The following is a 103,215-nucleotide window of genomic DNA, read 5'->3' on the forward strand; positions in this document are numbered from 1 at the left end:
CCATGGTTGTGGCAAGAGGTTGTGCCCATTCCCCAGAGGCTGAGCACACCATGTGCGATCCCTGAGAAGCTCCAACCCAGCAAGCGAAACACAGGAAAGATTTTGAAAAAAAAAAACAACCAAAAAAACAGGGAAGGCCATCACGCCGTTGAAGCTCTCCATCTTGAAATCCCCCAAACCCACCTGGCACTGGGTTTCTGTGTGAGCCCACGAGACTCTCAGAGACATTGCAAATGGCCTTCCCCATGCTGCTGTCTCCCACCTGCCCACCCCATTACAGAAAGTTTACGGCAAATGGGTGAGAGCTCCAAAAAGCCTCGGGATTATGTTTAAGGAAGGGGAAAAAAACCACACATGGGAACATGCGCTGGGGGGGCTGCAGAGCCAGCGCGGGGAAGCTGGGCCAGATCCAGGGGCTGGGAGCCTGCGTCAGACATGCAGTAAGGGTTGGGTGTTTTATTTTTAATAGTCTGGGTAATTAGCCCCGGGAGCAATTACTGAGGGCTGCGGCAGAGTTCCTAGAGCTTAAAAGTTTGGAAATCGGGTCCAGGTGCTTTTCTGCTGGACTACCATCCCGGCCTGGGCCTGGAAACCAGCGCGGGCCGCCTCCGCCGGCGCTGCTGAGGTGAGCGTGAGGCGACCCGCGCCCGCAGCGCGCCGGGGCCTGGCGGGAGGGCACTGCCCGCCTCCAGCGCCCCGCCGACCGGCCTCCCCCGTTATCTCTCCTCTCAGTGGAAGCCGGCCTGGCTGCCCGGGCCTTAAAAACCCTTTATCGACGCAAAACGCCGGGACGCCGCGGAGTGTGGGGAGGAGCGCGGGTGGGTGAGGGGGAAGCGCGCGCCCGCCCCGCGCTGCAGCACCGCGCGCACCACCCGCTGCAGCACCGAGGACGCGCCGCGCCCCGCGCCAGGCGTGCTGCAGCGCGGGGCGGAGCCCGCCCCGACAGGCGTGGCCAACCCCCAATGAAAGGAGGGCTGTGGGACGACGGGCGGGATCATCCCACCAATGAGCGCTGGGGAGGCGGGGCGAAGCGGGGAGGCTGGGTTTGGAGGGTAGCGTGTGGAGGTTGCTATGGCCGTGGCTGGAGAGCGGCCGCGTCGCGCGCCAATGGGACAGCGCGGAGCGGCAGACGGACGTGGCCGTCGCCCAATGGGCCGGCGGCGGTCGGCGGCGGCGGGGGCGGGGCCTGCAGCGGCGGCGGCGAGCGGGGGGCGGAGGGCTCGGTGTGGCGCTAAAGGAGCGCGGCGGGCGGGGGGCGGAGCGGCACGAGTGCAGAGGAGCCGGGCGGGCGGTGCGAGCTCCGGGGCACGGCGGCGGCCGGGCGCTACACAGGTGAGGCGGCGGGGCCCGGCCCAGCGGTCCCGTCTCCCCGCGGCGGGCTGGGCCGGGCCGGGGGGGTTCGTCGGGGGCGCACGGCCGGGCCCGCCCGCGGAGGGGGTGGGGCGGGGGCGGCGGGCCCGGCACACAAAGACCCCTTGTGTGGGCCGCGCCGCCCGTCCCGCCCGCCCGCGCCGCCGCATCCCCCTCCCGCTCCACCCCCCCCCCCCCTCCGCCGCATCGCCGCTGCTCCCGGCTGCATCGCTGAGGGGAAGGTGGCCATTTTCTGCCTTTCCCGCAGCCTCCGGGCGGGCGGGGCGGCGGCTGGGTGGGGGGCGCGAGTCTGGGGCCGGGCCGCGCCGGGGAGGGGGCCGCTCCCGGGCCCGGCGGCCCCGGCAGCCTCCTTTGTCCTTTGGGGCGGCGGCGGGGCCTGCGGGCCTGTGAGGGGGCTCCCGCCGCGGCACGGCGGCGAGCATCAGCCTTTGGCGCCCGGGGGCGGTGCGGCTTCTGCGGCTCCTTGGGCTGCCTCTGTCCTTGAAAATGCCCGGGCTGCACTGAGGGGTGCCGCTCCCCGTCCCCGCCGGGGTACCTCCACCCTCCTTTTGTTTAGAGGAGCAGAGCATGTGTAGGGTTTTTTTGGGTTGTGGGTGTCTTTTTTTATTTTATTTTTTTTTTTTTTAGCACCAGTCTTTTGGGAGTACTGGATTCCTGCATGATAAATGTGCTCATTTGTGTATTTAATTTGAATGCCATTGTTAACAGAGGAGCCCTGGGTAGGGTAAGCTGGAGCTTGCTTTGCTTCTGCAGAGGGTCTTTTGTGACGGGCTCTGTGGAATTCAAAGCAAAATGGAAAAATGACCCTGAAACTGCCTGCAATCCCTCTGTGTAAGGTGTGTTCCTCAGGACCTGGTATAAAGTCAGTCCATGCGTTCATTTCAGTCTTCCACCTTGAATGCCACTGGGGAACAGCAATGATTAATTTTGTGTTAAAAGTTTTATTTGACCTCTAGATTTCACTACATCTTAGTGTGCAGAACTGAGACAGACCTTATCATAAATGCGTTCAGCTATTGCACCTGGCAGGGAGCTTTCAGACCCTGACACCGGGATGCATTCGCACGCGAGGGCAGCAATGGTGCTTCAGGCCTTTGTTGGAGCTTCAGCAATAGTCTAGCACAGTGGAGACAAACAGCTTTCTGAATTGGGGTTGGAGGCTCGGATGTTAAATTTTTGGGCTTCTTGAGCCAAATGTAGCATTCCTTGAATAAGAGCTTCATTTTCCTGGCTGAGGAGTCCAGCTATCACTTACAGTGTCCCCTCAACGATTCCCTCTTTCTCCATTGATTTTTTTTTTTTTTTGTCTAAGAGGTTCTTCTAAAATACTTTAAATGTTGAGTCATTGCCTCTTGATTTGAATTAAGCTGGTACTAAACGGTCTGCTCCTCAAACCTCTGAAGGTTCAATGACTTCATACTTACTTCACATTAAAGTTGGACAATGTAACAAATGTCCATGCCGTAGATGGAGACACAACTATTGTATTTAATTACATGTTCTTCTGAGGATGGGTGTGTTGCAGAACTTCCATCAGGGTGCATACCATGGTATGAAAGATGACAAATGCGGTTTGCGAAACATTGCTTGCTTTTTGAAGCTAACCTTTGGGTTACCTGCTGGAAAAGGCTATCATTAGCTAATGTAACATTCTTCAGCAGAGAAGATCTAGTGTGTGGAAAAAACCCCAAGTTATTTAATGACCCCAAGTACTACGTGTCAGGCTTGACCTTGTTGCTCCTTGGGCAGTTACAGATGAAACTGCTAGCTCCAGGAATCCTGGATGTGAAAGTGGTATTAACTAAAGGTGCAGTGGTGTCTCTTAGATAGAGGCAGATAGGTAAAGTGAGTGTTCAGGAGCTCTTGTCAGTCAGTAGTTTTTTCTTGCCCTTTCAAATTGCCCATGAAGCTGTTGGAAAATCTAACGTTGGTCCTTGCTGTGTCTCGAGCCTCAAGGTAAACTTGAGATCTGGAGACATTTTTTTGGAATATGGTAATCTCTGTGCTCACAACTGAGAACAGAAGGAGGTTGTAGAAATACAGTGTCTTATGTTTTTCAGGAAGAATGTGAGCAAGGTTTAGCTAGCTTAATGGCTTGCAGAAACTCCAAGTGTCTGAAGTTCATGTCTGTAGTTGAAAATCCACATTTTTAAAACATATTCTCTCTGCCTTCTGGTTACCGTAGTTGGCTATCCACTGAACTTTTTTTAATGTATTTTTTTCCATCTATACTTTTTTTACTGTTCAATTGAAGCAGAGTTTACTGGCAAGCTTTTTTAATTTGCTTTTCATCCTTATTTAAGTCTTCCTTATTTAAACATAGAAGACAAATTATGTTTTTTCTGCTTGTAGATGTCACATCTCTGTGCAGTAGCTCTCCCTGGTTGGTGTGCAGTTTGAACCAGTTTATACCAAGTTTCCTGTGCAGGGTCTGGGACTATGCTTGACAGATCACTTCAGCTTTTGTATGGTGGTTGGTGGGTTCAGGGAGCTGCTGTGTGAATAGGGACTCTTAGTTGTATAGCAACTTCTTTAGACTGTGAAAGAAATTAACGATGCTTCTTGATCAGATGCAGGTATTAGTAATGGATCACTTGCTTGATGCGGCGTAGCTCCATTCCTCTTATCAATAAGAATATGGTATGTAATGTACTTTTTGCTTTTTTTTGCTCCCCAATTTACAGGGTAACTGATAGTGGACACCTTGACTTCCTACAATGGCACAGAGATCCGGGCAGGAAGATCCGGAGAGATACCTCTTTGTGGATAGGGCTGTAATCTACAACCCTGCCACCCAGGCTGACTGGACTGCTAAAAAGTTGGTGTGGATTCCTTCAGAGCGCCATGGTTTTGAGGCAGCCAGCATCAAGGAGGAAAAAGGGGATGAAGTGTTGGTTGAACTGGCAGAGAATGGAAAGAAAGCACTAGTCAATAAAGATGATATTCAGAAGATGAATCCTCCCAAGTTCTCTAAAGTGGAAGACATGGCAGAATTAACCTGTTTAAATGAAGCCTCTGTATTGCATAATTTAAAGGATCGGTATTACTCTGGGCTCATCTATGTAAGTACTAATTATTAGATTCATTACGGGTGCTAATTCAGTTGAATTTAACCTGATTCCCATTCCTTTACCTATTTGAAATGGAGGAAGTGGGTCTTGTCTCTGATTCTGATAGCCTAAATATTTTGTGTCTGTACCACTTAGATTAGTCCAGGGTCTTTTTCCATGCTGTGTACAGGTCAAGAACTCTGTTGTCATAAAACAAATAATAAAAAATTCTCCTATGGAAATAATTCTGCAAGCATCTTTCAAAAATAGAATGTTAAATGGCAACTCTGGGTGCTTAGCTCATGCCACTTGTTGGAGTACTTGCCTCAGACATGCTTAACTGATACAGTGAATAGTATCAAATGGCTTGTTTGAGCTGACGAGAGATTACAAAACCGAACTTCGCTGAATTACTGTTGTTTAATTGCTCATGTGAATAAGCATATATCTTGTTTTAACTTGCTGCGTATTAAAGATAATAAGAGTCTGTGCTAAGCTCTTATTTAAAAGCTGAAGTTAGACAGAGTGCTAGGAATGCAAAATGTCTTTTTGGAATCTAATATCAACTTAGTGGGCCAGGAAAGAATGTGTTCAAGTGCTTAAAATAAACCAATAAGATAAAGCTTTCTTTTTTCAGTGGTTTTGAAGCGCTAGTTGGAACATCTGGCTTATCACCATCTTTCTATAGAGTTAGGAATCACAACACCATTGATGGGGCTTTTGACCCCTTTTTTCCTTGAACAATGTTAAATGAGCGTCTGTGCTGTACAGTTAAGAGTAGCTCCTTGTCTCTTGGCAAAGTGATTGCATAGTGACTTGTTGAGTCAGAGTATCATTAAGAGCTACAAGTAGACTTTCTATCTTAAAAGAAACTGGAACATCTGCTTAAACGCTTGGCTCATTTTGATAAACACTTGTTCTAAACCTTAAATCCATTTTAATTTATTTCCGCTAGTTAGTTGGCTCATTTCCCCTTCCTCCTAGATATTAATGGGGTGCCTTTTTTGCTTGGCCCTTGGTAATATTTGGACTTACTAAAAATTGTATGCAACTTCAATGTATTCTTTATATTTGTGCTTCTTTGTTAGTTTTCTCTGTGGGTTTTTGGATTTTACTTTGTAAAGGCCTTGCACCAAGACCCTTTCAGCAGAGCTCAGTGCAAAATACTTCTGGAATGCTTCCTGCAAGTTTGGAAGTAAACTAATTGGATAATTAGTAGGGACTGGATTGAAAATGAAAAGTAAACAAATTGATAGGTCAAAAGTTTTCAGTATATGTACCAATCATATTGCTAGTTGTTATGAAATTCATTACAACTATTATAACTGTAATTCTTTATGAAGGTTAAAAGCTGAAGGCCTTAAATGTCAGAGCAAGCTCTAGTCCAGGGACTCCGTACAGTAAACATGGCCACAAATGCTTCTGGAGGATGCTGTTGAGAACCTGTCACTCTTCTATATACACAGATGATAGAGTACTGTGTTAATTTAGATGACTGACAAATTGGGGAAAAAAACCCTCCCTTTTGAAAGACTGGCTTATTGTATGTGTGGAGTTTAAGTGGTATCCTATAGGGAAATTACTTTTTTTTCCTTCCCCTGCCACTTCCCAAAATGGTGCTTTCTTCTTTTGCTCTTTAACTGTTGAGAGAGACTCTAAAACTTGGTTCCTTGGCATTGAGATACTGCTGTCACATAGGAGGGTTGCTGCATCAGTAAATTACTGATGACTTTCCCTGCCCCCAGGCTGGAAGAAGTTGGTTGGGATCAAGAAGCTGATGGATTTGTTGGCCTTAACTGGAGGCCTGACTTACAGGAACATTGCTGGAGGATGCTGCTGTTACTAAGAATAATGTTTCTATACAGCTGTAATAATGGCTTCTTGTTTGAAGTTAAAATTCAGTTTGTTTATTGAAAGGGGGGGCTTAGAAGCAGTTGTGAGTACTGTTAGAGGCTGAATAATGACAAAGATCAATAGGCCATAGAGAGAAACTTCTTCGAGAACTTGAGCTAGTGAGCTTTTTAGTGTGGTTCCAGTAGGGATCTCCATTAGGGATCCCTAAACTTCCTGCGTGTGCTACTGTCGCTGCTGCTGCCTGCACAGCCCAGAGCAATTGCCATTGCCTGCATGTCCTGCTGATGTTCCCTTGGTGTAAGGAAAAGAGCCAAAGTTAACTGAGCTGATGAAGTGAATTGTGGTGGTTTGGCCATTACGAGAGTTGGTTAAAAGCATGCTTTGATTTCCAGACAGTACTTCCATTATAATCAAACTGAAATCTTATTGATGTTGAGCTTAAGTAGTTAAGATGGAGATGGACAATCTGGTTTTGATACCTTGAATTCATGTTAGGCACCATGTTACCTCTCTAGGAAGCAGAAGATCAAAGAGGGGTCAACTGAAGTAGATACTTGTTTCCTTTCACTCCCGAGAAAGGAAACAAATGACTTGAGGGATTTGGCCAGTGAGTCTAGTCATCTGCCTATAACCTACCTCTCAGTGATGACACTGCTGGAGGAACGGCGGGGGGCTGACTAAAGCTAGCTGGTGCCAGTCAGCATGACCTGGGCAGTGATGCTCATTTCATCAAGAGTTTCATGTAACATCTAAGTAGGGATGGCGAGGAGTTTCAGGAACTTCTAGCATTTCTAATGTCTGCCAAGTGGCATGATCTCGGGCTCTGGAGTTGCGTTATTACTGTGCTGTGGGAGATGAACACAAATGGAGAATGTGGAAGACCAGTGGCCTGTAAAAGCATGATGTCCATGCTTGGTCCTGTCTCTATTTCTGGCCTGTTCATGATGGCACAAAAGATGGAAGGTAGCAGGACTTGTATAAGAATTCTGGGAAGAATGGTTGGAGTATAAACCATAGTGATCCTGGTTTGGCTTTGGAGATGCAATAACTTCATTTCTTGCCCCATTTTTAACATCTATTCCATTTCTTGCCACAAGGTTTATTTTGAGTGTAACTGAAGAATATGTTAAATATCTTTCCTAGAGAAGCTGTACTGCCTTTAGAAATTCCTTTGAAGTATATATTATATGTAAATATATATATTCACCCCTGAGGATGGGTAAATCTGTTGTTACAACTTCTTGCACTTGGGCTTTTCTCCTTAACTAGTTGATGACTAAACACGAATCTGCAGAATCTGAGTCCCTGAGATGATCTCTGCTTGTGTTTGAGGCTTGTTTTATATTAAGTGCAAGTCTTGGCTCTGCGAAGGTACGGCCATCTACAGTGGTTCTTCCCCACCCCATTACTCCTACCTTTGATAGGAATTTTCACTCCTCCTTGTGTTTCATAGCTGAATCTTTCCAAATTTTGTGCTTTTTTAGGGATATCGGCATTTCTTATGGCAGGGATGTATCCATCTGAGTCACTAATACTCTAAATTGGTCTCTCATGTCTTTCTATGCTGGCAGATTCTCATGGGTTTTGGTGTCCATAAATGCTCGTGCACTGTCAATTCTTCAGCTTCATGTAAAACTTTACTGTTGTGCCTGCTCTGCTTTAGAGTGTCCAGCTTTAACGCTAGCTTCAGCATGTATTAAGTAACATCCTTCATAGCTGTAGATCAGAAACTGGAGGTAGCTCATTGCAAGGGTACCCGGGAGGAATACCCAAAGGCTTAGGAGGTCCTTTGAAGATTTGGAATAAACATTATTGTGCTCAGACTGGTTTTGTGGTGGTTCTTGAATATCTTTATACCACGATGAACTAAGTTCCAAATATCTTTCTGGGGGCATTGTTTTAAGAAAGGAGTCTAGTTGTCAGAGGTTTTGGGTCGCTAAGATCTGCAGCTTGAGTGAGGAAACCTCTTTTACAAGACCTGCATGTAAAATACCACTGTGAAGGCTTCTAAATACCAGCCCTAGATTTTGGTTTCTGCTTAAGTCATGCCATCAAAATATGATTTCATGAGGGGATAATTGTGAATCAGCAACATCCACTGGAAAAATGTGAATGTTAAGGGTCCATTGGCCTTGAATGCTTCTAAGTTCAAGACTGCTGTTGCCTTAGTGCTTTGTGACAAGCTGTGATAGGCAAGAATGCTGCTCCAGTAATTCTCCTTGACACTGCTTTACAGGGTTCAGACTTTCTCTTGAACCAGCTTCCAAACTTTTTGTGGTCCAATATGGCATTTGAATGGAGGAAACTACTACCTTTGGTTTTTAAACTGCTGTGCTGTAAGCTGTTAAGGTTCAGGAGTGGTTTTGTTCATGGCTCGGAGGTTTGTGGTCTGTCCGAGCTGTAGCTGTCTCCCTCAGTTGGGAGTCCTTGGGGGGAAAAATGGGAGACAGTTGAAATGGATCTCTGCTTTTGGTGGCAAGTGGCAGGGTAGATGATAAACAAGGAGGATTTAGTCTGAAAATAAAGTGCTAGGGGGACAAATCCTCTGCTTGACAATATGGTGGGGAGAAATACTTAGGTGCTGTGGTGGAGAGCTATGAATAAGGTCTGAAAGCTGCAAAGGAGTTTCTGATTTAGGAAGAGGCATTTTCTCTATCTTGATCTCTCTGTACTTCAGTATCAACAGTGTATTATCTTCAGTGTCTCTTCAGAAACATTATATATAGACATGATAGTTGTGTTCAAAATCAGGCTTCTACTCAAAGTCTACTACCCACTTTGACTGATGTAGGTGATCTGAAGAAAAGAACTGTGTCAAATTACAAGTATTTAACTTGGTTTTTACCATGTAATTTTCTCTTCCAATTGGAAGAGAGTGGCTAGAAAAGTCCTGTTCTTTTACTTCAGAGCAAGATGGTTTTTTTTAAGCTCTAAATGTAAATTTTGGCATATGCTATACCACTTTTAGAACTGCAAGAAACAAAGTGGTCAGGAGTGTTTCTAATAATTCTAAATAATATTTCAGTGCTGTGTTAGAGAGCATTCTGGATATGAGTTTCTTGATGTTTTGAATTTTTAAGTCTATGAAAAGCATTTCAGTTAATCAAAATGTGGCTAGTTGAATAGATTAGGAATGTAAACACCTGATTTCTACTTAAATGGAAAGCAACTAGTTCTTGATATTGCAGACACTGGCTGGAATTGGAACGAATAAGATTATGACTGTTAATGCTTCTAAGTCAGGGCCTGGTGATGCTTTTTCCAGCAATTTAAAGCTCTGCTTTTGTGTCAGTACCTCTTGATGGCAAGAAAGACCTTTCTTTCCATTTCCCTTTTAAAGTGTATTTTAAACTTTTATATGTTCCTACATACTCTTATCAATGAATATAAACCCATAATCTTACGCTCCTCTAACAGAAATATTGTGTTAAACCAAAATGAGTTTCTCATTGAGTGCACTAGCAAACACTAATAGTATGGATCCTGTAGAGGTTTGACACACCTTACGGATTTTCCTGAAAAGTGTAACATCTGAGTTGCAGATGGCTGTATTTTAATGGTCTGAATGGTAAGTGCATACCAGTATCTCAAACGTTCCTGGATAAATGGCACATTGTCTGCTCAGTGGATCTATAAACTTCTAACTGAAAGAAGGTATCACAGGACCAAAATTTCCCATTCGTGTACCTAGTGCAGTAAGATGGGATGAAGGAATTGCTCACTCGTAGGCTGTAATTAAGCTACAGTAAAAAACCCTAAGTTGTTAAAAATCCGGTGGGCTTTATAAAAAATCTATTTAAAAAAATACTGCCGTTGCCACATCTGTTCTAGTCCCAGCTCTCCTGGAGGAAGTCCATTGCCCACAGTTGATTATATGTAGCTTACTGATACCACCACAAATCACTGCAATTCCTACTTAACTGCTTCCTGACCTCATTCAGTCAAAAAGAATAAAATTAATAGAATTTCTCAAATGCTTGACTTCTGTTAACCCATGCCAGTATCCAGATGGCCTTTTGCCTTGGTATGGGATGTTGTTCCCCTGGTGCTGTCTGTTGTGTGTGAGTCCATGACCTATGTTTGGGTGCTCAGCTAGAAAGCTTCAGGTGGCGACATGTGCTGTAAGATGTGCATGCTGTAGGTGAAGTCAAGTTAGAGATGATTTGTTTTGCTGTTCCTTGAGGAAGGACAAAAAGATGGTGAAGCGCTCTTGAGGAAAGTGTTATAGATTCAACTTCACAGTCCTCCAAGCTCTAGTGTACTATGTATTGTCTTCCCTGCCCACTCCTCCCCGCCACCCCCCCCCCTTTTTTTTTTTTTTAGCAAAGACTTTTTCAAAAGATTTTAAAACTATTTACATAAAGCTGAGATCTCCTGGAACCTTGCTGCTAATGATTGCTCTCTGTCTATATGCCTACTGGGTTTTCTTTCTACCAGTAAAGAAGAAAACCCGCTTTTGCTATTGTGCAATTAAAAATACTTTGGCAGATATTTTTTGATAATTACAAGTATTACCTCTGTAACTGGTCTGCAGCCCTGTGCTACTTTTTTTTAATGTACTTCCATTTTGTTTGGGCAGAATAGGGAAAGAATGAGAAATATGCTGTAGTCCCCAGTTCCAGAGCCTGCTGTGGGTGGAAGCTCTTCTAAAACTGCACTTGAGGAGCTGTCTATAAGCTGTTTCTTCTCTTAAGCTGCTGCCTCCTGTGAGGCCAGACTGTAACCTCTAACAATCTGTGTTATTATATAAGCTTCTGTGTTCTAATTGCTTTAATTTTCTTGCTGGTTCAGTTGGGAATGTTTCACACTTCTGAGTATCAAAGACTGGTATTAAAAGAATGTGTAAGAAATGGAGTTTGTTACTTAATTTCATCTTTCCCTTAGCACAAACCAGTTGCTGGATCCAGTACCTAATACATAGCAGAAGAAATGGTGGTGTTCAAATGGCAAGGGCTGCTTTGACGCAAGTACTTGTTCTTAAATTAACTCTGATTTTTTGAAAGACTCATAAATGTGATTAAGTTGAGAGTTCTATGTAGGGTTTTACTTTGTTAGAAATCTGAGGTGTTTGAGGGAAGTGAATCAATGCCCTCCTTGCCCTCGGGCAAGCAGGGGTATGAAAAAGACACGTTCTTGTCAAATATTCCGTTTCTATAAAAAATGGTAATTTAGTAGCCTGAAAAGTTGCAGTAATTTGAACTATGGACCTCTGTTCAAGAGCTCAGTGGATGCACTGTGTTGCAAGACAGCCCTTCAAGCTGTATGCCTGCATCAGAAGTCATGGGTAGCCTGTTGTAAGCTGTCTGTAGGGCTGTCAAGCTCCAACATGCAGCTATACAGCAGCCTTGTGAAGGGGTATTAATACTTTTTTGGCCCTGATGCAACCTAAGATCATGTTTTACCTCTTAGCAGTTGGTGTGGCAGAAGCAGTCGTGCTGTCCGAGTGGCTGTGGCACTGAGCCTGTCAGTCTCTGAGAGATGGTGAGCTGAGCTGACTGAGCAGGCATATAACCTGCACTGCTGATCTCATGTTGGTTTCTCTCTCTTTAAACACACAACCTGAAGGCTACAAATGTGAAAGTACAATACTGGTGAACCTCCTCTCTTTAGTGCTAGCTGTAGAGAACATCCATAGACAAGTCTTCTAAAGTTTGAGCTGTGCTTTTTCTTTAATAGCTTGTGTATGTGTTGCACTCCTTTTCTTTCTTATTCTCCTCCTGTGGAAATTTTACTCTTTGATTCCCTGACTAACGGTCAGTGGCTCTTGTCCCCCAGTCCCTGTCAGAGCTGAGGTTCTCTGTACTCTGCAGGGGCTTCCTTACTCATGTTGGCACCACTGACTCCCAAGCTTTTGGATGCTGATAGGACTTACTGTCTTGTGGTTATTTTTTGGTGGTGTGTGTTTTGGGTTTTTTTGGTGTTTTTTTTTTAATTTAGCAGTTCAGGCCTGTATACAGATGTCTGGGATAGTCACAACTGCAACCCAGCAACTGCCTTGGCTAGGGAGCATCGCTTGAGGGGTGGTGTGGGGGCAGCCGTGTGGCCTCTCTGGTCCTACCCTGAGGGGAGGTGACCTTAGCTGGGCAGGGGGGTGGGTAGCTGCTCTGCAAAATAGAGAACATGTTCCACCCCAGGCCACAGCCTTGCGTTCCTCCCCTCTGAGGCTGAAGAGCTGCCTGCCCTTTAAGGCTTGAATTTAGGATTGGATAACCCCCTCATTTAGGGGGAAAAGGTAGTACCTGAGAAGTCCTCTGAGCTTGATGTATTTAATAGGTTTTGGAGTGTGAAATGTGGGTCCATAACCTCAGGAAGTGAAACCAGACAAGAAAATGCTATGATGATGCAATTTTTCAATCTGGAGAATGTGCTTTACTCCATTAGTAAATGGCATACTGCTTAAAACATGTTGCTTTCTAGGCTAGAAACTGCTGGTTTATATTTCAGGTAATGGGCAATATCTAGGTGCTTGCTTCAGCCTAATTATTTATGTAGTAATAGAGTAAATCTGTCACTCTGTATTCAAAGAACTGGAGATAGTACCCTGGCTCAGCATTAAAGGTGAAGTCACAAATTCCAAGGATTTACCTGTGTCTTGCCATTGCCCTCTGAAGTGATGCTTTAAAGAGGCCTTTTGATGTTGCAGCAGAAGGAACCAACCTAACAGTCATTAACAGCATGTTTCTTGATGCCGGAACTGTAAAGCTGAGCTTTTAATCTAAGGAATTGTACAAGGCTTTTGATGCTAATACCACCATATGTGTGCACGGTGCAGATTTGATATGGTTTTAAGGAAAGACAGGCCATGAAAACCTTTCTTGCCTACACTCCAAATCTAGAGCCTAAATACCCATGTGCTTTCACTTGGAAATAATGCACTTTCTATTTCCTAGTAGTTCACTTACATATACCTCTTTCTCAGGTTGCTTACTGCAAGGAATATAATGTAGTTTTCAACTAGGCCAATGCCAGGAACCTGAACTCTGCAGTCTGGGATGGCTTACCAAAATCCAAATTACTAAATTATATACTACTGGATAAAGGCTTGTAAGCATCTGGAAGCATTCAGACTCCACAATTAGTGTCCTGAAACAGAGTTTGTATAACAAACCTCTGTCAGAGCACTCCTTTACTATTTGTCTCTGGAGCCTTGCCTAGAGACTGCATTCCAACATCCTTATTGCTGCTGGTTGATATTGTCTGTATCCTGTTCCTCAGGAAAGCAGAAATGTGTGTTTCAAGCAGCTAGCTTGTGTGCAGCTGATCCCATGATCTCAAGCTGAATAAGCATCTTTGCTTGCCTTTAAGTACTTAACACACGTATCTGCCTCTATCAGCTGAAAAATTAATGAATTCTGGTTCTTCATCCAGACTGGCTAGTTACTGTCACTCTTCAGTGCTTGATCCTAACTGTAATTCAAATCTGAGTCCATGTACTGCAATGTAGAGAGGAGGCACTCTCTACAGAGAGAAAGCTCCGGGCATCTTTAACAGTTACATTGTGGTATTCATTAAGTAGGGTGTCTGTGAGGCAGGTGTGCCGGTATTCCTGTTAATGTTTTCTATGGCTGGTCACCAAGAAGCTTTTCAAGGTGTGTAAAACAATCTCAGTCTACTTTTCATGTCTGCAGTTTGCATGCAGAAAGCCCATACTTCCAATCTGCTGTCTTAGATATAGCAATATACTTGTCCCATGAGACTTGCAGTTATAAAATAGCTGTATAAAACTTTTGTACAGTTTACCTCCCTCCCAATTAAGTTTGACTCAATAAAACCATCTCTTCTGTGTTTACATGCCTACCAAGCCACGAGGAAGTGGCTTCCTCACCATGAGAAGTCCTTCTTTCCTATGAGGGTGGCGAGGCACTGTCACAGGTTGCGCAGACAAGTTGTGGATGCTCCATCCCTGGCAGTGCTCAAGGCCAGGCTGGATGGTGCTTTGAGCAACCTGGTCTACTGGAAGGTGCCTCTGCCCATGGCAGAAGGGTTGGAACTATATGATCTTTAAGGTCCCTTCCAACCCATTCTATGAGAACAACCCATCAGTATGTTCATATGTTGCTTTTTGCAATAGAGAATGGTTAGGAAATTTGGGAGCCTTTTGGGAGAACTCTATTCCATCTTCCTTTTGAATTAATTAAGGCTGTACGGTGGTGATGTTTTGAAGAAAGTACGTTTTTTTGTTTTTAATTCTGCAGGAAGGTGGCAGGAAAGCAAACTGAACAAATGTGCAGGAAATCAAGATGTTAGAGTTCAAGATGCTGCCTGTGAAGAGCTGTGTCGTGATAAAAGCTGGTCAGGGATAAAAGGCTATCCTTTAGATTTAGTTTCAAATAAATGAACCACAGCACTGAAAGAGTAGAATTATGTGTTTTTGTAACTTCTAATTTGGCCCTGTTTAATATAGAGCCTCTTAAACTTACTGTTTTCATTTGCCCAGAACATTTTCTGGTCTTCCTCTAGATTGGCATCTAGCTGGACTTGGCTTATTCCAGTCCTTCCAGGTTCATTCATCCAACCCAGTGACTGCACTGGGAGATGATCTAGAAAGGCTTCCAGGTTAGATATGATCAATAGAGGTTTGAAAGATTGTTAAGTAGCTGTTCTTGTCCTAGCACTTTTTTTGTGTGTGGTGTTTTTTTTGTTGTGGTGTTTTTTTTTTTTTTTTAACTCTATCGGTCAGTTTATTCATGACTGGGGAAGGGCAGTGATTCTGGCGAGAAAACTTTCCTTTGGTCCTTTTATGTTCACAAAAGAACTGATAGAAGTTTTAGATGAATTTGCAGAGAAATAGAAGTGTTGCTCTTGAAAGAAGGTGACTGTAATATAGCTAGTATACACAGCAGAGCCTTCCAGCTTACCCATCAGTCACTGTTTTGAGAGTTCCTGTCTGCAGTAAGGCATAGAACATGGAGATAAATTTCAAGTCTCTGAAGCTGGGTGGGTGAAAACAGACCAGAGCTCAGAAGGCCTGCTGGATGAGAGTCCAGAATAACCCTGGAGGTAAGAGGTCTGCTGGCTTAAGCAAATGTTCGTGCCATGACACTGGTCAGAGGGTGTGTTGGGACAGATTTGAAAATGGACTTTGGCTGTGTAAATTCTTTTGCTTGTGACCACCTCTCATCTGCAGTCAGCAATAAACACATTGGTTTTGGTTGGGTTTTATTTTTTTTAATTAGATGTCACTCTAGTGGAGAAACACAGCATAGGTACTCTTCAGTGATTTTTGAGCTGGTGATCATGCAGTGGGCTTGGTGAATGTGTGCCTTTCTTCCAGTTATCCTTATTTGAAGACTAGAGTGGAAATCAGGCTTGTGGTAATTCTTGATGCCTTTGTCACCCGCAGTAATTATAGTTGAATGTGGATGACTTCAGATGAGCACAGCAGAGAAGATGGCTGGCGAGGAACGTAGATCCACTATCAGTTAATTGTCTCCTTGGTCAGTTGTACCATGATACTGAAATAACTGTCCTGCCTTCCCTCTCCCTTACAATATCACTCATGACCATGAATGAGTCTGGTCAGGGAATTTGTTCTATTACCAACCAATTATTTTTGAAATTTACCTGCAGTAGTATCCAGCTTGGTAAGTTACTGCAAGGGTGCTGATGCTGGCAAAAGGGACAGTGGTAGGAGCACGTGGCTGGAAAGGAGGCTGAGGAGGAACTGCCTGCTTGCCAGCAGACCTGTGCTGATGTTGAGTTAACGACTGGTATTGGGTCAGTTAACCTGATAATATCTGTTTCCTTTCTCTTGAGAAATAAATACCTTATTGCCAAAGATGTTTGACTGAGTAAGGCACTGCAGTACTTATCATCCAGCAGATCTGACCAAAGCGGAGAGATTTTTTTCCTATAAGGATGTAAGATGTCCTTCTATCAGCATGTCTGACACAAAACCAAGTTCTTTTTCTTTACCAGTGGTGCTCCTTACTCAATTCAGAGATCACCTTCTGGTTGTCTTTCCAGAATCCCTGGAAAATAGAACAGGGCACCTTCTCCTCCAAATAAAAACCTTTATAGACTTAAAAAAGGCAGATCAGGAATTGCAGCTACTCTGTTCATACAAATATAGCAGAAATATTTAAATTGACAATGTTATAAAAATCATGAGTTACCTGCTTAATACTATACGGTGTCAATAGCTGTTAATGCTGTCTGCTTACTGTCTCCATTCCTTCTCTTCTCTCCGCCTGCAAATGTAAGAAATGCAGTTTTCCTGATGTTCTGAAAGATATTCCCTATTTTGGTGAAAACTGGTCTCATGCTAATGTTCCTATGCTAGTGAAGTTGTGAATAGGATTAGTGACTGAAATGAGAACACTTTCAAAGCATGTGATAAAATAAAGATAAATGGAGAGATTTTGCTTTTTTAAAAAACATTGATTTTGGTTGATTCTGAGAAGGCATGAGGCATCCAGATGCCTTAGTCCAGGGAAACACCATGGATCAGCTCTGTTTTTTGCATGGTGCAAAGCTGCTGTCTGAGCTTAACCTTTGATCCCTAGTAAGGCCCATACAGCTGGCCCATGCTCCTCTGTCCCTCCCTGGTAAAAAAAGTATGAGTGGCTGACTGCATATGTTTTTCTTTTATATGATAACTTCCTTATAAATAAACTCTATGGAGCAGAGACTGATCTATTTGGAAGTAGTCTTTGATACTTCATTCACAGGGAAATGTGGACGTGTATGCATCATTTGCAGTGTGTGCTCAGTTTTGCAAACTTGAGGCATTTTTTGGCTCAACAGAAATACCTCAATAAAAGTCAATGAAATAAACAGTGTAAAATTGTATTGGAGTTTCTTGATATTATAGTAGTCCTGGTACTTTCTGTTGAATATCAACTCTAAAAGCAGGCTAGAAAACACTTGTAGTGCCAGCTGCCAGGCTATCCATCAGCTGGGACAGGGGAGGGAATGACCTGTCTGTGAGGAGACTGCCTTGGAATTGAGAAAGGCTGATGAGCGGGAAAGGCAGATGGACAGCAGAAATAGTAGTAGTTGAAAATAAGATTTTTCCTTATCCAAATAATTTACTAGAGTAATCGGTGTTATCAGTTCCTTCCAAAATGAAAAAATAACTTTGAATACACATTTTACTGAAGGACTTGAATAACTGAAGATATCTATAAATCCATTAGCAAATGGAAGGGAGATTTAAATGTCTGTGCAAAAGGGATCAGATGTTCCAACTTCATATTTACTCATATTTATTATCTTTACCTGCATAAAAAGTAATTAAAGAGCCTTTTAAGAGAACTAGAAACCAATAATTTGAATATAGCATGTACTTTGAGTTTTTCAACAAAAAGGACCACAGTTTTGTTTTGAGATAAATATAGAACCTGTGTTAAAAGTTTACTGCTCTTTATGGCTCTGTTTCAATACTATTCACTAACAGAAATGTTTCTCTATTTTTTTTTTTAAGACTTATTCAGGGTTGTTCTGCGTAGTTATAAATCCTTACAAGAACCTCCCGATTTATTCAGAAAACATTATTGAGATGTACAGAGGGAAGAAGCGCCATGAAATGCCACCGCACATTTATGCAATATCTGAATCTGCATATAGATGCATGCTACAAGGTAAGAATTAGTTAAATGTTACTTAACAGTTAGTTGACAATTCTTTGTAATGTACCTAAAACTCAGGAGCTTTGTTATCCCGCTATGCAGTGATTTCTTACACAGTCAGAATCTTTTCTAGTACTTAAAGGGGAGGAGGGAGAGCTTTCATAGCTAGAACCCTGAACTTTCAGAATAGAAATAACTTGAAGGTTGATCCCTGTTGGCATATTTCTTTGACTTCCTGAGGCATAGAAGCAAACCAACACTAATAGGAAGTGTACTGTGCCAGCTGGTGGCACTGAAAGTTATGGTAGGAATACTTTTTCCTTAAGAAGAGGTAAGATTCATGTCAAAAGGTGTTAGTGCACTGGCTTTGAATGAAGTGAGAATGAAAAAGTGTGATTGAAAAGGGAAAGCTGAAGTATGTTAATGGCTTGTGTTTCTAATTCTATAAAAATGTTGGCATTTTGGCAGCTGACAAATAATCTGAAGTGACAATGGAACAATAGTATGTTTGAGTTCAAAAAAAGGTCAGGGTAATGCTTAACCCTGAAGATTTTTTCTTCTCCAAACTGTGTAGTCATGTCTATAGTAGAACAGAGACTAGGTTTATGGTGGACACATTTTTTGAATTTTGGCTTTAAGACTCTGCTGGGCAAATAAGAAAATTGTGAAACTGGCATTATATAAATGTGTCTAAACACATGCTGTTGTAAAATTGCATTTCTGACATAGTATGTCGGAAACACAGCTCATGCTACCCAACAGTGGTTCCTATTTAGGTGGCTGTTTTACTGACATGGCAACACCAACATGTATCTAGAAAAGTATGTGTAATGAAGAGGCAAGTCTGAAAAACTTAGGGTGTTTTCTGCTATAGACCTGGTATAGATGTACTGGAAGTAGGTTAAAATTCACACAAACAAGAAAACAGTTTCTGCTACCAGGTCAACCAACCACTTAAATGTAAACCTTTGTGGTTTTTTTTCTCTAAAAAGACATTCCCTGTCTTTAAATAAATCGCACTAAGTCTTTTTTTTTCTTCAGTTGTGCCTTTGTCCTTAGCGCTGCTTGATAATTATGTACAGGTTGCTGGATTGCTGAGTGCTCTTTCACCCCAGAAACTATGCCATCACCTCTGAGCAGGGTGATGCAGGGGCAAGCAATGGAAGAGCAGCAAACTGGGGCCACCAAGAGTTGTCACACTTCTCAATGGATATTTGGGTCGTTTTTTTTCTATGGAAGAACAACTATGGCCTTTTGACCAGAACAGCAGCCTCTAACAGCTCAGACCAGAGGACTCCTAATAAGTGGATGTGGAAGAACAGGGCAAACCTTAAGATTATTTTAAGGAGTTTATTCATAGCAGTCTCAAGTGGTTTGTGGATAAGGGCTTCCCATTCTAAAAGTATAATATCTTTTGAAATTGTCTTAAGAACTTTTGAAAAATTCTTGAGATAAATGTCCTCTAATAAAGTAAGTCAATGTCAGTAGTTACCACACTTCAGGTGCTCTATATATTTATTCACATACTGTGCTAATACTGATTCATATCTCTGGAGATCTTACTCCATGCACTGATGTTACTATTTTTGGAAGATGAAATGAAAAAAAACTTTCACATGATGCCATATGTTTGGTTAGTCTTGTTTTCTTTCCATACTGATATAAGGAGGTTTATATTTTTTATCAAATCTCTGTTTGTGTGTCCCTGTGCTTGCTTTCTTTCTGATTTTGATAGTCTGAATTCTCTCCATTTGAAAGAATGAAGGCATAGATTGGAATAAGAATAGGTGAAAACTATGCAACAGGATCCATTCATTGGGGAATAACTTCTTAGTTACCCTTACTAACTCTGTGTTTCTACTGCCCCTCACCTGTATGGAGCTACTCCCTGTTCATTTTAGCAAGTGACTGCAATCAGCCAGAAAACTTTTCCATTGATGGCTTGCCTTCACAATTGCATTGCCAAGGATAAGTAAAAACTCTAGAATAGGCATTAGCAGTTTTGTGTTTGGCAATTATTTTAATGAGCAAACTTCTCTTCCTGATGGGGTTTGATCAGAGCAAGGGGGAAACAGTGCTGCTTCTGAATGTATAATGGACTCATTAAACTGTTCACAGGTGTTAAGTTACTTCCTTTGTGAGGAAAGTGGTGTACAGACTCCACAGGGAGATGTGCTTGCATGTAGTATGAGACGCTGCTATCTGTATTGGTGATTTTATGCAACAACCCTGGTTTTACGTAGTCTTGTGAAACAGTAATTGGTCATGATGATAATGACTAGTGAGCATTTGTCTGAAGTAGGGTGAGTGGAGAAGTCTGGCCCTAACCCTGCTCAGTGCTGGTCCCTCTTTGCTTACAGCACCTCTAGATGGGACCTGATGTAGAGAGACAGAGGAACTTCAGGGAACTGAATTCATATATTTTCTAACAGGTCTTCATATAAGTAAAAGCTGCAGTTACAACTAAGGTTTTTCTAGACATTAGAATGTCAAATAATACTTAAGAGTAGGAGATTAATACAATATTCAACTTTTCTGGTCATCAGTGGCAAAACAAGGTCAACTACTGAATGTACCTAGAATTTGGTAGGGAGAGCTAGGTTTCCCATGCCAACCAAGTATTCAACGTAATGCCCAAAATGCCCTTAATCTTTTTAAGTATGCCTTATGTTTTGCTAGACTTTGCCTTTAAGGAAACAGAAAGTGTGTATCAAACTTCTAGCTAGTAAAAATAGGTCTCCAACCAAGAACTAGCTGTATTAATTGCAGTGCTTCAGACTAAGTCATCAGAGGCCTCTGCTAGCATTTACTTGCAGCATAATCCTTGACCAAAATGCTTTTGCTGCTAAGTTACTAACACATAGGTACAACTGTAAAACTGTTCTCCAGTTCATGTCCATGCTTGTGCATGTAATTGCTTTGGGAGACAGAGATAGCATGGTAGGGAGTGTGGGACAGGGGAGAGAGCTTTTCCAGTATTTTTGCAAGTTGGGCTGTTGCTATTATAGGGCATTAATAGGTTTCTCTTGATATGAATGACTTCTGTGTTTCCAGTATTTGACATATAAACCTTAATTATTAGGATTCAAGCCTGAAATTCAAACCAGAGATGCGATTCCTTTGCATATGACCATACCCTTGTAGAAATATCTTGACCACTAGTTTAGGACAATGAAAATGGTTGGCTGTATTTTTCCTGGCCTGTTCAGTGGTATTTTTTCCAGTATAATCATGTTTACTTTCCTTGTAGTTAATCACAAACGACTAATTTTCTAGGTCTTTGTGAGATGTGTTACACTGATTAACAGGATACCTGGACCTGAGCTGTGGCTCTGAGCAGCCTGATTTCATACAACACAATTTTTTTTTTTTGTGCTGGTAATTGGGCACAGTGAGTAAACTGTTGTTCAGTATCTTAATGCTTTTATGCCTTTAATTCAGAGCATGGATGATTAGAGAATAACTTTAGGTTTCTACTAATCCAAAGTTTTGTATGTTTAATAATTGAGCTTAAACAACAAAATACTTATTTCTGGTTTAGATTATGGGAGCAAAAGGCTTCTTGGTTGGCAGAAACAACTGACGTGTGTGCATCTCAATAGGTGTTCCTAGTTTTAAATGTTGCTAGAAATACTCCATTTTGTTAAACTGGTGATACAAACAGAGCACTGCACTTCATAGTGCACTGTTAAGGAAAGGTTGTATAGAAGCGTTGCTAACTTCCAGTCATCAAACTGCTGCTCTATTGTTGTCCCCTTGAAGAATTTCCTGTTTTGGAGGACCTTCAGCCCTCTCTTCACAGGTCAGCTCTCCTTGTGCCCTTTAGTGGGGAGGAGAATGTGCTGAAAGTCTGTTTCAGTGCTTGTTAAACATGGAGGACAAAGGGCTGGGGGGGCGGGGGGGAAGAGCTCTAAACCAGAGTGTATGTTAAAGAAGCCCAGTTCTGTTTTGGAGAGGGAATAGTATTCCCCAGAGAGACGTACTGAACTGGGGTAAGCTCTCACAAGGAAGAGGGCGGTGCAGAGGAGTTTTTAATGGCTGAGTGGTGGTGCAGCTGTGCTACGCTAGGGATTTGAGGCAAGTTTTGCAACGAAAAAGCAAACCTCACTGACTGCTTGATCTTGTAAATCTTGCCTTTTCTGCAAGACTTGTAGTAAAGACTGTGAGTGCAGGCTTATTAAAAACAAGCAAGACTTTGGGTGCGTTCTGGTTATCACAATCAGGATTTCTCTTCAGGAAAAGACTCATTACCTAGTGCCTTGACCTCAGAAGATAGTAGCATGCAATTCAGCTTTATGTACTGGATTTCGCCCCCCTCCCCCGTAATTGTTTTTCAAAGTAGTGTGGTAGTAGGGTGTTGCTTCACAGGTTACTTAGTGGATTTCTCCTGTGTTTTCATTTTTTTAATGTTATGTTGAAGCAGTAAGTACACGTAAGCCAGGGGCTTCTAGGCATATTGAAATTGTTTAGCCCTAGACAGAAATCGGATGCAGAAATGCATAGGGTTGGAGGTGCTGTGCTTCAGAAAAGAATACTAGACTGAGCTTTTCACGACTGCTGGACAGTTGACATGATCATAGGGAATCGGTATCCTAATCCCTGTGACAACATTGACCTTAATTCTGTTTGGTAATACAATTTGCAAGACTTGCTAGTGTTCTATGCTGCTAGAAGTTATAGGCAGTAAGAAGAAAACATTTTGACAGGGACTAGGATTTTCTTTAAGCAAGCTAATTCTGTGAGTCTGATAGTCCATCTATGACTATCTTTATTTTACTAGCAAGGGAGACTTGTGAGAAGGCAGCACTGACATACATTTTTGTCTTGTGCTTTTATCATGCTTGGCTTTCTCTTCTCCTTCCTCCATTCCTACTCTCCCACTGTATTTCTACAGGAAGCATGGCATTGTTTTGTTACACCTCTTTATTCATTGACTCTTAAAAGTGCTTTGGAAGAAATATGAAGGAAAACTTGTTGGCTCTTTGTTGCCAAAGACCAGCTTGCTTACTAATATTACTCTTGTATAATTATGCTTAGTCTCTCCTTTTTATCCTGTTTCCCTGAGGACATGTTGATGAGCACAAAATTAGCGCTGATATTTTAGGACTGCCTTTAATCCTGTTGCAGAGAAGGTTTATCGGAAACAGCGTAATACGTGAAGTGAACGCTTGGTGTTGGAAAGCCAGTACTGTCTACAGATGCAGTATTTCTCTCTTAAAAATATTGCATTTATCTATATTTTTATTTAATCTTGGTTTAAGTCCTCCCTTTGGGGAGTACTCCCCCCTCAAAAAAAAAAGGGAAGAAAAGAATTAAAACTAAAATGTGACAACTCTTTTCTTTAAAGGTCTATTAAATCTTCAGATGGCAGAGGAAAAGATTACTTTTGAGACTAAAAAGCCTGGCAGTGATCTTAATATAGATCTTAATATAAAAGAACTGATATTAACTAGCATTCTCTGTTGTGTGAGGAGTGTATAGAACCTGTTACATGTGCCATTAATATTCTTGATATTTTCGTTCTATCTTGACATACCAAAAGATTCCCCAAAGCTCTTTAAACAGGTACAAAGTGCAGAATGGCAATGTAAGCAGAACTAGTTGATTGGTAAATGTAATGTGAAGGATTTATAGGTCTCTTTATTGTTATACTGTGATTTGTGTTTTCATTTTGTCCAGTCAGGCTGGTGTGGAATATACTCATGTTATTGTCACCTAAGTATCAACACTGGTTTGAATCAAGTAGGAATGTAATATACAGTGGTCTTAATGGCTGAGTGGAGGGAGATTCTTGAAGCAAGAAATTAAGTAGAAAAAACTGAAATCCATCACGCAGAAAGTCTTCCACCTCATTATTTTTGAATTTGAAGTAAAATGAGAAATGTTTCTGTCAGCTAAACCCATTGTGCAGTATTTAATCTCCTTCTCCTTGGTCATCTGTTCTTTCTCTTGATATTAAATCTGTGTGCTTCAGTGCCTGTGAAGTTATTTTCATAGTTTAATGTGCCTTGCTATATTGTTTCAGAATGAAATCAGTAGCAATTGCTTATTGAACAAACTTGATTGAATTTAGTTTATAGAACTAGATTATAGTATACTATCATGTCTCTAACTTTTTCGTTATTGTTGAAAAAGTTTTAGTGCTTTAGTGCTTGTGACAACAGTTCCTAACGTTTGTCCTTCTGGTTGTCAAAATGTGTTTGGATCCCTCATTTTCATTGGTGTTCAACCTCAAGGCTACAAACTTAATTAAGCATGATGATATTTACAGTAAACAACTCTTTTCTTAGTTGCTTAGAAGCATTGCTTGAAGTGGTTGACTTTTTTTTTGTGTAACTTCAAGAAGTAACTTTCTTAGATTTAAAAATGAGACAGGAGTGATAATTGTTACATAAAAAAATTGTAGTTTCTTTGGTGCCTTGGCTGTTTTCTCCTGACTGCTGAAGTGGAATGTTGCAGCAGATTAGCCAGTTCCATGGTCTTTTTGGTTGATACTCTAACCAGCTGATGATAATATTAATGTTAAGACTTGCTATGCAAGCTGGCCTCATAATTGAATTGTGACTGTGCTAGCCTACAGACAGGAATTCAAGGCTAAGTGCATCCAACTAATGAAATAATTCATGAGATGAATCATTTTGTGCATATTACTCAGCCAGCACCTGCTTCTACTCTGAAGCTTTAGTTTAAATTAAACTCCATTTGTTTCTAGGTAGTTGTGAAATAGATAATTCACTTCGGCTTGGCTTTGGCCTTCAGATGACATACATCAAGACATTAATGCTTGTGCAACAAAAACTTAAAAGTAGTCTAATCTTGACAGCACACTGCACTCTAACAGCACTCCTAGGTGTTGCATGTTTTGCACAATAACTGGTTTTTGTCAGTCAATGTCCTCTGGGGTGCTGAACTACTTTGGGTGAAGAGGAAATATGACAGGAAGACATTCAAAAAAACAACTGAAATTAACAAAACGGTGTTCAGCATGGAAATGATAATTCAGGTCAGATGTAACAGAAGTCTATATCTGAAGTGGCACAGGGAGAGGGAATAGTGGTCCTTTCCCCACCCCATCTCTTCCTATGCAAGAACAAAGGGTCATTACTTGAAATCTGAAAGTGACATGTTTAAAAACAACAAAAAGACTACCACATAAACTGTGGTAGTCTGGGCCTTAGGATGTAGTGTGTGCTCAAAGCCTGTGCTTGTCCAAAAAGCCATTGAGAATAAGTGAACCTGAAGTCTGAGGATAATGGATCAGGAAATTGCAGGAGAATTTGCTGGGCTACTGGGAAGGTGTTGCAGGGAATCATTCTTGCCTGCTAATTTTGGTCCGTGTGTTATCTGCTGTTGGAGTGTGATCCTGATTACGATTGTATGTGGTCTGTCTTGATATATCATAAATTTACTTTGTAATCTGCATATAAAAGTGCACTTGGGTTAAATGGTAATCATCTGTTTTCTTCATAACGCTGAGGGGGTTGTGGGGTGTGATGGTTTAGTGGGTGCCTCTCTGGGCAGTGTATGGGAGTGGTAGGAGTGCAGGAATCTGCTGCAGCTGGCTTTTAAGAGGCTGATGAGACTATTGGAAACTGTGGTACAGCTGTTAGTTTATTATGACTGCATGGAACTTAATGAGTCTGTACTTGGGTGCTTTCCTTAAGTAATATTTCTTACTACACTGAACTGTGAAACTGGCCAAGAAGAGGCAACTGGTAAAATGTCACTGTTTCTCTTCTTAAAGCAGTATTTGTTCATGGTGACATTCAGCATCTCAAATGAAATAAATTTAAAAGATGTGGTTAAATTGTTTTCCTCCACAAAACCACAGGGAAACATTGTCTTTAGTACAGGAATGAATTCACAGTAGTTACTGGGTCAAAATTTCCTACAATGATTATAATCCTCTTTCTTCTATCCTTGTTTTTCACATCTTATTGAAGGCTAAGGGTGGGATAAAGGGTGTATTAGGGGCTGAAAATGGGTGGATAAAAGTTGTAGTTGGCGGAGAGATGTTCTGGTTCCCCTCCCGTTCTCCATAGGGGGATGTTACTGCTTCTCCCCTTAGCGTAATATCTGCTAGATTTCTAGGTGGAAACAGTATTTAAGCTACGCAGAAAACCTCACCAATCTAAGTCACTTTGTAAGGAGTGATTGTTCATGACCATTTCTGATAGGGAAGGTTTACTTTAATTATCAGCAGATAAAATGAAACTGTCAGATGAATGTTAGTGCTTTGTCCTTCCAGGAACAAATGTTTGTGTTGGGCCTATATGCTCAAGGGATAAATCGAAGAGGGTTCTAGTGATCCGCCCCCCTCCCCCCCGATAAATAGTTTAAGTAATGTATGATGCTCGTGTTTGGAAAAATGGTAATGGGGGAAGAAAATGCTTTTTTTGTGTGTACAAGTGCATGTGAAGAAAAGCTTTCTTGACCTTAAAGAAATGAAGGTCAACATCTTTCCTCCAAAGGAAAGGAGATCTGGATATACATGTGATTTTTTTCTTTTTTTTTTTTTAAAAAGCTGAAGGACAAATTTATATTGTGCAACTTCGAATTGTTGTGCTGAAATGGTTTATTCAGAACTTAGTGGCGATTTAGACATGAGAGGGTAGGGAAAGTGTGGTATTTGTCCTCTGAACTGTTGAACAACTTGAAAAACTATTTGGAATCAAACCTAAGGGAAATCTGTGTTTAAAATATAGGAAAGTAGCATTGACTTGTGTCCTTTGAGGAAAGGATTTTACAGTTTGAACTGTCTCACTTGAGAGATCTGTACTCCCCACCCCAAATCTTAATTGTAGACAAATGTTTACCTTGAATGCTGCCCAGGGTACAAAGTTGGTTGTGCTGTACCTTTCCACACTCACAAGGTAGCCTCAGTTTGGCATGTAAAGTGGTGGAAGCTCATGAGCTTTTTGTCTCCTGAAACGTCTTATGTAGCAGTGGCTTTTGCATGTTCTTTTAGGGAAGTGTTTTAGAACTTGTGCTGTTCAGTGATTAGGAAAAAGGAATGAATCCACCACTGATGAACAGAGGTGTAAGAAGCCTATACAACAAATCTGAGACTTAAAATGTTTTCAGATAAACATACTCATCAAAAGGCTTGTTACAGGTCTTGGGAAATATCTATCAGAAAAATGCTTACAACCCTTTAGCCTAGCTATTGCTAGCAGTGTGTTAAAATCCTTGGTGTGGCTGGTGTGGCTGACCTTACTGGGGGTAGAGTGATATGCTAGGTGATCTACTGTCCTGTGTGCAAGGGAACAAAAAGCCAAACCACTGACCATGGTGAAGTCAGAAAGCCTAGCTGTGGTACTGTTAGGATACTATCTTTCCAGACTTGTGAAGCTCAGGCATGATCAAGCAGCTTAGGAAGAGCCCACTTGAGCGAAAGTTAATTCATGGCCAGTTTTGTGAAGTGGTTTGTGCTTGCTTATTTGTTTCGGAAAGAAAGTGAAATTAGTGAGCTTAAATGGCAGATACTATAGTTAAAGGACCTCCTTGAGTCATTGTTTCAGTTGACAATATAATCTTTGTCTAGGTAAAATTTGTACTACATGGGAAACAGAGTAACTTAACCAGGGTGATGGAGAATAGTAAACCACTGCTATGCTGAATACTCTACAGTTTAAATAAACCTTTTCCAGCCTGTGGCTTGTCAGCTACCACTGAACTTAAGTTACTTCTAAGTAGCATTCAAATAAAAACTGAAAAGTAAGCCTAGGGATGGCCTGTTTAGAAGATTTAGGAGCTGGTCATTTCTACTGGGAAAACTCTTCGGAAGCCACAAATCAGGAAGGATGAGAACTGCTCATCTGTGTCATTTGAAGAACATTAAGTATAAGTGAGCAAGTCCTTGCAGCTCTAGCTGGAGCAGTTTAAGAAGCTGCTGCTTTATGGATTGTTACTGCCCTTCAGCTAAGTTGCATTAAACACTTGTGTGAGAACCAGTTGTTGGCTTTGACGGTAAATCAGTCATGTAAGTTATAGCTGGCCCCACTGGCTTGATGGTGTGGTGCATCAGGAGCACTCTCACAATCGAAGTTGTTTCAGTCTCCACATACTGCTTGTCTGTACCTCTCAGCCATCGCTCACAGCGTGGATCAGCCCTTGGGACTGTGCAATTTTCTCTGGTCCTCTTCAAAACTGAAGGCTGACTTGTATTCTCTGCTTATCTCCTAAACTACAGCAGTCACCTGTTTCAAAAAGCTAAATAAATTTCATATTGCATAATAGATTGGGGTGGTTGCAAGTGTTATAAATCCATACCTGTTTGAATGAATTTTTTTAGTGAAGGAGTGTGTTACCTATTAACTTCTGGTCACAAATGTAGCAGCTCTGTTGTAATTGCTAAGTTACACATACTAAAGCTTCTCTTAATGGTAGTTAACAAAGGCAGTGAAAGACTGCCAGTGAAAACATAAGCCATGTTTGAGTGTCTTCAAACTTAATGAGGCCTAAAAAAAATTCAATTTCTATCTGGTATGTAATGGAGAAGCTACCCACAGTTTCATTAAGTGGGCAGGATGTAGTCTAACAGCTATTTGTTTTCTCCTTTTATGCTGATTCAGCCCTGGCTAGCAACTGTGAAAACAAATGTCACAATTTTTTCTTTAGGAATTTCGATAATTTCAAGCTAATGTTGCAAATACCGAACTCGTGACTTCTAAAATAGCCTCAATTCATAGCTTGGCTTGTTCTTCCAGGGTTTGATGATGCTGTGTTAGGTTAGCCACATTCACTATGTCTGTGCTGGAGCGCTTGTGTAGCAGCTTGAGCTGTTTGGGGTAAGGGAGTGAATAATGAGTGTGGTCATGAAGTCTGCTGTAGACATGCAAGAAATACTTGTATTCAGTGCTATGGTTCACCGTAAACAAGTTGCAGGGTAAACCATGACTGGGATTTGACTGACCTCTGCTATGCTTCATTTGATAATTATTAACTTTTAATGTACTTAGCAGTCAGTCAGCAGGGAAAACTAAGTATGGCTGTTGTGTTTTATCTCAAATCTCACATCTTTTAGAGTAAGGGATAGAACCACATTTTATTTTTTAAAAAAGCTTTTGTTCTTTTTAACTTCACAAATAGCAGGAACACCTATAGAGTGTCTACATCAGTGTCCCTGCCTCACAGCGAAGGTGCTTTCTCAGCTCTTCACTGAAGACTTGGAGGTGTCTTGGAGCAATTAAATGAAGTATGTGGGAGAGGCAAAAGTGAGATACTCGTCAGGCAAAAGTGGTTGATGGCAGTTCAACCTGACAGCTTTCTTAGGTAGAGGAAATGTAGTAGGCACTGGCTGGCTTCGTCTTGTGTCAGGCTATATGGGGAAATACGAGGTAACCAAAGTAGGGAGTTGGGAATTGATTTAAAACAGCACTGTTGTATTTGTCTTTGAAGTGGATGGCATAGGGCTGGAGGGAGAGTTCTGATGTAGTTCTTCATGAATTGGTGTTTGAGCTAGCACTGGGGGCTTTCGGTGTTTTGTGGAAAATGGTCTGAGCACTGATGAAGAAAAACTGATAAATATTATTATTCGAAATCTTAAAACCACTGAATAGCCATGAGGAGTGGAATGTACCTGAATTTGATCTTACTACTAGTATAAACTGGCATTACACATTTTAGAACAAAGAATGAGAATTTCTGCAAGTTCATTGCTTGACAATCTCAAAGAACTAAGACTGATGTAAAAACTGACCAACAGATGAATAAGCTGATAAGGCAAGAAGAAAAAGATAATTCAAGGTACATTGGAAGAGATGGCTTTCCCCTAAGGTGTCCTTGATGATTTCTGACCTCCAGAGGTTCCTTCCACCTTCTAGAAAGATAATGCAATGATCCTACTTGGTTTTCTTGAAGATGCCCATGACGTGTCCATCATCTGATGATGATAACTGTCCAGCTCCTTTGGCACTAGTGGATGTATCACATCAGATGCTTTGGGCCTGTGTAGATTCAGCTTCCTTAAATAGTCAGTACTGGCTTGATTAAATTTAGGTATTGTAACTTGAAATGCCAGCTTTATATTGTTAGCAAATTACATGCTTTCTGGAAAGTTCACTTGGATATTTAATGGGTTACTGTTGGCAAAATACTGACTGCATTCCTGTAGACTGCCCTTGTTGCTTTGTGAAGTGCGGAACGTATGCTGAAGAGTGAATGACTGAGCTGTACATAGCAAATATTATTGCACAACTAAAGGTAGAGGTGAAATGTAGGATAAAGTGTGCTGTTGCAGAAATCTCATGGTGAGCATAAGTGTGTCAGGGTACATCTGGCCTGCAGTAAGGCAGGTACTCGGCAAACAAACTTGTGCCTGTCAGTCTTTCTGTTATGCTTGTTAGAGATGTTTGTTGCAAGTTACTTCATAGTGTTAAGTGTTTGATGATAGTTTATGGAGTAACTAGGCAACATTTTAAAGACAAACACAAAATATAAAGGCATGCTTCATCTCTGTAACCAGATCTTTTCTGTGCTTATCAGTCCAGTAGGACTTAGTTGGAAAAAAAAAGGGGGGGGGGGAAGGGAAAAAATTAGAGTTTGGAATTGAAGAAGGGCAGATTGTTAGACCACCTGCATGCTTTATAATGCTATGTAGCATTTATGACCCAGCCCTGTGAATCCTCTGACAGCAGCAAAATCTGTGCTGATGGGAAGGTCTCTTTCCTCCAGGCAGTGACCTATTTTCACAAAAGTTGTCAGGAATTCAGTTTTTAAATGTCCTTGAATAGATTGATATTTGAGCCTGTTCACCTACAGTAAAGGGCAAATATACAACAGATCTTCCAAGCCTGATATCCACAACAAACAAAGGTATTGATCATGGAACCAAGCTTTTCTTGGTTTGTGGTCTATGGCATCTGAGTATTAAATATGGCCTAAAAATAAACAGGAACCCTCCATTCCCCCTACATCGCTCCCTCTTTTTAGAAAGACAATGATTTCTCCCATTTGATAAATACCAAAGTTGTCTCCTCCACCCCAACAAAAGCTGTAACTTCTTTGGTTGTGTCTGCTACAGCAACGGGGCTGGCATTTTATCACTGTTGGATAGGTATTTCAGGCTCTGGAGAAATAAAAGGAAAGGCTTTGTCAAACTGCATGATCTGTGAGAGTCTTGGGCTTTGGGGAGGACAACCCTTGATGTACCTGCAAATAAGAACCATTTTCCTCTCCATAATTTTCTGCTGGTTGATAGCTGGATATGTAGTAGCCCATAGCTTTTTCTTCAACCTGAGTGGGGAAAGGAGGTTAATCATAGATTCATTTAGGTTGGAGAAGACCTTTTGAGAGTATAAAGTCCAACTGTTAACCGAGGACGGTCAAGTTCACCACTAAATCATATCCCTAAGCACCACATCTATGCTATTTTTAAACACCTCCAGGGATAGGGATTCCACCACCTTCCTGGGCAGCCTGTTTTAATGCCTGACACCCCTCGTATGAGTTTTCCTCATATCCAGTCTAAACCTCCCTTGACAGAACTTGAGGCAGTTTCCTCTTGTCCTGTCACTTGAAACCTGGGAGAAGAGACTGACCCTTTCAGGCAGCTCTAGAGAACAATAAGGTTCCCCCCGAGCCACCTTTTCTCGAGGCTAAACACTCCCAGTGTCCTGAGCTGCCCCCCATCAGACTTGTGCCCCAGTCCCCTGCCCGTCCCTGGACATGCTCCAGCCCCTCTGCGTCCCTCTTGGAGCGAGGGGCCCAGAGCTGAACCCGGGGTTCAAGGTGCAGCGGCACCAGTGCTGAGCACAGGGGGATGGTCACTGCCCTGGTCCTGCTGGCCATGCTGTCTCAGACACAAGCCAGGATGCTGTTGGCCACCTGGGCTCACTGGGGGCTCATGCCCAGCCGGCTGTCAGCCAGCCCTCCCAGGCCCTTTCCCTCCGGGCAGCTTCCCAGCCCCCTGCCCCAGCCTGCAGCGCTGCTGGGGCTGCTGTGACCCACGGGCAGGACCCCACACAGAGCTGTGTTGAACTTCATGCACTTGGCCTTGGCTCATCGGTCCAGGCTGCCCAGACCCCTCTGCAGAGCCTTCTGGCCCTCCAGCAGATTGACATTAACTCTCATCTTGGTGTAATCTGGCTGAGGGTGCACTCGATCCCCTTGTCCAGATCGTCGATAAAGATATTAAACAGAACTGGCCTCAGTACTGAGCCCTGGGGAATACCACTTGTGACTGGCTTTTAACCCAGAGCAGAGCACACCCGTCCCAGCCATGGGCAGCTGGTGTCTCCAAGAGATGCTGTGGGAGATGGTATCAAAGGTTTTGCTAAGGTCCAGGTGGACACCACCCACAGCCTTTACCTCATCCACTAGGGTGGGTCACCTTGTCATAGAAGATCAGGTTCCTCAGGCAGGACCTGCCTTTCACCAACCCATACTGACTGGGCCTGATCCCCCGGTTGCCCTGCACATGTGGTGTGATGGTGGTCAGGGTGATCTGCTCCACAACCTTCCCCAGCACCGAGGTCAGGCTGATGGGCCTGTAGCTCCTAGGATCCTCCTTCCTGTAGATGGGTGTTACATGGCTAGCCTCCAGTCAACTGGGACCTCTCGAGTTTCCTAGGACTGTTGTTAAATGATGGAGAGTAGCTTGGCAAGCTCCTCTGTCAGTTCCCTCAGTACCCTGGAGAGGATCCTCTCTGGCCCCAGAGATCTGTGTAGATCTAAGTGGAGCAGCAGGTCACTAGCAGTTTTCTCCTGGACTGTGGGTCCTCCTCATCCCTGTCATTCAGCTCAGGGGGCTGAGTACCCAGAGGGAAGCTGGTCTTGCTATTAAAGGCTGAGGCAAAGAAAGCATTAAGTACCTCATCCTTTTCCTCATCCTTGTGGCAATGTTCCCCACTGCATCTAGTAAAGGATGCAGATTCTCCTTGGCCCTTCTTTTGTTTCTAAATTATTTGTAAAAACGTATTTTGCTATCTTTTATAGTGGTGGACAGCCTGAGTTCTAGCTGGGCTTTTGCCTCTCTGATCTTTGCCCTGCATAACCTTATGACTTATAGTCCTCTGGAGTTGCTGGCCCTTTCTTCCAAAGGTGGCAAAGTCTCCTTTTTTTCCCTGAGTTCCAGCCAAAGCTGTCTTCAGCCAGGCTAGTCTTCTCCCCTGCCAACTCATCTTTCGTCACGTGGGGACGGCTTGCTTCTGCACCTGTAAGACTTCCTTCTTGAAGAATGTCCAGCCTTCCTGGATGCCTTGGCCCTTCAGAACTATCTCCCAAGGGACTCTGTCAACAAAGCTCTTAAACAGGCCAGAGCTGACCCTCTAGAAGTCCAAAACACTCACATACATCCATTTTCACTGCTTTTCTAGAATTAACTTTTTTATCTTGGCACACATTTCATATTCATATCTAAATAAAAGCTGGATGCAAAAGGGAAGATGCTTATAGGAATGGTGGCAGGACTGCGAGACATTTCATGTCTGTATGGAAGTTACTGTGTTTGAGAAGAATTGTAGTTGCTGCCAAAGTAATCGGAGCTATGTTGAATCTGAAAGCAGTAATACATCTGTGGAATTGTTTCCATAGATGTGTGTATTTGTGTTAAGCTCGAAAAATGGCTTCCTAGTTGGGCAGCTCACTGTGTGGGATAGCTCCAAATGGCTTCCTCCATTCATTCAGAGTCAAAATTGTGAGGGATAAAGGCAGATCTGGGCATTTGCAATACTGAAAATATCAATATAGTAAAAGGCAATTAGAGCGAAGACAGTTGTAGAGGGTGGGCGTCAGTTTACTTGTAAACTCTGTTCTTTGATAAAATTTCTGTGTTTGCAATGCTACTGCCTTTGAGCTTTGGTAGGAAACTTAAAGACAGATTCTTTCTCTTCTGCTTGATTATCTCATATCATTTTATGAATGACTGTAATATGAACAAAACAGAATTAAGTCATGATTTTAAGAAAAGCTGCTTTGTTAAAATACAGTAATTCTTTTGTAGACAGACTCTATAGCTTTGAGCTATGACTTTTCGGAACATCCTGTCTGAACCAAATACCCAACAAGTATGTTTAAGGTACATCTGGAACCTTCTCCAGAGTTAACAGGGGTTTTGTTAGGTCTAGTCTGTTAGTTAGGGGAGAAAAATCCTTCCATAGTTTGGTGGGAGAAGGGATGTGGAGTAAAATGTTTTGTGTTCTGACAGGCAGACTTCATGCTTTTTATTATGTATACGTAGTAATGTAAACATCAGGATCTATTCTTACTGGATTTTCAAACAATAAAGCAAGTAACAAGTTTGTTTGAGGAGCTGCCAATTGCTGTCCTGAGAGCATATTCCTCTGGGGAGCCGAGAGCAAAGGAGGTTTAAGAAAGCATAGAAAAAAATGGCTTTCAGAGCTGTAATTCTTCTTGTCCTTCTTGCATTCTGGTAATACTCCTTGGCCTCTCTTCAAAGTGTTTGTACTGTTCAGTGTTGTATGACTGGGTTTCCCTAATGTGGCTGCTGCTTCTTGCATCAGTAAGATGTCTTTCAGCTCTGCGGCGGTAGGTGTTAAACTCAGCAGCTGAGTTTTGCCTTGGGGTGCCAGCATCCTCCTTTGGGTGGAAGTGAAAGGAGAGGAGCAGGAGTGAAAGAAACACTTCAATGTCTGATACTTCCATAGTATCAGACTGTTGACATATCAAGCTAAAAATACGGCTTGGCACAGCGTAAGCTAATCTTAACGATTAGCCACATTTTGATATATGTTTTGATAGGATTAATTTTCTGCTAGTATGACTTGCCAGTTGGTTCGCTGTAGGTGTAGGTGACTACCAGTGCTGGCTCAAGGCAGGCGGTGTGAATGTACGCTGGGGATGGATCTCTCATATTCCAGTGTTTATATATGGCTGTGTTATAAACTGGATCAGGGAGCTGATCTGGTTGAAAATTAAAATTTGTTAGTTCCATCAGCTACTTGAACTAGCATCGTGTGCATCTGTGCAGTGCATCTGTGCAGTTGGCTGCCGGTTCAAAGTGGGGAATGGGGTGGTGAGGCTGGGCAGAGGAAGCAGAGACATCAATGGCAGCTGAATTTGAATTACAGCAGTGGGGGAGCTTCAGCCTAAGGCTAATGTCAGGTCATATTGCCTTGTGCTTCTAAATTCTTCCATTCAAAAGGACATACTGGTCTACAGAAAGCTTACTTCATAAGGAGAAAATCAAAGTTTTGTTTTTATTCATAGCCCCTGTATAATTTTGGAGCTTTGTTTTTTCAGATTACGAGTATTGTATTAACCCTTCTATGCAACCTGAATGTTAGGGGCTTCAGTGTATTTTGAAGACCTTGGGATATATTTAAATCTAAGCTGGTAACTGAAGTGATAGATTCCAATGGGACTTTTGTGTTGGTTTTAAAACCAAAGGGTTGGTCTTACGACATAGCTTGAATTAAGAGTTTGGTCCTCTTATTTCATCCTCTCTTAGAACACACTCATCCTCAGGCTAATATTCATCTGATTGAGTTAAACTGACTGAGTATCTTTGGTTAGTGAGCTGAGTTGCTTTAACCTGCGAGCAGTCTCTGGGCTTGTCTGGTCAGAGGACAGAAACTCTGTTGTTGGTCTGGCAGAAATGTGATGTATGTTCCCCTAAGACTGGAAGCTGTTCGTTTGACTCGGCTTTATAATGAAACCACATTGAGTTATATGGGAATAAGTCAAAATATATTTATGCTGATAGTAAAAGTAATTTTATCTAAGTTGTCTTATAGGTGCATGTTTTTTTTCACCACTAAGTTGTCTGCTTACATGCTCAAAATCTAACATACCCATTGTGACTTTGTCCAGAGTATCAAACATGCCAGACCAATGCACTTTCTCACTCTTTGCATGGAGTAAGAGACAACTAACATCTAATTTTCTGGTGTTATTCACCAGAGTAATTTATTTGTATTTCCTATTTCAGTTGCTCTAAAGGTTGGGGATGAGGACTGTTTGTGAACTTGCTCTGCTCTTTACTGCTGCAATTTGCTTGTAAACCCCAAGGGGGTTTGTTGAATTGGTCTAGTCTATATATTCCTACAAATCTGTTTGTCTGATGTTAGGGTAATGTTATCTCATGAAGACTTTGCTAGAGAGAGATGGGTTTGGTCTATACTTCAGAATCACAAGACATATGTAGGCATATGTAAACTTAAGTGTTTTCCAAATATTTTTAGGTTTCTATGAACAACCATTTCAAAACTCTGTGGCTTTAATAAGTAAATGCTATTAAAACTTTTGCAAAGGATGGCAGATTATTTTTAAGACTTAGGTATGTTCTCTGTCGTTAAAAAAAAAAAAAAAAATCTTGCCTGCTGCCCTTCAGGTTGAAGGTGGGTCACACAGAATCACACAGTTTTTTTGAAAATATTGTTGAGAGGGATGTCCAAAGATGAGAAGTTTAGTGCTTCTTCCCTGCCCCAGATAACAAGTCTGGCAAAAGTGCCAGGTAAGGGCTGAGTTCTTTCAAAAGATGGGCTAACAGATGTATAATTGCTGCTCTAAGGAGCCTTTAGGAAGGGGACCAGCTGCTTTGAAATCAAGATTACAGATAAATTGTGTTATTTAGGGGAGAAAAGTATCAAACCAAACAAACCATAAATAACTCCTCTGTCTTTAGTCACTTTCTCAGAACGAGTGCAGCAAGATTGCCTCTTTCTCAGGACAAAAGGCATCTGGCATTTGACAATGCGTAAAGCATCATCCGGAGCCTTCAAGCTGTAATTTTTTTTTGTTAGTTGTGCTAGATGCTGGAACTGGCTGTTGGCGTAAGTGGTCAGAAGGCAGAACTTAAAGCTTGCTGTTGTCTTACTTCCACTTTCATGGTTTGTGAGGTTCAGAGCCCAGATGGAGACAGAAAAATGGATTTGGAGTAACATAATTGAGTACCAGATAACTTTATAAAGGCTGTGTTAATTCGTGCTCCTGGGCATAGAAAAAAACACTCTGCTGCACTTCTTGGAGCTTCTGGCAATGACAAATACATACAACTGTCTGGACTTGTAGGCTTTCTGTAGGACTAATTGGGTAAGAAAACTTATTTATACAGTGTGTCTTGCATGATGTGAAACACAAGTTTACATGGTAAATTGACGAATAAAATGTCATGATACAAAGCACTGACAAATGCACATGGCCTTCAAATAAACTACTTCCAGTTTCAAGGTAGATGTTGTTACCTGCGTTCTTAAGGTTTTTTTTTAAGAAGTGATAAACTGAAGAGCTGTAGTTTAGAGGAGACTGTATTTTTGATGAAATGGCCTAGATACAGTGACAAAATTACAGAGGGAAGTTGTTCTTGGGAAATGAGAAAGGGGAAAATCATGTTGTCACTTTTGAAAATGTCTCAATAAATATAAATCTAGGAAATACTAACTTTCCACTCTATTCGTAGTACCAACTTGGCATTCATTCATCAGGTTTTTTTCTAAAGGAATGAATGATTTATACTGTCCTACATTATCTTGATTTTTTTTTTTTCCTTTTTGCTGGTGTGTGGAGTTGATGTTACGATGTAGTCTAGAACTTGCCAGCAGTGCAGTCCACAAGCCTGTAGTTTGGACAGCTGTGACAATAGCGGTAGCATCTGCCTACTTGGAAAGACCTGATTTCATGCCCTTCAAACTTTCTATTCATAAATAATTAAAATAACACTATTTTGTTGACACAAGGTTTTTTTGAGCTGGTTTGCTTTTTAGGATGTATCGTGTCTGTATGAACATAGCCTTTTGATCTAAGCTAGATTGGGGCTGCTGTGCAGAAAAGTGATCTCGGGTCTCCCTTCCACCAGCACAGTTGTTTGTGCAGTTGTACAGTGTATGAGGGCACCGATTTGGCTCAACACAAGTCTGACCAAAAAAACAGTTTGTCAGACAGCTTTCCTGCTCACCCCTTGGCCATGCTACAGCGATGACATGAGTGCTGGCAGCTGGAGGAAGGGGACAGGACATGATTGCCCCTTCAGCAGCAGCCTGTCTTTATTTTGGCTGTATACCCTGGTTGCCAGGCTCCCCGGCAGCCCGTGCCGATCTAAATCCAGTATCTGTCTGTGCCCCCATCAGCAGCCCTGCCTGTCTGTGCTGAAAGTTGTATTTCTGCTGCTGTGTGGCAAGCCTGCTCAGGGGGCCGATGTGGCTGAACGCAAACTATTTTTGTATCTGGGCTGTTCGTCAGGCAGTGTAATGGGGGGAAACACAGCTCCCTGCTGGATAGGTTATTGGTTTTTGGTTTTGTGGGTTTTTTTTACATGCTACATAGGTAAAGTTGAAATTCTGCTTCAATGCTCATTATGCAACAGCACTCTGAACTGGTTGCATAGGTGGGATGACTGGTTTCATAGAGTCTGCGAAACTCAGCGGTAATTTGCAACTCAGTTTAACAACAGTTTTTCTGAACCCATTTACAAACAATGTGGAATGTTGTTTACATTACTCTGCCTACCAGAAATGGTCATAAATGTATTGAGGCTGTATATATGGACATAGATCTATCTCAAACCTATTAAGCATGTGGGGAAGCTGCTTGGTAGCAACTGAAGCTCTTCAACCTGCTAGTACTGAACTCTGTGTCCTAGAAGGAATAATGAACATCCCATTTCCAATTGCTCCCTTTTCTGTGATTTGTCAGAGCGTTGTGTTTAAGGAGAAAGGGCATATGCGGAGAGTGGCGGGGAATATAACGTGTAGTCCTGAGCTTTGCACTTGAACAAAATAAAGCTTAATTTTATTATAATATAATCCACTACAAATTACCAATCAGAACAGAAAACCTGTTTGAAGTTCTGAGTCTGCAGGAGGCAACTATGTTCTTTTTGAGGCTAGTGACAAATAGCTGAAGTGTCAAAGCAAGATCTTTGTGATGCAGATTTATGAAAAAGATGTTGAACTCTGTTGAAAACACTGGCTCAGAAAGGGGGTAGCGAACACATTTAACTGAAAAGTTTTACTTTCTGCAGGTATATTTGAATGTTTTGATTATATAATTCTTAATAGACTGTATGATGTTGAAATATATTCTGTAAAGATCCTGTAATTACAAAATACCTCTTGCAGGGTATAACTGACCTTCAGACTTGCTTTTCAAAGGTCATGAGCACAGCGGTGGGTGTCACAAAAGTGCTGAGCCACACCATATTGTAAAGTTTAGCTTTGCTCAGTGTTTCCCTGGATGTCCTTTTGACAAGTCTTTAATGAATAAACTGAATTATGGAAGCACTTGTTTGCTGGAGATGTTAGTGGTAATTTCAAGTGTCTGGGAGTATTGTGTACTTGAGACTGTTTTTCTCAGGATTTTAAGTTCTTTGATTCATCTGAGGAAGGGTCCGTACAGAACAAAAAACGTTGGGCCAGCTTTATCTGAAAGTATGGTTAAAAATATTACTCTGGATTATTATTAAATTTAACCAGAATTTTGGCTTTATTATATGAAATGGCAGAACTTTTAGGAATGTCTAAGCTGCTGTTTGAGGGGTGTGTGTGTGAACTGGAATGTCTAAAGGATATTTTTAAAATCACTTGCGAGTGTTCTTAGAATTGTTAAGCTGAAAAGCTGCATTTTTAAAATACTCATGTAAAAGAAACTGTCTTGCAAATTACAGGGCAGTATAAACAAAAACCTATAACCATGTTTGTTCTTGTTTTGCAGACCGTGAGGACCAATCAATTCTCTGCACGTAAGTGAACACTTTTCATTTGGACATTTTTCTTAAATCTGTATTTTGAAAGGGTCTTTGATACAGCTGTAGTAGTCAAAACTTGGTCTTTAATCTTGACAGGCAGTGACTAATGGTTAAAGACGTAGCATGAAGTGATTTTAATATGGGGTTATATTATTTTAATATTGTAATTCACTTTTTTTTTTACAGGCTTGTGCTACCTAAGAAGTTTAGTTTAAAGATGTCAGTCAAGAGATCTGAATCAGAAACAATAAGCTTTAAAAAGTGTACATCTGTCTGAAATGCTGTGCTGTAACTACTCAATGTGTAGTGCCTGAGGGGGACATGAATTAAAAGTTGGTCTAGAAACCCTGCTGAGCAACAGTATAGCTTTGGATCTGCTTCAAACAGGAGAATTCTGAAGAAAGTCAACACTAAGGTTTTCTTTTGCTTTCACTGTGTGCACCTGAATTGGCCGCACCCAGGAGCAAACTTCTAGCTTCAGCTTAAATTTCTGTGCAGTCTGGAAACGCAGTGGTGGAGCAGTCAGAAGATGAATGTGCTTTCAGGCTTGTGACACTACTGAGCCGGTCTATCTTTGGGCTGCTGTTAAAAGGGGTGATCCAGTTTCCTCTCCCACATAGGCTGTGGGTTTCTGCAGCCTCTTGTGCTAGCATTGGGGGTTGGCATGCAACATAAGCTGGTTCAGGGAGTGAAGCTGGCAGAAAACCAGCCTTGCTGCAAAATTATGCCTTTCAGCAGTTTAGTTCTCTGGGTCTGCGCTTGGTGGGCTCAGAGGGGTACTAGGCTGAAGCAGGAGGTGTGGACGTGCAGCAGGCAAACTGTACCTGTTGGTAGCAGCCTGGGGGTTAGAATGGTCACACCTTGGCTCCATTCTGAAATGGCATGCAGTTAGCAGTCTTGGGTATAACTTAACATATTCAGTTACCTGAGGGAGAAAGGGAAGATGCGGTACCTTGCATGCCTCTGACTTGGTTACGTGATCAGTTGACCATGCTGTGTGCCAGCGCATGCCAGCTGCATTGAGGCCATAGTTTGTGAGGATGCCTGCTTCCTGAAATAGCTTGATGGTTAGATCAATTGCTGGAAAGGGACCTGGGTTCAGTTTCCTTCTTGACATAAAGGGATTCAAATCTTCATCTCCTGCTTCCTACAAAAATGCCTTAACTATCAGACTTTGCAAGATTGAGGGTAGAGTCTTTCAAGCCAGGCTTTTTAGAACTATAGATACTACGAATGCAAAATTCATGGGGCCTAAGGACACAAAAGCAAATACAGTTCTGTAGCTAAGATAATAGTTCATCCAGTTAACACAGGCTTGTCGAGGTCTGTGGTTCCTGCTCTTAGGACCTCTGTTTTCATGTGATGACTACTTCGTGTGCAATGTACAAAACAGCTCTCAAAGCAGGGATGGGATCCCAGGGCGAAAAGAAACACTTTGTTCTTGTGTGTTTGTGGATGCTTCGAGAGTATGTGTTTGCCCCAGGTGAATTTTTTTGAAGTAGCTTCATGTTTTGTGCCTATGCATGAACGTTGCGTTCCTTTACGTGGTCAGGCAAGACCACAAAGGTTGGAATGGCAGTGCTACAGGATTTAGTGAATGTCTGATCTGTTCATTTGCAAATTGGAAAGCCTTTAAGTTCCCTTGCCTTCAATTTTGTTATTACCTCACCTGTAAAGTTACCATAAGCTTTTGATCCTTCTGTACTGAATAGACAATTGAACTCTGTTTTATATCCGGTACGGCACACTTCAGCACAAAATGTCTGGATCTTGTGATAGGTTCCACATCTTGGCTTGGCAGTTAAGCTGCTTGCTGTATATCCCTTCAAAGAAGGAAGCTTGCTTTCGGATGGGGAGAGGTGGGGAATGGACACAACATCCTTACAGTCAGACCTCAGGAGAATGCAACCATATCCAGTACTGAAGTCTGGAGCTGCTGGGGACTGCTCTGAGTGCAGTCCTAATATTATGACCCTCAGAGATGGCCCTGAGGACATCTTTTCTGTTGGACATGTAAAATGTTTGGTGACAAATCCACTACTCCATGAAAAACTCCAGAAGCTGGTGCTAAGAAGCAGTGAACGATGCATCTCTGAAGGATTTCAACACTGTCCTGGAATCATATCACAAAACTAAGTATTGAATCTATTGGAACTGTGACACTGGACAAGTTTTGCTACCTTTAATTCAGTGTCTTGGCTGTACCAGTGTTAAAGGCTATACTTAATAGAAATGTGGCAGAGTCTTGGCAAAGCTGAGTTTCTGAGCAACGGATTCCAGGCTGTGTTGGCTGTCCTGCTGCTTTAACTTGTGTTTCATACTGAAGTGCTTACACAGCAGTATAAAGAAAACCAAGGTTAAAAAGATCAATGTCGCTGAACATGGTTTACAAGGAAATATGAATTTCCTCAGTAATGTGGGCAGATCTGTGACCTCAGAACTATGAAGGGGAAGGCATTGTATCTCCAGCCTGGATGTACAGGACCAAAGAACATCCAGTCTAAGTCTTACCTTTTGAGACTATGAAGACACATGATATGGTTGATGCTGGGATCCAGGGTTTTTCTGTAGGCTTGAATGAGCACCAAAGTTCCCCCATAGCTGAGGAGACCTAGCTAATGCTGTCTAACCATCAGCACTATTTAGATGCCAATTATAGAAAAGGGTAGTAGGGGTTACCAGACTGCTGTTGAGGTTAATGAACATTTTTCTCTTAAAACGCTTTTGTCTTAGAATATGTATCAGTTCTGTGTCCAATTCAGAGAGAAGTGCCATCAAAACCAGTTGTATTCTCCTGTGTGTGTCTTTTGAACATACAGACTAAAGAGACAGCTGCCTGCTGTGGTACTGTTCCTAACGTCGTTTCTCCCATGGGCTTAATGGGAGAGCTTTATTCTTTTGTCAGGTTTGCATTATAAACTCAGTACTTGAAATCTGGCTGGCTGGGATGTTAAATCCTCTTCATGAATGGGACAAGGCCATGGCAAGCTCCCTTGTGTAGCAGGCTAAAAGCAGGTCTTATGTTTTGATCGAGTGGACTGGTGTCCAGGACTTCGATTGCATTGCTGATTCTGTGGTGAAGAGGTAAACTGTGTGTTTCCCTTCCTTGCCAGTAGTTTTACATGTCTTAGACTAAGGCAGGAATAAATGAAGTGGAAGATGTGTGTCTTAACCACACCAGAGGCAGTTTCAGGAACTCCTTTGACAACTCATAAAAGGCTTGAGACATCTTCTCATCTCAAACTTGTCTGAGCACCTGGATCCCCTGATTGACCCTGATCTTTAGTAGAGCTGAAAGTTCTCAGAACTTTTTCTTTTCTCCAGTAGGAGAGGTTCAAGCTAGCTAGTGAGAAAGAAAACACCATTGACTTGTGCACTTAGATGAGTGGACAGTTGTGGTGTCCCTGTCATTCTCTTGTCTCCAACTGTGTTGACTGTAATTGTCTTTACATCCTGGAGTTAAGTCTTTGTCATTGCTTGATGAAGGTCCATCTGGTTGGCATCTTCACCCATCTCTGCCTACCTCTAGTTGATCAGATTTCCTGGGTTTTTACTTTCCATGCCCTTTAGAGAGTAGGGGGCCAGGTCAGCACTCAAGTAATGGTATTTGAATGACACCTTGCCAGGTCTCTGGACCCAGCCCCCTTTTCTTGACAGCCAGGAGTGCTGCTCTCAGGGGCATTCGTAGGGGTAAGATTGGTGCTATGTGAAGCCTTTGGGTTTGGTTTCAGTTCTTCCTTTCCAAAGAGTCTCTGCACTATCTCCAGGTGCCTGCCTTAGTTTAGTTTTAACAGGGAATTATTGATCCATTCATTCTTACCTTGGAAAACCTTTGAATACTCGTCTTCAATTTTGTTATTGCCTCATCTGCAAGATGGCCTTAAGCTTTTGATCCTTTTGGACTCAGCTGACAACTGAATCCTAATTTCTATCTAATACACATGGTATTTTTTACCTTAGGCATGAAATTGTGCAACTTAAATCTGGGGTTGAGCATGTTTCATTGTCTTCACCTGTCTAGATCTTTAGGAAATAGCAGTCTGTTTCGCCTGAGAAGCCTGCAGTTACCTCCATGCAGTCGCTGTTCTGGTAAATACCTAGCTGTGTCTGGACACGTCATGAAACTGCAGGGGTGTTATTTAGTGTCTTTTCTAACATAGTTAAACCACTTTTGTAGTTACACTAAAGAATGTCTTATCTCAGATATTATGTAGACACTTGGAGATTTGTTCACACCTTGCCTCTGGATAACAGACCCTGGCTGATTCAGCATTTGGTAGAGACTAATGAATTTGCATGACAGGACAGTATGCAGGCAGTATCCGTCTTGAGAGAATGTGCATGCAGGTGGATCTTCTTGAGGAATACATTTTACTGAGATATATCTTAATTTTCTTTTCCCTCAAAGAGGATTGTGCTGAAGAATAACCTATATTCCATTGAAATGCTGCAGATACACGCATTCATCTAAATGCACTGTGTGGAGTGGACTAGCCTTGATGGATGGTTCTCCAAGCGTGCCTCTCATTGCATCTCATTATTTTGAAGGTAGTGGGGTTAATTGGAGGTTTCCTGTCTTGACTTTGCCACCTGCTGATGTTCCATGAGGAGTTTTGCATAAACTGGTGATCTTAAAGCTAGTAATATTTTCTCAAAGTCAAACTTAATACCAGGAGAGGAAAAAAACCCTGCTGCTGCGTTTTCTGGATGCTTGTCTGGGCAGAACATCTTGTCCTTCATTTAACATGGAAGCTTGTTCTTCAGGAGGGTATTACTCAGATTGCCAGCTGATGTGGCTGCTGTTCAGTTCTCCAATCCAGACTTGATGACATAGGTGACTTCCTGCTCTTGCTATAGAAATAAGAGTTGTCTCCAAACATAAAATAGCATGCTTTCTTCCTCTTTTTTTTCTTTTTTTTTTTTTCTTTTTTTGTTACCTCCCTGGGATTTCTTGTGGGCCCTTTAGCTTTTCACCAACTGAAAAACCCAAATACGTGCACAGGCACATACCTCTGCTGTTCTGAATCCATTGGACAATTTATCAGACACTGGTGAAAGCCAGATTATTGCCTGGTTAATGATGAGCTGGGAGGAGCTGAATGAACAATAATGGTGATAATTTCTTTTTAGCTTTGAAGTTGGATGGTTTAATCTTGGGATGCTAACCACTAACAAAAATGGTTAGTAAGTTTGCTGGAGCTTTTATTGCTTTGTTAGTTTAGTTCATCAAGCTTTCCAATAACAACCAAACAAGCAACCCCCAAAACCAGCACTTCTCTGGGAAGCTAGACGTAACTAGCTTCTATCTAATCACTCCCCCTTAATTGGAGTGCAAATGAAAGTGTATTTAGGATCTTCTGTCTGTAAATCCTTAGTTTGCTGAAAAGGAAGGAAAATACACGTAGTTCCAGCAACTTCATGTTCCTGCTAGCTTGTAAGTACATTATGAGCCTGCTAGAAATCAGTTACAGAAAAGTGGTGTGAATTTTGCAATATGCACATACCTCATTGTACATTTTTTAATTTTTCTAAGATGTGAAGTTGTAACAAGCAGCTTTGCAGGCCTTTTTCTTTGAGAAGCTGCAGCTGCTGGCATTTTACTAAGTTTTATTATTTCTTTTTGATTGTTGCTGTCTGTTAATGTTAAATGGGCATGCCAGGCTGTTGGAGGCTGATGACCAAGATGAAGAAACTTTTGTTGTGGCATACTAAGTCTCTGAGAAATATTCAAACCTCTCCTGGCTTTGCTGTCCGTAGCTTCAAGGCGACTTTCGGAAAGGCAGACATGAAAATGTGCTGCACTGCACGTTTGTGTTTTTTTTTTTTTTTTTTTTTTTTGTTTTAAGCTAATATGTTCTAAATCTTACCACAAGCTTACGGTATTCCTAAAACTGAGACAGGGCTTGATAAACACTCATTTATGCTTGCAGCCGTACAAGGGTATCTAATCTGAATTGGCTTCAGTAGGAGTAGTGGGGTGCGGAGGGAATAGAGGCTGCTTATTAAAGGACAACAGCAGCAAATACCAAGCATTTTTGTATACAACCTCTGGCTAGAGTCCAGCTTATAACATTCCCTAGACAACTGGTGTTGAGATGATGTGAAGCATCTAGAGAGAAATGAAGGAGCTATGCAGCCTTGTAAATAGTAAAAGTCAATTAGTGACTCTTCTGTGCTAGTCCAAACTATCAGTTACACCTCTTAATTTCAGAAAATTAGCCAGGTGATTAAGACAAACCTTTTCATTACAGGTCTTGACTGTAAATATCTGTTATTTCATAACTGGCAGAAGATCTGCTCAGTTGTGTCTGAGTATAAGTGTCTCTTCTGTTCTTTGCAACTGCTGTTGTGAGAAGGACAAAAGACCATTGTTGGGGCTCTTAGGCAGTTACTTTCTCTTACAACAATTTAAGTGCATACTTCCATATTTTGGTGCCACTTCCTATGAAATAAGGCGTTGCTGGCCACAGCATCTGTGAGTGGCTGGTCAGGATTCCTGTGTTTTGTGAAATCAGGCACTGAGAACTTGCCCAGGTATCAAGGTGGTGGTGCCGCCACTTATTTGCAAAAGGACCTTCTGCTTGTGGATGAACTTCTCATCCCAGAACTTGTTGCTGATGAGGAATGACAGAAACACTGAAACTCCTAGGGCAGAGGAAACAGGCTTCTGGCATAGTTTTTCAGTACTCTAAATACCCAACATGATCTGTAATGGGATAGATGACACTAACTGCATCTGACAATCCTAATATATTAGAGAAGCTAATCTTCACAAATATTGTTAGTTTGCAGTAGACTTTGTGCACAGATAGAAAGATGAAGAGAAGTCTATCTTTGAATTTCAAAGCTTGCTTTGTACCTGTGGCTTTGTCCCTCTGTCCTGTGTGACTCATGGCACTACATTTCCTATGTCCTGCATAGCCCCTCATCTGCTAGTGAAATTAATGGGTAGCTGGGCGGTGGTGGAAGGGTGCCAGTCCTTGCAGTGGGACTTTTCAGTAAGCAACTCTAAACTAATTTGACTTCCCTAAAATCCAGAATGTAATTTCCCAATTCAGGAAGAGGTGATGATGTTGCCTTTGGTCTTTAAGGTCCCTTCCAACCCAAACCATTCTATGATCCTATGATTGTCCTGCTATGCTGAGTGCTGTAACACAAGAAGAGGTGTAGGTGTTTCAAACTTGCCTGACAATAAGAAAAGCCCCTGTTTCACTATTGTTTTCCTTTAGAATGGTGCTTCCCCTTGGAACAGGTCTTTCCCAGACAGGTGTTTGACCTGTTCCTGGAATAACTGCCATCGTAAGTGGGCTGCATGGGAAGAGCACACTGCTGACCTGGAAGTCAGAAGACCAGTTTCCATTCCTCTGTGTTGGCTGTTTGCTTTATGACCTGCGAGTCATCTCCTGCTACGTTTGTTTTGCCTATTTTCTAGATGGTAATCTGTTCAGAGGAAATGCCTTTTACTTCTGTGCAAGATTTGGGCTCAAGTTGCTCATGGAAGAAAATTTGCAGCTGGTTGAGAAGCTGGTCACTAATTTTTGCTAACCAAATTGTAGCAGAGATAAATTTGCCTGAAGAGTACTTTTCCTTTATTGAAAATTACACTACAGCTTTACATGCAATTAATTCAAAACCATGTAAAAACTTTAAAGTGCTCATGCTAGCTAAGCTTTTCCTATTTTAAATGTGCTTGAAGCTGCTTCAAAGCAGAAGCTTTGCTGCTCTAGGGAAGAGTGCTTTAACTCTAGATAGTCCATAAATTTACCAGTGACTGTCGGACTTACTTTGACCTGTCTCTGTAGCACAAGATCGTAAAGGACACATCCTTCTGTTAATTAATGGAATAACCTTATACTTCCAACTTGAGGCTATTGCTGAATATGGTTTGCTTACTTGGATGCACTGTTTGGCATAGCCCATGGCTGGAGTTGATAGAGCGTTTCAATTCAATCTCATAAGGTTTTGTTTCCACTAGTAGTGGAATTGAGATTGAAATCAAGGAGGTGAAATTATGACCCTGCTGAAGTCATTAGCAAAACTGTCATTGATTGAAGTGAGGCTGGGATCTCAGCCAAGGGTTTTAGTTGTTTAATTTTTGGTAACATATTGAGTTGTATTAAAACAAAGTTTTGAAAAAGTTAATCTTTAGCTTTGTGTTACCATGTCCGTTCCATAAATATTGTACAGTGTTACTAAAAGTTTACCATTTTTGGGCAGGTTGATAGAGGTAGAGATTTGAATTTATTTTTATAATCCATGTGTTTGCACTTCTGGGAAAGAACTAAAGTACGTAGATGTCATTTTTTCTATAAATGAAAAGGACTTTATCCTGCATCTTCTAATTCTTTACACTATATGGCAGCAGAGCTATCTAACACTGTATCCTGCAGGAAATACTTGGCATACTTGCAAGCTCCAGGGAGAGGAGAACTGGCATGATAACATCCATTAGTGTTGCTTTTGAATGAGAACTTGCATAAAGACTTTCTCTGAAAAAAAAACCAACCACCCAACCACTATTAGGTTTAAAGGCTTTTTAGCAAAAGGAATGTGTTGTAAGCTTTTGACCTTCCTGTGCTGTACGAAGCTTTATCGGTGTGTACGCCGGAAAAGCTTGTTGATTTGTAGACTCTTCTAAAACTGTGCGCTGCCCTTTTAGAAAATTGACATCTGGATTGTATATATTGTACTATTTTCTCTTCACTGCATGTGTCAGACTAGATTTCCCTCCTTTAAAATTTAATAAACTTTGTTTCTGTAATTTGACAGAAAATATTATTTATCTAGTTTTGAAGGCACAGCTAGTAACGCGTTCCCAAGCTCTGCTGATGACAATAAAAACAAATTGTGTTGTTTTAAAATGTAAATGTATATTTTGCGGTACTTTTCTTACTTCTCTTACCTGCTGGAATAGTTTTAGCATTAAGCATATTTTAATACACACCTAGAAACAGGCAAGACTGCTTTTATTATTGCTTATATTAATGAATTATGTTAATATAAACACTGCAGTAAAAGGGAAACTAGAAATAAAAACTTGAGAAGCAAGAATTGGCATCTGAGGTCATCTTTTCTGCTTATCAGTCTTCATGTTTGTCTTGCATGTGGTGACTTTGGGCTGGGTAGAAATAGGATTTTTCATTAAAAGTCAAAGGGTGGTGTTCCACCTGTAGAGGTCCCAAAGTACACCCAGTTTTTGTGCTGCATATTGATGGTATCTTGGCAAAAAGGAAACCCAGTTATCCATTAGCTAATTCTCAGAGTAATCTTTGTAACCAGCTCTTCAGGTAATACCTTCCAAGTTTTTTTCACGCAATGAGCAAAGCTAGCGTAGTCAAGTTTCAAGGGAACTGCTGGAAAGTTGTCAGTAATTGAGTACAGCGATTTCTTATCTTTCACATTTTGTATGATGCTTGTCGTCTTGTGAGAAGAAATGGAACAAAAATGGGTTTAGGTAGGTTGATGTAGTTTATGAGAAGTGGGATACCATCAAAAAAATTGGGTGCTTGGTTAACCCTCTGGTATTGCAGGCCACAGTTTGGTAGCTGAGGCTGTGATAAATATCCCACAGCTTGTCTGCAGAATCATTTTGTTCAGTATTTTCAGTTAAAAGTGTTCTCCTGCAAAACCTAGGGGCTGATACTGTTCTGTTGGGTCAAACATGAGCCGTTTCACCTGAAGCTTGTACCTAGCTCTTGTAGGCTAGTCCTGTGTGATGAGTTTGCTAAGCTGCTATGAGTGAGCCTCTTCATTCTCCGTTACTTCTTACTCATGAATGGAGAAATGCACATACTGCCATCTCTTAGCAAGAGGTCACCTCTGCTCTAGCGTAGTTGACCTGTGGGGTTTCCATGATTTAAGAGAACTGGAAGGTAAGAAGAAACAAGATTGTTTTAGAGCCCATTCTCTTTGAAAATCTGGGGTAATATCCTTTCTGTACATGCAAAATTGAAATTTCCGGTGCTACATTGGCTTATTTTTGTGGCTGTTAAGTGTAATTTGAAGATAGGGATGCTTCTGAGCTGCCTATCTGATCAAGAAGTACAGGTCTGAAGGTACTAAATACCTGAGTTGGTGCAGACTAGCTACAAAACTGGGGTACGCAGCATGGTGGACGAGGGTATTTATGAAGACTGCAAAGGAATGTGCTTAAATTTCCTCCTGGTAAATCAACGTTTTCATTATAAGTATCTTAGCTGAGGAATATGCAAGCACACAAAATGTGTACTTGGCATTCTTACAAAGTAGTCGGCTTTCAGACTTTTTAATACCTGAAAAACTATTGAATGGCAGAATTACTTTCACTCTTTCCATGCAAATCCCCATAATAAAATCCTTTCTGGTTTTGCATACTTCAGGGTTGCTAGTGGCAGTCCCTGTCTCACTTGAAACTTCTCCAGTAGTTTACTGCCATTGAATCATGGCGGAGTTAGACATGGTCATCGCTTTGATGTGTGGATTCACCTGAAGACCAGATCTAGGTTTATTAAAAAAACAAAAGAAAACAAACAAACCAACTCAACCAGAAAAACACACGCCCCCCAAAAACCACACACTCACACAGAGTGCAAACCCCCCCGCAACAACCAAAAGAAACAGAAAAACCCAAAGAATCCCCCCAAATTGTAGTAATATCATTTGTGACTGCAGTGATGTGAACTTGGTCACGTTTCCTGCCAAGAATATCCTATATGTAAACCTTGCAATAAATCTCGTCTGAACATGTTCTGCTTCAAATCCGCCTCTGCCTTTAAAATGAAATCTGTTTTTGCTATCTTTATTGATCTATGTACTGTACCACTCTGCACTAATAAATTAATTTTTTAATGAAATCATGTAGCCCTGTGGCCATAAACGTATTTTTAAACTAGCTAAGAGTCTGCGATGAGCAGTGGAAAGAATCTGTTTAAAATGTGTTTTACTGTGCTTTGAAACTGGCTTCTAAAGATAGTGAATGTTTCCATCAGCTTGGTAATTCTCATAACCAGCTCCTAGTATATAAAATATATTAAAACGGTGCTGAATATATGTTTGTGTGTGTGTACATATATATATTTTAAGATCATTATATGTATCTGCACTCTGAAAAATTGTCTCTGGCCTCGTGATCAAGGCAGAGGACAAGGCTGTTTCTTGTTACTTAACATAACAAAGGAATTCAGGCGTATAGTCAAAAGCTTTTAATCAAACTGATGTTAGGCACTGTATCAACATCTTAATGCTAAGGACATCTTTAGGATAAAGAAAGTATTTTAAACACATACCTTGTAATTTTCTCCAACATCAGTGCTTTTGGTTTTAGACGGTGAAGGTCTGTTGTGTAGTCAAAGCCATAAATGGAATGAAATGAGGTTGCTGTAAACAAAAGATTGATAAGTTGTTGGAAATTAATTTTGAGTTAAATGTCTGAAATGTTTTGCAGAGGTGAATCTGGTGCTGGGAAGACTGAAAACACAAAGAAGGTTATTCAATACCTTGCTCATGTTGCTTCCTCCCATAAAGGAAGAAAGGACCATAATATTCCTGTAAGTTGAGATATTTTCTCATTTGTTTATTGCTCTACTTGAAAACGACTATTTTTGCATTAAAAAAACACTTTTTTTTTGTTAAAGATAAACTGTAATATAATCCACATAATTTTGTCTCAACCATTATTTTCTCTTGAGTAGCGGCTGAAATGAGCAGTTATATCAGAGTTTCCAGTTAATGTTAGCTGTTTAATTTCTGTTGTGAAATTAAAGGCTTTATGCAAGCGTTGTAACTAGAAACAGTATCAAAGCTTTCTGATGCAGTAAATCTCAGTTTTCCAAAAAATTTAATTTAGGCAGTTCTTAGTGAATTTAGTTCCCACTAGATGCAGTTTTCAGCGCTATATTTGTGAACAAGGTTTCTGTTCTTTCAAAAATTAACTTGTAGATGGGAAAAATCATCAAGCTTAAAAACTGCTATAGACTTGCTATATCTAGAAGTCAGCAACTAAAACCCCTCTGATTTTATTACATTAGAAACAAGAGAGTATACACTTTTATGTCAGAGTATCGTGAGGGTTTTGGTAACTTGTCTGATTTACATAGAACTTTCTGCAGATTTAGTGCCAGACTTCAACATTTGTGCTGAATTTTTAGCAGTTCTTTGCTTTAAAAAATATAAATGGGTTTGAGTATCTGTTGCTATGAGCACTTGGATCTCTTTGTAGTGAAGTATTAATTCGACTTTGCTCCGAGCAAGTGGCTAGCTATAATCTGTACTGGAGCTTGCCTGTTTCTCTCCAGTAGTACCGCAGGTGTTTCTGGTGGTTGGAAGCTTTCAAACTGTATCATCTGACTTAGCAGCAACAGCTTCTGTGATTTCTAGTGCATGGCACTTGACACATTCAAGAATGTTTTAATGTTAAGACTCAAACTCCTGGAAAAACAGGAGATGTCTTTTGACCAATCTATGAAGGAAGAAAAGGCGAGGATTTGAAGTGGGAGAGGAGTCTCTTGCTCTGCAGGTAGATTTGGAGAAACCAAGTGAAGTGTTGGGGGGAACTCGAATCTTTGCTCTGAGCAAGAGCAGATAACATCACCCTGTGCGTTGAAATTATTCAAACTGTTGCTTGTTTATTGCCCAGGAAGGATCACAATTAGTCTTTCTAAGTATTTATCATGCAGTCGGAGTGTGCTGCAGGCTGTGTGTATGGCAGTTACAGGTCTTAGAAGGAAGTTTCTATACAGTTGGTGTGTCAGCAGGATTAGATGTGTGTTCATGGCATTGTATTGTGTGTTGGGAGAATATGTGGCTCTGGGGAATGCTGTTTAGAACATCATCTATCAGAACTCGTTTTCTATATAGGTTTCGATTTATGAATATTCTTGGCTTTACTGCTGTGCAACCTTGAACAAGACCAGCATTTTTTTGCAATTTCTACAGGAGTAAAATTGCCTACAGCTTTTTGGGGGAGAAGGGAATTGCTCAGAGAAGTGAACTGTGTAGGGTTTGTACCAAGTACTTTTAAATATACTACTGACAACTTGGAATACCTCAGGTTGAAAGAGACTTCTGGAAGCCTCTTGTCCAGCTTCCTTTCAAAATATGCCTTCCCTCAAAGTTAGATGACATTGCCCAAGACCTTGTAAAGCTGAGTTTTGAGAATCTTGAGGGATGTAGCTTATGGAACCTCTGTAAACCTGTTCTGCTGCTTAACACTTGAAACCCTATTTTTGACTGTTTAAAAATTACTTAGTGTTTGTTTGGCTTTTCTTGTGCTGTGTTCCCATGAGCCAGTACCTCTTCTGGAAGTACCCCTTTTTGAGCTTTGTCATCGTAACAATTCCTGTGGCCACTCGCTAGACTTGGAGACTGATGCAGGCTCGAACTGGTGTTCTTAAAAAGTCCATCTGGCTTTAAATGAAACAAATTTGCTCTGTTGCTTATTGTGTGGCTGCATATGAAGTGAAGGCACAGAAAAGAAAGGGGAAAGCTGGAGTGGGAAATGTCAGTGAAGGGAAGGATGAGCTGCCCTTTTCGATGCAGTCTTGGCTAACTCTAAATTGCTGGTTAAACTGCAACAATTCTTTTCTTGTGTGATCAAATGGGATGGTGGTGGTCATCTCAAAAGTTTTGAAGGTGTTTGTTGTAACTGGCTGCTTCATGAACTATCAGTAACTGCCACGATGAAGACTGGAAAAGTTGTTATACTTTGTAAAACATAAGTTAGGCATGGTAAAAAGAATAGAGTAGGGTCCTGAATAAGAAGACTGATACTTGGACTGTGTACTTCATTCAACGCAGTACCATAGTAAGCACTGCATTAAGCATATGTTTATGAAAAATGCAGAATGTTTGTGTAACCAAACCAGTTTTGAAAATACAAATGAGTCTCCCTTGTTCTGTAACAATTCATTTATATTTATTTATATTGCAAGCAAAGAATGTCTAACCTACACACCTAACACTCAGAAGTTAGGAGGTGTCAGATTTGGGGTCATAGGTGCAGCCCTAACTTCTTCCTGTTTAAATATTCATTAGAAAACCATAGAGGGCTGGTGGTGATCCATAGTACCCATCTGTACAATCTTTGCATTATCCTGTGCACAGAGACAATGCTAAATAGGTTTGTTAAATCGTCTGCTAGTCATTGATTTACTTTTATCCACCTGGTTACAAATAATTATCAATAACATGCTTATTACTGAGACTGTTCTGAATGCTGCGTGGGTATTGGGTTTTTTTATGAAGCAGTTTGTGCGCTGCTGAATGAATAATTATCTTCCCAACACTGAAGTCTAAGGGTTAGCTTTGTCCATTTCACCCAGGAGAGTGCTGTAAAAGTATTACAAACCCTTACAGCTCCCAGTTGACAGCTCAGGCTGTGGCCAGAGCAGCACCAATGCTCTGCCATGTCACAGATGCTGAGCAAGGAGGGTAGGGAGGTAGAAGAGACTTCTAAACTGCTTAGTTTTGTGGCTTATCACTTCCCTATGTATTAAGTGAGGTAGGAATGAGAGAACAGAAGAACAAAACAGTGGTGTAAACGCATGTGTTGCTTTAATATGGTTAAGAAGTGAGTTTTAATTCTGACTCTTGGGTTCTGCTTTAGTTTACAAACTTGTGGTTTTGTATGGGGAGGGTAGTCAGTGCAAAAATATAGAAATAATTAAAAAAAATTGTGTACACGATTTTCCAAAGGAAGGAAAAGTGCTGGTTGTCACTTATTGCCCAGGGACTCCCATATGCTTGCATGCTCTACAGGCTGCATGAGGTTGGGGGATGCTCTTAGCTCTGTTTGTAGTCTATGGACATACCTGGACCCTTTTGATGGTCAAATACATGAAATCCGCATATGTTTTCAGTTATGGTAGTATGTGGAATAGTTAAGTTCTATAAATAACTGCATCTGTCCACCACTGCTGTCTCCACTTCCAGTCATCCTTGTACTACGTGTCTCTGGTTCAGATGGACAGAATTAGACTTTTGTTCATTTCCCACCTCCCCAAAGCTTTCTCGTCCCAAACTCCCTCTATTTTCACTAAAATCCAGCTTTCACAGTGGTGCCATTTCAAGCTTCAGAAATAGTTACTGGTGCTTTCAGGTTAATGATTGCTTTTAGCGACAGTATTTGCCTTTATAGCTCAAATGCTAAATTGTTTAATTTGTTTTATTAATTTCAGAAGAAAATTGGTTTTGAAGTAAGGATCTTGGGTAGGCTTGTTCAGGCTGGAGCTCCTTTTAGTGAGGATTTCCCAGATGGGCTTTAACTGCCCTAATTTAAACACAGAGAAGTTAAATATGTGTCTGATTATGCTCAGTTCTGTTTCTAGTGAGGACAGAAATGGACACCCTGAGAGAGCAGTTCATCTTGTCTGAAGATAAGCAAATTAAATGCCTCCTAGGTTCCTAGGTGTACCTGTCCTCCTCCAGTGATTACAGTAGTGGTAGCTTCATACTGAAACATCTAAAGTTTTTTTAGATGCTGGAGTTGCTTTCCAAGTGGGTATGCTCCAGCTTTGCAAAATTCACATCACTTAGCTGAGTAAGTCAAATCTTTGCCAGATGCTTTACAGACCTCTGTCAAAATCTGTTATTCTGCGCTAAAGCAGTGCTAGTTGTTTAAAATAATAGACATAAATGGAGGAAGTGTGCATCTGCCTTGGTATGAAAATTTCTTGGTGTATGTGTTTCACCACAATATTTTCCCTCTAGGCACTCTGATGTGAAGCTCAAGATTATTAAACTTGCAGACCGAGCCAAGGAAGTAATAGTGCAATTGAAAATTTCTGCAGAAACTGTGCATATTTGAATTTTGAGGGTTTTTTTATTTATTACTTCTTCCTGAAAAAATTTTAAGTTCTTCTAGTTTTTTAAGATTTTGCTGCTTCTCATGTGGATGGTCATTCTTGAAAGAAAGAAACAAAGCTTTAGTCTCAAATGTAGGTTTGTGTTTCGTAAATTTTTGAAGTACAGTGCAAAAACAAAACCCCAGACTCCTTAACTATTGCTTTTCTCGTGGTTGTTTCGTAACCTTTTTGACTGTTGAAGAATAATGATCGTCTTACCCATACAAAACCACCTTGCAGTGACTAAGGCTGTAGAGAAAGTTACTTTTTGTGAGTTTATTTTTTGTTGTTGTTTGGCAGAACTGTGGATAGCAGTGCACAAAAATTAAACTGTTGCCCTTCTAAGTTGATGCTCAAGGTCTGCCTGTCACCTTTCATTTTATCAGGAATTAGTCCTTTGCATAAACACAGGTTTTAATATTTGTGCGCATGCAAATAACTTCTTTTCTGGAATTAATTTTTGAACAGTTTCTATGAAGTGGGTATATAGTTAAACTAAGCCTACTGACATTAATAATTTGGGATGTAACTTGCAGCTGGAGTGCTTGCTTGCTAACATATGCATTTGTTTGTTTGCAATGAACAGCCCGAATCACCTAAACCCGTGAAACATCAGGCAAGTGGTTTTCTTTATGCTTTTAAAGTTATGTAGGCAAACTGGTAATATATTCTTCTATTTCCTGTCAATTTGTATTTATAACATGTGGGAAATCTTGTAGAGGTATACAGCTACCAGTAAACTTTGTAAATACTTAACTGGCTTTGAGAGAGTGGACCAGTGAACAGCTTACAAATTCCTCTGCATTGCAAAGCACTTCTCCGCACTTTAAAGTGGTGTTACACTGTCCTGAAGCAAGAGGTTCACCCTCTCTCTAGCTGACCTCCAATATGCTGTGTGTATACTTGGTTACTGTGCTGCTGAGAGGGTGCAGAACACTTTAATATTATAAACAAAGTACTAAATAAGGGATGGATTAATGGAAGCTTCGAAATTCTTCTGATTAACATACTGTTTTGTCTGAATATTTTTATAGCTTCTCAGATAACCCGATAAAGACTTTGATCTCAAGTGTAAAAGGCTTGGCATAACCAATCATCGTCTGAAAATCAAGTGTTTCCCCTGACTTTCTAGGATAAGTGGTGTGAGCGACGTGATGCCTGTTCAGTGTTGCTGCCTGAATCACTGTTTCCTCCTCTGAGCTTCAGCTGCTCTTACTCCTTAGGTTGGCTGGAGCTGCCATGCAGATAATGCTGCCCATCTCTTGCTCCCCTAATCCCTCTCTTCCCATGGGCAGCAGCCGCCGGTCTGTTCTAGACTACCTTCTTGTGTAAGAGTAGGAGTTGCAGTACTCCAGTGTTATGGAGTGTGCTTGTCAAGGAGTGTAAAGAGGAGGGTTAGGTGGAAGTTGAGGATGGGCCTGTGGAAAGAGATAAACAATTGCTGCCACATGTTGTGCAAGATAAGTGTTCCACTCTCTAACCTGAGATGGTAAGTGATGCCTTTGTCGTCAGTGTGAGCTTTTAAATAAAGAAAAAGCTTTGCAACAGCTCTGTATGGTGTAACCAAGGCTTGGTAACTGAAGAGGCTACCATGAGTTAGTTTAGCCGATTATATTCTTCCCCGTACATTTTTCTGGAAGCTGACAGTAGTGCAACTTAAACTGCAGTGGAAAGGAACATAATAAAAAGAAACTTCGTTAAGTCTGGCATATTGGAAGCAAAAAGAAATTACATGGACAGCTGTGATGCCTTTGCTAGTGTGTGGTAACTTGTTAAACCTCTGTAACCCAATCATGTGTCTGGGCCCATGGTCTCATTTTCAGAAGTTACAGACATTCTTAGTATTTAACTTAATCCTCCCTTCATGCAGACCTCAGTCGATTCTAAAGGTTTTTACTAAAATATTTCTCTGTTCCAAAAATAGATGGAACAGTGTTTAGTTTAACCCTCCCTTTGCTTAGAGTTAACGTGTCAGGGTTGAAGTAAACCGTTTGTTGGCAAACATTTTAAATATATCAGTGGAAGCATGCTAATCCAGAAGTGTTGATATTGCAGAAACCATAATCATTAACATTTCTGTTTCAATGTCATCTTGAACTACAGAGTGGATCCCTGTTGTATGTGAGTAGCATGTAGTTTCCCTGCCTCACCCAGGCTTCACAACAAACTGAATCACTGGGATGCTGGTTTTTCTGAAACTGAGACAATAATCTGTCCTGGTCTTAATGTTGCCCTGCATGAAATATTGCATGATTTCACTTTTCCCTCAATACTGCAATACTGCTTTTTCCAAGTTCTGTTTAGATGCCTATGCAGGAGATATGCCTAGAGGCCAAACTTACACTCTTTCCAAAACACTGAACACTTCTAAAAAAGAGGATTGTTTTTTGGCTGTAAAGCAGTTGATCTAAATTGAAATCTACTAAATCAGAAGCCACTTAACATAGTGTGAGAGGCTTGCTGTTTCTTAGTGATGGCTATGACAAGTCTACGTGTGAGTGCAAACCACAGAGGCTGGCTAGGCTGTGAGCACCCGGTTCCTTCTCACCATTTTCACCCACATCTGAGGACACAGCTGAATGTGTTCTTCACATCCTCAGAGATAATTGTAAAAATGAGCTACTACGAAGTTTTTGCATTCAGTTGGAGAATTGGAGTGAAACTACTTTACAATGCATTGCAGAAGTTCCTCTGCACAAAGCCAAATTGCAGTTGTGGTACACGGAAGCGCTTTAAAGCATGGATGAAGCGTGCCTGCAGTGAGATGCTTTCAAGTGGCACAGCAAAGTTCTGTGGAGGACTTAAATTTTGAAGTCGGTGTGCTTTCTTTTCCAGAATAGCTAGAATTTGAAATGTAAGCTGTGACATGCTTGCTGCATTTAATATACGTAATGTGGTTTATGTCAAGCTGTGTACAGCATGGTAAGCAAGCTTCTCATTTTATACTTGGTGTCTTAGCAGGAGCTGACAGTGTGGTTGGGAGAGGGGAATAGGCGTAATGGTGTGAGCAGATGCTTTCCCACTGTCTGATGTGTTTACATAGGAAACTTTTAGAATATAAATCGCAGACATGCATATAGTGGTTATAGCAGGCATCTAGTTTTTCTCCAATTGTGGATTTTTTTATCAATTTAAAAGTGCTCCTGAGGACTGTCACATTGGCAGACGTAACATATAGCACATAGGTGCTGTGGTCTGAGGAGTGTTTTAAGTGTGCTCTGGGCTAAGACTCACGCATTTCAGAATTCAGAGAGTATGTAGTCCCAAAGGGGATATATTTGGGAGTAAACAAGTTTTGAGCAGATAACTTGAGGTCACATTAAAGAACAAGAAGCCATTCGTTTCCAGGACTTGAAATGTATTTCAATATACAAATCATCTCTTTTCGATGTTAACTAGTGAATTTCAAAAATTCCTGTGTAAGAATTGACCTCGTGGAAGCCTTAAAAGACTTAGATTTCCCATTCTTTGATGCTCAGTCTGGGGTCTTTATTAATCTATGCTATAAATAATTGGAAAAAGCAGGCTTATCAACACAAATGTCAGTTTTTGAGACTACATTCCAGACAGCTTCACTTTCTTATTTTTTTTGTGTTTTTTTTTTTTTTTTCTTTTAAAACCATCCTTCAGAGCAGGAAGACAAGATCATATTTTCCTATGTACATACATGCCTCCTGGGCTCATGGAAGCAGCACAGACTTTTCTTATCAGGCCTCCTCATGGGCAGTAATTGTAAAAGCTGTTGTGCAATTTCCTTAAGATAAGTACTTTGATTTCTACATACATTGGCTTGAACTTAAAGAAATGTTAAAAAAAATGCATTGAGCAATGTTGGTTGAATTGAGCAATTAAGAAATGATCTTTGTATTTGATGTCGCTCAGTTCCCATTATGCCATTCTGGCATGCTTCTCAGGTGCATTCAGGTCAGAAATGTTGCAATGATGTGACTGCCTAATTGAAAGTGAGTATTCACTGATTTGAAAGTAAGTTTGAAAATGGATACTCTAAAGTAGCTATATTGTCAAATCACTAAACAGGAAGCTTAAAAACAACCTTGCACTGAAATCTTTAAACAGTTAAATTAGTGTTTCCCCTTAAGCATTCAGAAGTCTGTGCCTAATTTCATTAGCCCTAAATGTGAATTTTTTTCATGTTCAGTGATTTTCATCCATAAGTCCTATTCAGTCACTGCTCTGTTTGTGTGTGTGTGTGCGCTTAAAAAAAAAGACAAAAACCCCACAAACCAACAAAAACTAAACCACATTCTTCACTGGATGGAGGAGACTATCAGCAGATTTAGAAGCAAGGTGAAAAATAACCCTCTTCTAAAGTTGGTATCACTGCCACAACCTGGGTAAAATGACTGTCAGGAAGAAGCAGCATGTAGGAGCCCTTAATCGCATGTGCATTGTGCTTATGTCTGTTTATTTTTCTGTTTGTGTGATTTTTAGGGGGAGCTGGAGCGTCAGCTTCTTCAGGCGAATCCCATTCTGGAATCCTTTGGGAATGCAAAGACAGTGAAAAATGACAACTCCTCACGCTTTGTGAGTTTTCTCTTTTCTCTTTAGAATTTGTAAATCTGGATTACTGTTTATGAATAAATTCCTTTTTTTTAAGGTATTTATCTAATTATTATTAGAAGCTTTCTTTGTTCTCTTTCCTCTATATATTTGGGTTCTCTTACAGTGCTTTCTGTGTTGTGTGTGGGTCACTGAAGATAAATCCTCACTGGCTCTTGGCAAAACTTGCTTTAATTTTATCTAGTGGCTAACCATCCTTGAATGGTGTGACAGTAGTGTTTATAGTATAACAAATAAAGCTATGCCATAGAGCTAAACTGTGGCTTGTGTGCACAAATTACTGCTGAACTACTATAAAGTATGAAAGAGTATGTTATCAACATGTTTATATGTATATGTAGCCTTCTTGTCAATAGCTATGACTTGATCAATTGATTGTTTAAAGAGAACATCCTCAACATTTAAAAAAGCACAAAACTTGCATATAAAAACCTCTGTAAATTTCCATATCCTTCTGTCTGATTCACTGAAGGAAATTAAAAAAGACAGTATGAATTACTCTCAAGGTGTTGGGCTCTCTTGTAGCTGGTTGATGTTTTTGTTGGGTCAGTGCCTTCTGTTCACATACCGTTTCAGTGGCAGATAACCACTTTTGATGTGTTCCATTTATTTTAAAAATAGTGGTGGAGCTTGGGGTGAATAGCTCTTTACCACTTCTTAAAACTTCCTTTCCTTTGAAGGAAAAAAAAAGCCATCTCCTGTTTCAGGGGAAAGATGTTTTTAGTACAACTTTAAAACTGTATAGGAGGTATTAAATCTTTTTTTTTTTTTTTTTCTTGTGAGAGCAAAACTAAAATTTACAGAACAAATGAAGGATTTCTTGGCTGCCTTGATGTTTTAACAGTTGCTTGGATTTATAATGTATGAACTCAGCTCCAGTGATAAGGACTCTGGAAAACTGTATGACTAAATCCCTTAGCTTTTGCAATCGAGAAGGGAGAGCAGAGTATGGTAGAAATGCAACTTTGATAATTTTATAGCCACATTATTTACAATATTGCTTGATGCTTATATATGTTGGGTGTAGGATTTATAGTATCAACAGGTTTCACTGTGCAATAATTCTACTTTGTTACACGTCTTGAATCCGTCAAAGACTGTACTAATTTAATGAGGATCCTTTTTTCCCTAAAAGATGTTAGCATCTGGTTTGTATTATATTGAAGTCTGCATTGCCATCATGAACATAATCACTCAGATGGCTCCAGCTCTATTTTTATAAAGGAGCAAGTATAATGTACTCCAGATGGTGTCATCCCATGCAGAAGAAATAATCTTTAGTAACAACCATTTTAAAACCTGACTTAAAAATATACATATATCCTCCCACAAAGCGAGAAGTGCTGTTGTTCAGTCCATACAGGCTCGACAGTCTTCACCATGCAGCATGAGGATGCCAGCCTGTTCCCTACTTGCTGATAAAACCAGATAGGACTGAAATAAGGCTGGTGTCAAATGGATTTTTTCCTTTTTTCTTCTACCAGAAGCAGTGTTCTCTTGTGTTTCAGGAAGTAGTCTCTAGTTTGCAGTGTACAGGAGAGTGGGCTTGCTGGGTTCATATTGCAGAGCTAAATGCTTCCTTCTGATGTGGTTTTTACAAAACCACATATTTAGTGCTATAATGATAGTGTAAACTGAATGCAGTTATTAATGACCACCACTACGTTCTCTAGCTGATAAATTAAAGATTTCATAGCAAGATTTGTCAGTGCTATCTAAAAGGATGTATAAATATTTTGCTTTTAAGATGATGGATTAGATAAGTAATTTCTCTAGTATAGACTTCAGTGGTGACTGAACTGTGAAGGGGGCCTGTGTCCCCTCTCCTGATGTGTCAAATCGTATGACGACTGCATCTTCTCTCAATGATTTTTGTTCACGGAACTGGTAACTTTACAGCAGAATTTAGGTAACTTTAAAGGGTGAAACAGAGTAAAGTGGTTCTGAATTGTGTCAGACAAAGCCGCTGACTAGACCTTATGTAATGCTTCATATTTTTTTTTTTCACATGTAACATGGCGGATTCGAGCCATGTCATTCTAAGAAGGCTCGGTGGTACCTGGTCTAGGTAAAAAGTTGTCAGCTGCCGTTCTTGACATGCTAGTGCTGACACATGTGTTGTGTATCTAGTCTATGGGCTGAATTTCAGTAACAGGTCAGTTTGTTCTTTGCGACAGTTACAGCTTTCTGGAGTTGTTACTGAGCAAAAAGTACAAATGCTTCAGTTACAAGCTGAGCTTAGTGTTCTGTTTCTTCATATTGAGTTCAAGTGCTGGTCCCTGACGAGGCATGCTTGAAAACAAGCTTGTGCCTTGGCACAGTCATTTTAGTGCCATTGGCTTTCCAACCAAACTGCAGATTAAACAGTAGGGAGTAACCATTGAAGCTAACTTAAGAGTATCCCACCAGTTTTCTTGAAACTTGGAGAAATCACTTTGAGTTGAAGATGTACAACCACAGTCACGGAGCTTGGCTTTGCTTTGCTCTGAAACGTAAGAGTCAAGGTAAGGCTGGTAGGTAGGTTGTACCTTTCTCTGGATTCACTGGTGTGGCTGAGGGGAGAAACTTGGTGGCTTTGTGTACACAAATCTTTTTTACATGCATGGGCTTTGTCAGGGAAGTCAGGGAGGGTAGGGTGTTCTGAGAAGCAGCTGCAATAGCTCAAATAATTGCAGCAACTTTTATGGGTGTGAGTCTGCAGCATGGCAGTATAACCCCCAATACACGTTTTGTAGGTTGGGCCATTGTTAGAGTGCGTATGTTCTACAAGCTTGTAGACTGAAATATTTAATATGAAAATAGATAGAATGGGTCTGCCAAACAGAAATTTGGTTGAACATACTAATAGCACTAATTAGTCAGACTTGAGCTAAGTGGGGATTTGGATACTGATTGTAAGAGCGCTTTCAGAAGACCTCTGCAAAAGATATTAGTAGGCAGCTTTGTGCAAACATCATCAGAAGTGTTCAGACAGTTGTTAGCAAACTGCTGTGATGCTCCCTGATCTCCGAAACCCGTTGGTATGAGGATATGGGCTGTAGCAATTGGATGCAGTGAAAATGGAGAGCCTCGTGTAGTCAAGGGGTATTCCCACAGGTTTCTTCATGTGTTTGCAACCAAGGGAATACCTAACAGTTTCACGAGCACAAACCTGAAATACAGTAATGGTGCTGTTAAGAATGGTCCAACTCCATGCCAGAGCCTGTTGTCCTGATGGGAACGTTTGTGGCCAAGTGACAGATCAGATTGGGGAACTGATGCGACTTAAAGCTGGTATAATATACCCACTTGCAACCACTTTCTTTCCAAGAGCTGCTCTACATATGAGAAGTGTGATCTTTATTTGGTCCTTTGCAGAGAAAAGGAGGTAATGGGGAAGAAACGGATATATGGTGTTTCTCAGTCCTTTCTTTACCAGCTGTTAGAAGAGAGAAGCCCTGTAGATAGCAGCCGTCCTGGTTTTGGAAATGGAAGTAGAAGCGTGGTGGTCTGGGGTGGGCAGCACACTGAGATTCAGGATTGCTGCAGATAAAGCACCTTTAGGCACCCATAAGTTTCCTATAGAAATATGCACCCTTCACATCCCACTGGTGCTTTCAACCTCAGACAGCATGTTTGGTCAATGTGAGAAATTGAGCTACACTTTCCGAAAAGGTTTTGGTAAGTCTGGATTACAAGCATAACTCGAATACTAGTTTTTTAATCTTTAGAAAGTATTTGTGTGCAGTGTAACATGTTCTATTGAAATGATGGCTGAGCGCATTGAAGGGAAAAGATTTCATTTGAACTTATGTGAAATGCTTGTTACATGAATGCAAGTAGGATTATGTTTTTATACAGACAGCATTGTTGTCTTAAAAAAGTTTAGTAATTACAAAAAAATCTCTTTTCTTTGCAGGGCAAGTTCATTAGGATTAACTTTGATGTTACTGGTTATATTGTTGGGGCCAACATTGAGACATGTATCCTCCTTCGTGCCACATCACTGTAAAATGCAGGTTTCCTGATTGTTTTGCTTTTAACCCTCTAATTCATTGGAATGCAGTGAAAGGTTACCACATTCCTGCATTCCTTTGACATCATCCATCTCTTCCTTTGTTTCAAAATAGCTGATCAAATATCACAAAATCAGTGTGCTTCCTCATGCTTAAAATGGGATACTCAAAAAATTTAGCTCTCTGAAGCCTGCTGGATTTTCAGACTTAAAACCAGTGTATGTTAAATAGAGAAACCATTTAAAATGTGCTTGCTTTATGAGCATTTATAGAAAAAAACCTGCCTTCCTAATCAGCAGCTGAACTACTGTATTTTGCCAAAAGCTTGATTTTGCTCTCATCAGCACTGCGGGAGCAGCCTCTGCCTGGAAGGAGGTGATGCTCCTTATAAAGTGATAGAGCTGGAAGTGCTGGGGCACCTTCTGTTTTCTTAGGCCTCCCAGATACCAGCGTGGGCTCAATAATATGAGATCTATTAGCAATTAATACTGAAGCCTAATTCAGTTTTATCTTTAAGGTTCATTTTCACTTACGGCTTAAGAACAAGTAAAAATATTTGCACTGAAAGCCCTTCTCTAAAGTTGTTTTCTTTTTACTAAAAATGTGTATGTAACTCTTTAGTTTGTTTATCCTTTTTTCTGGGGGAGTAGCAAGAGGGTGATCATAACATTATGAAATCGGAAGAAGCCTTAGTAACCAGTATCATGTGAGTGTTAATCATAATGCTGCAGTTAAACTTTCATTCTGTTGCTATGAGAGAAACTGCTTAAAATTAAGTGCATTGAATGTTTGGAACTGTCACAAAAGATAATTTCCCAATAAGGCTGGGAAAGATCTATAGTTATTCAAAATATGCTTTGACGGTAAATGATTTTTTCATTCAGTACAGCACAGGAATGAAGGCAGTTTTTGCTTTTGCAGAAGTTTATAGGAGTTGTTTTGCCTAGAGCTTTGTGAAAACAGCAGGAATTAACTCTTGGGGAATTTTTTTTCTTCATCACAAGAAGTCACCCTTGTAACCTCTGCCATTAAGTCCCTGCCCCACATTTGGTTTTATTTCTTGATATTCCATATTGTAAAACTTCATAACATTACAGCTTGTGGCAGCTTATTAGACGCTATCTGCTGCACAAATTGAATTTGGGAGCTGTTTAAAGGCAGTGCAGATTGTATGTAAAAATGCATTACTTGAAAGAAATAGCAAATGCACTTTAGATGATAAAGTACTTTGAGTTGAGGACCTGCAGGGTTTTTGGTGTTAAGAGTTCGGCTATGACCTTAATAGAAGCAGTGATTGAGAAAGAATGGCCAGCTCCCCCGCTCACTTGAACTTTAGCTGATCCATTGCAGACAATTGTCAGCTGCATGTAGCAGGGAAATGCAGTCAACATCCAAGAAATAAGGTTGCTGAAATTAAAAATGGGTTTCTACCAGTCTGAATTTTAACTCTCTTATTTAAAGTTACTGAGAGGTCATATTGCACATAGTCCTGTCGTTGCTATTACATTTCTGTTTGGTCTTAAAGCCTGCTTTGAAAGTTTTGTTTGCATTGGACATTTTTAACCAAACATTGTAGAAGATCCTTGACTACTTATAATCAGACTTGTTGGAAAAGTCTCGCGCTGTTCGTCAGGCTAAAGATGAGCGGACATTTCATATCTTCTATCAACTACTAGCAGGAGCAGGAGAACACCTGAAGTGTAAGTTGAGAATCTCATTTTGTAAACTTCTTGCTTCTGTGTGCTGTTTGTTATTTCAGTGTTAACACAGTTGTGTTTGAACTACTCGTTGGTCTTTATTCTTTGGTCTTGAAACAGTGAGTTTTGAAAGAAGAATGGAAAGCCACGTGGCTTTAGTTTGAAATAACTTCTGTGTTTTATCAAGCGTGCTGTCAAGCAACTGATGCATTTTAAGCAAACGGCTCCTACGTGACAAAGTGCAGTTTGGGCAGTCTCTGGCTGGGAATCACTGGAGTGAAACTACAGGGCTCCCAGCTGATAAATAACGAACCTGGTCAGCAGTGACAGCCGTATCTATCCTGGACTGTGCCTTCAAGCTGAGCAGAAAAACAGCCATTTTACCAAAACATAATGAAATCCTGTGGCTTTCTTCAGCTGTTGCAGTCCTGTGTTGGTTATCTTCTACTCTTCCTGCCTCCCCCCAGCCCTTAGTAACTGGGAATTTCTGTTAGGTTGTGATAAGTGAAATTATATGAAGGTACAGACTTCAGAGAATTGATCTACTTTTTCTCCTCCTGTAGATGAACTGGTGTTTAGCTTCTTTCATGTGGTAATCATCAATACCGAACTCCATTTCTGCCTGTTTCTGTTACTTTTCAATGGGGATACTTCTTTTAGGATATCGCAGATAGGGATTTGAGTTTTCGCTAGATCTAAGTCGGTTAACGTTCCATTTACATAATACATTGAAGAGCTAATGTAGGTTGCTAGAGATAGAGATTCTGGGAATCTGACTTCAGCCTCTAAGACACGCTCATATTTTTACAGTTTCAGAAGCTGGCGTATAATGGCTTGTAGCCATATTTGAGGGATGGATTTCGTAAAGCATAGTTTGTGCATTTAGTGAGAACAGAGTACAGGTGTGAACAGCATTTCTTTAGCTTATTTTTCTGTCTCTTTCCCTTCCCCCCAATACAGCTGACTTGCTGCTTGAAGGATTTAACAATTACAGATTTTTATCTAATGGTTACATCCCCATTCCTGGGCAACAAGACAAGGATAACTTTCAGGAGACTATGGAAGCCATGCATATCATGGGATTTTCACACGATGAGATCTTGTGTAAGTTACTGAGTCTTTTGGATTTTTCAAGTATACTTTTTTCTCTTGTGCACATGCATTTGCTAACTTAATGTCACCAGATTTAATGTTGCTTCAGTGTCTTTGACAGCCTGCAGCAAGTGTTTGCTTCACATGAGCTAGAGTTTTTAAAGCCATTTGCCCCAAAAGTACGGTACAAACTTTATTTCCTTTCTAAACTTGTACTCTGAATTCGAAAGTCACGTGACACAAGTAACAGAAAAATAATTTATTAAGCTGATCAGTCTTCAATTAAACTGTTGCATATGTCATTTGTTAACACAGCAATGCTGAAAGTGGTGTCTTCAGTGCTACAATTTGGAAATATTTCCTTTAAGAAGGAGAGAAACACCGATCAGGCTTCTATGCCAGAGAATACTGGTAAGCTGGTCACATTTGTATGGCTTCCTTTAACCTGCGCTGTAGTTTTCTTCCTGCCATTTGTTCAGTGCATATCTTTAAAAGTTCTGAGCAGTCTTCTGAGCTTCCTTGACAGCATTCTGTGCCAAAAAGAGGCCATGACTGTTGCGGTGTAGCCAACAGGCAATTATTAAAACTCTCCTAATCCATTCTCATAATGCAGACAAATTTAAGGATCCTTCAACAGAATTTATGGTGTTTGCATTGCTTGTAAACTTTGAATAAATATTTCAGTTGTAGCCTTGTTTATTGCTATCTACAAAGACTTAAGCACTAGGAAAAAGTGCACGCTTAAATCGGTTTGTTTTCTTTGGTTCTTGACAGCAGTTTTCTTGCCAATGGTAAGAGCCCTGGAGGCAAGCACAACTTCCATAGCGAAATGGCTGAACATAAGAATGCTGTATTTGGAAAAATCTGATTTCTGAAGTGGGATGGTGGTGTGACTGAGATTTAATTTATCAGTTAGTACCTGCAGTGCAATCAGCATTTTGAGGAGTATATTTCTTCACAAAATGAAATAGCTGCTGAAGCAATTGCAGGTTTTTAACGGAGTACTTCAGTGCCAGCCTTTTAAATGCTCTTAAGGAAAGTTGGCTTTGAGAATTGGCATCGGTGGAAAGAGCAGTAAAAACCACCATTCACAGGACCTGCCGCACATGCACAACTCAGATTCTTGTCTGCGTCTCGTTAACTGTCCTACATTGCTGTGTGTGTCGGGTGCTTGCAATGTCCAAGACTTGCCATTTCTGAGGGTGGTGGCCGGCTGCCTGAAGTGCTCCAGCAAGCAGGTGTGGGTTAAAGATCAATAGCCATTGACTTGGCATTTGGCTGGCCGTTGCCACTGAGGCTTGCAGTGAGGGGAGGAAAAAAGGTTGGCTGAAGGATTATTTTTTGGGGTTTCTAGTACCAGCTTAGACAACTCAACTGAGTCATTGTCTGTTTAGAAGATGTGATGTAGAAAGATACAAATGATTCTTACTTCCTGGATATCTTGATTTTTGTTCTATTACCATTGTTTTTTAGACCCTCTCCTTCTTTAAAAACCATAGTATAGTATCCGTTACACCACATTACCAAGCTGATGCTCATGGCTACTTAATATTTTCAAGTTGTTGTTTGTTTGTTTCTGGTTTTTCTTTTTTAAAGATCCTGACAGCACTTGCTACTTAAAGCTTACAATTGTTACGTGTCGTCTGATGTGCTGATATGTGTTTTTATACTCAAAGCACAGAAATGCGCCTTTATGTAGCTGAAGTGAAGGGAGTGCTCCGTTTGTGATGCTACCCTGATCTTACTGATAAAGTTGTGTGTTGATTCATGAATGCTTCTAATGAATATATGTCCAGACGGAGAATCTCACCATTAGGAGCTAGCAGTGGTGTATTGAATACCAGCCGAAAAAGAATCATAAATGCAGAGGAAGTTCTTATACATTGGTGTAAAATCTATTTTTCCAATACTGATTTGAAAAAACAGCTTTTTTCATTTTGACAGTAAAAAAGGAAGCTGTCAGATTACAAAGATAAGGGGTTAAAGTACGTACTGGATAGTGTGGAGGGCTTCCTGCTAAAGGGCAGCACTTACCCAGACCTAAAAATACCTTTAGCGTCACTTTCATTTTTAGAAGTATGGAATCATAAACACCTAACCTACTGGAAAACTGATTTAGAAAAGGGGATTGATGCAGCAAGAATACGTAATGATGGTGTGGGTAACGTGTTATTTCAAATAATGAGCGTGACACCGGGAGAGTTCATGCTGTTTAAAGAAGTGTGCTGGTGTTTGCATTGTTATTCTATATAAAACATTAAAAATCCACAACATATTTTGATACAGTCTGTAATGGAAGCGTTACACTGGCATACCTGCCTAAATTGAAGCAGATTTTAAGCAACCTTCAGTATGATGGAGTTTGGTGTTTGATGTGCCCATACTGTGTTTTGTTTGGTTTTTTTTCTGGAGATGAGAGAATGAACGCTCCCTTTTAAAGTAACAAAATGAGCACTTGTACATGGGCTATGGACTCTTACGTGATCTCCCTGCAGTTTCATGAGATCTAGTGTTTTCTGCACTCCCCTAAGGAAATTCAGCGTTGTGCTTCTGCAGAGGCTTCCATCAGCCCTTGGGCCGGAGGCCCTGCAGGCACGAGCTGTGTGATAGGGTCAGTCTGTCCACAGGACAGAAGTGCATCTCCTAACTGCTGTTTTGAATGGCAGTTCAATTTTTAAGCTGGCACATGACAGCCTTTGTCAGTAGCTTGTTTCACCCGTGTTGCTAGCTGCTGTGGAGGATTTAAGTGCTTCCATTTATTTTGATCTCCAGTCGCACAGAAACTCTGCCATCTACTGGGAATGAATGTAATGGAGTTCACCCGGGCCATACTGACACCACGCATCAAAGTTGGTAGAGACTACGTTCAGAAAGCCCAGACCAAAGAACAAGTAAGTTTTGGTGCTTTAAAGGTGAAGTGAAACTGTGTATCATCCTGATTGGCTGTTAATAAAGAAAATTGGGATTGTGTACTGCCACTGGCTTTGTTTAAGGAAACCTTGCCCTTTCCTTGACCTTCTGCTGGGTCCATCCTTCAATGTCATTGTTGTACGTATCAGACACACAGAGAGCTTTTTTTTAATGGAACAGGTTAAAAAACAAATTTTCATAACATTAATCAAACTATGTATTGTGTCTACTGCTTATTTTCATTCCTCAGTGCTATTAAGTCCATTAATTTCTGTTACTTATTTGTGATAACATCTGTCTCTGTGTTCTTTTGATGACTTTCTCCAGGGTAAATAATTTTTTCTGTTTGGATTTTCAGGCAGACTTTGCAGTGGAAGCTTTGGCAAAGGCCACCTATGAACGTCTCTTCCGCTGGCTTGTTCACCGCATTAATAAAGCTTTGGACAGGACCAAACGACAGGGAGCGTCTTTTATTGGAATTCTGGATATTGCTGGATTTGAAATCTTTGAGGTACTTCAAAACACTGCTAATCAGATTTTTAATGTGTGCTCAGGACTAACTGTAGAGACACTTCATGCAAGGCTGCAGGAGGGTTTTCTTTTGCAGCATGCAACACTTAGAAAACCCTAAATTACAGTGCCAAAAAGTTATGCTTCAATCTAAATAAGTTTTTATACGTGATGGTATTTTCTACTATGTGTAAGTTTAATTACATATAACAAGGAACATAAGAGATTTGTGTAATGCATTTTTCAATCTTGTTTACATTGTATTTGAACGTTACAGAGTTTTGGAGAATTGCCTTGTAAGGTCAAATTTTTGACTTTCAGATATGTGACAAATTCTGTTGCTGATTTATTCTTGCTTGCTAATGTTATTCTTGTAGTTGAACTCCTTTGAGCAACTCTGCATTAACTACACGAATGAGAAGCTTCAGCAGTTATTTAACCACACGATGTTTATCCTGGAGCAAGAGGAGTACCAACGAGAGGGTATAGAGTGGAATTTCATTGACTTTGGACTGGATCTGCAGCCCTGCATTGACTTAATCGAAAGACCTGTAAGTCTGTGCATTAATAATGCTCTAAGGAGAAGAGGTTAGACTTCTGAGTTTTTCTTTTACTGTCTGCATATTGTCACAAAAAGTGAATTAATTTGAATGCTGAAGTCCAAAGTCTAAAATAGTGTGTATTAGTAAAAGGATTTATCCTTACAGGAGTTTGCCCAGACTTTAGGGTAGAACACTGAGCTAAAGATATGAAGCTACTATTTTTATACTTTTTTCCCCCTAGTACTAATGATGTGTCTTTAATCCTGTCACTTTCATATTAAACCATGCCATTGTGGCTCAGTTAGAAAGCTTTACAAGACTTACAGTGAACTTTTTTTTTTTTTTGTTTGAGATCAATAGCAAAATTCCCGAAACTTCCTTTGGAGTAGAATTTTCCCCATAAATCTACCTTGCAAATAGGAAAACAGTATCTTAAGGGTTGTTTTAGTCGCTCTGCTTTTAACATATTCCTCTGGTTGCTTAGTATCTGGAAGCTAAGAGGGCTTCAAAGCAGGAGGCCCTGGTGCAGGAGATGAAAGATCATCATTCCTGAAGGTTACCTTTCTTCACACCTCAGAACTATGCTGTCAAAATCATTTTATGACCTTTTAAATTAAACCTTGAGCGTTGTGGTTACTACTCTCTAAATTTTCATGTGTGTATTCTAGAATGCATGTAAGCTGCCAATGATGCTGTGTGTCCTGAAGAGCAGGAAAGCTCATGAGCTGTGTTCTTGTTTTTCTTTAGAGCAGGGAAAGGGCAATCTTGCTTCAGTTATTAAAGGTTTGCACTTTGTGTGTATAACTTAGAAAGTTCTGCCTTCTTGGAAGGTAAAAATCTCTGCCAAAAAACCTCAGGGGCTAAGTGTGGATGCTTTCAGCATGCTGATATTTAGGTGAATATCCTGAAATGCATCAACTTACTTGATTTTTTTTTTTTCTTTAAAGCAACTGCCATTATCTTCATAATTGTGCTGTAAATATGATGCCATGTAGCAGACACATAGAAATACCTCTCTTCAAATGTGTAAACTTTACATTCACTAGAAACTTTTGAAGTATAAATCATTATAAACCTTGTTTTTTCGAACGCTTTCCTGTGTACATCAGTGTCTTCTCTGAGGGAAATGATCCTGTCAAACAATTCTACAGCTGTAAAATACAGACATTGGTTGTTCCCTACTTCACTTAAAGAATAAACAGACCTTGAAAGGAAATGCTTAAATTATATGGAAAGAGAGGGAGTATATGAAACTATGCTGGCTGCTCAGGTTAAGCCTGCTGAATCTTTGGATGCTGCTGCTGCATATCAACACAGGGCTGAGCAAGGGGAGGCTCAGTGGCTGCCACAGTAGGACTGAGTGGCTGAGAGGGATCATTTTCTTGAGTTTAGCCCACACTAAAGCATGACATTAACTACTGTGCAAATGTGGATGAACTGTTGTGTACGTACATGTCACAGAAATATTTGTGGGGGTCATCTATTCCAGTCCCTGCTCAAAGCAAGGCTGTAGGCAGCACTAGATCAGGTCTGTCATGTCTGGCTCTGTACACATTGGAATGAGTTGGTTGGAACCAGTCATAATGTCCTTCATTGACCTGGACTCCCCCACAGCTTTTAATTTAAATCAAATTGGAATCAGTTTAGCTAACTTACTATGGCATTCAATGCTGTGCTTTAAATAATAATTTCTTAAAAATAGATATATTAAATATTAACAGAAATTAAATCCAACTGAATTTCAGGCAAATCCTCCTGGTGTGTTAGCATTACTGGATGAAGAATGCTGGTTCCCTAAAGCTACTGACAAGACATTTGTGGAAAAATTGGTCCAAGAACAAGGAACCCACTCCAAGTTCCAAAAGCCAAGACAGCTAAAGGACAAAGCAGACTTCTGCATTATTCACTATGCAGGGAAGGTAAGGTTAAATGTTAAATACTTGATTAGAAATGTTGCTTTTGGGAAAGTACTAAGCAGTATAGCTATCAAATTTAGAGATACTTGTGCAGGAGGGTGACCTTGTTTAATTTTGTTGAACATGTTCAGGAGAGCTCTGATGGAACTTGTTACCCAACAGGCAGAACTGAAAAATATAAATTAACATCAAATTAAGCAAGTATTTCAGTTTCCTTTAATTTTGTTGTCAGGTCTTACAGGTGAGGGTTTTTTCAGGACTCTATTTTAAGGAATCTTTTCTGAATACCAGTGTTTCCAAGTTGGTAGTAGTGCTTGAAGCAGGGCTGTGTCAGTGTGCCATCTTCACTTTTATCTCCTTGGTTCACGTAAGACTTTCTGTTTATCACATTTTGTAGGTAAGCTGATGCCTTTTCATTTCTACTGTTAGTTTAATTGTTCAGTCTCCCGCTAAAGGGGACAGAGCTCAGGTGCATTGTGAACAGGCCCATGAAATAACTACAATTCTTGTGTTTTTGTGGATCCTTTGTGATCACCAGGTCTATTCTATAGGGCCATGCTATGTAATTAGTTTCATAAGGAGTTAAAACTTAATCCTAGTACCAGGTTTTGTCCTGATATTTAGAAGAAACAGGCTGTGTGAATGATTAAGAACTATCCTTTAATTTTCATTTAAAGTACTAATGGTTTGTTGTTATTTATTTGTTGATGTGAGTACTGGGTAATTGTAGCAAAAAGTGAACTAAAGATATTAATACATTGTATTGTATCAATATTTACAACAGTTAATTCAGAAATACTGAAATCATCACTGTTACTGCAGTTAACAGTAGGTTACTTTTAGGTAATCAAAATGAAGTAAAACAGCTTTGTGCCTGACTGCTAGGAAGTAGGTGTTCTGAAGGACGGTTTACTTCTGCCAAACTGAGTGGGCATTTCTGGAATAGTGGCATTGCATATTTTCCTCTTACAGAAGGCATTTTTCAGTTTTTGATCAGAATGTGTATTCCTTTAAAACTATAATTATTTGTAAAAGTGCATTTTTTATGCAATTACTAAGATAATGATCTGATTTGGTTTTGGGTGCTGGAAGCCTTTAACTGTGGCTTTCCTTCCAAAGCCCTTATTTAAAAATAGAAAACTTTCAGTTTGGTTGAAGCAAAAACATGCTAGTCTATATAGAGGTTTTGTTGGACTTGGGGAATTTTAGGGCTCTCTTTTGGGGTTGGGATGAATCCTGTGTTAGTAACATTGAGTTTTCAACTGCTGAGCCATATTTTAACTGCAAACCACAGAACTGGTTCTTTCACAATAAAAGCTTTGCTTGTTTTCTTTGTAGAACAAGGTGTTTAAGTATAACTGCTATGGTGAAATTAAAAAAATTCATGCTTCAGCACATCCTTAATTTACTCTCTAGTAATTTAGATAAAGTAATTAGAATCTACGCTAGAGTTGTTTTTACACCTTCACAGTGAATGTGAAGCCTTATTTCGGCAATAACATTAGGCTGAAAATGTATACCAGCTATTAGTAAGCAAACAGATTGCAAAATTTTTAAGAAAAACTCCCATTTACTTTTTTGAAAGAATAATAACTTTTTGTGGCACTTGTGCCTCCTTAAAACAGGTCAAACTAACTCATACCAAGCAAGTATCAAGAAGGAAATAGGAGGAAAACATCACTATAGTATTCTGAAAGCTTTTTTTTGGTGCTTTTGAATTTAAACCTAAAGCTGGTAGTCCATCTGATCATGTGCAACGTGGCTGCTTTACAGGTAGACTACAAGGCAGATGAGTGGTTGATGAAGAATATGGACCCCCTGAATGACAATGTGGCTACGCTCTTGCACCAGTCTTCCGATAAATTTGTTGCAGAGCTTTGGAAGGATGGTAAGAGATCATGCTCTGAGCACACAAGTTGTTAGCGATTTTACCTTGCTGGATGAGTTCGGGTTTTCTTGTGCTTGTTCCCTCCTCACCCTCCACCTCTACGTTGTAAATATCAACATTTTCTTTATTGTTTAGCACTGAAAGTACAAGGAAGCTGGGTTGCACCTGTGGTCCCTTGCACATGTACCATTTCTGAGTAGCAGCTTCTCATGTTCATTATTTGAACTGATACTCACTTACTTGTTACCCTGTGTCAAATTTCATGTAGAATATTGTCCAAAACTCTTAGTTGAACTTGCTGCAGTGAAGTCCTGAATGTAAACAGCTGTAGTGGTTCTTGCTGTTAATAAAATGTTGTCTTTTGTGAGCACCAGCATAGTTGTTTCATGTGCAGTGGTGGGTGATAGCCTGGAAATCTGCATCTCCTAAAATAAAATTAACAGCCATACTAGTGCTTAGATATTGCATATTAAAATCAAATGCAATATATTCTTACTTTAAGCGTACACTGTTGATGTGCAAGTAAACTAGCTAAACAGCTTAAAGTATTTTTCAACATTTCTACCAAAATACTCTAAAAAGCAGAAATAGCCAAATAAATACTTAGCAGGGACTTTTCTGTTCTAGTTTTTAACATCACATACCTACATGCCACAGTAAATAAATCTTGTAGTTTCTTATTCAAGGATGAAATTAAGCTTGTTATATAGATGGTGCTGTAGGTTAATACCGAGTTTCCCTCTTACTTGGTTCAGCTACAGAGAGCAGTTTTATTGAATATATAAGGAACTTTTTGGTTGGGGATCTGCTTCTTCCCTTTTGAGTACACGCACAGAAGCAAAAGTGTTTTGGTCCAAATATTCAAAACCTGCTTCCACAGATAATCGAAATGTGCATGGAATATGTTGTGGCCTAATTGCTTTTGTAGCACAGTTAAGTCTGTTTGCAATTGATAAACCTGTTCTGTATACTAACTGAAGTGTCTTGTGTATCTGCTCTTCTGTCTTTCTGTTTTTGCTGTTTCTCTGCCTTAGAGATTCAGAATATTCAGAGAGCCTGTTTCTATGACAATATTACTGGTCTTCATGATCCACCAGGTGAATGGATGTAAAAACAGTAGGCCTACTAAAGGCAGGGCTGTTGTATCTACAGGAAAACCATTTTTGCTCGTAGGCTTGCATGAACTTTTTCATTTCATGCTAAACTTAGGTATACCTCCACAAGGCAAATGGTCTCTTGAGTGCATACCTATTCAGTTGCTGCTGCATACATATAACATCTCTATTTTATGCATTGCATTTAAGCATTGCAGGTAAAAAGGTTTGTTGCTTCCTAGTTCCATGTTGAGATATAGAATTGCTTCTTAAGTGATAATCCTGGTATCTCCAAGCATTTGAGAGAATGCATAAGCTTTGTAACACTATCAAGCTTCTTTCTGCAGTCCGACATTGACAAAACTCTGGAACACTTTAGAACGTGGATATATTTTTGGGGAGGAGAGCTGAGGAAGGTATTGAAGTATCAGGATAAGTGCTGCAGTTGTAGTGTGGGGGTAGTAAGTGAAACAAACTTCTTCCAGACTTGTGGGAATTGTTCTGTTATTTAAAAACCTCTTAATTGTAATATATCCCTTTGCAGAGGCTGCACATATTTTTTTACTTATTGAAAAATCAACTAATCCACTTATTTGGAATATCTTTTTGTAGATGCTTTAGACATTTTATCCAGCCTCTTCTTCATCCTTCTTGGATTGCTCTCCCCAAGTCTGTGTGTTTGTGAAGGTTGTGCCTTTGAAGTTTTGATCTTTGCTTGGGTATCTCCCACTACTCATGATACATCACATACCTGAGGAAGCTAGTGGTGTTTCCTGAAGTAATTACTAGAGGGCTTGCATTCAGAGGCTTTAGCCAACGTATGATTGTCCAGTCCTGCTGTTCAATGACTGCTCTTAACCTATAGGGAAAGCTTACATATAACTTTAATAATCCTCTTTGAAACATCAATAACCAGCTTAAAGCTGGAGGACAGAGAGGAGCAAAACAAAAGATGCACAATTATCAGATATATGTAAAAAATTTTTACAAGTACGTGGCCAAACAAAGTTGAATGGTGTCCAGTCATTAGTGGTGTCAGGTCGGTGCATGTTTCTATTATTTACAAGCTGTTATGTTCATCTTTTGTAAGACTGATTGCTAATTTCTATCCCATTTCTGGTGTAGAACTGAATTCTGCTTTAATATTTGGGATATGTTCTTATGAACAGCTTACCACCTACTTACCCTTCTAATTTTAATAAGCCTCTTAAATTCTTTTGTTCAAAACTGTGGAGGATCTGAGCTCTGCTTTATACTACATGGAAGACCTAGAAGTGATTATTCAAACTTGTTGCCCTGTATTTTTCTGCTTTTAATTTTCCTTTTTTTTTTTTCATAGTCCTTTGAAAACCAGTTGAGTACAAGAATGAAATAAAATGTTACTTATTTGTCATATACAAAACTAATTCTGGTAGCAAAGCATAATTCCCTCTGCTTTGGTTTGAATGAATTTGAAGATAACATCACAAAATATAAATGGTAGCTACATATAGTTGCTTATTTCTGGCTGGCTAGCTTGGATTTCATGGAGAACCAACGTATGTTGTGTATTTGCTCAGTACTAAGAAGTGCCGACTAATTATTAAGGTGTTAAGCCACCTGTGTATTTTTTGAGTTGTTTAAATAATTGTTGACATGCACATGGAATCACATTCATGGTTTTGGCCTAAAAGGTTTTAATAACAGCAGTCAGATTTCTAATTTGTGCTTCTGAAGAAGAAATCATAGAGATCCTTACCCAAAATGTTCAAAAAATCAAAGAAAAAAATAATCTCTGTTCTGATGCTTCATGTCAGCTTTGAAGCACTTTGATGTGCAGTTTTCCTGTTGTGAAGCATGTCTTTTGGCTAGAGAGGTCCTTTCAGTTTTGTATAAAACTTGGAGGAATTCTTCAAAGTAGCAGACTAGCAGAAGTCTGGCAGATGTTGGTTTTTTTTTCCCTCATCACTGAAATAACATTATTTCCGACTCTTCTGTAAATTTTTATGCTTTCAAAACACTTTTGAACATTCAACAGAACTCAGATTTAATCTATATAATTATCATAAGTGACGCTGCGTTATATGCACAGGTGTCCAATTGCAAATGTTCGACTTAGAAATATTTTGCATTGTAAAAAAATTCAAACAATTCCGAGTTTCCAGGCAGCTTCCTATCTCTTGAAGTTGACTTACAATGAAGAAAAGGGCTTTGCTAGTCATGTAGAACTGCAAGTAAAGAGCTGGATATTTTAGTCTGTACCTACTAAAGCTACACTACCCTGCTGTATAAGTTTGTGGCTTTTGTTCCACTGCTTCTGCACAGCGTCCCTAGTACATGCTGACTGCCTTGCCAACCGATGGCATCTTCTGTCATTTGTTCCGCAAAGCTTCTGCTGCTGCACTATTGCTCCTCTTTTTGCCTGTCTTTATACCTGACAAATATTAAAAGCCCACTTAATTATTTTTTCTTGTCCTTCCCAGTGGATCGTATTGTGGGTCTGGATCAGGTCACCGGAATAACAGAGACAGCTTTTGGTTCTGCATACAAGACCAAGAAGGGCATGTTTCGTACTGTTGGCCAACTGTATAAAGAATCTCTTACCAAGCTGATGGCAACGCTCCGAAACACTAATCCCAATTTTGTTCGCTGCATCATTCCAAATCACGAAAAGAGGGTATGTACTACAGATGCTCCTCTAATTCTTTCTCTTCATTAGCCTGAAAAACTTAAACTGCAGTTTTTGATTACTACAAATTAAAGGACTAAAAATCACTTTTTTTTTTTTTTTTGATCCAGGCTGGAAAATTGGATCCACATCTGGTTCTAGATCAGCTTCGTTGCAATGGTGTTTTGGAAGGAATAAGGATTTGTCGACAAGGATTTCCAAACAGGATAGTGTTCCAGGAATTTAGACAGAGGTAACAACAAGAGCAGTCTTTTGAGTTTTTATGGCATAAAGTTCCTTGTTAAATAATTGAAGACACCCCTCGCCCCCTCCCCAAGCCAACTGGAAGAAAATCCCATACCATGTGTGAGGTCTTTGAGTGGCTTGAACTTGAAGCAGTTAAATACTACAAGTGTATTCTAAAGACAAGAGGGAAGGGGAAACAATCTAAAACAGACTGCTGGAGAAACTTTCTGGAGAAATTCCTTAGCTGTGCACTAGGTGACTATAGCTTTATGAGCTTATAATAATGTGGCTTATTGTTGAATGTAAAGTGTTTTTTCATTTGACTTAAAGGTATGAGATCCTTACTCCCAATGCAATTCCAAAAGGTTTTATGGATGGTAAGCAAGCCTGTGAGCGTATGGTAAGTGTTTATACCTAAACATTTTTAAAATATTGAAAATTTGAAACAAAAATTATCCTTTTCTTGAAGTAACAATGTGCTTGCCTGTCCATTTAGATCAGAGCCTTAGAGCTGGACCCCAACTTATACAGAATTGGACAGAGCAAGATCTTTTTCCGAGCTGGTGTCTTGGCACACTTAGAAGAAGAACGAGATCTGAAGATCACAGACATTATCATCTTCTTTCAGGCGGTCTGCAGAGGATACCTAGCTAGGAAGTATGTGTGCTTTTTTGATTTGATCTTCTCGTGGTCATTTTAAGCCTCTTTGGTTGGGAGCTATGCATTAAAACTTCCATTTCAGGAGAGATTTTCTTAAAAGTGTGTTGCCTGATAAACTGTAGTTGTGTTCAGGGTATTAGTGAATTTTTGCCTAATAAGAATTTGCACCTTCATTCCTTAACACTATCTCCTTTCCTTAATCTTGCCTTTGTGAAAATGCAGCTGTTTACGGTATAGCAAGTGGTTGCAAAAAAATCTCTCCTCCACTGGAGATTCTTAGAAGTACTCTGGAAAGCCTCTTTTTTGAAATTAAAGGACAGTTCAGCAGCTAATCCATCCTGATTTTATCTTTTTAAGTAGAAGTCTGTTAAGAGTAAGAACAAATAGCATTTATAATTGTTGTTTTGAAGATGGTGAATCCAGGCCTTGCTCTGCCTCTTTGTATAAGGAATGAGTGCTCATAAATCAGTGTATTCAGTGAAACTAAAAAATAAGCCTGTTCACGGTCTGCAAGTGTTCTAGGATTGGGTAAACTAAAAATTAACACAGACAGATGATCAGCCGTATTTAACAGGAAAGGTTTTGCTCTTTCTGTCTTCAGGGCCTTTGCAAAGAAACAACAGCAGCTGAGTGCACTGAAAATCCTGCAGAGGAATTGCGCTGCATATTTAAAGCTTAGGCACTGGCAGTGGTGGAGAGTCTTCACAAAGGTTCGTTGTATTCTGTGACTTCCTTTGGCTTTTGTAAGTAGGTGAGTGCAGGTTCTTACTCGTTCATTTCAAATCTTTGCAGGTGAAGCCTCTTCTTCAAGTCACTCGGCAAGAAGAAGAACTTCAAGCCAAGGATGAGGAGCTGATGAAGGTGAAAGAAAAACAGACAAAAGTGGAGGCAGAACTTGAGGAAATGGAAAGGAAACATCAACAGGTTTGTGCTGAAGATCAGCTTTTGATATCCAGAATGTGAATTTCACTATATCCCATGTGAGAGAGCGATGCTGGGGAGACACTTGTGAGCAAAAGCACTGAGAATCAGGCAAGCTAACTCTTTTCACATTCAGTTAAATATGGAATAGGAAGAGACAGCATGAGCCATTCCTCCAGGAAACACCATGTTAACAAAACTAAACTTTTTTTTGGCATTTCCTAGTTGACAGAAGAGTTTCAGTGTGTCGTTTTTCCTTTTCACACATAATTTCAGGTAGGGATCTTTTTCTGCTGGTAGAACAGGGCAGGTGGAGTAGGTGCAGTGGGATTTGTTACTTTAAACTGGAGGGACAAGTGAGTGAATAGTGCTGTAGCCCTATTGCAAAACCTGGTATCTGGGCTGCTGGTAAAGCCCTCTGCTAAAAGTCTTTGGTTTTGAATGTTGACCAAGGAGTCAAGAATTGGAGCAGAACTTGGTGTTTGTAGTTGTCATGTATAACCGCTCATGAGGGACTTGGAAATGTCATTTTTACTACTTTCCTACCTTTCTGGTATATTTACAGCTTCTAGAAGAGAAGAACATTCTTGCAGAGCAGCTACAGGCAGAGACAGAGCTCTTTGCAGAAGCTGAGGAGATGAGGGCTCGCTTGGCCGCCAAAAAACAAGAGTTGGAAGAAATTCTCCATGATTTGGAGTCCAGAGTTGAAGAGGAAGAGGAAAGAAACCAAATATTGCAGAATGAGAAAAAGAAAATGCAGGGCCATATTCAGGTATGCTTTAAGATAACTTCATCTCCCCCAGGTTATTTGGGGGTTTTTTTGGTGAAAATCAGATGGTTTATGTACTTCCTTTTGAATAATGGGTATCTTGAAAAAGGGGATACCTGAACTTATCTGTCTTTCAAAATATTCCAGGTACTTGAAGAGGAAACAAACCCCACATCTCACAGCTCTTGATGCCTTTTAATAAGTGTCCTTTAATGTGTGGCTGAGTATCTTATTTAAAACCATGAATGAATACAAGCACGATACATTATTGCTTTTCTAGTCGTATCTAGCTATTTGTGCCAGTATCTGACCCATGTCAGCTGCAATACTGATGTCTAGATTCGTACTGAAATCAGGAGATCTGTCTCCTGTGGTGTCTCTTCTTAGGCACTTGCACTTCTACACCACGTGCCCCGTTCAGATGCAGTACACATAAAGCCTGATCTGATTTGGTTGTCATTAAGTAGGCATAAAATAAACATTTTATTTTATGTTCAGAATTAGGAAGGTGAAAGGCTCTGAAGTGAGTGTATGTTTCCGAGACAGCATATTTCAGCCAAAGGTGAAATATGGAGCATAAAATTCCATGTGTATCACATGGTCCTTAATTTCATTACCAGATCAATAGTATAAATGAATCTAACAAAGCAAAGGCATTTTTAGTGTTAGAGCAGGTGGCTTTTCGAAATAATGCATCTTTGTCACCAAGTTAAAAAAAAAAATAAATTAACATATGGGTAACCTGGAAAATGCATGGATGAAATTGCTTTTCTTCGCAGGATCTAGAGGAACAGCTTGATGAGGAGGAGGGAGCTCGACAGAAGTTGCAGCTTGAAAAAGTGACAGCTGAAGCTAAGATCAAGAAGATGGAGGAAGAGATCCTACTGTTGGAGGACCAAAATTCCAAATTTTTGAAGGTGAGACCAGTATGCATGGTGGAGATTCTGTACATAAGTAATAGTAGTGCCAAGTGATAGCTCTCAAAACATTTGAGACTGCTGTTACATTATCTATAAAGTTTGTGCCTGAAGATGTGTGGGGTTTGAACAGGTTGAAGCTGAGACACTTAGAGACGCTTCTGAACTGACCTTCAAAAGAGGGAGGTATTTGTTATGTATTCTTTCCAGTTTCATGAATTTTACAAATTCAAGAGCTGGAAACAGTGTTTGTCATAGCTACCATTGTTCTTTGCAAACAGATTTCCAAAAGCGTACAGCAAATGCTGTCCTAAAAGCAGGCCTCCCGTCTGTTAAATTCCAAGTCTCACTTTCGTGGAAAACAAATGTTTGTGCTTCTATACTATTCCAATTGATTCTTAATATTGACAGGTCAGTCACTTGACATAAAATCTGTATTTTATATATATATATGTGTGTGTATATATATGTGTGTGTGTATATATACATATAAATATATATATGTGCTGCATGAGACCTGTATATGGATTTTATATATTCAGTTACTTGTGCTGCTTAGAGACTTTTCAAATTGTGTTTTAGAAGTTACTCTTTCTCCCCTTTCTCCTAACTAGGAAAAGAAGCTGATGGAGGATCGAATTGCCGAATGTACTTCTCAGCTGGCTGAAGAAGAAGAAAAGGCTAAAAACTTGGCCAAACTCAAGAACAAGCAAGAAATGATGATCACCGATTTGGAAGGTTTGTTCTTACTACATTTGCCTATTAACAGCTTGGACATCGTGCTAGAAAGGAATGAATCACTTATTATGATGTATGCAGTATCTGGTCCAGACTGCGAAGTGTAACCTTATATGTAGATACCTTAATAGCTGTTATTTTTATCTTAATCTTGAAAGAAATTTGTGTCACTTGCAAGACTTGTTGCATCTGGCTGCTTAGTCTTTCTCATGTTTAACTTGTTAGGTTTTCATTTTTGAAAACCCATTTCATTTATAGACACACCCAGAAATTCATGTTGTTGCAGGCATCCCCTGGTAACAAGGTAGAACATCTGTCTCTTGGGAAGTTGCTATGCTTTTCTATAATAACACATTAGAACAAATATTTCTGGAAGAATGTTATTAGGCATTCATTAGGCTTCCAATATTTTTTGAATAAGCAAATCTGAATTGTTTTGATTGTCTCAATGTTTTGTTTATCTAAAATGGTTCCATTTCTTTGGCCATTTATTTCTGACTGTTTTGCCTGTTGTCACAGTCTAAACTAGCTCTCTATATAACCTTTCTTGATTTTGTGTCTTTTTTTTAACAATTACTGATGGCTGTAAAGAGCTGTTGCACAACACTAATAAACTAGCAAGTCACAGCTGCAAAATACAAGGCTGAGTTGCTCTCTGTGCCCTAATTTGGAAATAGTTTTTTCACTTATGGCCTGTCTCACTACATATTTTAAAACTGATGTGCTTACGGAAGAATACCAAAGTTTAATCTGTACAGGAAGGTATTGACCTAATAGAGATAGTAGGTGATTGATGTGATACCTTTTCTTTAAAAATCATATTCAGAGACCTTAAGGTGGGCATAAGTAATCTTTACTCACTGGAAAATAATGCTTCAGGAGTTGTGTGCTTAAATTGGGACTAGTCTCTCTGAAGATACTTGACAGATGTGTTTGGTTATGGTACCGTTCCAAGACTAATGACCTTAGAAATGGAAATTAAAGCTTAAACACAAGGCATGCAATTTCTTGGCTAGTAAAGCACAGTAAAATGATACTTAGTCTTGGAGATGATTCAAGAAGCCATTAAGGCCTCTCTGCTAGTGTCTTGGCACTTCTGGGCATTGATACTTGGGAAAAAAAAAATTTAATTCAGTTTACTATGAACTTTCACAGTTACAAAATTGGGTCATTACTTTGTTCTAACTGTCACTTACCAGGAATATAATGTAAAAAAACAGAGGGAAAAGTGCTATTTTTTTTATTGAACGAGGAACTGTTAAGAAAAAAGTATTGGTTTAGATTGGAAAATCCCAGATAGCCCTGGGTGGCTTTAAGAGGTGATTCTTGAACATGGCTCACTTTCCATGTTGGAGATGATGTCCTGATCCAGCGGCAGGCTTGGGAAGGATGTGAGAAAAATCTCCGCACTGAGAACCCACAAAGTATTGAACGAGTGTAGTAAGTTTATGCTAATGCATTTAGAATTGTGCTAATGCTATGCTAAGCAAAATGTTCCTGTGACTTGTAATATATTACATATCTGGTCATTAGCTAACTGTAAACAATGCAGCCAGTAAGTATCTTAATTGGAAAACAAGCAGATCAACTAAATGTCTTTTATGACACTGATAACTGCATGATTTTCACAAAGAGGTATCTTAGGGCAGGAGTATCTCAGCTACACAAGTAAATTACTGGAAGTTATCAGGGTTGCAGAGTCTTGCTAAATATCGATGGGATGTGAGTTAGTGGCACAAATACTTGCAAAAATGATTTATCCGAGTTTTCTTTAAGCTATACTATTTTCCAGTAGACCTTTTGGAGTCTAGCCTAGCCCTTCCAAAACTATGCAAGCCATCGTTTTTTCCAGTCCATAGTTGATCATAATTTTTGAATCTTGATATTTGTGATGATTATCTGGCCTAGCAGCTCAAACTGCTCTTCTGTTGGATCCCACTCCTTATTTTCTATCAAGATGAGGTTATGTTTCTGGTCCCTTATTTCAGACTTCTTTCTCCAGTCACTGACATTTTCTTGACCTTGTATCTAAACCACACAGTTCGACTTCGCTATTTCACCTTTCCCAGTCAGCCTTCCATCTACAGACTGGAAAAAGAACTGGCACTGTATAAATTAAACTTTTCAGCCTTTTCTGCCACCCCAAGGCCCTGCCTCTGAACCTCCCGAGGATGACAAGAGAAAAAATTGCATATAAATATAATTTTTTGCTTCCTTAGAGCGCTTAAAAAAGGAGGAGAAGACGCGTCAAGAATTAGAAAAAGCTAAAAGAAAACTTGATGGTGAAACAACAGACCTACAGGACCAAATAGCTGAGCTGCAAGCCCAGATTGAAGAACTGAAGATCCAGCTGGCCAAAAAAGAGGAGGAACTGCAGGCTGCTCTTGCTAGGTCAGAGCATCATGGTGCTTATGGCTACAGAAGTGTGGTAGAAACCTGCTTTCCCAGTCAAATTTCATTTGACTGCAGATGTATCAGAACTGGGAATGTTAAAGCAGAAGCCAGTTCGTGTTTGTACTAGAGCATCTCTAGGCACCTGTGCCTTGCGTAGACATGACAAAAAAAAAAGTAATTCAGTGTTTTATCTGTGTCCTTGCTCTACAAAACTGCAAAAAAAGAAGTTTCACCTGAGTATCATAGTGTTTGTGCTCTGGAAGCTTTTTAAGTCTCCCAGAGTTCAGGCTCAAGAGGGAAAAACCATGTAATTCTCAGTGAGCCCTCTTAGTGGAGTACTTTCAGTGACAGGGTAGGACAGACATTATCAAGATCTGTGTGGTAGTCCTTGCAGTCACATGTTACGATATAAGCCAGACACCTTCTGTATTTTTTGAGTAATGATCTATAATTTTGCAGCAAGAGAAAATTCTAGAAACAGTGCATTTTTGGGACAGTGTTGATCTGCAAAATTGGAATGCTTAAATGTAAACTTGAAAGCTTGGTCATTCAGATAGTGCACCTGTAGTACCTGTGGCACTATGCTTGTCACGATCTTGAGAGCAAGAGTAGTGGTTTTCTATCTGTGAAGTTTTAGAATGTTTATTTTATTCTAGTGGAAGAGTTAAGATGCCATTTATGTAAATAAATAGTGCTAGACTGTTACGAGAATAGATCTGAAGTTATGAAATATCATTAACTGTTGTGCCTTTTTTTAACAGAGGTGATGAAGAAGCAGTTCAGAAAAACAATGCACTGAAAGTGATAAGAGAGTTGCAGGCTCAAATTGCAGAACTCCAGGAGGATCTTGAATCTGAGAAGGCATCGCGCAACAAGGCAGAAAAGCAGAAAAGAGATTTAAGTGAAGAGTTGGAGGCTTTAAAAACCGAACTGGAAGATACCTTGGATACCACTGCAGCACAGCAAGAGCTGAGGTAGGATCATATGTCAGTGTAAGAGGGCACCATTAAAATTCAGCTTTAATTTACAAGAATACAAATTGCAAGACTCAAATGTTGATTTTGATAACCCTTGATGCTTTCTCTAGGACAAAGCGTGAGCAGGAGGTGGCTGAACTGAAGAAAGCGATTGAAGAGGAAACCAAAAACCATGAAGCACAGATCCAGGAAATCAGGCAGAGGCATGCTACTGCCCTGGAAGAGCTCTCTGAACAACTTGAACAGGCCAAAAGGGTGAGAAGAAAATGAATTACAGAAATGCACTTTTCTGCTTTGGGTCTTTTTATAAGTACCAAAAGTATTGCGGTCCCTTCCCCTGATACCTGCAGAGCTGAGTTGTCCTCTGTACGTGTGTAACAATTGCAGTTGAATCAAATATATCGTGCTGGTTTGAATATATTTCAACTATTAGACAGTCTTGGCATCTGTCTGAAAAGTGTTCATTAGACTTGGAAGTGGCACACCTGGAGGTAAATCGTGTAGTGTTTCAGTAGGGATTCTCCAGCGGTCCACGTGCTTATTTGGTGAAAAGCAGCTCTCTGCATGAGTGAACTGCAGGATGCTTCCACATAGGGTAACTGTAATGTCAGCGTTCACAGGTGAGTGCAGGTAGTGTAAAAGTTCTTTCAGCCGCTCCTAAGTTCATGCTTCTGCTGTGACCTCCAGTGCTAGATATTTGTGGAGCATCTTGCCAGTTTGCACAGCGGTGTTGTGTTCTCTGGTGGCCACCACCAGAGCAGGCAGGAGGAGCCACACCTGGACAGCAGGGTTCCTACCAGTGTAGTTTGAGTGTCTTGCTCAAAAGTAGAATTATTCCAACGCTGCCAAAAAAAAAGGTCTCTTTAGTTTGTGAAATTGGTTTTGGTCATTCACAAATGTACGTGTGGATGATTCATATACTGTAATAATATTTTTATGCAGGGAGTACTTCACAAGCTTCCTTACTAAGTGAGAAACGTAGTAGTTAAACTGGTTGAAATCACAGTTTATTAAGAAAAATAAGATATCTTGGGCATATCTTCTCCTTATTCATTAAATACTCTCAATAAGAGCATGAAAAGATGGAAAAATACTGTGCAATCTTAAAGATCCTGTGATGAGATGATGTCATTTCTGGTGATATAGTAACAGTGGCACTTAAACATCCCGTATGCCAATTATTACTTTTTCAGAAATGGTTTTGACAAATGTTAGTGCAGTGGTGAAAAGTGCTTTGTTATGCACTTCCAGGCTGCTATGCCTACTAAAATCAGGGCAGCTTTAGTTAATATCTTTCCTTTTATTTCTGTGAGATGAGCCATGCTGATCTGTTAATGGGCACATTCCTTCCTACTTACAGCGCTACTCAAACAGTCATTTTACAGCACTGACATCCCAGATCTTGCTGAATTCATAGAAGTACCTTCTGGTCCTCACTGTTACCTGTTATATGTGAGAGTGGAGTAACTTGCATTAACTTAGTCTTTGGCTAACATACACAGAATGTTACACGGCAGCGTTTTAAACACTCCTTCCTCACAACTTGCTGAGCGCTTGTTTTATCTTGGAACTTATAAATCTGATTCGCTGAACTGAATGCTTTTTAGCAGAAAACTTTATTCATATCTAATGAAGTTCTGAATTTCTTTCCTTTTGTCTTCCCTAGTTCAAAGCAAATCTTGAAAAAAACAAGCAAGGCCTAGAGTCCGACAACAAGGAGTTAGCCTGTGAAGTGAAGGTACTACAGCAGGTCAAGGCAGAGTCTGAACATAAGAGGAAGAAGCTTGATGCTCAGGTACAAGAGCTGACTGCTAAGGTCACAGAAGGCGAAAGACTGAGGGTGGAGCTGGCGGAGAAAGCTAACAAGCTGCAGGTAAGGCTTTATGGAAGTCCTAAACTGCTGAAAAATAGGCAAGAAATGGAAAGTCTCAACCGTATGCAGAAATGGCGTGGGGAAATTACTTTCAAAGATGCAGCTAGGTCCTGAACTTCTTGGGCTATGCGAGAATTATAGTGGCTTTTAAGTACAGGCTTCCCACCCTGAAGACCAAATCCTGTAGGAGGCTTTGCATAGCCAAGCTGGCCTACAGGTTTTTGGCTTGGATATGGAATCGAGTAGATTCCATAAGAGCTCAGCATTTGTAGCTGTGAGCAGAAGTGTACTGATTGACGGTGGCCACGGGTTTCCTTTTGTGCCAAGTTGGGAACTTGGCAGATAAGGATTATAAGTAAATGCCCATTTTTCTGGGGAATGGTGAAAATAGGCAAAGCGCAAGTGGGGATGGCTGTTAAACCACTGCAATGAGTACTTCAGGTAAATCAAGCTAAAATACTTGAGAAAGGGAATGGCCCAGTTCTTTTTGAAGCAAGCTTTCAGGCAGTCTCACACTGTACGTAAAAGTAGCATAGCCTAAAACAGCAAGAGTTGGCACCTGGCAGTAGCCTCTTCTCTTGCGGTGATGCTTTAAACCCAGCTGCCATCCTGATAATCCTTGAATCAATGGATCCATAAAAGATACATACGGTCCTATAACTAAAGATAACATTTAAGTATGAATGCAGATACTGGAATGACGTGCTCCGATAAATAGCATGTTTAACTCATGTTACATCGCTCAGATTCAAGACTGGCTTCCAACTTGAAGTTTCTAGCCAAACTTTGATATTTCTAGCTTGTTGTGTATCTCTATTGGGATCTACTGTTTGTCTTTCTGTACTTGGAATTCGTTGAGGTTTTGTGTTCAGCAGTTCCAGCTCCCAGTGGGATGTAAGCTTTGCTGTGAGTCAGCTGCATGCTGTTACCTTTAGACTGCTTGCTTTGCAGAACGAGTTGGATAATGTCTCAAGTCTCCTGGAGGAAGCGGAGAAGAAAGGCATTAAGTTTGCCAAGGACGCGGCTAGTTTGGAATCTCAGCTTCAGGATACGCAGGTGCGTGTGCAGTGAAGCTTGAACTTTGCACCAAAGCTTTGCCCCTTATTGAAATGCTAACCGCATAACAGAAAATACATTTTCAGTCATGGTTCGGAAAGTCCCTTGGGCAGAAGCTGTATTTCCCGCTGAAGTCTCGTGAAATGTGTTGTACAATGATCGCTCAGCTACATGTGGAGCCAGTTTTTCATTATCTAAGATTCACTACTTGATAGACTGTAGCCTTTCGGTTTCTCTTTTATATCTTTGTCTCTGTGGGAGGCAAGAATTAAGTCAAAAACACTTTTCCAAGTAGAATGTTAATGTAAGTAAAGACCCTTGGGGTATATGAAAGTAAAAGGCAGGGTATTGTCCCTTGTGCCTGACAGCTCAAGTTCTTACAGCTTAAGTTCAAACTGCCAGGTTTTGGTTTTGAGTTAAATATGCAGCTTTATGCATGGTATCCATCCCTTAAATACACTCTTTTTTTGCCCTGTATAAAAATACTAATGGTGACTACTTGAATAATGTTAATCACAATTGGAAAGGTCTCTGAGGAACAGGTTGGGGGAGAAGGGGGATGGTGGTTACACCTTTCATTAGTTTCTGTTATGACAGAAGTTTCCATGGCCAAATTACAGCTGTCTTTAAACTGACCTTCATATTTAAGCAATGCAGCAAAACTTGGAAGCATGCTGCCATTGCAGGATTTGCTGCTATATATTCTGCCCAGGTCACTTAAAATAGGTACCCTATATGCTTGTCTGAAAGAAGAAAAATAAATTTTGAAGGTGACTTCTGTGCTCATCCCTTTAAAGATGGAAATGTATCATCCGTTAGCTTCTAGAACAGACAGTGGCATGGATTCCCTGATCAGAAATGCACTTTATAAAGGTTTATATGTGCCCCAAATGAATTATCAGTGCCTTTTTGAAGACCTCAATTACAGATGGTCTTCATAAGCATGTCCTTGTACAAATACACTGTGAGAAAAATAATCAGACCTGAAACTCCACGTAGAGTGATGGGAAGTGGTAGCCTAAGGCCCGGTTAACACAGTGTGAGCCAAACAGAACCTTCAGTATGCCTGTTTGTGTAACAGGAGCTGCTTCAGGAGGAAACCCGCCAGAAACTCAACCTGAGCAGTAGGATTAGGCAGCTAGAAGAGGAGAAGAACAACCTGCAAGAGCAGCAGGAAGAGGAAGAGGAGGCCAGGAAGAACTTGGAGAAACAGATGCTCGCCTTGCAGTCCCAGGTAAGCTATTGTAAATGGCAGGACTTCTGTAAGGCCTACCGGTTCTAGGTGAGATGAACTGGTGTGCCAAACCTCTTGTGCAAATTACATGACATTTTTTCATGTGCTAAACCAGATTTCAGAATGAAATTTCCTGTGGTAACCTGTAAGGTCCTGTACCTGGGCAGGAACAACCCCACGCACCAGCACAGGCTGGGGCTGACCAGCTGGAAGGCAGCTCTACGGGGAAGAACCTGGGAGTGCTGGTGGGCAGCAAGTTGCCCATGGGCCAGCAGTGTGCCCTGGTGGCCAAGGGGTCAGTGGGATCCTGGGGTGCACGAGCTGAAGCGTAGCCAGCAGGTCGAGGCAGGTGCAACAAAAGAAGTTCCTTCTGAACAAGGAAGAACTTCACCTTGAGGGTGGCAGAGCCCTGGCACAGGCTGCCCAGAGAGGCTGTGGGGTCTCCTTCGCTGGAGACATTCAAACCCCGCCTGGACGTGGCTCTGTGCAGCATCTCTAGGAGAGCTGCTGCAGCAGGGGGGTGGGCTGGGTGGGCTCCAGAGGTGCCTTCCAACCCTGACCAGTGTGTGGTCTTTCTCCATTGCAGTAAGGACCAGTACAACTAACTGCAGTGGGCAGGACTTTCTCCTACTTGGTATCCTGCTAGCTCACAATTTTTGTGTGACTTTAGCTCTAGTAATAACATCTGTTTCTAGTTTTGTATTTTGGACCTGATGCCTTTCTCTCCTTATCATGATTCACTAAGGAACATTATTTTCTTTTGTTACGTTTCAGTTAGCTGATGCTAAGAAAAAGGTAGATGATGACTTGGGAACCATTGAAGGCTTGGAGGAAAATAAGAAGAAATTACTGAAGGACGTGGAGTCCTTAAGCCAGCGCCTAGAGGAGAAGGCAATGGCTTATGACAAACTGGAAAAGACGAAGAATCGCCTGCAGCAAGAGCTGGATGACTTGATGGTAGACCTAGATCATCAGCGCCAGATTGTGTCCAACTTGGAGAAAAAGCAGAAGAAGTTTGATCAGGTAGATCTAGTTTCCTGTCACCTTGGTGCTTTCTATGATTTTTAAGTGGCATCTTGTTAATACTGCATAAGTGAGCCTTGTATAAAGACTTAGGGTACTGTGGTTAATGGTAAATTTTTGTGAGCAGCTTGGCCTTTGTTACTCTTAACTTGCCACTTAAAACTTCAGTGAGCTGAAGGCCAGCTTTCAGCCTTGTTAGATCAAGCAATAAGCTATTTATATACAAAAAAGAAATTGCATTGGGACAAAACCTTAAGATTATTATTGTAATCCCTCAGACAGACTTAGAAAGGATGTGAGGACTGAAAGACAAAAATAATAATATTAGAACTTACTTAATCTTGATTAGTAGCTTGCTTTCCTCATCTCATCCCAGAGTAGCTGTTTTCTTACTAGCACTTTGATCAAGACTGAGAGACTAGACAGTTGTGAATGCCAATTAAACTTAAAGCATTAACCACTTCATTGACCAAGACACCTGAGGCAGGAAGGACTTGATTATACATCTTATGAGAGGGATTAATTATTTCTTATGTTCAGATGCTGGCAGAAGAAAAGAACATTTCTGCCAGATATGCAGAGGAAAGAGATCGTGCTGAAGCAGAAGCAAGGGAGAAGGAAACCAAAGCACTGTCTCTGGCCAGGGCTTTGGAGGAAGCCCTGGAAGCTAAGGAAGAATTTGAAAGACAGAACAAACAGTTGCGTGCAGATATGGAAGACTTAATGAGCTCTAAAGATGATGTGGGCAAAAATGTAAGTACATTTCCATACCTGTTTTGTTACGTACTGCATAGAGAATAACACGGGGAAACTCCCTGGCTGGAGAAGTATATTTGACACAAAACCAGAACTTTTTGAAGCTGATTTATAACCAAAAATTCTGGAGGCCTGAATGCTCAGAATAAGGGGGTGGTCTTTTTTAACATGAGGCTTCTTCAGAAGATGTGAAGACATGGAGAGCAGTGCTGGCCAAACGACTCGTGGCACCTGTGCTAAATTTAACAGCTTGTCTCACGACTACTTTTTCTCTGTGTTTTTCTCTTTTTACACTGTACAGCTTACCTATCTGCGTAGATGTTTGTTGGGTTCTCTAATACAGACTTAGAGATGCTGCTCTGCCTCTTCTGATTCGTTGTCCAGTTAGGAGCATCACAAAACGTAGTGTCTTGAGTTCATATAATGTTTTATTTTGCTGTTAATAACTGCTGATGTTGAGGTACCTGTAGGAAAGGGTCTGATTAATGCTTGTGGCTTAGGTCCATGAACTGGAGAAGTCAAAGAGAACTTTAGAGCAACAGGTTGAAGAGATGAGGACTCAGCTTGAGGAACTGGAAGATGAACTGCAGGCCACAGAAGATGCTAAGCTTCGTTTGGAGGTGAACATGCAAGCTATGAAAGCCCAGTTTGAGAGAGATCTGCAAGCCAGAGATGAACAGAATGAAGAGAAGAAGAGGATGCTGGTTAAACAAGTATGTCTGTTTTACTGTACTTCATAGCAACAAGGGTGAGGGTCTTTTGCCAAAGCTCTGTGGTTTCAGTGATAACTTGCTACCAGAAAAATAAAACTCTTTGCGTAAAGATCCCATTCTACAGAATTCCCAAGCACTGATCTTTACAAACAATAGACTCTGTCTTGTTAAGGACTGGCCATGGTCAACTGTTAATATTAGTCTGCTGCTGGTGGTCCTCCAAAATCACTCAGCCTGGGTGCAGAGGTTTGGCTATTGCTGCGTGGGTGTGTTTCAAGGACAGGGGTGTGGTATTTGGACTTTCACGCCCATCTTATTTGATGTGCAGGATGCCAAGATAGACTGAAAAACTGTGGTGAAGTAAATGGTTTCCTAAATGAAAATAGTAGCAAAGATTCCAGATTTGCCAGACTTGAGGATTCTAGTAGCACAAAGCAGATCAGAAGAGACTCAAAAAAAAACTTTAAAATTTCATGCTTGGAAGGGAAGGTGGTTCTAAATTACAATTACCTTTGAGGGAAAAAACACCCAAGATTTGTCATAAGAAAACAAAAATGTACAATTACTGGGAATCGCAATATAGAGATACCTTAGAAATAAACGTGGCCTAGCGGGCTTTTGGCATTCACTGCAATGCAAAATTCAAACGGTTTGCACTGGACAAGAGCTCTTGACCTAGCATGAGGAGAGAGGCTTGCTTCAGAATAAAATACATTCTTTCATGTTGGCAACCTGTGATATCTCTTGCTCAGTTTTATTTTTGCATAAGTATGGCTTAGTTCGTTTTGGCTTGCTGCTTAGATACTTTTCTGTTTTGTTTTAAAAAAAAAAAAAAGTTGTTGGAGTATAAATTTTACTAGCACAGCTGTTTCAAAGGGAATTATTTCTTTTTTTTTTTTCTTGAGAAAATGAGGTGATTCTACTTCTTATTCTCCTCTTCGTGGTTCAATCAGAATTAGTGACATCTCCGAAAGTGATAACCTAAATGTGGGCAGATGTGCTGAGCATGAAGCGGATCACCAAGTAGCTGAACAGATGAAATGCTTCAGATGCTGAGTTACTGTCTTTGTTTTCCTTTTTGTCAGTTCAGAGAGATCTGCTTCTGGATTTGTTTTTGCCATCTGCAGTGTCCTCCCCTGTAGCTTACATTCTTTAGTCCTCTTCCAATTGAGCAATGTTAATTCTGCTCTGCAAAGGCCTCTTGAGTCACTGACCGTTTTGTTAGGACTTTGTTCGCTCCCTTCCTTACTGGAACTGAGCCTGTTAAATGCCTTGATTTCACAGGTGCGAGAGCTGGAGGCAGAACTGGAAGATGAGCGCAAACAGAGGGCTCTTGCTGTGGCAGCCAAGAAGAAAATGGAGATGGATCTGAAAGACCTGGAAGGTCAGATAGAAGCTGCAAACAAGGCTCGAGATGAAGCAATCAAACAGCTACGTAAGCTCCAGGTAGGCATAGCTAAGCAGCTGAGCTGCTTTCTCTCCTGGTGAGAGTCTTGTCAAGGGTGTTGCTTTTCATTAAATACATTTGTAGCTCGAAGGCAAAAGGATTATCAGACTTGACTGTGCTGACATATGTCATAGAGTATCTCAAAACTCCTCTTCTACTTTTGTTGGCAAGATTGTTCCCCATATACTTCTATCAGGAGTCATCTTTTTCTTTATTTCAGCACTTTGCACAAAGGACTTACTGAGTGTTGCTTTCTGGGCTCCATTTCTAAAATTTATGGTGGTTTGTGGGGATTTTGTTTGGTTTTTTTAACTGATTTGAGCTCAGCTCTTGCTGACTGCTGCTTCCTCAAGTTGTTGAACTTTTTAAGGTGTTTTCAGCCAAAAATGCTACAGAGAAAAAGGAGTAAATTTTTGCTGTTAAAAAGCTCCAAGATGCCCGTTCTTTTTAGTTTGGCAAGAAAAAAAACAGTCCTTGTGTCAAGGATTTATTCCCATTCCCAGAAAAACACTCAGCGCTTGGTAGACTTCTGTTTTGGCAGAAATTGTCAGCGCCATGGCCTGGGGCTGCAGGAGTGCGAGGCCGTGGCAAGACCACGTGAAGCATGCAGCAAACTAGATTGCCTTTCTGCCATGTCCACTTTATTCTTTGGCCACCCTGCTTCGAATCCTGCCTCAGCTGAATGAGGGAAGTTCTGGAACAGAGCCCTGGGTGCAAGGAGGGAGCATATGTTAAAGCCAGAAACGCTGGTACCCAGCAGTACTCTGCTTCTCTGGTCCAGAGGGCAGGACAGCTGGAGAGTTCATACCTGGGCTCTGTACGCTTCCATACAAGCACCCAAAGTCCGTGGCCTCTTGCCTGGTGGGTGTTCTAAACATGCAGGTACCACTTCAGTGCACTTTCTCTGACTTTCTTACTCATAGCATCTCAAGTCAAACTTGTGCAGATTAAGATCTCAGTCTGTGTCAGCAGCATTTAAGGGAAACATAAATACTATGTGCTTCTAGGTGTGCAAAACAGGGCGTTACTTTAGCACTGAGAACAGTTTCTTACCTTGACAGCTTGTAATAAGTTTGGGGGGGGGGGGGTCAGTCAATTTAAGTAAACTTTTTACAAGCCAAGAGCTTTACCTCTCCGTAAGTTTCATGAGAAGTGAAACTGAACAGCTCTTTATTAACAGAGATTTTGCCCGCAAGAAGTATACCAGATAAATGAGGTGAAGTCTTATAATGTGATATTTCTGACAAGGAATTGCATGATGGAAAGATGAGAAAGTGAAAATTTGCTATGAAATGAAGAACCGAAAATGTATTTAAATGGAATGAAGCTGTTTTGGGAGGAAGGCCTTGCCTCTTAAGGGCCAAAATGCTTCAGAACTGCTAATAAATCTCGTGATTGTCCTAATGCACAGCTTTTTCTTTCCCCTGCTTTGCAACTGCAGGCTCAAATGAAAGACTACCAGCGGGAGCTGGAAGAAGCCCGTGCATCCAGAGACGAGATCTTTGCGCAGTCCAAAGAGAGTGAAAAGAAGCTCAAAGGTCTTGAAGCAGAAATACTGCAGCTCCAAGAGGTGAGATTGAAATCTAAGAAACTTGGTTTCCTTGCTAGAGTAAGGTGAAAATCAGAGTAAAAAAAGTAAGAAGCGACCTAGTGAGTTGAACAAAGAAATGGGAGCCAGGAGAACTTTCTCCTCCCTCCCTGCCCCAGGTTGTCAGTGAACTTTCACGGCTTTGTAGGAATCATTCTAGCCTGGACTTCACTTCTCTGCCTGGGTAGTAGGGAAGCTTTACTACCACTTAAACAGATTTGAGGCCTCGCTAAACTTTGCAAGGTGGTTGGAGAGTCCCTGAAAGGTTCAGCGCACAGTGGCAGTACTACATCGAGCATTAGAAATATATGAACACCTAACAACCTCTCCAGTACCTCGGTGGCCCATTGAAATCTCCGGAGGTTTCTCACTCTGCCCTCTTAGGTCCTCATCCCCTTCTCTGCTGGGCGCGTGCTCCCTCGTAGCTGGCAGTTTATGTAAGAGCTCTAAGCCTTGCTAGGTATCCCTTATCTCCCGTTATCTCCCTGGGCTGCCACAAGGTCAAACATCAGCAGAGCTGCTTTGTGTGAGCGCCTGCCTCTTCTGTGCTCTGTGTTAGCTGCAGACCAAAGCTCGAAGCAGTCGCTCAGCTCTCACTACACTGAGCCTTTACAGATAACCTACGACTTACTAGAGCTTCTCCATGTCATTCTTCTCTGGACTGCAAACTTGTCAGCCTTGCACTTGCAATGCATTTAATTGTCCTTCTTATCAAATGCTTGGGTGTTTCTGCCAATTAACAGAGTTTTATAATGAGATTCAGTGTTGTTCGTACTGTTGTGCTAAAGCTTTTATTTTCTATGCTTTGCTTGCATTCATGCTATGTAATCTGTAAGAACCTAAAAAATTTTGCTAAATTTAGTGCCCGCTTTACACTGAATGTGTTTATTAGAGTATGTGACAGAATGGTTTTCTCCTGCTGTTTAAGGCTTGAATGTCACTGATTTTCACAGATATTTTTTTTTCCCCTTAACTTTGTGCAAGGAACGCTTCAGGGACAGGGAGAAGTAAATCCGCTGTAGCAATATGACAGTTTTGGGGGGAAAATACTAAGACAATGTGTCCTGCTAGCTTCTACAGCTGTCTCTGCTTGTCCATTAAAAGAGCTCAGGGATATCGCACTTCACAGCATCTCCCAGAAGCTATTAGAAGGCTCAATTGTTTGCAGAAGTTTTGAGATTTCTAATGCTGTAATGAATCTTTTCCTAAACCTTCACAGGAGTTTGCTGCATCTGAAAGAGCCCGTCGTCATGCTGAGCAAGAAAGGGATGAGTTGGCTGATGAGATTGCAAACAGTGCTTCAGGAAAGTGAGTCATCAAATCTATTAATTGTGCATCTTCAGGCACCAGCAGCTGTAGTTCTCAGTAGTCTGCTTGCAAATGCTGTATTGACCTGTCTGCGTGATAAAAATTCCTTCTTGTTATGAAGAGAATTGCAGACACAGTAGCTTCTCATGGCAATTTGCAACTCCTAAAGTATCAAAGCAAACTAACCGGTAGCTTTGTATCACATCTGAACATGTCTTGACCCAAATACTGCCTTTTCTAGATCAGCGCTGCTGGATGAGAAGCGCCGGCTGGAAGCTCGCATTGCCCAGCTGGAGGAAGAGCTCGAGGAAGAGCAGAGCAACATGGAGCTCCTCAACGAACGGTTCCGAAAGACGACGCTGCAGGTGAATCTGTTGTTGGCAGTGCCGTAGGGGCAATTTGTGTTTCATTGTGCAGTTAAGTGGAGGCTCTGAATAGCACCAAATAATCTCCTGCTCTTCTCATCTGAAAGGTTGACACGCTTAATTCTGAGCTAGCTGGGGAGCGGAGTGCTGCCCAGAAGAGTGAAAATGCGCGGCAGCAGCTGGAAAGGCAGAACAAAGAGCTGAAAGCCAAGCTGCAGGAACTGGAGGGATCTGTGAAGTCTAAGTTCAAGGCAACAATTTCTACTCTAGAAGCCAAGATTGTGCAGCTAGAAGAACAGCTTGAGCAGGAAGCCAAGTAAGGGGCGAGAAAAAAAAAACGGTTTGCCTGCGTTTGCTCTGTCAGTGGAGTGTCTGAAACCTCAGTGCTTTAAGTTTTTGTAGGGCTGAGCTGTGGGTGTACAGCGCAGGCATGAGGGTTTCTTATCTGGAACCTGTTTAGGGGACATGCTTTCACAAGGCAGCTGTAAAGTAACTGCGCTTGAAAGTTTCAGAATCTCCTTGCTCTGTAACTGGAAGTGCTGAATTAACTCTTGAAATGAACCCGGTGCATGTGTTGACTGGTAGTCCCAGGATCCGTAAGGTGCTGCAGAAGTTTCCTGAGGGAAGATGCAACGTATCCGTAAGGCACCTGGTCTCTTAGGTTAGAGGAAGCACAGCTTAGGTGTGACAGCTTAAGCTGGTTGAAGTGAATCCTGTGCTCTGCAGAAATCTTTCTGCAGTGAGCTCTTCCCGTCTATCCTCACCATCTTGGCCCCCCAAGTATTTTATTTTTTGGTGGGTTTTTTTACTGGTTCCTCCCCAGCGTGTGAAGGTGGACTATCTTATCATTGTTTCCATTCTTTTTGTGCTTTTGGCTCTGCGGGAGGACTGTGTTAACTCTGAAGCTGCTCTGTTCAGTCTCATTGTGAAGAGGCACCTTCTTAACCCTCCTGTCCCCCCTGCCTGCCTTCCGTGCTCCTGTTGCTCCAGCACTAAGGCTTCTTGCCTTCAAAGCTGCATCCCAGCCAGCCACCAGCGCACTTAAAACCAAGTCAGTTCTGCCGGTGGTGGCAGGTGTGTTAAGAGGACTCGAGTATCAGTTGCACAGTGAGGCGAGAGCCTTTCAGAAAGGGCCGGTCTTGCGTTCCCAGCCTTCAAGTACTGGGACAAATTACGGCTTTTGATTATTCTAGGGAAAGAGCAGCTGCTAACAAATTGGTCCGTCGTACAGAGAAGAAGTTGAAAGAAGTCTTCATGCAGGTGGAGGATGAGCGTCGACACGCAGACCAGTACAAGGAGCAGGTAGGTGGAACCTTTTGGGGCCTGTTCCTCAGAAAAGGCAAATAAAACCAGACTTTGAGTAGAAAGGGCTTGTTAAGAAGCATTTGACTGAAAAGATCTAAGGGAATCTATCTTGATGACTAAACCACTGGAGTAATTCCCAGCAGTCAAAACCTCCCTGTGTTAGCTCTGGTGCGGTGGTCTGTTGGTCTCTCAGGCCCAGGAGCTCAGCGGTGTTTCCAGGGATCCAGGCTGGACTCTGCAGCGAGGCTGGTGATGGTTCCTCTCCAGCTGGGACCACCGGGGAGGACGGGGTGGTAGCTGGTCCCCCGTCATGGGGTCGCAGCTGTCTGGTTTAATCCTGAGTACCTGGGTTTGTGTTTTAGATGGAAAAGGCAAATGCCAGAATGAAGCAGCTCAAACGCCAGCTGGAGGAGGCCGAAGAGGAAGCCACACGTGCAAATGCTTCTCGACGTAAACTTCAGCGTGAGCTGGACGACGCCACAGAGGCTAATGAGGGCCTGAGCCGGGAGGTCAGCACCCTGAAAAACAGGCTAAGGTAAGCGGCAGCGGCGGCCGGCAGGGCTTTACCTGGGCCCTGTGTGCCCCCAGGCTGTCTCCGTGCTGCGGCCCTGGGCAGCAGCCAGCCCTGGTGTCAGGGAGTCGGTCTGACTGGAGCCTGCTGGGAAGTGCTGGCTGAGCCCGCTGATGGTCACCGGGAAGCTGCCCGTACCACAGGGATATTCCTGACAACTCTTGAGCCTCAACTCTTCGGAGCTGACCCTGGCAGCTCCCCTGGGGCCGCCAGTTCAGTCCAGCCACAGGGAAACGCCACAGAGGCGACAGCGCAGCGGGGGGTTCCGTGGCTGGCACTGATCCCTTCTCTCCTGACCCTCACCCTGGCGGGAGCATTTCGGCATGTTCCTTGGCAGCGGGTCTCTGCGATCGAGCGCTGTCGGGCACAGGCAGGAGTCGGCAGCGGCGAGGCTGCTGCATAGTCGGTGCTTTCTCGGGGAGCCCGCCGTTCAGCGCTTGGGCTGGGCTTGGTGCTCGTACACAGACGATGCCCCGAGCTACTCGGGAGTTGCAAAACGAAGGCAGTGGTGTGAGCTGAGCGGGAGCGCCAGAGTGCCAGGCTGCGTGTGAGCGCAGGGTGTCGGGACACCGCGTGTGAAATCTGTGCCGAGGGCGGCGCGGAGCTGAGCTGCCCCGTTCCCCCGTGGCTCGGCAGGGAGCTGTGTCGGGAGCGGGGCTGCGGGCGAGCTGTGACCCCCCCTGCCCGCTTCTTGTTTGCAGGAGGGGGGGGCCCATCACCTTCTCCTCAAGTCGATCCGGGAGGCGGCAGCTGCACATCGAGGGGGCCTCGCTGGAGCTCTCGGATGACGACGCGGAGAGCAAAGGCAGCGATGTGAACGAAGCGCAGCCGGCCCCTGCCGAGTAGAGCCCCGCCGCACCGTTTGCATGCAGAGACCTTGACACAACAGCCGGCAGGAGGAGGAGGAGGAGGAGGAGGAGGAAGAGGACTTCCCTGAGCACCGAACTGCCTTGTGGCCGTAAATCTGCCTTACGAAACGTCGGCATGCTACAAGGTTACTTATCCTAGGTCAACTATGTCTTAAGGCTCTCCAGCCTCACCATACTGTACCCTGCTTCAGATATAGGTACAACTGCTTTTTTTATATATAGTAAACAAAATGGGATCGTCTCTGTTCAGTGCATCTACTTTCCAGATACTCATCGTAAAGCCATTTTATAAAGCATCATGTGAAGGATGAAACTTTTTTTTTTTTTTTTTTTTTTTTTTTTAATCGATACAGAAACTCCATTCCCAGAGGGTAGGTGGTTGGGACAGACCCATTGTCATGACTATGCATGCTTTGTTGTACAGCCAGCATCCTTCCATTTCTCCTGTGCTCAGACGGGCCCGGGCTAGATCGAGTCTGTTGGATCATTGAAGACCAAACTGCACCCGTTATCTTTCTTTTTTTCTCCTAATTGTTGTGATCAGCACACAATCAGCGAGCGAACTGTGAAAAGGCCTTGGGAAGTGTGTAGAGGGAAATGTAGGGATGAATGAGTAGTGTCCGTTTTTAACCTGCAATATCATTTTGAAGTGTTCTCAGCACCTGCTTCATCAGTTAGTGTTCATGCAGTACAGGCAAACCGAAATAACCGAAACAGCGTCACCGCTCCTCATCTGTACAGTACTTCGGCGTTTGTAGAGACCTGCCATGACCATGCCCAACAGATCTGTGTATATATTAAGGCTAGTATAATGTGAACACCAGTGGAAAATAAACGTACAACACAGGCAAAATTAATTTATTAATTTATGGCCGAGTGAGTTAGTCCTCAGGCTGCGGGGCCGCGCGGCGAGAGGCGGCACAGGCGATGCCGTAGCAGCCGGCCTGGCGCTCCTGGGGCGCTGGCCCACGGGCCAGCCCAGCGCAGCAGGGCCCGTACTGTGCGGCGTGGGGCTCGTGTGGAGCCGGTGGCTGCAGGGGTTCAGCGATGGATATTGCCTGCCTACGAGTTAACATGCCAGTGGATGTGAATCCTTTTTTTTTTTTTTTTTTTGTTTTTTTTTTTTGATTATTATTTTGAACAGTATTACAGCGAGTAGTTAGCATTCTTTTTGTTTAAATAGCTGAAAAACTGACATTACAGAAAGTGCCTTAGACACTACAGTACTAAGACAATGTTACATATATAATTTGCCTATATGACAATGATTTAATGTATTAATTTTGACTGTGCTTCATATCATGTACCTCTCTAGTCCAAGTGGTATTATTGATATTAGTGACGATGAATCAGTGTTAACTAGGAAACTTCCTCTGCCACATGCTCAAAAAACCATGGATTTCCTTTTTTTGGTTAAAAGCTTTAACATCTGTCGCACAGGTTTTGTTGTGTGTGTTTGGATATTTTTAATCAAACTGGCTGTTGACCACCAGGCATCTGACTGCAAATATCTTGTTTTCTTGTATACCCATATTTCTAGACAATGATTTTTGTAAGACAATAAATTTATTCATTATAGATGCAGCCGCCTGCTCTGTTTACTTACCAGAAGAGCTACTCCTGAGGCTGGCATAGACCTTAATAAACAAGAATATGATTGGAAGCTGCCTTTTCCCTTCTTCCGCTTCTGTGGGCTTGCTTTTCCTTTTATTTTGAGCTAAATACAGCACAACCAGCCTGGGCTGGGCCCCGAGCCTTTGGAACTGTTACGGCAGTGCAGAGCTGGAGGGGGAGGGGAGCTCGGAACCCTCGTTTCACCCAGCCTGGACCAGGGTGCTGGTGGTATAACGAGGCGCAGGGTCTGTTCTGGTGGGGCAGGAGGCTGCAGGGTGGGCGAGGGCCGGTTGCTGTGTCTGCCCAGAAAACACGGCCCAGGGGAGGGGAGTGAGGAAGAGGAGGGAGTGTGGGTAGGGGGACAGCAGCTGCTCTGACCCCTTCAGCGAGCACCAGCTCCCGGCACCCTGTTCAGTCCCGGGCACCTTCTCACGTGCCTCCTTCCACGTGAGGTGCTGCTGCTCCCCCCGACATGCACGGGGCGATGAAAGGCTTTTCCCGGCCCCAGGAACAGCTGCCTCTTACTGGGGCCTTTCAGGAGGAAGGAGGCGGGTGGCCCGCCAGCCCCATCAGCCGCGGCAGGTGGAGAGCCAGCATGGGCAGCGGGGGCTGGACCAGCCCCCAGGGGCTGCAGGTCCTGAGCCGCCTGCAGGCTCTGCCAGCCGCCGTGTCGGGCACACACTGCAGCGGGGGCTGGGTAGCCCTGCCGGCCCCCAGGCCCGCGGGAAGGGAAGGAGAACCCTCAGCCTGGCTGTTCCCTGGGGGAGACTGAGGCAGCAAAAATCCCCAGCGCTTCCCCCAGTCCCATCCCGCAGGCAGGATGCAGCCGTGCCCCCCGGAGCAGAGGTGCTGCTGTTTGCCCAAACACAAGCAGCACAAGCAGCACCCCGGGGAGCACCAGCAGCCCAAGGCCCGGGGGGCAGCAACCAGTGCCACCCCCCCTCCCTGGGGCTGGGCAGAACGCGCTCCATGACAAAATACAGGCACCGGCACCATTTCTGCAAAATCCACCGATTCCACATGAAAAGAACTTTATTTTTGTGGAAGATTACTCGTCTGTTTTTTGTCTGTTGTTTTAAACACGGTGGGACGGGACGCTGTCCTATTGAAACATGCCATATAGATTTTGAATAAATAAAGCTACAAAGCCCAAGTTATGTACAAAGACCTTAGGCAAAGATATTATGTTTACAAACCTATGTACAATAAAACAAATGTAAACAGTCAAATGCAGCAGAGGATGCGCAGGAAAGGAGGACCATACAAACCCTGACGGTGAGGCGGGGGCTTCCCACCTCCCTTCTGCTGGGGCCAAGGGTTTTCCTCAGCGCTCGTAAATAAACCAACTTGGAGCTGCGGAACCAACTGAACGTGACCAGGCTGGGAACAACGATTCCTAAACCCCCAGACCAAACCCCGGCTGGGTTTGCTGGGTCGTTTTAAAAATCCACCAACTCTGAGGCACATAGACAGAGAAATCGCACAAATACGTTGCTTCAAAGACCCACAAGGTAACACTGCCGCCCACAACTGTCACAGAAGCCTGTCGGTGACGCTGTAAAATCCAGTCATATATTACACAGATCGGAACATGATTGTGACGGTTACAGGGTCCTGGGGGCCCACGGGCATGGTGGCCAGCTGGGTTAGCGGCTTCCTCAGGCTCTCGGGGAGCCGCCGTCGCGGGGGCTGG

At 41.4% G+C, this 103,215-nt stretch overlaps 1 protein-coding gene across 2 annotated transcripts; it reads left to right on the forward strand.

Annotated features, from left to right (window-relative positions):
- The first annotated feature begins 1,218 nt into the window (after nucleotides 1–1,218).
- On the forward strand, nucleotides 1,219–101,571 carry MYH10 (myosin heavy chain 10). Of its 2 annotated transcripts, XM_055723284.1 has the most exons (42): nucleotides 1,219–1,332; nucleotides 4,056–4,433; nucleotides 17,701–17,857; nucleotides 39,455–39,482; nucleotides 50,911–51,013; nucleotides 55,893–55,922; nucleotides 59,759–59,851; nucleotides 63,786–63,849; nucleotides 65,484–65,582; nucleotides 66,540–66,683; nucleotides 66,987–67,082; nucleotides 69,444–69,562; nucleotides 69,940–70,092; nucleotides 70,469–70,642; nucleotides 72,379–72,552; nucleotides 74,323–74,437; nucleotides 77,994–78,187; nucleotides 78,310–78,431; nucleotides 78,755–78,824; nucleotides 78,921–79,081; nucleotides 79,686–79,794; nucleotides 79,877–80,008; nucleotides 80,571–80,777; nucleotides 81,554–81,691; nucleotides 82,306–82,429; nucleotides 84,649–84,820; nucleotides 85,585–85,797; nucleotides 85,911–86,055; nucleotides 87,467–87,673; nucleotides 88,625–88,729; nucleotides 89,811–89,963; nucleotides 90,738–90,986; nucleotides 91,527–91,739; nucleotides 92,243–92,455; nucleotides 93,740–93,901; nucleotides 95,344–95,472; nucleotides 96,710–96,798; nucleotides 97,040–97,163; nucleotides 97,271–97,479; nucleotides 98,357–98,465; nucleotides 98,831–99,003; nucleotides 99,741–101,571. In XM_055723284.1, the coding sequence occupies exons 2-42, from the start codon at nucleotides 4,089–4,091 to the stop codon at nucleotides 99,883–99,885; spliced, it is 5,961 nt and encodes a 1,986-aa protein (XP_055579259.1). In that variant the 5' UTR covers nucleotides 1,219–1,332; nucleotides 4,056–4,088; the 3' UTR covers nucleotides 99,886–101,571. The 2 variants fall into 2 exon arrangements, with proteins under 2 accessions (XP_055579259.1, XP_055579251.1); XM_055723276.1 differs by lacking the exon at nucleotides 55,893–55,922.
- Nucleotides 101,572–103,215: the final 1,644 nt, after the last annotated feature.

This window comes from Falco cherrug, chromosome 1, assembly GCF_023634085.1.
Source record: "Falco cherrug isolate bFalChe1 chromosome 1, bFalChe1.pri, whole genome shotgun sequence".
Lineage (NCBI taxonomy): Eukaryota > Metazoa > Chordata > Aves > Falconiformes > Falconidae > Falco > Falco cherrug.

Excerpts from the sequence above, each read along its gene's own strand:
- MYH10 (XM_055723284.1), top strand. The coding sequence starts at position 4,089 with ATGGCACAGAGATCCGGGCAGGAAGATCCGGAGAGATACCTCTTTGTG. Across the intron at positions 78,188-78,309 it reads TTCCAAATCACGAAAAGAGG|GCTGGAAAATTGGATCCACA; the intron begins GTATGTACTACA and ends TTTTTGATCCAG. Across the intron at positions 78,432-78,754 it reads TTCCAGGAATTTAGACAGAG|GTATGAGATCCTTACTCCCA; the intron begins GTAACAACAAGA and ends TTTGACTTAAAG.